Raw genomic sequence first — 144,179 nt, 5'->3', positions numbered from 1 at the left:
ATCGTGACAGATTTAATTCCTATCAAAAGTTATCTTCTTTATGTCATCCTCCACATTCGGTGAATACCATCCAATTGTATCCATATATCGTGGTAACCAATGCTTTTTAGAAAATGACTAATGTTCTTTATAAGCTCAGTGAATTACCATTTAGTTTCCCTGCAGCTAAATTGGTCCGACAAAAATACTTTTAGATAAGAATATCACTTGAGAAATATATTTACCCGTATTTTAGTTGCTTGTCAGTTCATTTTATTTCGTGGTCGGTACTTTCAGTGCGTAAAGTACTCTATTTGAAAATTATCTCACCATCCTTTTAACGTGGCTATTTCACTGAATGTCAAGCTAATCCGTGTCAGATGTCTTTTTCGTTTGTTGGCGGCGTTTTCATCCAAACTCCACCAAAGGCCCTTGCCAAGATCAAAACAAGTGGAAAAGACATCCCTGGGTCTTCAAGCATACCCGGAACACGATTTTTTGTCATGTCGGTGTGCCGAAATTGGTCACCGTAAATACTATTATTTCCAAAATGACCGAAATTTCAATTTGACTGACCTCGGCTTCTGCTGGTTGAAATTGAGTCAAATTTGGTGCGCAGCGATTTTTAGGTAACCTGACGATTTGACAACTAAACCAATAAAATTTGAAGAATTTGTTTTTGAACACCCCTTGCCGATCTATCCGTATGCTAGTGATCTATACTCTGGGTTACGATTGGGTACATCAGATCAGACTTGGACAACTAGAAAATTTTCAGCTTTTCTGAATTAGATTAGAATTAGAATTAGAGCTCCACAGTTTTTTCAAACTAGATTAGAATTAGAGCTGCACAGTTTTTCCAAGTTAGATTAGAATTAGAATTAGAGCTACACAGCTTTTTTCAAATTAGATTAGAATTAGAATTAGAGCTACTAAGGTTTTTCCAGATTAGATTAGAATTAGAGCCACTTAGTTCGCAAAAACTTGGAAATTGAATGAAATTGTATATGGGAAATGAATACAGCAAAATGCAGTTCACATCAAATCACAGTGCGTGGTGCAAAAGGCCGTGAGGCGATAAGCGCCACATATTTTTGTTTAATAAACAACAGCAACAACAGTGCATTCCCATAAACATGAGAATGGTTAACTTCTGTACACCAAGCTTGGCTCGATTTTTACTATACTTTAATAAAATATTACTTCTTTTATGGTAACTGTGGGCATCGCCCATGTTAGTCAGAATGGCGATGTACTAACGTAAAGTTTTAGTAACTAGAATGTTGTTCGCAGACTACAAGCTACTCTAGCAGGCTATAATTGTCATAATATCTACTATGAGTGCACGGTATAAGTAAGGCGATGGCGGCATGGCACTGGATTTCCCTGCGCAAGAGGGAATTCAGAGTTGGATCAATTGTAATTTGTAATTGTAATTGAATGTAATTTATTACATTTTTCAATGTAATTATAATGTAATTGTAATTGAAGCATTTTTATTTTGTGTAATTGTAATTGTAATTAGACAAAAATTTTGCTCAATTACAATTCCGATTACATTAAATTGCTATTGAGACCTGACAAGCACAACATAAAATATTTGACTTATAATGCATTCTCTTTAAATGTCGACAAGGAATTTGGTGGATCCATTCGCGGAAGCCCTTGACTGCGCCCTTGCGGGCGAAGTTTTTTTTATTTTTACCGCTATGCTGGCCTCGGCTGCCATTGTATACAATTTTTAGATTACTAACCAACGGATGGATTCGCAACACGTGACTCACGATTGAATACGCCGAGAAGCGAACTGCTGAGCCGACTAAAAGCAGCAGAATTGATAGTCCCATAGCTGGCGATCCAAGCGTCGAAATTTGATTTGTATGGTCCTAATCGGAAGCTAGTGCCGCACTGATTCCGCAATAAAAGTATATTTCCAGGCAATGGTACCACCCCAAAATAGTCGTGAAGGTCTGGGAATCGGCATTGTTCTGAACAATCGCTGGGCGTAATTGGTAATTTTTGTGGTCATGCTGCTGCAGCGCTCTCACTTTTCAGAACAGTCGACCTTAAACGGCTATTTTGGACCAGTTACATTGCCCTGACGAGAATTTATTTTGTATTTTCGGAATTAGTACATCAATAGCTTACGATAAAGACCAGATGCATCAAATTTGGACGCATGGATCGCCAGCTCTAGGACTACAAAGTTTGCTGCTTTTAGCCGGCTCTGCAGTACGTATGTCGGATTGTCGGTGCATTCATCCGTGACTCACATCTTGCGCATCTATCCGTGGGTTGGCAATCTACAATACGATTTCAGATCACGATGCTGCATCGTTACTTCGTCTGGCTAACTAACCAGACCACTGGATATTATATAACGTCTTATCTGACAAAGCACGGTTTTGTTTTTACTCCTCATCCTAATTCCTACGTCCCTCGATAAAAATAATATTATTTCTTTAATTATATACTATAGACGCAAATCCAACACGTGCATATATTTAAATACTTTTTCAACGACATACTGCACCCTATCCTTAATCCTAACCCATAGGAAATTAGGTAAATAACATTTTACAATTCCAATTACGTGAGACATAATTACCGAGCATACAAAACACGCTTATATTACGTCACAATGACATCTTACATAGCATACTATGTACGCACATAAACGCATTTATTACTACACAATCTGAACTAGACTTGAATTGTTGTTAAATACGACGCTACGGTTGTCAAGGAGCACGGTTGAATTTATGATTATTCAATTACATGTTCAACAGCAGCAATTGTAATTGTAATTGTAATGTAATTGAAGCATGCAAGGAGTAATTGTAATTGTAATGTAATTGAAGCATGCAAGGAGTAATTGTAATTGTAATTGTAATTTGATATTTTTAGCATGGAGTAATTGTAATTGTAATGTAATTGAAACATGCATGAAAGTAATTGTAATTGTAATTGTAATTGAACTGAAATAATGTAATTGATCCATCTCTGAGAGGGATATTCTTTTTAACTCACTGCAATAGTGCAATATGCCTCGGACAAAGAGGCATTTTCAGGAAAACAATAATTAGATTAGAACTAGAATTAGAGAATACGGACATTTCACAAATTAGATTAGAATTAGAATTAGAGCATAAGAACATTTCACAAATTAGATTAGAATTAGAATTAGAGCATGGAAGCATTTCACAAATTAGATTAGAATTAGATTACTGGCATTTCGCTCTAATTTAGTGAAATTAGACAACTAGAATTATCTATTTAATTGTCCAAGTCTGCATCAGACCGAGATAGCTGTGAAGGTAAACCGGTCCTGGGAACTGTTTAAGTTAGTAATAATTGTCAGATTGACAGAGTGTGCTTAAATTTACACAAGTGAAACACATTCGTTCGCTATTTCTTGTCTTTATTATTTTTTGCCTTATTAACGTTGAGACGGTGAGGCTGAGACGCTGAATATTATTTGTAGTAATTTTTATTGAAAAGATTGCTTGAACATGAATCTATGTCGAATTTTGCTGCGGTCTACTTATAGGGCGGCATTTTAGCGAGAGCCAGGGGCGGCAGCACATGCTGCAACGCCAGTGCATACACATTGCCGATTTTGCGCAAAACTAGCTATTGATATGTTTTGATTTTGACGGTATTCTATGCGTAGTTTGCAGACCAGATTTCGTATGGTATAACTTGATTATATCAGCTAACGATGTTCCAAGATTGAAGGCTGATTATGAGAGAGTCAGACTGAAACTAGGGCACCGCATAACAGATTTTACGCAAAAGTCGCTATTGATATGTGTTAATTTTGACGGTGTTCTACACGTATTTGGGAGACCAGATTTCGTACGGATTATCTTGATTCCAAGCTAACGATGTACCAAGTTTTAACGCTATCACGCAATTGGGTAGGGTAGTAATTGTCTTATCCGAAACGACTATATATAAAGGTGTGCGATAAACTAAAACTATAGGCTACCGCATAGCAGATTTTACGCAAAAGTCGTTATTGATAGGGTTGCATTTAAAACAATCGGTTGTTTAAAACATTGTTTTAAACAAATGCCATTTAGAAAAAAACAACATTGGTGTTTTTTCCCAAAAGTTATATAATTATATCGTAACCTGTCTTGATATTTTCGAAAATCATGTAGCATGAGCCCTCGGACGATTTGCACACGAAATAGTCGACGCATACAATATGGTAGCAATGGAACCCTCGACATCGTCACCGCTTCAGCAATTAGGCCTAAAAGATGCAGGCTATTATATATCGCTTGAACCGATTGGATGTTTTGATGATGATGGCCCTACTCCATAAAAATTCTGCATGATGAGGTAGACCGATAGACATAGCAGTAGTTAAATAGATCGCTCGTGATTCGTACATTTTTGCATGGGGTTCTTATGGGCCCGCTCGCACATCGCCGTGAAAACTCGTGTTGGCATATCGCGCTTTTAGACCCCCCTTCCGCTCGCACATCGCCATTGGTTCTTATGGGTGCGCTCGCATGTCGCACTTTCGGGTATAGTCATCTCTCGCACATCGCCGTGAAAACTCGTGTTGGCATATCGCGCTTTTAGACCCCCCTTCCGCTCGCACAGCGCCATTGGTTCTTATGGGTGCGCTCGCATGTCGTACTTTCAGGTATAGGCATCTCTCGCACATCGTATTGAAAACTCGTGGTGGCACATCACCCTTTCGGGTAAAGGCATCTCTCGCACGTCGTACTTTCGCATGTCGTGCTTTCGCGTATAGGCTGTGTTGGTGATTCGCCATGTGTTCTTATGGATGCGGTCGTGATTCGTACTTTCAGGCGTCTCTCGCGCGGTGTTGAATATGTACGAGTCACCAACAATAACCGCACAAACGGAAACGTGGCTTGCAAGAGGATTAAGCAGTGCGTGCGACATTTCTTATGGCGGGGGTGGCGAGCGGCTATTGCGTCTTATGGTGGGGGTGGCGCGGTTATTTTTTCGGGTATAGGCTGCGGCGGCACGGTGCCGCGAAAACTCGTGGTGGCATGGTTACCTTTTCAGGTATAGGCGCGGTGACATGGTGACCTTTCAGGAGAGATGATTTGACTAACGTTGTGGGTATAGGCGCGGCGGCACGGTGTTGAATATGTATCAAGTAAATAGTCATGTGATTGGTCTTTAGTTAATGTGTATATTCCAAATTACGGTGAGTGCGACAATGATATATCGTTATTCTTATGGACGCGGCGATGATTCGTACTTTCGAGTATAGACATCTCTCGCGTGGTGTTGAATATGTACGAGTCACCAACAATAACCGCGCGGACGGAAACGTGGTTTGTTGTGAGGATTACGCGTGCGACCTATATTTCGAATGACCTGCGCGCTGACTTATTTCTCGTCCAGTCGCTACTATCGATTATTACACTAGACCGGTCAGTGTGAAATAGTTTGATCGTAAATTATGATATACGATGTCGTAGTTTAGTCGTGTCAAATGACCGATCGTGTTCTCTTTCCTCGCTATTGATTGCTACCTGAATAATACTTTCGGCTTATTCGCTGTTTCGCGCCTACAAAATAGTCTGCTGTTCACAGTCACAACTTCATCGCGATAGCACAATTTTCACACCTCGATCAGTAGAACAACACCGCACTAACCCAGTTGTCGAATCACATAGGTCATACATTTTACGCGAAATGAAATATTGTATTGTGGTATATAAATATGCAAACTATTCTTTCAATTCAACAAGTCTAGTTAACGAATCGATTTTCAAGCTACCGACACAGTTTTTAACACGAGTGAGTTGATATTTCTTCCCGGGTACGAGCGAGGCTTTGTTCCATTGATCCAAAACCACCTCGCCAGTATCATCCTTCAATGTAAAACTGTATAATTTCAACTCCTTTCCGGCACCAGAATTGACCGTCTTCTCCTCTCGAGAAACACAAGTAGCGGCGATCGAGACGTATTCATCTTTATTTCCGTATACCGATTGACAGGTCAATAATGGGTATTCTTCAGTCGTATGTCTCGATTTTCCATGTAGAGTTACTGACGAAGCCCGTCCCAGTAATACAGCAGGTTTTCCAGTAAACTTGTCAATTTGGACCCAACCGGATTTGACCATGAGTTTTTTTCGTTTGGAGAATGCTTTCTCAATGACCCCGAACAATTCACGATTGAAACACGTGAAAGATATCTCTTCGTTATTGCCGTCGATGAATATACCTTTGAGATATTGGCTAACGCCACCTCTTTTGGGTGATGAGACGAATTTGACACCGACGTGAAAATTTGAAGTTGCTCCGACTTGCATAGTGTTGACGCTGTTCGATGTCATATCGTTTGATAAAGTGGGAGTCATCAGTGTAACTCACTACACAAATCAAGTTGAATCGTATTTGAATGTATTGATTCGACCCAACTCAAATCCTATTAACGCGATCTGTTGAATCGAACGTAACCCGAATATTACTGACGCCAACATTCACCCTCATCGGATCATTCACACATTCCACGCCGCTGTTTTAACACTTATAGAATCAATACCAACTATCTCTGACCCGATATTATTCAATCATTTTGGTAATTTGCCAACTTTAAATCCATTCGCGGGATGTACTAAAGGTAAATCCAAATAATCCAGAATGAAATATTTGGACTTTGACATTGTGTGAATTGAAATAGGATTGACAAACATGACTACCAACTTTGATCCAGCCACATTTCAAACTCAAAAGAATTATTCACAACATTAACAATTGTTAAAAATCTAGTTTCACTTACTTGATTATATCATTACAACTCACAAATTTGAATTAATTCATCCTGGTTGTATTCGTATGCTCTATCTTTTTATTCAATTGTAAAGGTTGTTACTATTCTGAAGACAAAGTATTTACTAATCGGCGCATATACGATTTGACTTGGACATATTATATTTTGAGTATACGAGATTTGAATGTCTGAACAATAACTGAGAATTAATTTATCACAAATAAATCCGTATATTACAGCGTAAAAGATATTGGGGTGTCAGCAACTCTGTACGGTCGTAGTTACAACCACATTAACTAATCTACCCAGGCAACTCGTCATGATCATTCCTGAAATCAACACAAACACGACCACTGACTTGAGTTAACCGCGAAACACCATCAAGTTTTAAATCCGCTTGCAGCTGACGGATTATTCGAATGCATCGATGGGGAATATTATTGAACTCGTCGGTATTGTTACTTCAACAAATTGCACCGACTGCGAAAGTTAATATCGAATGGTAAGACTTGATCACATATTTGTTGATCACAGACATGACGAAAAAAAAACATTACCGAGATTTTATAAACTAGTCATATTACTCTACACATCTATCAATATCAAAATGCGAGTCATCCAATTTTTCTACTAAAGTAACATTGCACTTTCGGATTCGAATTCGGTATAGTCATACAAATTGTATTAAATCCAACATCAAAACAAAAGGATTTTTTTTTTTAGTTTATTGAAATCAAATCATTCGTCTTCGACTTGTGCTTTTCTAGATTACCCGCGACAATTCGTTTCGAGTGAGTTGTAACCAAAGTCAAGATATCTTTGTGTCCACAGATATGGAAGATGAATATAGCTAACACAATCACGAATCGACGTTTCAGAGTATTTCACGGGTGTAATAAACTTGTTAGTGTCACCTATCTAAAAGTACGCACGCGTTCGATTTCCATACCGACTGTTGCGATGTTTAGGATTCACTTACAATAACCACGGGTGAGGATTTAACATCAATGTCGTTACTGTCGGAATTTGCGACAGAGAATTGAAACATATGCACTTTACAGAGTGTGAAAATATCACTTTGAGTATCGAGTACCGTTCGAAGCTAGCGATCAATTCTTAATCATTTCAGTAACTCCCCATTGTGCGTGCTAAATGTAAAATATCGCGAGGTTATACACTCTAAGACTTTGATTATTGTAAAAGTAAATTGTGATATGTTTGTTAGATGCATCCAATTCAACTAGAAGTGTCTAGTATCCAACAGTCGTAATATCAAAAAAGTACTTGCTACGCTGTAATCCACTTAACGTGTTTTGTATTGTTGTTCATTTGTAGTATTGATTGTTTTTGAACCCTCACATAATAATTCCCGACATGAAACTAAGCCGCCGAAAGTCGTTACCATCACAAAGAAACAATTTGCACGATGTTTACTAAATGTATCCTATAGTTAGGTGTACTGGAATTATTTGTAAAACACAAAACACACACACACACACACACACACGATCAGAGAAATTGGAAATTTTTCCGTTGTCATTCGCTAAAGTAAATGTCATCACAATACTCTGTCACTAAAAGACGTTACTTGGACGTGCTTGAATTCTAGACATAGTTCTGATTTACCCAACACAAGACCCAAGGACAACTCTAGTTTCAGCCGAACACAGATATCCAAAATATCACACACTTCGCTATTCCTAAAGCACAAACACACGATACAAAATAATACTTGTTGTGTTGTTGCGGCATCATCACTCAACAATATCACCCTCAATACAAATGATGTTTATGTGTAACATGCTATTGATTTGAACCACACCCACCTGACGGAAGAGGATTTACTCAATCTTTACAAAATGGATATTGACCAACATCACATCACCGGATTGTATCTGTTTCGCTGGATACGAGTTATGTTAGTTTAACAGTAAACAAATTTCACCCTCTTGGATTATGAACTCAATGCGTTAGCAGTCATTCAATATTTTGTTTGTGTCAACTAGTTACTTGGTATGTTACTCCACAACTCTTACAAAAGTACGAAGGATATTAACATCGCACTAAGTAATTAACTTTACTCGATATTCTCGCATTACGAAACTAAAGAATGGTTGGTTAGACTCTACAAACTGTTTCGATATCACAAGACCTTTATTGTCTGAATGGGTGTTCATGTGTCTTAAGAACCAAATAGTTCAACACAGCACTAGTACCAACAGAAACATCAGAGTTGTTTACACAAAAGTTTGTATGCGTGCAGTATGCGAATACCATGTGTAAGTCCAGCACAATTGTGGTATCCATCCGGGTTTAGTTAACACAATTTACGACACCGAGGTCACCTCATCTTTCGTAAGACAACAAACCAACCAAGGTTTCAGGATATGTCCGTGTCATAGCAATAAATCAGCTACTCCAACAACAGAGTACATATGTTTTCTAGTTACGGCGCTTACATCTTACACACAAATCAATCTACTTTGCTAACAAAAAGTGCTGGGTCATCAAGTGATTACCCTAACAACAAAACAGCTAAACGTACTATCATACAAAATGGCCGTTATAGTCACCAACGGTACATGGTACAAGTAACAAGTCTCGAGAATCCAGTTATTGAAAAAACATGAAAGTGTTTCTCCTGCGCCAAGTCGTTATGTTGACGAAAGCGTATATTGTAATATCATGATCGATTTGCATTCGTTGGTCACAAAATGTCACTACTCTAAATAATAATTTTTCACTCAAACACAAACGCATACTTGTCACCAATCGTTTTCATCAAGCACGAGTTCAAGAAACCTGCTACGACATGAATTGTTATTTTTTTATGTTGTGTAAATAGGTAATAATTAATTTTAGTAACACTATATCAACATCATCTAGTTGCGCGAATAGATTTACACGTAGTCTTGTGGTTTTAATCGAAGTATACAGCACGGTCTAATGTAGAGTCATCTCTACTGTACAGCAACTCGGTAATCGAAATGCATTAAAATTTAAACAACGATCTTGTTTCGTCGCACCAAAAATATGTTTACTATCGCGATACTCTGCACAGGCCGTGTAAATCCTTTTCACACTCGTAATAGTATACCAACAGTTACCGGCGACAACGTTTAACAATACCAACGACACTAAAAAACGATACCTACCCAAGTAAAATTACCATTTTCACCTGGAGGTCGGTCGTTACCCGAGTAGAAATACCATTGTCCTTTGGAGATTTATCGTTTACCCAGTGTAACAATCCCTTTTCACTTGGAAATATATTTTTGACCTGGATAACAAACCCCTTTTCACTTGGAAATCTATTTTTACCCTGGATAACAAACCTTTTTCACTTGGAAATAAATTTTTTCTCTTGGTAACAAACCTTTTTCACTTGGAAATATATTTTTTCTCTGGGTAACAAACCCCTTTTCCTTTGGAAATCTATTTTTTCTCTGGGTAACAAACCTTTTTCACTTGGAAATATATTTTTTCTCTGGTTAACAAACCTTTTTCACTTGGAAATATATTTTTTCTCTGGTTAACAAACCTTTTTCACTTGGAAATATATTTTTTCTCTGGGTTACAAACCTTTTTCACTTGGAAATATATTTTTTTCCCCGGGTAACAAACCTTTTTCCCTGAGCAACAAACCATTTTCACTTGGTGGTCCGTCGTTTACCCGAGTAAAAATATCATTTTCCTTTAGAGATCCGGCGTTTACCCAGTGTAACAATACATTTTCACTTGGAAATCTGTCATTTACCTGAGTACCAATACCGTTTCACTTGGAAATCTATCATTTTCCTGGGTAACAATACCATTTTCGTTTTGAAAACTAACCACCACACCGGGTCAATTTGATATTTTTGGATATTGTTACAACGGACAGTGACAACATATACACCAACAGCGACTCCGATACATTTGTGTAATCGCATTTTCACTTGTTCTGGTGCATCCCATCAAAATCGACGGTTAGCCACACACACACACACACACACACAATAACAACGCGCTATTTCGATATGACTGCAATGTCCGGGTTCGTGCTTTAGATTTTCCAGAATCAATCCGTCTAAAGTTGTAATCCCCCCCCCCCCCCCCCCCCCGACTTTGTTAACTGGTTGATACACGGATAACAATCTTCGGAAAATGTAGGAACGCATGCTACCCATCGTGCGCACGATTCCAGGTTACTTGTGATTAATTTCCTTGCTCACACTATACAGATTATACGTACAGGGATATGTAGCGGTAATCGGTTTGGTCAATACATATCGCCCCATCCAGTATGGAATTACAAACCCAATACAGGCCAGTTCATAACCGGATCCGGATATTCAATGCAAAGCGATAAAGCAGAACCAATGACCAAATGTAATTAAACATATAGATTCACAACCCTTGATTTTTTTTTTCGTGAAAAATGACAATACATATCGAATATACTTTACGATTGTTCAACCCTACCAAGTATTCACGTAAATGTGGTTTATGACATTACATACAATGTGTCGGTGTACAAATGTTGGGTGTTTATGCACACATCAGTATGACCCATAGACAACATCATCATACCCTCCAGGACTTCAGTCAACTACCATTGGTCTCTCGATACAGCGAACGATACAGTATGCAACACATATCATTAGAGTGATATATCCACAGGTAAATATGGGGACTGGCCACAATAATTGTACGACGCCGACAAATCGATGCACGCAAGGTGTGGTTGATAATAATTGTTTCATGCGTCAAAGAGACAGCACTCTCTTGTAAAGGTTAACAGATCCCGCAGAAACACTCCATTTCGGATTACATTACCAAATCGATTTCAAACTTCAACCGAATCACTGGTGTTGAGAGTAGCGATACCCGATTTTTCGAATATTCATATAGACTTAGTGCGCGATCAGTAACGACACTTATAAACAGTGTGAATATTAGTAATTCGAGTCGTGTCTATCTTGTGATGTTTCAAGTTGCTAAAACCATCGAGTGAATCAGTGAACGGATAGTAATCTCGGTTAAATCTCGATACAATTATTGTGGCCAGTCCCCATATTTACCTGTGGATATATCACTCTAATGATATGTGTTGCATACTGTATCGTTCGCTGTATCGAGAGACCAATGGTAGTTGACTGAAGTCCTGGAGGGTATGATGATGTTGTCTATGGGTCATACTGATGTGTGCATAAACACCCAACATTTGTACACCGACACATTGTATGTAATGTCATAAACCACATTTACGTGAATACTTGGTAGGGTTGAACAATCGTAAAGTATATTCGATATGTATTGTCATTTTTCACGAAAAAAAAAATCAAGGGTTGTGAATCTATATGTTTAATTACATTTGGTCATTGGTTCTGCTTTATCGCTTTGCATTGAATATCCGGATCCGGTTATGAACTGGCCTGTATTGGGTTTGTAATTCCATACTGGATGGGGCGATATGTATTGACCAAACCGATTACCGCTACATATCCCTGTACGTATAATCTGTATAGTGTGAGCAAGGAAATTAATCACAAGTAACCTGGAATCGTGCGCACGATGGGTAGCATGCGTTCCTACATTTTCCGAAGATTGTTATCCGTGTATCAACCAGTTAACAAAGTCGGGGGGGGGGGGATTACAACTTTAGACGGATTGATTCTGGAAAATCTAAAGCACGAACCCGGACATTGCGGTCATATCGAAATAGCGCGTTGTTATTGTGTGTGTGTGTGTGTGTGTGTGTGGCTAACCGTCGATTTTGATGGGATGCACCAGAACAAGTGAAAATGCGATTACACAAATGTATCGGAGTCGCTGTTGGTGTATATGTTGTCACTGTCCGTTGTAACAATATCCAAAAATATCAAATTGACCCGGTGTGGTGGTTAGTTTTCAAAACGAAAATGGTATTGTTACCCAGGAAAATGATAGATTTCCAAGTGAAACGGTATTGGTACTCAGGTAAATGACAGATTTCCAAGTGAAAATGTATTGTTACACTGGGTAAACGCCGGATCTCTAAAGGAAAATGATATTTTTACTCGGGTAAACGACGGACCACCAAGTGAAAATGGTTTGTTGCTCAGGGAAAAAGGTTTGTTACCCGGGAAAAAAAATATATTTCCAAGTGAAAAAGGTTTGTAACCCAGAGAAAAAATATATTTCCAAGTGAAAAAGGTTTGTTAACCAGAGAAAAAATATATTTCCAAGTGAAAAAGGTTTGTTAACCAGAAAAAAAATATATTTCCAAGTGAAAAAGGTTTGTTACCCAGAGAAAAAATAGATTTCCAAAGGAAAAGGGGTTTGTTACCCAGAGAAAAAATATATTTCCAAGTGAAAAAGGTTTGTTACCAAGAGAAAAAATATATTTCCAAGTGAAAAAGGTTTGTTATCCAGGGTAAAAATAGATTTCCAAGTGAAAAGGGGTTTGTTATCCAGGTCAAAAATATATTTCCAAGTGAAAAGGGATTGTTACACTGGGTAAACGATAAATCTCCAAAGGACAATGGTATTTCTACTCGGGTAACGACCAATGTTCCCTCTAATTTTTCACGAGTCTGCGCAAATACGCCAACTCACTGCGCAGGCCCTTGGACAACAGTGCGCAACCAGGCCCCCCATAGGGTGATAAACCGAACTTCTGGGGGGCTTCGCCCCCCAGACCCCCCTCGGGCTGCACGCTTTCCCCCGCTACTAATCATCTGTGTCTGGTCTTCGTTGAGTGGGCGTTACAACTAAACGCGCGAAGCGCTAAAATTTTCTATAATTCATGATCAAATCGGTCAATATCATCGAGAAATGCATATATTGCTATCAATTTTAATCCTGTCTCTGCTCACGTAATCACATTTACAGGTAAAGCTGATCGAGTGAGATGTGTTAGTAGTATAATTGCTCGCTCGTGAAGCGTAAAATACCGGAAGTCAAGAATGTTGCATTTCGAAGCCAGAAACGCAGCATTTTGAGCTAGCTAGCAGTCGAAAATCAGCCTATGGAGCTTCGGAAAAGCGTCATTGTGGTGCTTCATGGACGTGCATTGTGTATTTCGTGGAACTAATTACACTGTATATCGTGCATATTGTTGATTTTCCACGATCGGTTTTGAAAACAGGTGTTTTTAATGTGTAGTGACCTACATATTCCGCGGGGACAAATGACTATGGTATCCTGTCCACTGAATCACTATAGTGGTTATATCGCGAATTGTTTCCCGTGGAACAGGTTGGTCTAGAACAGTGGTTCCCAACGTGGGCGATATCGCCCCCCAGGGGGCGATTTGTCGGTCCAGGGGGGCGAAAATAGCCAAGGGGGCGATAGGGGGGCGAAAACGGACGAAGGGGGCGATAGGGGGCGATGACGCGTTTAAATGGCTATATTGGCGTCCATGACCGTAATTGCCACACCCAAACCCCCAATTGGGATGGGGGGCTCGAGCTCGAAGAGGGCCCACTATTTTTTCGTGAATTTACATTAATTATAGAGTATTATTTTGGAAATTTAGGCAACTTTTTTTAAAAAAAATTCGCGCTGCGCGCCATTTTATGTTCCCGTATTTCTTGCTTATTGGATACCCTTCCTCCAAGAAATAATACGCACGAGTTATAGAAATGGGCATCTCGGCGTCAGCCATTATCACACCATGACGCACCAAGACATATGAAGTTTCAGGCCATGTAGCATGCGACTCCGAGAAGTGCGCCAGAACGATAAAACCTTGGCGGAAAAGGACTGCCTTTCTGCTGACCGACTTCGATATATATACGATATACATATATATTTATTTGTCCATAGGCGCCTAAATGGCTGGCGCCAAATGCTCTTGTCCTGGCAATCAGAACCCCGCAAAAAAGGCCATGTCGCAGAGAAAAATTAATTGCCCGTGCAGAAATGCCAATTTGAAATCGTGTGCGTCTTTTAGTTCAGTAGGCCTACGTATGGGCGATTTGAATATCTTTTGACATAACAGACAGGCCACGAAATGTCATTACGTAACGAAATCATTATACCCACGGGTCCGCCTGAATATGTTCAATTATTCTTTACGGGCCCTACATTTTCCAAGACACCTCACTCAGCTTTACCGGTAAATCTGTATACATGAGCAGAGAGAGGATAAAAAATTGACAGCAATATATATACAATTCCCGATCATATTGACCGATTCAACCATGAAAGAGAGAAATTTTTCGCGCTTCGCGCGAATTAAGCCAACTAACTAAAGAGTCCAACAATTTGTGCTGAGAAGTAGTAGTAAAGAGGTATCGGGGAAGTGGGGTCTGCGGGGTGCAGAAGTTTGCTTTATCGCCCTATGGAGAGGGGTCAAGACCAACGTATTGGGAAGGGGGCTGACGAAGTGCTGTTACGGTCCTTTGGGAATCAAGTCGGAGAAATCACCTTTTTTGTTAGTTAACTCACCAAAATTTAACTGGAAAAGTGTAATTTCGAGGTCGAGCCGAAAAGTTGACCTTTTTTCTTAGTCAACTCGCCGGTGATTTCAGTCTGTATGCCCATTTTTCGGTTCCCAATATTTGGGGGGCGATTATCGGTGTGGAGTTTGAAAAGGGGGCGATGAGTCGAAAAAGGTTGGGAACCACTGGTCTAGAAGCAATCCGTGAGCGTACACAATACGAACCAAATACAACCGCTCAGCGCAAAACTGACTCACTGTATTAAGTATATCACGAATCACAGATGTATACATCTAATGTGTTTATTAGGCACCTGTAATCAAGTTCTTTACAAAAACACGAACAATTTTATCATTCTCACATTTTTTATCACCAAAATAATTTAGATACTGTTCAGTTGAAAAACCTTGAGATCTTTTAATTAAATATGAAATACAATGATCAGCGCACATATCAGATTTTTTACTTTGAAGCTGTTGCCTGGTAACGGTGAAGTCCTCTGGACCTAGAAACTCGACTATCTGAGGTTTTAGGGGTGGGATCATAACCATGTTAGCTTTAAACACGCTTCTACTATATATGTGTAGATTTCGCGCCCCCTTATCGTCATATCACAAAACGCAACCAGCATGCTATAGCCAACCTAACGGATAGTTTGGTGGCATGGGAGGTTACGACTATTGATGAGAGATTTGTAAATATGAAATTCATACTAAAATACAGAGCTATAATTATGAATTGGAAGTAAATCGCGCAGAGCGCGAGAAAATTTTTCAGTTGAGCTCAGCGTCGCGATCCCCTTCAGATGCTTTCATGACCTCAAGGGGCACGGGTCCCCCAGGTTGAGACCCACTGCCTTAGAATTATTATGGTGAAATATAGCCTACTAAGAATAAGTTTAATCAAGTCCCCGCATTAATTCGATTTTTAGTACGCATTTTATCAATATTTTAGTAAGTTTCTTCAGACTCTCGTGGGCCGCACAGTCTAGATATCCCTGAAAGAAGGTTTGGTTACTTCTTGTGACTTTAATTGTAACGGTATAATTTGCTACTTTGACTTTACTTTAAATCTGGATTAGGCATGTGAGGTACGTATAGGCTGCGTAATCGCGGCATGTTAGCGAATGGGCTTGATAGTAAACGAATTTCAGCTTCAATTTATACATCCTATGGTTTTAGTCCATACACAGCAACATTAAAAAGTAGGTTTTATATTTTCAATTTCAAGCAACCTTTCGCGGGCCGTACAGAATAGCTCCGCTGGCCGAATTTGGCCCGCGGGTCGCACTTTGCTCAGGCCTGGTATAGGGTATCTTGGGTTTGGAGAGGTGAATAAGACTTTAGATTAGTTCATCATCTCCCATCCACTACTACCATATGCATCGTAGTGCTCCGACAAGGCAAAAGTTCGTTTAATCCTGAAAGTCGTCATTTTGTGGCCATTTCCCTGAAAAATTGCGTTAAATAATCCCCAAAGGCAACACGCTTTCAATATCAAATACTGCCCCTCAATATCCCCTCTAATTTTTCACGAGTCTGCGCACACTCAACAACTCACTGGCGCGGTCCCTCGGAAAACAGTGCGTAACGACAGAAAAAAGGTCATCACTTCGGCTTTCTTGTGCGCGGGATACGTTTTTCTGTGCGCGGAGACTTCGTCAGCAGTGCGCGGCCGCGCACGCGCGCAGCTTAAAGGGAACATTGGTAACGACCGACCTCCAGGTGAAAATGGTAATTTTACTTGGGTAGGTATCGTTTTTTAGTGTCGTTGGTATTGTTAAACGTTGTCGCCGGTAACTGTTGGTATACTATTACGAGTGTGAAAAGGATTTACACGGCCTGTGCAGAGTATCGCGATAGTAAACATATTTTTGGTGCGACGAAACAAGATCGTTGTTTAAATTTTAATGCATTTCGATTACCGAGTTGCTGTACAGTAGAGATGACTCTACATTAGACCGTGCTGTATACTTCGATTAAAACCACAAGACTACGTGTAAATCTATTCGCGCAACTAGATGATGTTGATATAGTGTTACTAAAATTAATTATTACCTATTTACACAACATAAAAAAATAACAATTCATGTCGTAGCAGGTTTCTTGAACTCGTGCTTGATGAAAACGATTGGTGACAAGTATGCGTTTGTGTTTGAGTGAAAAATTATTATTTAGAGTAGTGACATTTTGTGACCAACGAATGCAAATCGATCATGATATTACAATATACGCTTTCGTCAACATAACGACTTGGCGCAGGAGAAACACTTTCATGTTTTTTCAATAACTGGATTCTCGAGACTTGTTACTTGTACCATGTACCGTTGGTGACTATAACGGCCATTTTGTATGATAGTACGTTTAGCTGTTTTGTTGTTAGGGTAATCACTTGATGACCCAGCACTTTTTGTTAGCAAAGTAGATTGATTTGTGTGTAAGATGTAAGCGCCGTAACTAGAAAACATATGTACTCTGTTGTTGGAGTAGCTGATTTATTGCTATGACACGGACATATCCTGAAACCTTGGTTGGTTTGTTGTCTTACGAAAGATGAGGTGACCTCGGTGTCGTAAATTGTGTTAACTAAACCCGGATGGATACCACAATTGTGCTGGACTTACACATGGTATTCGCATACTGCACGCATACAAACTTTTGTGTAAACAACTCTGATGTTTCTGTTGGTACTAGTGCTGTGTTGAACTATTTGGTTCTTAAGACACATGAACACCCATTCAGACAATAAAGGTCTTGTGATATCGAAACAGTTTGTAGAGTCTAACCAACCATTCTTTAGTTTCGTAATGCGAGAATATCGAGTAAAGTTAATTACTTAGTGCGATGTTAATATCCTTCGTACTTTTGTAAGAGTTGTGGAGTAACATACCAAGTAACTAGTTGACACAAACAAAATATTGAATGACTGCTAACGCATTGAGTTCATAATCCAAGAGGGTGAAATTTGTTTACTGTTAAACTAACATAACTCGTATCCAGCGAAACAGATACAATCCGGTGATGTGATGTTGGTCAATATCCATTTTGTAAAGATTGAGTAAATCCTCTTCCGTCAGGTGGGTGTGGTTCAAATCAATAGCATGTTACACATAAACATCATTTGTATTGAGGGTGATATTGTTGAGTGATGATGCCGCAACAACACAACAAGTATTATTTTGTATCGTGTGTTTGTGCTTTAGGAATAGCGAAGTGTGTGATATTTTGGATATCTGTGTTCGGCTGAAACTAGAGTTGTCCTTGGGTCTTGTGTTGGGTAAATCAGAACTATGTCTAGAATTCAAGCACGTCCAAGTAACGTCTTTTAGTGACAGAGTATTGTGATGACATTTACTTTAGCGAATGACAACGGAAAAATTTCCAATTTCTCTGATCGTGTGTGTGTGTGTGTGTGTGTGTTTTGTGTTTTACAAATAATTCCAGTACACCTAACTATAGGATACATTTAGTAAACATCGTGCAAATTGTTTCTTTGTGATGGTAACGACTTTCGGCGGCTTAGTTTCATGTCGGGAATTATTATGTGAGGGTTCAAAAACAATCAATACTACAAATGAACAACAATACAAAACACGTTAAGTGGATTACAGCGTAGCAAGTACTTTTTTGATATTACGACTGTTGGATACTAGACACTTCTAGTTGAATTGGATGCATCTAACAAACATATCACAATTTACTTTTACAATAATCAAAGTCTTAGAGTGTATAACCTCGCGATATTTTACATTTAGCACGCACAATGGGGAGTTACTGAAATGATTAAGAATTGATCGCTAGCTTCGAACGGTACTCGATACTCAAAGTGATATTTTCACACTCTGTAAAGTGCATATGTTTCAATTCTCTGTCGCAAATTCCGACAGTAACGACATTGATGTTAAATCCTCACCCGTGGTTATTGTAAGTGAATCCTAAACATCGCAACAGTCGGTATGGAAATCGAACGCGTGCGTACTTTTAGATAGGTGACACTAACAAGTTTATTACACCCGTGAAATACTCTGAAACGTCGATTCGTGATTGTGTTAGCTATATTCATCTTCCATATCTGTGGACACAAAGATATCTTGACTTTGGTTACAACTCACTCGAAACGAATTGTCGCGGGTAATCTAGAAAAGCACAAGTCGAAGACGAATGATTTGATTTCAATAAACTAAAAAAAAAAATCCTTTTGTTTTGATGTTGGATTTAATACAATTTGTATGACTATACCGAATTCGAATCCGAAAGTGCAATGTTACTTTAGTAGAAAAATTGGATGACTCGCATTTTGATATTGATAGATGTGTAGAGTAATATGACTAGTTTATAAAATCTCGGTAATGTTTTTTTTTCGTCATGTCTGTGATCAACAAATATGTGATCAAGTCTTACCATTCGATATTAACTTTCGCAGTCGGTGCAATTTGTTGAAGTAACAATACCGACGAGTTCAATAATATTCCCCATCGATGCATTCGAATAATCCGTCAGCTGCAAGCGGATTTAAAACTTGATGGTGTTTCGCGGTTAACTCAAGTCAGTGGTCGTGTTTGTGTTGATTTCAGGAATGATCATGACGAGTTGCCTGGGTAGATTAGTTAATGTGGTTGTAACTACGACCGTACAGAGTTGCTGACACCCCAATATCTTTTACGCTGTAATATACGGATTTATTTGTGATAAATTAATTCTCAGTTATTGTTCAGACATTCAAATCTCGTATACTCAAAATATAATATGTCCAAGTCAAATCGTATATGCGCCGATTAGTAAATACTTTGTCTTCAGAATAGTAACAACCTTTACAATTGAATAAAAAGATAGAGCATACGAATACAACCAGGATGAATTAATTCAAATTTGTGAGTTGTAATGATATAATCAAGTAAGTGAAACTAGATTTTTAACAATTGTTAATGTTGTGAATAATTCTTTTGAGTTTGAAATGTGGCTGGATCAAAGTTGGTAGTCATGTTTGTCAATCCTATTTCAATTCACACAATGTCAAAGTCCAAATATTTCATTCTGGATTATTTGGATTTACCTTTAGTACATCCCGCGAATGGATTTAAAGTTGGCAAATTACCAAAATGATTGAATAATATCGGGTCAGAGATAGTTGGTATTGATTCTATAAGTGTTAAAACAGCGGCGTGGAATGTGTGAATGATCCGATGAGGGTGAATGTTGGCGTCAGTAATATTCGGGTTACGTTCGATTCAACAGATCGCGTTAATAGGATTTGAGTTGGGTCGAATCAATACATTCAAATACGATTCAACTTGATTTGTGTAGTGAGTTACACTGATGACTCCCACTTTATCAAACGATATGACATCGAACAGCGTCAACACTATGCAAGTCGGAGCAACTTCAAATTTTCACGTCGGTGTCAAATTCGTCTCATCACCCAAAAGAGGTGGCGTTAGCCAATATCTCAAAGGTATATTCATCGACGGCAATAACGAAGAGATATCTTTCACGTGTTTCAATCGTGAATTGTTCGGGGTCATTGAGAAAGCATTCTCCAAACGAAAAAAACTCATGGTCAAATCCGGTTGGGTCCAAATTGACAAGTTTACTGGAAAACCTGCTGTATTACTGGGACGGGCTTCGTCAGTAACTCTACATGGAAAATCGAGACATACGACTGAAGAATACCCATTATTGACCTGTCAATCGGTATACGGAAATAAAGATGAATACGTCTCGATCGCCGCTACTTGTGTTTCTCGAGAGGAGAAGACGGTCAATTCTGGTGCCGGAAAGGAGTTGAAATTATACAGTTTTACATTGAAGGATGATACTGGCGAGGTGGTTTTGGATCAATGGAACAAAGCCTCGCTCGTACCCGGGAAGAAATATCAACTCACTCGTGTTAAAAACTGTGTCGGTAGCTTGAAAATCGATTCGTTAACTAGACTTGTTGAATTGAAAGAATAGTTTGCATATTTATATACCACAATACAATATTTCATTTCGCGTAAAATGTATGACCTATGTGATTCGACAACTGGGTTAGTGCGGTGTTGTTCTACTGATCGAGGTGTGAAAATTGTGCTATCGCGATGAAGTTGTGACTGTGAACAGCAGACTATTTTGTAGGCGCGAAACAGCGAATAAGCCGAAAGTATTATTCAGGTAGCAATCAATAGCGAGGAAAGAGAACACGATCGGTCATTTGACACGACTAAACTACGACATCGTATATCATAATTTACGATCAAACTATTTCACACTGACCGGTCTAGTGTAATAATCGATAGTAGCGACTGGACGAGAAATAAGTCAGCGCGCAGGTCATTCGAAATATAGGTCGCACGCGTAATCCTCACAACAAACCACGTTTCCGTCCGCGCGGTTATTGTTGGTGACTCGTACATATTCAACACCACGCGAGAGATGTCTATACTCGAAAGTACGAATCATCGCCGCGTCCATAAGAATAACGATATATCATTGTCGCACTCACCGTAATTTGGAATATACACATTAACTAAAGACCAATCACATGACTATTTACTTGATACATATTCAACACCGTGCCGCCGCGCCTATACCCACAACGTTAGTCAAATCATCTCTCCTGAAAGGTCACCATGTCACCGCGCCTATACCTGAAAAGGTAACCATGCCACCACGAGTTTTCGCGGCACCGTGCCGCCGCAGCCTATACCCGAAAAAATAACCGCGCCACCCCCACCATAAGACGCAATAGCCGCTCGCCACCCCCGCCATAAGAAATGTCGCACGCACTGCTTAATCCTCTTGCAAGCCACGTTTCCGTTTGTGCGGTTATTGTTGGTGACTCGTACATATTCAACACCGCGCGAGAGACGCCTGAAAGTACGAATCACGACCGCATCCATAAGAACACATGGCGAATCACCAACACAGCCTATACGCGAAAGCACGACATGCGAAAGTACGACGTGCGAGAGATGCCTTTACCCGAAAGGGTGATGTGCCACCACGAGTTTTCAATACGATGTGCGAGAGATGCCTATACCTGAAAGTACGACATGCGAGCGCACCCATAAGAACCAATGGCGCTGTGCGAGCGGAAGGGGGGTCTAAAAGCGCGATATGCCAACACGAGTTTTCACGGCGATGTGCGAGAGATGACTATACCCGAAAGTGCGACATGCGAGCGCACCCATAAGAACCAATGGCGATGTGCGAGCGGAAGGGGGGTCTAAAAGCGCGATATGCCAACACGAGTTTTCACGGCGATGTGCGAGCGGGCCCATAAGAACCCCATGCAAAAATGTACGAATCACGAGCGATCTATTTAACTACTCATAGGCCGAATAAATACTTTCGGTCGGTGTAAACATGATCGTCGCCGGCTTCCATTGTTTCATAATAGTGAAATTAAAAGTGGTATTGTCACGCTCTTCAGTCTTGACAATGGTCCGACGGCTAACATTTAAAGGCCTCAGCACTCTGAGCTCGCGACCCGATAAAACGAGAGAATCGCGCCTGAGTCTGCGACTGGACCATGCAGACCGGAGTCGCCGAGCAGGGTTGGTGCGATGACATGCAAAATAAGGTCAAAAACATGCAAAATAAAGTCAGTCGCGACGTGCAACATAAGGTCAGTCCGCGCATAAATCCAAAGCTATACTTCAATTCCAAATCCAACTCTTTTTCTTATGAAAATGAAATTCAAAATATCTTTCCTGTATAGTAGCCTACTTTCAACATTTAAATCCCTTATCTATATCCTAAATCTTAAGATGTTTCAATCAAAAGATAATCATGATTATCTTGATTACGAAGTCAGTCGCATGTAGAATATTATTATCACTCCGCGCATAAATCCAAATCCATATTTCAATTACAAATCCAACTCTTTCTCTTGTGAAAAATAAATTTAAAATATCTTTCCTGTATAGTAATTTCATGACTGAGATTCCTCATCTATATCCTAAAGCTGAACATGTTTCAACAAAATATAATCAGACGATTATTAAGATTACGACGTGATTAGTCGCATTGCATCTACACTGTAAAAAATCTGGTAGATTTACTGGGAAATCTCTGTAAATTTTACAACGAATTACCGGTCGCAGCCAATAACTGTGCGTAGCTTGTAATTTTACATTTTGATATGTGATATTACCTTAGTTTAGCTGTGAAGTCAAGTTGCCAGAATTTCCTCGCAAAATTACTGACAGTTACTCGTAACTGCAGTTTACAAGGCTATTGGGAAGATTGATTAGCTTCATAATCGCTGCAGCCAATATATACGTGGAAATGAATGTTACTGATATATCATTCTCGTGGTGATTTGACTTGATTCAACCTCGTTCGCGAAACTGGGGTCTGTCGTACGGAAATTGTTGGCCCTAGTACCAATTTCAGTATAGTACATAGTAAGTAGGGTACAAGAAACAACTGACAATCGTAGCTAATGTAGTTACACCATAGCCATTATAATATATTATAAGGCTATATGGCTATACGGCCGTTCTCGCTGGTTACATTCGTTGTTACGGATACGGCTGATAAGTTAGAAAATCAGTTTAGGATGTATAATATTGTTCGGGAAACTAGAAATATCAGCACCGCATGCTCAGTTGACCATTTGCTAATGGCGGACAAGGCGACCTGTAATAGGTTACAATAGGTTACCGTTACGCGTTACTGGTTTTCTGAGATTTGTAGTAAACAGCCAACGCACAACTGTGACATCACAAGGAGCGTCTCGTTTAGTAAGTACAGAAAGTAGTGAACAACACTTGGGATAAATATCAATTTATACGAAATTAGACGGAAAAGAAAGGAACTATATGTACTGATAAATGTTTCTATATGAAAGAGAAATAACCTAAGTCAAACATTATAACGTGGCCAGCAAATATTATTGGTGGCATGTCAGCGGATGAATACGACTTATTTCGAAATCGTTCGAGTGTCGTATCGTTATCTGACCGTTATTGAGATTTGAGCAAAGGGTGATGCGAAGCTTGTTGTGCTTGAAGAAAGTGGACACGATCGTGGAAGATTCCTAGGAACGCTGAATGGGATACGCATCGTAAAAGGTACAGTACTACATAGTACTTGTTACCGTAAATATCTGCGACTGTGCAATGTGCACACCACTTTGATTTTATGATTGAAATATTTCATTCTCCGCATTCTCTGTTCTATTTTGGGATACTAGTCGACTTATATAGTGACCTGTGACACCACATACTCCGCCGCGGAGGAGTTGAAACTGTTGGCTTGTTTATGTCATTTTCGGGCCATAGCATAGAGATGTTTTCATCCACTGCTGGATTAGTTTGGCACACATGCCACCTCATATCCAGAGTGGAATTGGTGAGGATGAGGAACCTTTTGCTTCAATACATTGATAAAGTAAGTCATGAATCTCTGCTATATCATGTACAAGGCGGAGCCTTCATCACACAATGTACCAGTACCGGTACTTCAAAACATGTTACCGTGTATTTTTGTTTGCCTATTTGTCTTGGTAGTTTTTATAATGTCATGTCTAGGTTAGGAACTTTGCTTTATATAGCGACTTAGGGCCGAGGCCAATTCCTCTCCTTAACGAAGCAGTACTTAAGTGCGATTCTCTACTCAACTAAGTGCAGATCGATACTCAAACTTAAGTGCGCGTCAATTCTTGTCACTTAGTTGAGTATAGATTTTCAGACGTCATTTTCCGAAATACCGTTGCCAGATTTTTTTCGCCTTCAACCGGAGACGCGTGAACGATTTTGTCATGACAACACGACGCTGTCGGCATTATTTCGTCACTGACCTACAAAGTAGACGCAACTCTCACTGATTTATCTCCATACAATGAATAGCCTCAGGCCCTCAGCTGATTCACACTCTCTGAAGATGACCCAATCGAAATATATAAATCCTTGTGGATACCCGGAACGTTCCTATGCCCCACAGAAGTATATTTGCAACACGCTACAAACCCATTCGAATTTATAAAGATAAGTTTCACAGCAGGCGAACACGCAAGTGCAGGCCCGAAAGAACAAAAGAATCCATCAATATCGTGAAAACAAATTGAAAAATTAATGCATTTCCAGGATTTCTTTCCAATTGAAGCTCCTTTGAACTTTCCCATATACCCAGACCGGCCAGACCCAACCGACATTTTCTCCCTTGAAAAATGATTTCTTGTTTCCAATAGCTTATTGCTGCTATCGTCTAAATTGGCTTGCAGGTATGGCGACTCCATCCAACACTGATATTACCAGGAACTCTATCAGCTGAGGTTAATGGGGGTCTGTTCAAGATGCTTCATCTATTTTATTGTGGGAAGAGCATGCGTAAAGTACCAGCAGCGTTAAATTCGAGAGCCAGCAGCAGCACAAAACTTGTCGGTTTTGCTCGACGATCGCAATATCGTATGTCGTCATTTCTGTGTCTATAAATTTCAAAACGCAGTTGACGGGAAAATTGTATAATAAAATTATATTGAACAAAATCCACTTAAGTGCGATCTCACTCCTTCACCCAACATTCCGGTATACCGAGATGCCGTACGATAAGAAGTCGAAACGGTACAAAAGATAATTACAAATACAATTATAAACACAACATCAGTCCAAGCGCCACTGATTTCATTCGCTCAGCAGAACCTCGCATCACAAAATAGCGTTTTACCTATATACGACAGTACCGGTACTCCTGTATGCGGCGGGTGTTGCCTGCAGTTGGCTGCTCGGCCGTGAAAATTGACACTTAAGTCTGGTGGTGCGGTGACTTAGATTTGAGTGCCGATTCGAACGCATTTGAGTGTGATGATGATTTCATTTGCTCAGCTGAAACTCACATCATGAAATAGCGCCGATTTACCTATACGACAATACCGGTACTCCGGTATTTTGCGGGTGTTTCTTGCAGTTGGCTCTTGGCTGCTGGCTGGTGAAAATTGACACTTAAGTCTGGTGGTGCGTTGACTTAGATTTGGGTGCCGATTCTGACGTATTTAAGTGTGAGTATACTTTTTGACGCGAGTTGAGTATCGAATTCGTTGCTGAGTAGAGAATCGTTACTGAGTAGAAGAATTGGCCTCGGCCCTTACTCATGAATTCTTTTTAGTGGAACTGCAAGATACTAGTTACACAGAAGGAATGAGGAAGATAAAAAGAAACAATTGGAAGTTTCGCCGGTGGTGGAATTAATTCACCTTTTCTTGCGACCGCTCGTGTTACTGCATGTCTCCTAAAGAAGAATTAGACCTCCAGCAGCAATTCTTTTCCATCGATTACCACTTCATCGTGATATCAAGAATGAATATACAGTTTGTTCCAATGTCGTTTTGGGAGTGTGAAGAAAATTTTGCGATATTTTAGCATCGGGTTGTTTTGCGATAGGTATGGGTGTACGTGAATTTACAAGCTGGTATGTATCCTGATTTGCAGGGACGGCATGTAAGTAGGTAGGTAGGTAGGCGGTCTCGGTCTCAAATGTACAGGAGAACATGTAGATTGGATATACCCGGAGGGGACTGTAACATTACAGTCTGTCGTGTAAAGTGAGATTACCGGACGAGTGTAAGTTGGATTTGCATTGACCAGCGGTAATGTTAGATTACCACGAAATGTCTGGCTACCGTGCTTCCAAACATTTCGCGGTAAATCGAGGTTTTTATTTTTTACAGTGTAGAATACTAAATACTAGTCCATCCTCAAGATTACCGGACCACGACTGACCTATCGATCTCGCTTCCCATGACATGCCGCCCTATTTCTTGTCGCTTCCTTTTTCTATACTATCTTCTTTACTTTCATTCAGTGTGCATGCCTCCTCTTTACATCGCCTAGGCCAAGGTGGGTGTCCGATTCCATAGACAGCTCCTAGTCGCTTCGACATCTTCCTTTCTTTTCATTGTATCGCATTTTTTGTGGTGTATTGAACTGATAAAATTGCTAATAAACCAATGATGATGATGATTAACAGTCCGTGTATAAATCTAAATATTTACTTCAAATCCAACTTTTTCTTGTGCGACTGACCTTATAGTCTGCAATCTGCATGTGGCGACTGACTGAATTTCGCATGCGACTGACCTTATTCTGCATGTCGCGACTGACCTTATTTTGCATGCGACTGACCTTATTTTGCATGTGACTGACCTTATTCTGCATGTCGCAATTGACCTTATTTTGCATGCGACTGACCTTATTTTGCATGTGACTGACCTTATTCTGCATGTCGCGACTGACCTTATTTTGCATGCGACTGACCTTATTTTGCATGTGACTGACCTTATTCTGCATGTAGCGACTGATCTCCGTGTCATTGCCAAGGCCCCAAAAAGGTCCTGTGCAACTTATGAATCGCTACCCCGACCTTTAAACTCGTTTGCAATGGGAGAACGAGTTTTAACTAGTTGTTTATTTATAATATGTATTAGTTTATACTGATCGATCGTCATCGTGTATTTTTCATTTTTATATCCTTTGATATAAATTTCGAGCCTAATAAATTTATTTTCATCCGCTCAAGACACACAATGCAGTATGCAATACTTATGGCACACGCGATATAATGAACGGAAGATTGCTGAAACGATATCCCCTGGCCTAACGCCTGATTTATTAATGTTCGCTATTTTGACGCTTCTCATCCTTGCTCTCTTTATACACTTTATATTTTGTATTACTTTGTATTCGTCATTATCCAGGTCTTTTTTGAAAAGCGACGCTGTATATGAACACTGACGTAGCATCATGTATGCGAGGAGGAGCCCGGACATCATGCCCGTCAGGCCGAAGATGACAGCGGTCTCAAAACCACCTCTTTCAACTTCCAATCCATACATAACAAGCAAACAATTCAGATTTTCTGGCGCCGGCAGTAAATACATAATGACCTCCTGACGATTTGCATCCTGAATCAAGCATTTTTTCGTAACGGCTGGAAGAGCCCACCGCTGTAGCTTTGCTCCCGGTCTTCTCCTATATTTGGATATGAAATTTAAATCATAATGTAGGTATGCAGTTTGCAGACATGCAAAATAGAATTTGGATTTTAAAATGGCCAAAGGAAACAAATTGAACGTTTCAATTTTCACGAGGACATATGCCTCAATTTTCATTCGAATTTTGCAATTTCAATGTTGAAAGTAGGGTTGGTAGCAAATATATATATTTTGATTTCAAGTAGAAAAAAGTAGGATTTGAAATTATGATTTATGCGCGGACTGCATGCAGAATAAGGTCAGTCACATAGGTCAGTCGCAACATGACGACTAAGGTCAGTCACATGCAAAATAAGGTCAGTCGCATGCAAAATAAGGTCAGTCGCTACATGCAGAATAAGGTCAGCCGCATGTAAAATAAGGTCAGTCACATGCAAAATAAGGTCAGTCGCGACATACAGATTGCAGACTATAAGGTCAGTGGCAGAAGATAAAAGTTGGATTTGAAGTAAATATTCGGATTTACACGCGGACTGTTAATATTCTAGATGCGACTAATCACCTCGTAATCGTAATAATCATCTGATTATATTTTGTTAAAACATCTTCAGCTTTAGGATATAGATGAGGAATCTCAATCATGAAATTACTAAGTAGGTAATATATTTTAAATTTATTTTTCATAAGAGAAAGAGTTGGATTTGCAATTGAAATATGGATTTGGATTTATGCGCGGAGTAATAATAATATTCTACATGCGACTGACTTCGTAATCAAGATTATCTTTTGATTGAAACATCTTAAGATTTAGGATATAGATAAGGAATTTCACTGTTGAAAGTAGGCTACTATACAGGAAAGATATTTTGAATTTCGTTTTCATAAGAAAAAGAGTTGGATTTGGAATTGAAGTATAGATTTGGATTTATGCGCGTACTGACCTTATTTTGCATGTCGCGACTGACCTTATTTTGAATGTCGCGACTGACCTTATTTTGCATGTTTTTGACCTTATTTTGCATGTCATCGCACCAACCCTGTAGGAGTCGCCGGCAACTCGCAGCATGCCGTCTGCGACAGGGTTGCGCAACTCCGCGACAAAGTTGAATATTTTCAACTTTGTCGCGAGTTGCGAGCGACTGGTCAGCAGTTACTGATCGTTAGCTCTATGTCACCGCAATAGTTTGTCCGGGTATTGCGTGTTTTGGCATCTATAATTGTTTCCTCATTGAATTTATATTGATTTGAGGCCATTTTAAAACTTGAAGCTAAATTGCAAGAGCGCATTCTACTGTAAGCAGTACCGGTACTTGGTAATTACCAAAGGCCAACCGGCTCCGGCAGTACCGATACCGCGAAACTCTCAGTCATTGTATGTCTACAGGTGGATTTATTATATATATACCTTATCTGGTTCATTTTAACCTGTACAGAGTGTACAGTGTACAATGTACATTGGTTGGAAACTGGGTTAAGCAGGTACATATAATCGTGGTATGTCATGGGCTGTGGTCACTGGTGGGCAACCATTTGTAATTTAGCTGTGATAATCTTTCACAAACAGGGAAATGGCAATACCCAAATTGTTTGTGATATTCGCTCTGAAGAGAACAAAATTACAGGCGTACGGTACAATATCGCTTGTCTGCTTGGCCGCTGCGTCAGGTATCACGCGTACATTGAGTTTTAATTTCGTGTGAGGATGCAGTTGGAGCAATACATGTATAACATTCTGGAAACATGGCCCTGATCGTAATTAGAAACGACTTTATAGGCCTACCGAATCGGACTGAATGCTACCGTTCGGCAGCGAGAGCGACAAGGCGACCACACGATATGCTCGCCCAGGGGTTCTCAAAGGGTGGGCCATGGCCCACTGGTGGGCCACAGAGCATTTTGAGGTGGGCCACAGAGCTATTTATAAAATTTTAAAATTAATGTAAGTTTAGTTGTATTTCTTATGTTATTCGCTATAAATATATTCGTATTATCTAATTATACGAAGGCAACATAGCTACAAAGCTTTTCATCCTACCCTGATTAGACGTAGTGACACGTATGAAGTCAGCATGTACCAATCGAAAACGTTAGGGAGAAACGGTAGCTTTAATTCTACTGGCTGTGACAACCTACGGCTAACAGCAACTAAAATAATTTCAAGCGTATAATAACTGGAAGATAATGCTGAAGTAGCCAAGTATTCCGGCAGCGTCATATGCCGTTGAAAGGGGTATGCAATGAGCTCGCAATGAAGTGAAATTGATGTATAGATTTACTGTACTTCTGCTGGCCGTATTATTGTAAGCTAACAATAGCCATAATTGCAAATTATTAGCAACTTCTGGCGGAGGTATACTGCACCACCTCAACGAATCTTAATGGATTGAGGATTCATCGGAGCGCATTGATCTTTGAAGTCGGTTTAAAATGTCCGACCTGGAAATCATTGTACATAATGAAAGGAATGGATTGTATCATTGGATTGAATATTCTGACATCGCAACTTCAGCAGTTTCGGTACAAGACATACAAAGTACATCATGCATATTGAAAAATCATTCTTCACTTCTCTGTAGTGCCCCATCCACCAATTAATTATTCGAAGCTGGCCCAGAATGATTATAATATTCCCCACAATAGTAGGCCTATCACTTAAGTCCCAATCACACAGTGTAGGGATATGATCATTTTGTTTCGCGACGAGAATGGAGCAGCGGACGAAAATAATCTACTTAGAAGTTTTAGCTTATGATCTACCAGGGCCGTAAATACCGCATTCACACCCCCAATGGGGTAACTCGAAGGGGCCCAAGATTATGTCGTTGGTCGTTTGTTGGAGGATATTTATTCAACTTGAATTTTTTTTCGCGCTTCGCGCGATTTCATGTCCCGGGATATCGAGATTTAAATATGATCAGTTAGAGAAAAACAGCGCATATTTTAGAGAAATTGGCATATCGGCGCTCTCCATGACCACGCATTAAACAGGATTATGACTCAAAAATATCAGGTGGGCCACAGCACATTTTTAAACTGGAAATTGGGCCACGGCCAAGAAAGGGCTGAGAACCCCTGTGCTAGCCAAAGTTAAAAAGTGGATATTAAATAAATCTATTTGACAATAGATTACTAACCTACCGAGGTTAGTAATCTATAATTTAACATCAAAGCATGCTTCCGACATGGAACCCAAGTCCCCGTTATATTCATGCAGGCCTTAAATGGCGTGAGGTAGCCTAATCAGTCCCCGAACTTACTGGTCCGTATGTGAATTCAATTCGTAAGTGTTATATATCGTCACTGCCTTGTTTCGCTTGATTTTACTAACAGTTAGGCCTACGAAATACAACCCAATTGGGTAACTTACAGGACATGCCCTTTTAGATCGATACTGCATCACTTCTTTCATATATTGAAGTAGAATATTGAGATTTTGCAGTTCAAAACGCTGCAATTTCCAGCGCGGATTCAACTCCGCTAGCTATAAGCTAGGCGGTAAGTTAACGCGAGAAATCTGCGCTAATTTCAATTTTGTAATACCGAACTTCGCGGATAGTGACGTTCGTGACGCAGATCGTTCACGTTTTCTCTCGATCCCTACGTTTTGCGGTGAGTCTATTTCATCGGTAAAAATGCTCTCGAAGATATCGTTATTGAGGGGTTTGTAATCGCGATTGTCCGCTTCTCTCGAATTGTGACGGAATATGTTGATTCCGCAGTGCGGTAGTTGTTTTGTAATTCCGCCCCTGGATTCTATTCATTAGTGACTTTGATTTCATAGGAGTTAAAAGTTTCAATAGCAAGAGCCTGCAAGACATTTTCTGATCGTTCTGTTTTAGTATTAGCGTTAGTCAAAATCAATTACGCCGCTGTCTGTTCACGGTCAGTATGTATTTCAATCAATTCCGTCCATGTTCATTGTTCAATGTCTGAGCCAGTCTGACATCACAATCACAGAAGAAGCGATAGTTCCGGCCGGCGCATAAGATATCATGTTCCTTCACAGCAGGAGATGACAATCGCAACGTTTCGCGGATATAGAAATTGACATCTTTAGTATCGAGTTCTCGGTCTTGTTGCCTCGCGTTGCGTCTTCTGACCACTCGCGTTTGATCAAATATTCAGGCGCATAGCCGAGTTGTTATGGAGTGTTTTCTATAATGGAATCCGCATCGATTTCAGGTGGTTCAAACCTTTCTCAAAACTCAAGCCTTGACTCGCATCTTCTGATGGTTATTGGTTATGTTTAAGTATTAGCGGAAATCAAGTACGCATGTACGGCCTAGGTCCTACGCATTTTGAAACGCTTCGGTTGCTAAATATCCAATACAATCAAAACGGAAAGGATAGTGGCTTAGGGTCACAATTGTCATTTTAGAGTAGAACTTCACTGCTGTACTTGGAAAAAACGATTCGTGCGTGTTTGGTAGATTCGTCCTCTGTATGCGCAGTTAGTTGCAAATCATTCATAACTTCGATCTGAACTGATCCATAACGAGTAGTCAGAAGCAATACAAAAAACGGAAAGTTGAAGATATGAATGCTGCTGCAATCAATAAAGAATCAACTTATAGGTGGGCCTATACTTCCGGTCCGGCGTCTATGGTAACGCAATACGTATTATTGGCATCATATGACAATATTATAATGAATTCGTTCGTTCGAGGCCAACCCCTACCGCGCCAGGACACATGAATACGCAATATTTTGGCCAGCATATCGATAGGTGAAGTTTGGTGCCAAAACTGCCGGCGATAAACCCAAAAGGACTGTCCCTGGTTGGCTAATACCAGTATAAGTGCGACTCGTGGTCAAATAACACACTCTGATTTGAAATCCCCCGCGTGAGTCAAACATGTTCCATAGAGCTGCATTGCGTACGGCTGCTGTCTGCGCGTTATCTATATCGTATACATGCCCGCAAAATGTAGCATGATTATATTTAAAATGCACACGATTTGATGTGTGAAGCTTGGGTCGCAAGATGCCACTAAATCTTGGGTTTGGGTCGCAGTCAAAATGGTTCCAGAACCACTGGTTTATATAATAGAAAAGCTTGCGTTGTGGCTTATAATTGCGATTTTACTACAGTGCGGCCCGCAAATCAATTCAAATGCTGAATGCGGCCATTATCGGAAAAGTTTGCCCACCGTTGCACTATGCAATTAACATGAAAGAAAGATTTGCTAAATATCCTTCCTTTTTCAAGTTTTTATAACATGGACTCTCTAATATCCTGAAATGTATGAATCATTCAAATATGGCAGATATCCAATCCTGTATAATAAAAATGTAGATAAAAAATCCTAGTGTAGCTCTTGTGGATGAGTCAGCAACTAATAAAGAGATTGAACTTACTAATTTTGTCATTGCACACTATCCTGATTACAAGCACACACACTCTTACTACTTATAGGCATTGGTCATAAATGGAATTTAGTTAAGTATAGTCAAAGACCATAGCCTATGTCTAGTCTACAGTACTTAATCAAGTATTCAAGGATAGGGACTTGCAGTCTTTCTTAATCATTTGTTCGACCCAAACAGCTAAGCTACACTACAAATATATTTAATTTTGTCTAGTGGGAAGCATCATTTGGTCATATTTACATCATGTTTACAATTTTACAAAACCAGCCGATGCATTTGCTCTGTGACAGTAACATGGTATAATTCCAAAAATTGCATCAATTTTGACTGCATCGCGAAAATGGATATTGCGATTTTCTTCCCCTGTGCAGCTGAGTTGTAATTTGCAAGTAATGTCTAATTTTGTCTATATCAGGGGTGGGCAACTTTTTCGGCCAAAAAGACACATGAGATTTACGAACCATTGCGCGGGCAACTGGAATGTTGATAACCTTTTTTAGTCGTCCGATAGGAGCGAACTGAATTAGATAACATTGTAAACAAGACTTATATTAATGCGCTCTAAAATTGATAACAATATGTCATGCAACTGTGCAGTGCGCAATCAGGCCCTGGTGGCGCGCAGCGCGAAATTTTTTTGCAAGATAATGACTGAATTTCATCAATAAATATGTTGCTAACATACATTGGAGGTCGCATCTGTATACCACTGGGCTCATTTGGCAAGGACAGGATTATTCGATGTTTAGACATAGCAAAATCGACGGTATCAGTGAACAAGAACATGCCTCTATCATTTTGTGCAAATTTTTTGTCGACGATCTCGCTGCGAGCGCACAAGCGAAGCTGCATGTTGGACGACACGTTATCTCTTAATTGCGAATATAGTTCGACTCAATTCTGTGAATAATATGTATTTATAATTTTCAGAAGGGGGCTCAAATACTGAGTGCAAGAAATCCAGTTACAATGAATCATGCGAAGTACCGAGAAAATTTCAAGTAAAAAAAATCTGTTATGAAATATTCTACTTTATGGTCATACGAAGATCTGGGATAAATGTGGCTGGCCCCTGGATACGTCAATGCGTCAGAACTGTTGTTTTAGTCATCATCAAATTTCTCGGTCATGCTAATCAAATTTTGGTTAACCTTGCAATTGTACCTGATGTCATAATTAATTTCGAGTATTACCTCGCAGGCCACACATAACCTTCTCGTGTGCCAAATTTGGCCTGCGTGACACGGGCTGGCAGTACTTGATCTGTATGGATATTAATAGTAGTGATTGGTGGTACATAAAAATTCTTTCGAAAATTCTTTGAAAGCAAATGAGAATGATAGAGAAGTTGGAGTCGGAGTCGAAGTCAGGGTAATTCTCACAAACTCCGACTCCGACTCCACTCAGTATTTTCCCCTCGACTCCGACTCCGACTCCAGCTATTATGGTTTTCACGACTCCGACTCCATCAAGCTAAAATTATCCAGACTCCGACTCCACCGACTCCGACTCCACCGACTCCGACTCCACAGCCCTGGTTTGTAGCATAATAGGCTACTGCTGGAACTCCAGAAATTTGAATCGGCAACCGGAAATAGCGCCTTTAACCGGGTCATGCGTTTTCAGCATTGAAATATGATATTGGTTCGTTAATAGAAAAGTGTGTGCATATAAGACGTCATCTTATTCATTGACAAACCCATGTATACTAGAGTTATGACTAGAAAAAAAATTCAAAATTTTGTCTGTCTTGTAGTCACAAATGATGAGCTTTTGTGTCCTGATTTCAAAACTCACAAAAGTTAAGACTGTTTGAACAAAAACCTCCCGCACAAAAATTTTCCAGTTTTCACTGTATGGAGGATAGGCTTTCTTCTGTAGATACAAACTATATAATTTATATATCGACTGATTTGAATTTAACTGATCCAATTCCAATTGCGAAGATTTAAAATAGTATTTTGGTACATTTTGATCGCCCAGATTGAATTATTCCTATCGTGTTCTTGTTTACAGTCAATATTAAATAATAATAAATAATTATTAATTCCGATTTTAGATGTAGACAGTATATATCGTATAATTTCAATTTGTCTGGCACAAATCACACTGAGTGTTCGAAAAGGCGAAAGTAGAACAACTCTGGGTATTTTCAGCGGTCTAGAAAACCGCTTAGAAGAATATGATGTACAGTAAAATTTGAAAATCACATATATCATAAGTGACACCGTAGCATCTGTTAATACTGGACGGCAGAATGGCGTTGTTTCGAAACTGCGAAATGCAATGATGAGCATGGGTTTTCATATCCCTTGCCAACATCATATTATCGATTCTTAAAGCATATAGTAGAGTTCTTCGATCCAACGTCTTCAAGAAATCCAACTCTCAGCTACAAATTTGGAGATGATGCGGTAAAACACTACGAAAACTAGTTGCAATCCACCAAGCACGAATTTCAGATAAAAATATTAGAAAACCGAGGATGTAGGGATGATTTTAAGTTTATCTATGGCATGTGCAGAACATGCCGTTCTTTCAGAGAAAATAGTATAGGTTAACACTGATCAAATGGCACGAACTTCCATCTCTACGCAATGCGAGAGGGTGCTCACGGGCCATTATTGCGTACTTCCACTTCCCCAGACAGAGAATAACTCTGGAGATGCTTATTTATCGCAAATGCATGTCAGGACGACTGGTATTCTAACCAGATGTCTAAAGATGGAATATACTAGACAGAGGTGGTCAAAGTAGTCAAGAAAACTACTCAAGTAGAAGTAGAAGTAGCGATTAAAAAATCTACTCAAGTACGAGTAGAAGTACTTCTTCCATGATCCACCTAAAACTACTTGAAGTAGAAGTAGAATTGACTGACTTTAAATCTACTCAAGTAAGTAAGTAGTTTTGAAAACAGTCTTAATTCATTCGCATGGACTATCAAAAGCTGCAAATTGAGCTATGCGGAAGGTGCAGAGAGCTTGATTCGTATTGATGCATCCCAGGAGGCGTCAATTTTCGACAGAATAAGCATTCTTTCGTATCTTGGGATGCAAATTATAGTATTGATATGAAAATGCGATACTGACCCTTTGTTTCCTAGAAGACCCCGTGTTAGAGAATATCATGGCATGGCGCCCTACCCAATATGATAAAGCCCCCAGTTTAGGCAAAGAGCAATACGGAGAAGTTGTATCGGATACGGTTTAAACACTTTGCGCGATTAGTATACGTTACTAACAAATATTGTGGATCGTAAAAGTCATATTTAATGTAGTTTTATTTTCGGAAAATAGAGGCACTTGTTTTTATGCTTCAACATGTATGTTCTGCAGACAAAAACACTGAAAGTAATTAGAACTCGAAGTATAATACTCAGAAATGAATGTGAAATACAAATACCACTTCTAAAAAGCGGAAAATAGATTTCATGTCTTTTGTCCATAAAGCTTCAAAGGTGATCTGCTAAAACAGGTGTAACGTTAAAAAAAAACTGATTTTCCAGATTAGCAGGACACGGCATGGGCTCCTAGATTACGAAATGATAGGTAATTGCTAGATTGCGAAACGGTAGTTTCAAACGTTATGGTGGGCCATATTTATTGTGATAAAATATTTGATATGGACGACAATGCGATGTGAGCGGAACAAAGCAATCCGGTACCTAAATTATATTCACTGATACTCTCATGAAAACATATTTGTCTCTTCAATTACTACTGTGCACGAAGCGAAACAAAATTTCTGAGCTTTACTTGACTTTTATGAATATTAAATGTTGGTACTCCGTGAAAACAGCCCCGAAATTCCTCAAGCTCAGGCTATATAGGGGGAATAAACTACTTCTACTTGACAAACTGAAAATAGCTAAAAGTAAGTAAGTAGATCACAAAATATTACGAAGTAGAAGTAGAAGTAGAGAAAATCAGATCTACTTGAGTAATTACCAGAAGTAGAGGAAAACTACTTGAGTACTTCCAAAAAGTAGAAGTACTTCGTTACTGACCACCTCTGATACTAGAGCCCGACGGATTATCGGTTCGTCGATAATATCGAGACGATATCACACTTTGAAAGAATTATCGGTATCGGCCATTGGAGTTGAAAAATTAACGGCAATTGGCGTGTGACGTCACGACATGGCGGAAGGAAGCCAGAAAACTATAATCTTTGATCGCTAGACTGAGAATATATTGATATATTTCATACAGCTTACACTTTACGGGTGTCCAGATGCAGCCTTTCTAGTTCATTTCATATTCAGGTATAACAATGGCTGTAAAGATGTTCAAATAAATGCCCTCTGAAGATTTGAAAATGTGCTTATGTATACAATATACATCCAACTTCTTTTGAATATCGGCTGAATATATTGGGGTTATCGGCTAAGGTGTCAGATATTGGTTTTATTGGTATCGACCCAAAATCCAATATCGGTCGGGCTCTAGAATATACCAAAGATTATTTGCTGCTATCTTTGCGGTCGAATGTCCTGCAGCGATAAAGTTGCTCCAAAACCCCATTGGAAGTCGGATATGTCCGTCGTAGATGTCCCTGGCACTAACATAATAACAGAAAGGGAAGTCAAATTGATGGATGAACTTAACAAGAAGTGCAAAAGGACATATATTTGAAGATTAAATTTGTAGCAAAGAATATCTTTGAATTTTAATTTTTTTCCATATTTGGACCAGTGTCGAAAATTGATGAATTAGTTTGTGCGGGATATTTTTTTCGATTTGCACAAAATGATTATAATTTTATTAATTTATACCAAAATGCTCATCAATTCCTGCTACAGGCAAAATTTTTTTTTTTAGTTTCAACCCTATACCCATCGAAATATTCATTTTGCGATCTATCGGGAGCTGTACAATGTGTATCCATTGCGAGACTTCGGACAGAACGCGCAAGAGCTGTAGTTGCCGCTTGTGGGCATTGCCGGGACCAGTGAGTATTGCTTCGCGACTTACGACTCGCAACGCGCAACTCGCGATGTTGCGTCGCGAGGTCAGTGTGCAGAGGCCTTTACGAACACAAATGAACTGGTCTGGCTGTGATTCTCTGTTGTGTGAATAATACTGGATACTGTTTCGCTGCAACCAGTACATGCTATGCGGACCGGTCGGAGAAAGCATGCTCTCTGAAGTTACTATCAAGAAGTTTGTACAAGCTCTTCGAGTGTACAGGTACAGGTACAGAAGGCTAAGTGTAATTATTGTGCCAAGGAAGTTGAAGGACAAATTTCGCGGATGATGAAACATACTCAGGAGTGTAACAGGACCCCTATTAGCAGCAAATGCAAATTCGCTCGTCCAGTGCAATTGGAAAAGGACGATGAAAGTGAACGCAGCTCGAGTGTCGGGAGCAGCAGTCAAACAGTATTGCATCAGTTTTACAGGGGTGCTTTTAATCAGGCTGCTACTAATTCTGCTTACGAGCACTTGGTTCTTGCACTGATAAGCGGTAATGTTCCATGGGATTTTTTGGAAAATGAACATTTCCAAAAATTCTGTCTCTCGGTACAGCAAATCCCATGATCTTTTGGAGTGACGTACATGAGGATGCACCGGACATTTCTATGTTAGCCAAGACCTTACTATCATGCTCACCGCATGTGGCCTCGTCTGAACGACTATAGTCAGCAGCAGCTGCCACCGTTACTAAGTCAAGAAATAAGGCCTAGTTGCGGAAGTCTAGAAATGATTCTGAAGATTAAAAGTCACCATTCGCTTGGAAAGTCTGACTGTCAGAAATCGAAAGACTTATTAAGGAAGTTTAATAGAATACTAGCCGAGGAAGAAGAATCTGAGAAGGTTATCGATGAAATCAGCGAAGCCGCGGATGTACCCAGCGAAACTGACGATGATGATGCATACCAGAGATGAGCGGATTTGGAATTTCTATGTCCTAATCCAATCCAAATCCGAACCTTCAAATCCAAATCCATAACTTTTTCATATTCAAGTCCATGTCCAATCCTAATCCTATTCCAACTGAAAATTCAGAAAAAATGCTAATTTAGGGAAGGAAGGGATTGGAAATTTTTCTTTCACTACCGACGATTCCCTTGATTAAAGATAACTTAGTAACCATGAGTAAATTAATAGCTCATCCAAATAAAGTTTGTCGCCATTCGCCACACGACAAATCAATCTCCCAGAAAATCGGTAAATCCAATTCAAATCCTAATCCGTCCAGAAAAAAATCTCTAATCCAATCAAAATCCGAAAAAATTTCACAAATTTTTTTTGCAAATCCTAATCCATGCCCATCTCTGATACATACCCTACGACTGTTTTGAGTCGTGTAAATGGTATATTCAGTCGACCTGAACGGCGGGACGATTTCATAACTCCGTCCATGATGCAGGATGCAGGACTTATTTATGGACAATATTGACGATGTCGTAAAAGTAAAGCAGCTGTTGCTCTATGCTGCTCGTGCCGTGTTAGCCACTCGGTGATTTTTTTTCAATAAATTATTCGTTGAATACAAGAATTTTCTTCGAGCATTCCATGGCGTGCAGTTGCAATAATCACTGTATCGTCATTTTAGAAGGTATTCGTTATCATTAGGATATCATGGCTGTAAAAAAAACAATAAAAAACATGATTTAAACAAGGGCCATGTTTTAAACATGTGTGTTTTAAATTGATTTTTGTTTTAAACACAACCCTAGTTATTGATATGTGTTGATTTTGACAGTGTTCTATACGGAGTTGGGAAACAAGATTTCGCATGGTATATCTTGATTATATCAGCTATCGTGCCAATTTTCAAGGCGGTCATTCTTTAATTAGGGCAGTATTTCGTTAGCGATGAGTACGCCCCAATCCTTGAGTTACAACCTTAAAACTTGGACCAGTGTTGGATGACATCATAAAGATGTAGCATACAAAATTATGTCTCGGTACAGAACGCCGTCAAAATGGACACCGGCCAATGCCGACTTTTGCGTAAATTCTGTTAGGCGGTAGGCTAGATTCAAGAGATCAGACGCCGGCGGTCGCTACATACGCGGTCGACTTCGATAACGGAATTAATGCCGTAATCATCGGATGACAACATGGAAATTTTCACAGTGTTTGATGACATCGCCAAGATGTACCATAGTAAACCTTGTGTCCTCATTCGGTATATAACACCGTCAAAATCAGTACAGACCAATACCGACGTTTACGTATGGTAAATCACTTTATCGAGCACCTAGTATAAATTCGAGACTTTCGGAAACGAAATTACTGCCCTAATCACTAAATGATAGCCTATGAACCTGGCTGTTCGTTAGCTGATATCATCAAGATATACCATGCGAAATCTTGTCTCCCAAATAGTATAGAACACCGTCCAAATTAACACATTTCAATAGCGACTTTTGCGTAAATCTGTTATGCGGTAGCCTAGTTTCAGTCGTGCTCTCACCTAGATGCATTGTCGACGTTGATAAGCAATTACTACCCTAATAATCGAGTGACAGTGGCAGGCTAGTTAGCAGAGATGAGCGGATTTGAAATTTCTATGTCCTAATCCAATCCAAATCCGAACCTACAAATCCAAATCCTAATCCATAACTTTTTTATATTCAAGTCCATGTCCAATCCGAATCCGATTCCAACTGGAAATTCAGAAAAAAAAACAATTTATGCAATGGAGGGATTCGAAAATTTTCTTTCACAACCAACGATTCACTTGATTCAAGATAACCTAGTAACCATAAGTAGCCTACATTAATAACTGATCTGAATAAAGTTTGTCGCCATTCGCCACACGACATTTCAATCTCCCAGAAAATAGGTAAATCCAATCTTAATCCTAATCCGTTCTGAAAAAAATGTATAATCCAAATCCGACAAAATTTCACAAATCCTGTTTTTTTTCAAAACCTAATCCTATTCCATGCTCATCTCTGCTAGTTAGCGGGTTTATATAGCGCAGTGGTTGGTCCTCGAATTATTTTCTTACGGTCGCTACAAATAGCGGCTGGCAAACCCGGTTCAATTCGTGTTGTGTCGGGCCAATTCGCATGTCGTGTACAAGTGCATCAAGTCGTATGTCGTTTTCAAGTACTCCAACGCAGTGTAGATAAGTCAAGCGCTTTTCCACGGTACATCGCATCACGTTTTCACGGACGCATCGAGCAAGGCACTTGTTTATCTAGGAGGATTTTCACCTCAAATTCCCGTTGAATCGAAGTTCGTGTCACGCTTATATAGCGGTTATGCCTGCAAATCTGGTCAGTGGCCACGCAGAGCGATCATTGAGCCAGGGATATCTAGTTCTAGATATCCCTACATTGCGCCAAGCGATCTGTTTTATCGAAATGCACTGCACGTTTTGTCTCGCTTAGAGATGAATATTACGTATTATGAACTAGAAACAAGATAAGCGACTTTGGCCCCAGACGAGTAAAATATAGCTGAGAAGAATGTATTAATACTCTGGTTCAATTTAACACCTTTAGCAATCAATGCAGATTGATGCAGTGTTAGCGCTTTTTTAGCGCCTTTTTTCAATATTTAGCGACACCTAGCGATTTTTAACAACAGTTTTAGCGAGCGATTTTCTTCTATCCAAAGTTGGCAACACTGCAGACCATTGCTTTTTGTACGTACGTTCGATCGCTCGCTTGACCAACCTCTTTCTTTCTTCTAACTATATTACTATAGATTACTAATATATAATATTGCGAACCTATCATTTATTAAATAACTTGAGCTATTTTGAATTGCAGACTGGGACCATGGGCGCAACGCTCACTGACCCGTGGCTGTGCAAACGCCACGGTACCTTCTTTGAGTTTTTTTAGTCTAAAAGTATTCATCAGGTGTGACTGTGATCATATTGTCGACGGCGTGTGCCGCCACATATTCTAAGGTATACCTTGAAAATGTTTTGGAAAATAACTGTAGGCCTATAAATATTTTGAAAAAGGCCCGGAGACTATGTTGGTACCGGTATATGCGAATGCCGCAGGTTGGAATCCCGGTACCTTTAGCGATTAGCGTAATATATTTGGTGTGCCAAGACGCTTCTCACCGTCAAACCTGTGTGTAGTCGGTAGTATCTTTGGTGTGCACGAGACACCGATTCCATGGAATGCGACTGACCCCTCAACTTCTTACACACCTGATACATAAAGCACGAGTAACGATGAAATCGGTTGTGGCATCCAAATTGAATCAAGAAATCGTTCCGCAGAAAATCAGTTAATTGATTTTCGAAAATTTCTTCAGAAGAAATTCTGTGATTTTTAACTGTCTGCTTGCTAGCAAATCATATTCCATAAATCGGTGCCAAAACAATAAATATTGTGTTAAAATTATCATCTTCATGGCTAGGTGGACAGCATTACTTGTCATTTTTGAGTGAAATTCAAAGCTGTAAACGAAACGAGAGACTCTGCTTGGAAATAATGACAGAATCCGGGTTCTGTATTGTTGATTATATTTGTTTTGCGATTACAACTCAAGTGGTTCTGTTCGCCATATCCAAAAATCCTATTAATGTCCAGGGATGTGCATTACAAAATGTGGGTTGTTCGTGAACAATTCAATCTCCTTTCTATTGTGAATTGTGTATGTTTTGTTCATGTTCATTTTTAAAGCATCTTTTCTAGACTTTAGTGTGCCGCGAGAGTTTTATAACTTTTCTGGTGTGCAACAAGCCGAAAAAGTTTTGGAACCACTGCCCTATACGCTAGACCCGAACCCGATGACAGCAGGATTTAATAATGATTGAAAACCACTTTGGCATCGATTTTGAAACATATACCATCCCGTATGATGATATGGTTCCCACTTCAGACCTGAAATTTGAAAATTAGCATTTCTTCGAAGTTGATTAGGCTACCGTACTATTACAGCTCAGAAAAACGGCATAATAGGCTACTACTAAATAAAGAGTTAGACCACCCTGTTTTCTTCCAAATTAGATTAGAATTTGAATTGTAGCTATACTGGTGTGCATTTCTTCCAAATCAGATAAGAATTAGTATTACTGAATTCGTGAGAACTTGAAAATTGATTGAAGTTATCAGGGTTCATTCTCAATAGCAAGAAAATGACAAATGTGTACAGGCTATACAGCAAGCTTGACTCGTTTCACATTATACAGTTCTACTGTAGGCATTTTAGAGAATCCAGAAATTGGATTGGAGTACAAATATTTCACAATTTAGATGACTAGTTGTCCAAGTCTGGCTACAGTATCGACTCGACGCCATGGACCAACATAGACGACAGTATGAAAACAATGCTTGTAGCCCGCAAAGTTGATATTTTTCTCATGACGTTTTTCGCATTGTAGCGTTGGTTTCTTCCCGTTGATATTTATATTCAATCCTGAATAATTGTGATCTTCAACTCAAAATCACCATGTGATCCCAGCGAGAAGAAAATGATGAGGTTTTATTTATTTACTTGCCTGAATATTTTAGGAATCAATGCAACAATTAATAGCTTTATCTGATTGTTCTGATTTTAAAATGATCTTAACTGTGGTATCTTTATTAATGACCTACCGTCCGTAAACTCCTACCGGTAGAACTCGGGATGAAGTTCGGTAATATGGATCAATGTCATTAAATTGAGTTTTGGAACTATGTGCTTGTGTTCTTATGTGCGTCAGTCACAAGATTTTAAGTTACCCTTTCTGGGAAATTATAGTCCAGTGATTTTATGTTGATTGAGAGAGTAGTTCCATAATATAGCTGTAACATTATTTTAGCCAACTGCCTGATTGGAATCGCTGGCCTTTTTGCCTGACATATCCGGTGAGCAGCGATGATTTTCCAAGTTGAAGTAATTTAATAAAAAATAATTAAAAAATAGAATATAGTGTGAGCACAGGACACCGATTCCATACAGAACCCAAGTTGACATAGGCTATGAAAGCATATATGCAACGTTACCAACGTGTATAATGTGCACAACAATGTGACACCTTTTGTGGTATGTTTTTATGCTGTTTTTATACTTTTCAGTGGAATTATGTGATTGCAAATAACATATCGACATTGGGTATTGACTGTTGAGCAGTACATTGAATGCTATAGGACTCCTCAATCTGTCTCGGAACGCTCAAAATGGATAAAGAATCCTCCTCTACAAAGGAAGAAGATGACGAAAGTAAAAGCACTTGTCTGGAAGAGACTGAAACCCCAAAAGATGGGGTTAAACGCACAGCAACAGATATAGAACCCGTTGTTGATGCCAAAAGAGTCAAATTGACACCCTTATCTAGTGAAGACAAGGTAGATAAATCGACTGACAAAGTTGATATGTCTGCGGAATCGGAATCCAAGGGTGAGAAGGCACCTTGCCACCGGGAATTGAAATCTGCAATTCTTGCCGAGGCAGAGGTCAATAGTAGTGGAATCACAGAAAAAACACTACAAGAGGTTGATGAAAACTCGAGATTAAAACACAGTCAAGAAGAAGATGCTGTTGATTTGAGTAGCAAGGGTAGGAATGATATAGAAAATGAACCAAAGTCACTAGTGGCAGATGAAGATGTAATTATTATTAAAGATGATGACTTATCGATTGATGAAAAATCTGACTCGAATAAGGAATTGCTAAGAAAGTTGACTCTCATGCATAAGAGTCAAGAGAGCAGGATTGTGCAGTTGCGAGACTCTGTTCGACGTGAAGAAGCCAAACTCGTCCTATTGAAGAAACTCCGTCAGAGTCAGTTGTCGAAGCACCATCAGTCTGTGAGCAACTCTTCCGAGCAAGGCAGTGCCACAACGCCCGTGCCCACCACCGCTAGCCATCAACACAGCAACCCTTCGAGGAGCAGCGCCAGCTTTTCGAAGCAGAGCTCTCACACGCAACATAATTCCCGTGCCGCACCAAATTTCAAAGCCTCTAATCAATCACAATCGATTATGAGCAACTCTACAAATAGCGCCCAGCTGCAAGCGAACAGAAACGCGTTGGCGGCGATGATGCAAATGCCACATCTCATGGGTGCGGGTAATCTGCTCAGAGGTCCGAACCCACTGCTTTTAGGACAAGGCGACTTGGCTTCTAACATGCAGCAATTCTTGCTTCAGCAACAAAAATCCCTCCAGCAACAGCAAAAATCCCGTAGTACTCCCCCAGTGCAGTCGTTCAAGCAACAGCAAGCGGCCGCGAAGCTGACGCTGAGAAAGCAACTGGAGAAGACATTGCTGGAAATTCCGCCACCTAAACCGCCTCCGCCTGAGATCACTTTCTTGCCGAGCGCTGCAAGCAACGAATTCATCTGTCTCATCGGTCTCGAACAGGTCGTCGGAAAGATCCAGCATTTCCAGACCAAGTCGTCGCAGAAAACGGAAAACGCAGATCCCGTCCTGACGCCGAACGTGTGCTTGCAATGCAAAAAAGACTTCAGCCCGCTGTGGAAGTCCATCAAACTGGGAGCGGACAAGGTCATGTGCCTGCAGTGTGTCAACACCAACCAGAAGAAAGCCCTGAAAGCAGAACACACGAACAGGCTGAAGACGGCGTTTGTGAAGGCGCTACAACAGGAACAAGAGATCGAACAGAGAATGCAAGAGCAGCAGACTCAAATTCAATCGCAGACCAGCAGTCAAAGTCACTCGAGCAACCAGAGCCAAGTCTCAAATCAAACCCTGACTGCTGCCGTCGTGGCCGCAGCCACACAGCTTCAACAACAGCAGGCACAGTTGAAGAAGCTGCAAGAGGAACAGTTACGTCGTAATCACAAAATGTTTCAAAGAGCCTATCAACAGCAAAGATCCGGCTCGTCTTCTTCCAATTCCGGCGGATTTCGGCCTCAAAATCAAGCGAGATCATCATCATCGTCTGGATCCGCGTTACCTTTTCCTTTCAACACCAGCTCGCTCAAACCGGAAGAGAGGCAGTTGCTGCTTGACATGATGCCGCAGAGATCTCGTCCTAGAGGTGCGGGCGGCGGTCAAACTGATAAATGGAAACAAGGATGGAAGTGGAATTGAGGAAGATGCAAAGACAAAATATCAAGTTTGATGTACTTGAAATGCTTCCGAGTTTTGGCGTGGATTCTCTGCTGACTTTGATGATATTGTAAAGCTGTCAAATCCATTATTTCCGGCAAGGAATTATTAGTTACTCATACAGCATGACTGAATGTGTGGTACAAATTTCATGATTATCCTAGGAAGGTAATGCAATTTGATCGTTGTTCTCGGTTGAGAAACAAGTAAGTTTCTTAACTTGATGCATATTTATTGGGACAATTTTGTTGAAGGTCGTTTCACTGATAAATTAGGATTGAGATCTGCATTGTGGTCAGTTGTTAGAAGTTATTGTCGATTATCAGATGTGTGATATCACATTAATAATACCAGATGATGGATTCAATGGTGCTCTTGTAAACGCATGACTGACTTGTGTTTTTTGCTGGCCGCTAAGTGCCGGCAAATGTTTGAAGGCTACGCAATGCACATCTTCGAATTTGAATCCTTGAACGGTTCATTGAATCGTATGGTTCTTTTTATAAAGCATTAATGGTTGTATGTTGAGATGATGGATCTTGGACTGTTATTAATAGTGAAATGAAATAAACGGATATTGATGCACAACATGCCACTTAACTTGATCAAGTAGAGCCAACCTGCCTAATGATACCTTGTGTGAGGGAATAAGACTTCGATTTTATTCCGGCCCTGCAGCTAGCCACTTTAGGGTGGCGTAAAAATGACTTTTTTTTTCAAATCGAAAAAAGGGCTTCCTCAATCCTGAAAAATGACCTAAAACTTCAATAAAAAGCGACTTCAGGGTATTACCCCCATTTTCCAGCCGGCAACCCCCCAATTTCTGTGCGTGGGGGGGTAAAATGGCCCATCTCGGTAACCGCTGGTCGTAGAGTCATGATATATAGCTAAAAATCTGCGGAAACATGTTTCTATCTGTCTTAAGAAGAAAGTTTTCTCTATTGTGAACACAAAATGAGTTATAGCCAAATAGCAATATATACGCACTATTTTATTGAAATTCAGCATTTATTCTGACGAATTGTGATCTGTCATCAGTTTTTTTGAAAAGAAAAGTAACACACTGACAATACCGAACATTGGGCATATAATACAAATATATTCACAACACAGTCCTTCTAAAATCGGTTCAAACCATAATGAAACATTCACATTTAACGACTTATTGAAAATGCATTTTTGTGTCAAATTTTTTCATCAGTTTACGAGACTTAATTTTTTGGCAAATGAGGCCATCTCGTCTTTCAAATCCCGAAACTTGCGCTGATGCTTCTGTTACGAGCTTTACATGTCGTTCCACTGTTTGATTGTGGCATGGATGAAACAAAATCAGAGGTTTCTCGCGGCATTCTTCCAACTCTGCATCAGTTAAGTGCTCAATCGCTGGAGGAAGTTATTGATAAGGTTCAATATCAACCAACTCGTGGTATCCCAGAGTTGGATCAATTACATTATTTCAGTTCAATTACAATTACTTTCATGAATGTTTCAATTACATTACAATTACTCCATGCTAAAAATATCAAATTACAATTACTCCTTGCATGCTTCAATTACATTACAATTACAATTGCTGCTGTTGAACATGTAATTTAATAATCATAAATTCAACCGTGCTCCTTGACAACCGTAGCGTCGTATTTAACAACAATTCAAGTCTAGTTCAGATTGTGTAGTAATAAATGCGTTTATGTGCGTACATACTACATAGTATGCTATGTGAGATGTCATTGTGGCGTAATATAAGCGTGTTTTGAATGCTTGGTAATTATGGCTCACGTAATTGGAAATGTAAAATGTTATTTACCTAATTTCCTATGGATTAGGATTAAGGATAGGGTGCAGTATGTCGTTGAAAAAGTATTATAATATATGTACGTGTTGGATTTGCGTCTCTAGTTTATAATTAAAGAAATAATATTATTTTTATCGAGGGACGTAGGAATTAGGATGAGGAGTGAAAACAAAACCGTGCTTTGTCAGATAAGACGTTATATAATATCCAGTGGTCTGGTTAGTTAGCCAGACGAAGTAACGATGCAGCATCGTGATCTGAAATCGTATTGTAGATTGCCAACCCACTGATAGATGCGCAAGATGTGAGTCACGGATGAATGCACCGACAAACATACTGCAGAGCCGGCTAAAAGCAGCAAACTTTGTAGTCCTAGAGCTGGCGATCCATGCGTCCAAATTTGATGCATCTGGTCTTTATCGTAAGCTATTGATGTACTAATTCCGAAAATACAAAATAAAATCCTGTCAGGGCAATGTAACTGCTCCAAAATAGCCGTTTAAGGCCGACTGTTCTGAAAAGTGAGAGCGCTGCAGCAGCATGACCACAACAATTACCAATTACGCCCAGCGATTGTTCAGAACAATGCCGATTCCCAGACTTTCACGGCTATTTTGGGATGGTACCATTGCCTGGAAATATACTTTTATTGCGGAATCAGTGCGACACTAGCTTTCGATCAGGACCATACATATCAAATTTCGACGCTTGGATCGCCAGCTATGGGAATATCAATTCTGCTGCTTTTAGCCGGCTCAGCAGTTCGCTTCTCGGCGTATTCAATCGTGAGTCACGTGTTGCGAATCCATCCGTTGGTTAGTAATCTAAAAATTGTATACAGTGGCAGCCGAGGCCAGCATAGCGGTAAAAATAAAAAAAAAACTTCGCCCGCAAGGGCGCAGTCAAGGGCTTCCGCGAATGGATCCACCAAATGCACGATTTTCATTTTTGCTCACGAGCGCCGCCATTATGGTCAACGGATGGCGGCCGGTGAATCGTGCTTCATGCGCGCAGATGGCAGTTTTGGAGTTGGTTTCGTTATTTATCTCCGTGGGTTGTCGATTTGATGCTGTTCAGGGTATCGATGCTAAATTAAGATAAATAACACGTTCAGTATTAGCATGGAATCTTTTTGAGCGAAAAACTGCCTATTTTCAGTCGTTTTACGAAGTCTTTCGGTACTGGTTTGTGTTGTGATAACTCGTTACTCACGAGAACGAGAAGCCGAGAACGTGGCATATCAACTTAACCTCTCCTAAGATATAGTGCACATATATTTGTAAATAGCTGGTCGTGTATTTACGTAATTAGAATTAGTTAATTTAATTTATTCGTGTAATACAGTTTATGTTTGATACCGTATGGACAATTGGACATGTTGGTTTCTTGCAAAGAACTTTTACAGTAAACAACCTATTATATTGCCTGTGACTGTGAGATAACAGACATGAATGGAGATGCGGGATCGTGGACTGTGACAGGAAGATCACACTATCATTGTTGTGGTTCTCAAATGCAACAACGACTTAAGAAAGACCATGAATCTATCTTTTCACCGGAAGAAATGGATATAAAAAATTTGACGTGAAGTTGGGCCGAATTTTTAAGTGAGTAAATTACCATAAGTGTTTCAATCAGATTATACTCTCTCCTTTTCTTTTGTGATAACGCAGGGTTGTAACCATGGCACAAGGCTCCGAGTCACAAGTCAATCTCCATTTTATAGTTTTGGCTCGAGTCAAGTTGAGTCATTTTCAATTCACAGAGTCAAGTCCCAGTCCAAGTTATAGAGCAGAGGGTCGAGTCCGAGTCATGGTATTATGACTCGAGTCCGAGTTCAAGTCATTATTTTGACTGTTCAGTTTCCAGTTCAAGTCTCGTTAAACCCACTTTTTAACTCTGTTTAGTGATATCTAATGGTTTGCATTTATAATATACTAATTTTACTCACATTTAGCAATTTCTGGTCACATTTTCAAGTATCAGAACCAAATCCCAATGGTGTGGTTACTTTACTATTCTTCGAAATTAACATGAAATGTTGGCCTTGGCCGTCCGAGTCTCGAGTCATATGAGTTGGTTCGAGTAATGCGCAATGACTCGAGTCCAAGTCGAGTCAATACACAAATTGACTCTAGTCGAGTCGAATCATTTCCGTATTTTCAGAAAATGACTCGAGTCGAGTCGAGTCATCAGAAAGTCGTGACTCGGGTCTGACTCTTGTCGAGTCATTACATTTACAACCCTGTGATAACATTGCTATTGACTTTTGTCTAGATAACTGGAAATACACGTGCTTGAAGGGAACATTTTAATGACGAGGATTTTGTCTTGCAGACGTCACTATTCGAAAATTGGAGCAGTTCCTGGGATATTCAAGTGGATGAAGTCGTCACCATCAAGAAGGGTGTTGCACATGCATCAGAGGTGAGATCAATGTAAACTGACATGATATGATGCTTCAAATTACTTTCAATTCTTAACAATGACTGGTACATTTTGCGAACTCGGCACATATATCAATTGGTTGGAAGGGAGAGTCCAATCACTACTTGATACTGCCTTTCCAACAATATGTAGAGTGCATTGCAGCCAAAAATATAACTTGCACAACTCATTGAAAAATGTCCAAGGACTGCTTGGCCATTCTAGAATCGCGTAAAAGTATTACTGGTTATTATGATCAGTGCAGCAAAATCCAGAGCTCAATCCCAAGCTGTTGTATCACTTGAACTGCGACAAACATTATGACCGAACATTATTAGTGATATTAGTGTGTGGCAAGCTGACAGACATTTTATCCAATTCGGCTCATTTGTGATTGTTTACTTTAAATTATTTTCTGCACTTGGTTATGCCACCAACATTAATTATTTAGTAAAAGGTACTATAATTACTTGAAAAACGTAGATGTACTTGAATAACTGCTATTTTTAGTTGATCGTAAATATACCATAACCATGAATGTTTTCATTTCTGTCGGCATGTTATTAATGCATCTAACTGTATTTGTAGTGGACATCATACTCCAGAAGAAATTCCTGGTCCAAGTAGCAACAATCAGATTTCATATCTACAACAGCCATTGCTGGATCACACGTATTGTGAAGAAGATTTTCCCCTCTTCGAAAAGTCATCTAAAGCAAAGGGAATAATTCGGGATTCAAGTAGCGAGCTGGAGAAGCTGATTTTGTGCACGATTCAAGGCATCTGATGATATATGTTTCTGTATTACTCTAGATTTTCAAGTTACGGATTGGTTTTGAAGTTTTTTGATATAGTCTCATCAACAGCTGCAACTGTTCCACTTTGATCAGCTGTTAAAAATGATGTCAGAAGTGGTATATTGAAGAATTTCAATGTAAAGGCAAATTCAAAAACTTTGCCATTGCAAGATGAACTGTTTTTATTTCTTTGTCGGATTCACCAAGGCTTTGGAGTGAAAGACCTTGGTGTTTGATTCAACTTGTCCACTGCATCTGTTAGAAGGTTATCGATAACTTGGGCAAATTTTTCAGATTTTACTCTTGGGAAATCGGCAATTTGAGTGAGTAGAGAGAAAATTAGAGAACATATGCCCGATCCATCAGATGAGGAAATTATAGTAGCACACATGCTAATAATAGACTGACACTGTGAATAACGAGTGCAGACACCATCATGCTTGTTTCTTCAGAGTGAACTTTTTTATTACTATAAGAACTATGTAACTTGTAAATGCTTGATTGGTATCACGCCACATGGCCATAGTGGCTACATACACAGAAGTCAAGTCTGCTTTATATTGCTCACCCATTCATTTTTTATCTGCTCAATAAACATAGAAATAACATTCAACAGTTATGTTGGGTATTGTATATTGACAAATTATCAGATATATTGACAATTTGTCCGCTATTTGCTAGGAGCTAGCCAGTTATGCACAAAGCTATCCGGGACACAACTGGGAGTTAGCTAGCGGCTTGGTGGATGTGTCCACCGTGGAGAACTAAGTTTAAACCCAGTTTAAATGAAAGATCTCCGGGTCGCCATGACGCTTTCATATCCCGCAAATGAGCAAGGTGTCCATGACAATCTAGCTTTTTCATCAGATTTCGAAATATCCTTGTCGATCATCGATGGTCCGTGGCGTTGTGGCTGGTCGATGAGGCACATCTGCACCTGGAACATGAAATACTGCAGCATGCAGTATATGGTGCACTCGACAATCATCGGACTGGGGCAGTGCAACTGGAAACATTGCAAGGACAGCAATTTGTAGTCATATTGTAAAGCTTCGTATTTGTTTATTACTAAACAATTTGTTGACAAGTTATTTGATTTTAGTTTCCAGCACAATTTTTTGTTTTGACAATATGCAATATCAAGCATTGACCCCAACAACACTGTTCTGATACTGACATGCTCAAACTCATCAGGATCTCTGATGATACTTGCAAAGTCACGAAGTCTAATTCTCAAAGCCAGTTAGGAGCCTAATTTGAGTGCTTGAATAAATCTACCAAGGACCTCTGCTAGTATAAATTACAACATGCCTCTAAAATCTCTCATGTAAGATTCAGCCTTTGCTATTTCCATTACCTCTCGATTCACTGGCAATCCTGTCTACGTCGGCAAAACTGAACTCTGGTAGACCCGTCAACAACTCAGAAAATACAAGCTCCATACATTGCTGTGTAAATTGTTACTGTTACTAGTGACATCAGAAGACTAAGTCAGCAGCAGTTCAGTTAAAGCAAAAATACAGTCACACGCTAAGGCTTCTCAAACAGCAATAATGAAGAAGTAGGGTCTGGATTTCGCTAGCAATGACATGAAATCAGGCATTAGTAGTGTTGCAATAACTAACAACTCATGCATTCGCAGTAACGAGTCGCCATAAAGGAAAAACAACTGCAATATTTCTGCACACAATGGTAGCCTTATGGAGGCAAAATTATGACCGCCATCCGTCCATAGGGGGCGCTAAAGCGGTGAGAATCGTCCATTTCACTGAGGCGTGATATTTGCTTGTGTCGACACCATATAGGACACTATGGTCTCACCGTCTGCGTTGCGCTGATTGCAGCCGCAGAGGAATCGCTTGGTTACTTCGTTTTTTTCGTTACTTTATTCGAATATCTGTCATTCCAATTTATTGATAATTGATTGCAAACAGATACAGCATTATAATATTAGTAAATGATGCTGAGTGCTAACGCTTACGGAAGCCGAAAATGAGGTTTTACGTTTTAGTGTTGGCATGTCTCATGACCGATGTTTTTAAGTAAATTAGTGTTGCAAATTGCTCTAGAAACGATATTACAATGTTTCGTACTGCGATTCAGTGCCTGGCAATTGAAAATCTGCAATCACTTTGAAAGAATTGACACTCCGCGAATCGCGATGATGAATTATGAACTAATGAGCTTGATTGAAACTCCAGTATGGAACTATGCTTTCGATAGATTTTGCCAATAGTTTGACCCTGGTAGACGAATAGCTTTCAACTTGAACTTATGTGTCTTGGTGTCTGAACTCTTGCATTAGTCGAAATGAAGCATCCATCGATATAAATAGGGCTATTTATATGATGGATTGTGCATGAAATAGTTATAACCCAATGAAAAGAGTACAAGTAAAACTTATTCCGAGCCTAAGAAATCACCTCTAGTCCCGACTTGCAGAATGTTTTGTGCCGTCCCTCTCATCCTTAAGCCTCAGTATTTGGTATTATTAACACCCAAAAGGAGAAGATGCACATAGTTTGCTATAGAAGGCTTAATATCAACGCACACCGCTGCAATTTAATTACTTCACTTTCCTATGATTACATTGCACCACGATCAGATAGCGATATTTTGAACTGTTTTCATTACGGTAAGGAAGTTGTTGGGTCTTTCCTTCATTCTAGAAATTAGAAATGACTTCAAATGAAGTTAGCTTGCCTCCATTGAGGCCGATGGAGGATTATCTACTGGGATCGGCAAGATTCGGATTACCAGATTATGGCAACATTGAAAAATGGAACAAAAGGATAGTTAACAACCTACTGTATTATCAGACGAATTACCTTCTTACTGCGACTATTGTATTTTGTTTGGCTGGGTTCGTATAGATTGTTTACTTTAATACTGAGAAACCTTACCAGCCTTATTGTTCAGGTACATACGACCATATGAAATGGTAGCTGGTGCTTTTGTCTGTATCGGAACTTTCGCTGGGGTGGTATATGCAGCTTCAAACAAGTGAGTGCATAACCAAAGGATATTTGGATATCCCTGGCATAACCTCGTCAATTCTTGTCTTCTATTTTTGGAACGATATAATAATATAGCCTATCATTGCTGTGATTGTGTAAATTATGTGACATTATTTGTGTCTGAGGATATGTTCGATTCGATTGCCTGAAAAACTGTTTCACAGATGTTATTTGTAGGAAGCCAACAGTAATATTGATTCTCAAAATTTACGCTGGCAGATCCACCAACAAAACTATCCGTTTATTATTTTCTCGACATACTAACGACATTGTGGGGTTATAATGACCATAAACATATGTAGCCGTATCATTTTTAGAGATACGTTTGGCCGATTCAAGAAAGAACATCCTGGCATTGTCATTGCTGGATTGGTTTTCGCTTGTACGTTCGTTATGTATGCATTGGGATCAATTCTTGTTTTCGCTTTTGGAATAGCTCTGCCGGTGCTGTGTGAGTATCACTTACGAATTTTTTGCAATTGTACGACATCGAATGAAACTTGGCGTTGAACACAATTTAGGTGGTTTTCTGAAATGCTCTTCCCATTCTAATCAAAATTTGTGATAGGTAAAATGCACTTCTGACATCGATCTGAGTTATTCCTTCCCAGCAAGTCACTGAATGGTCAACTGGGAATTCCTTGGATATCGAACCAATATAATCAATTGCTACTCATACCCTATTATCATATGGATCTCATTCTCAGATGTCACAGTATGGACTTGACTATTATAATGACGTTTTGTAGGCTATAAATGAATTTAGGAAGCTAATCAGATTGTGTAATGTAAGGCATTGATACTCAAGAGTCATATACCCAAAATCAGAAATTGTCCATTCAACTTCTGCTGTGTGATGGCATTTTGTGTCATGTTACTGGATCATAGTTGGCAAATCGTTAAAATAGCCTACTCTTCTATACTGGTACTAAGATTCAAATTTTTATTTACGAGTAATAAAACATTTTTATGCTCGTGATCAATGTTCTCTCTAATTTTTGACGAGTCTATACACACTCACCAACTCCTGCGCAGACCCTTGGACAACAGTGCCTAACGACTAAAGAAAAGGTCATCACTTCGGATTTTTTGTGTGCAACTTAGATTTTCTGTGCTCAGCGACCGTCTCAGCACTGCGCATTTGCGCAGCTTAGAGGGAACATTGCTCGTAGCATTGTATTTACAAACAAGCGTCATTCCGTACAAGTCGCAATGTCATAAATCAAACTAATGTTTTACCAGGTATTATGGTGCATGCCTCGCTGCGAATGAGAAATTTAAGAAACAAAGTTCTCAATACTGCCGAAGCCGTTGGCCTGAAATCCACTCCGATGGGAAAGATTTTGAAGGCGTTTGATCAAGAAATGTGACGGATTATTTTTTGTTGGTTATATTGTATTTGCGACCCAATGTATTTTTGTTGTCTTCTGTTTTCGTAAATCACCACTTGCTCACTGTCTCTATTTAATAATTGAACAATAGGCAACAGCCAACACATTCAGTGCGTGTAGTTTGGATTATTTGGTTTGGTACCAATTGAGTGGTCAGTTGGTCACTAATAGCATTGTTAGCTAGAGGCTCAAGGTAACAAATGTATGGGGTTTCCTCTGTGCTGGTCCAGTGCCCAGTGAATGGATAGGGTTGTGGCATTTATGACACCGTGCTTGAAAAGCTTCAGCCAAATTATTTTGCGGTTCACTGAGCTGCTCCGACAACCAGACTTGTGAGAACCCAAAACACACTGTCTCACTAACACATTGAGACTTGAGTATCGGCAATAACTACTTCGAGACCATATCTGGAGTTGGTCTGAACGTCTAATCTCTCTTATGGAATGTAAATTCCTTCTGATTGCTCTTGGAAAATATTGTAAATGATCCCACTATTCATCGTTTGAAAAATATCAAGCAAACTCTTTCACATCACTGATCTGGTGATAAAGTCATTCCAAGAGCTAAATGCAAGTTGCTGTTTCTGCTATCGATATGTCGCAGGTAACTACACAATACCTCTTGTTGAGACTCGATATTGTTCGCAGCATGTAAGGCCTAGATTATTATTAGGTGATAAATCAAACACACATCGACAAAATTTACTGGCATATGCAGGTTGAGTTACAAAATAAACCAACTTGAAGAAAAATCATGTAGCGCAATACGACAGTAGGGAGTGACTGTTCAGATCGGTAGGGGTTGTCGTCGTAGTATATCCAATATAACTTCTTCATCCGGATGACACCTAAAATTCAAATTACATTATAATAGACATTAGAATGTAGTTGATCTTCTCTAATCAACACCACCGAATGTATGTCATGAAAGTAATGATTGCAAAGCTGGGCTGTGTGCACTAGGGCTGTTCAAAAATAACTTTTTTTCCTGAATCTTGCGGGTTACGTGATTAAATTGTTAGGTTGCCTTAAAAAACGACGCACACCAAATTTGAATTCATTCCAACCAATATTCGCGGATTTCGTAGAGTTTGAAAATTTCGAATTTGCCTATGAATGCAAAAAAAAAATTTTTTGAATTTTTCTTCCAACCCCATAAAATTGTTGCGCTCTCTTCAAAGACGATGCAATACAAATTTGACTCAATTCCAAGCCGTAGAAGCGGAGTTACTTGAGTTTTTCGATGATAATTCTGGGATTATATCCCGATCAAGTGCAGTGTGCATATACTACTTACCTTTCTGGGGACAAAAATACTCCTGAAAACACGGTCTTCCGCAAATTACTCTCAGGAAGTTTTCTGAGTACTTTGACTTCCTCTTGCAAGAGACGAACTGTTTCTTCAAGATCCTGGACGTCCTGAAATAAACCACACAACTGTCAATACATGTGGTAAGACAAATTTTTCTGGCGTCAACCTACACGACAGAACATGGGGAATAAACCACTGCGTGCCTGTGGAAGAGCGCGACTTGACAAGGAATGAGGAATAATTTATAAAATTCATAAGATCAGCCATTTCATTACTGCTACTAACATTGCTGTGTTCTTCTATCTCTTGTCGTAATATGTTGTTGTGCCACGCCATATGTCGCACGCCGGCCGAAGTATGGGACACAAACGCGTTAGAAGCTGCTGTTTCTAAAATATTCTCAATCCTCGAGCTGTGCTGCATTCGTAGCTTGAGGTCTTCGCCGCCGGTCACTTTGCCCAATTCCTTTTTTCCTGTCTGTAAAAAAGAAATTGTCTCTTATTGCTAGATTTTGATCTGATTCTTTTTGATGAGAAATAATCTTGAAGCCTGGATGAGAAACGATTCCTTTCATCACAGGATAATTCGGACACGGGTGGTCAGTGGTCAGTAACGAATTACTTCTACTTGGAGGTACAGAACTTCAATATACAATTGAATAGTATATTCCTATTGAAATGAACCCAAATATTTTCGGCTGGCACTCGTTAGGGGTAATCATCAGCAACTAGCAATTCTCTACTAGTTGCTGACGATTACCCTCGACGAGTGTCAGCCGAAAATATCCGGGTTAATTTCAATATAAATGTACTATTCAATTCTACGTCTTTGGATATTTGGCTACTTCTGCTTATCAGTTTTTAAGCAAAACTGTTGGCGTAAAATACGTTCATTTCACTTGCTTGAAAATTCCTATTCGAGTAGAAATTTGTGATGTTACTTATACTTGAGTTCCAATTCACTTTATTGCTAATAATTTCATAAATTCAATACACCGCATAGCTGCGATACAATGAAAGATAGGTGTCGAAACGACTTGGAGTAGTCTTCTACATCAGACCCCAACCTGGCCCAGCCGACGTAAAAATGGAGGCATGCACACTGAATGAAAAGTAAAAGAAGATAATATGAAGGGACAGGCGACAAAAAGAGGTAGCATGTGTCGGAAGGCGAGATCGATATGTCAGGTCGTGGTCAGGTAACATAGAGGGCTAACTACCTAGTATTGATTCAGTGGAAATTGTTTGTATTTTGATTCGAATGTGGACAATGGACAATGGGACATGCTCGATGACTGTCGTGTAGCCGACGAGATACTGTTCCACACTGCAGGTCCGGCATATTTGATAAAGCGGTGATCTTTTTTACCGACCATATGGTAGTTGGACGACGTGGACGCATGTGCGTTGTACTTATGCACTATTGATACCGAGGTAAAGAAGTCATTGAATTTGTGGGGCCAGTGACCGCAGTGGAACTGATACATAAATTTGGCAAAGTTTCCGCGTATCTTTTATGTTTAGGAAGCCGAATCTTTTGAGCAGTGATTTGTTGGACACACATCCTGGGCCCTGGCTATGATACAGAGGACCTGATGTTGTAGCTTTTGCAGTGGCTTCAGTGCACTAACACTAGCATCCCCCAACAGACGATGCCATATTGATTGTGACTTTTATTCGAATAATGATTTAAAGAGCACCAGAAGGATCCAGACTGGCATGCAGTTTCTAATGCTGTACAACAGACCACAGTTCCATGATAATTTTATTTCTAGCGACTGAATGTGACTATTCCAGGACATGTTCGAGTCTAGTAAAATCCCAAGGTATTTCGCATTTTCCGAGTTGGAAATAGGTTGACAAGCTATTTTAACGGTTAGGTTTTTTTGGAGTTTAGGACAAATGATTGGGATTTCGCAGCGTTGCTGCACATATTATTGTGGGCCATCCACTCAGACACTTCAGGCATTTGGTCACTGGTCAGTGGTCATGGCAGCCAACTTTCCTGATTATGATGAGTAAGAAAGGAGGTGAGTATCATCAGCGAACAGTGCGGTACTCAATGAGGATTCAAAAATGTCGTTGACATATAAAGTGAAGAGGACCGGCACAAGCACTGAGCCTTGGGGTGCACCACAGGTGAGGAGAGGACAAGGTGTTGGAGATTGACACCATTTGTTGGCGTCCAGTGAGGCGGCTTTTCATGAGCTCAATTTGTGGGCTCCGGAACGCGTAACCTCTGGATTCGGGATTAGCAGGTATGAAGATAGGATGGATCCGTTAATTCTTTTGATATTTTGGTTCAAAAAAGACATTGGAAGACTTTCGATGTTATATGTTTTATATAATTCTACTGCATTTCAAATTAGTGGTTATTACAAATCATTGGATAAAATGGATTTTTGAAAAGGAGGGGCTCATTAAGCTAATTGCTAGATCATTCCGTTACTAAATTAGATCGGGAATCACCGATTTAGACTATTGGCGGCTGCTATAGTGGTAACAGATCATACCTTTTGCTGCAAGTATAAGTCGTCCAGATTTTTGACGAGGCGGGATATCTGCATTTCTTTCACAGGGTACTCTTTGTCTTTGTAAGTCCGTAGAACCTAAATAGAACAGTGCAACCCAGTCAGCACGTGATGTAATCTTGACGTCACCATTGGAAATCGGGTGGTCCCAGATAGTTGAAAATTATCAGGTTGGAGATTTAGTAATTGAGCCTGAACCTGCTATCGCATATCATAAGGGGACTGTGGAAACCTGTTCTATAGATAAAACTTGAAATAGAATTCTAAATTTTGAATCATCTCTTCACCTGCAAATCTTCATGGAAATGCCGAAGTCTTGCATTCAGATCGAGAACTTCTTGCTCTAAATCTGAAATGAAAATTATTTTCAATTCTCCAAAGGCAATGGTAGTATTCAGACCAGGCATACATTATTTAATTCGGATCATGAATCGGATGAAGACTTTATAATCATTTGCGGGCCAGACCTATCTAATGATACGAGAATCAATACTTTGTTTTTCAATTAGAAGCATCATTATCAGGCTTATCAAAAATATGATTTATTACTAATGATTAGGAGTCTATTTTAGTAACTACTTCATTCGCACACACATGAATTACAATGTTTGTCCAATAGAATGCAGTAAAATGGATCCTCTTACATTCAAGCTCTTTTTGTAATTGGACGGAAGTGCATTTCAATTCCAATCTCGCAGAGTAATATTCTTTCGTATGATTCTTTTTGATCGCAACGGCTGCGCTGGCGTAATCTTCATATTTCTCGAGTAATTCGGTAACATCGCGATGAGTGGAGGACGATATCTCTTCAATTTCCTTCCGTAAACCGTTGTTCTGAGATTTCAGATCTTTACACAATGACCTGCGAAAAGTCGGTTACAGATATGATTTATCGAATATCAAAAACAGACTTTTGCATTGACTCCCGAAGTGAATATTCGAACTGGATTAAAATCAACTGTCTTTAACTGTACCCTAATCTCGGGTATACAGCAGTTACACAGGAGAAGTCGAACGTAAAACACTCACTGGTATTGCACAATGGATTTCTTTTTTGCTTCAACAAGAATGTTAAGAATCTCAAGTTTGTTTTCCTCATCGTCTGGTGCACTGTTATCGTCAAGCTCCGCTTTCTTATTCCATGGGTGAATGCACAGTGATGAACAACTCGTCCCACTGACACCTGAGAAATCATCAATGGAATATAATGTGTGCACAATTCATACACTACATAGGCTTGGGAGCTGCATAACACATCCACTTTTTTTACCATGATAAAATTCATTTAATACCAGTACCAGTCAACGATACTGAGTAGCCTACATGCAGAACGATATAATTATAGCAAGGAATATCCCTAAACTATCAAACTAGTTACCTGAGATCATTTTGACTGACTCTAATCATACAAAGTGATTCATAGTACAATGTCCCCACCAGGTAACTCGATTCTGACAGGGGCATTTAAAGTTCTATTCCTGGATTCTGACTGCCAAATCATATGGTATATCTGCATTTTATAAGCCAATCAAATACTTGCATTCATTAGCTTACTTTTTATGACTTCCTATCTGGCCATTAATCGTAACTATAGACTCATGTTAGGATAAGGTATTATGGAGAAAGCACCTGATATAATAACATACAAAGTTCACCTGGCTACAGTCGATAGATGATCCAACAATACTTACACAATTCAGCCTGATTCTAGATAAATATGTCTATTCCTCGGCAAGACATCCTAAACATGTTCAAGGGCATCACAACCGTTGCTATATTGCTATAACTATCTTCAGAAAATGGTAGTGAACACAGATATAGCCTGTCCTCCTTCAAAGGGATAACACATGTAGCCTACATACACTGATTTACGTGGATTGACTATGTCATTTCATTAGAGAGTTCATTCAATCTATTTGCATTAGCAGCCTCAATTTCATCAAGAATGTCCTCATCATACCATCTGATTTTGAATGGCAAGACTGACGCTTCTTAAAGCCACCGTTTCCTTCCTTTCTTTTGCTCAAGGACGTGCTTCTGAACATAAGAATGGTTTTCGATTCCTGTAAACTCAGGGTGCTCACGGAAGCTCCAGCTGACTGCTCTAAAACTTCCATTTTTCAAGTAGTATTTCTGGAAAGACACAGCACACATTTAATTCAGAGTCACAGCCTGGCTAATTGCTGACTAGCTAACACATTTCATATCTATACAGCCACTTCCTGCTCTTAACACCGTGTCGAGCTTTATCCCATCCTCTATTATCTCATCTCCGAAAATCTCTTGTTCCGTTACCACATGTAGAGGTGGTCAGTAACGATGCACTTCTATGTTTTAGACTACTTACACTTCTACTTAGCAGTTCTGTAACCGAAGCTAGTGAGTTTTTACATTTTGGATTGTGCAAAGTAAAAGTATTTTTCCGACTTTTCTACTTCCACTTGAAGTAATTTTGATATCTTGGAAATAATTGGTATTTCTACTATAATCGGGGAGAAATATACGTTGTTGCTTCTATATCTACTTCAGTACCGATGCTGATTCCTTTGACCACCGCTCTATCAATCACAGCTATACCTCGTACCACACCTCACATCATCATCGTTGATCTACAAAAAAAAATTTGCCCCAAAAACTTTGATGAGGGATTTAGGGTAATTTTAGGTTGTTGAATCCGATTCTGAGCTCAGACTTGCTCTATCACGTCAGATATTTTCACTATAAATTTTGCCCAATTTCATAAATTCAACAAATGTTCAGTTTCGTTAGTGACATCGCGGTGAGAGTATAACAGCAACAGGTAAAATATTGTTATTGAAATCATCTATGAAGAAACCTGGGCTGTTTGTTGTAGAATAGAATGATTGAGGTTTCTGTGACCTTTATTCCAGCTACAATAATCGACCCATATGTTCTCTCAAAAATAACGCCAGGTTCGGATTCAGCGCCCACAAATTAAGTTGAGTTGACCCAAACAAATCCTGGCACCAAAAATCGTGTAGACCAGTGTGATTTTATCAGTTTAACAGTTCGGATATTTTAATGCAATTTTTGTATAATTTCTCATTTTGTGTGCACTGTGCAGCCCTCATTTTCTCAAGTTTATTCCTTATCATCCAGTTGGGTGTTTATTCGATAGACTTCACCATGCTTTTGCGATTGCTCACTTTCTTTTCATTATGCCACGATCTAATAGTGTTTTGAACTTATAGAAACAATAAACTATTGAGATTGTTCAGATGACTCCTATTTGTAACCTAACATTGGGTGAATGAAATAGCATTCACTGCATGCCAGCATTTCAATTCATGAATACTGTAGTGAAAGAACTAACAAATATAAAAAATCAATTCACTCGGCTATTAAAGTAGGCTACTACTTTGTATTGCTAGCAAGATTCAATGAATGGAAATACCTGTTAGAGGTCTAGTCGGTGGTAGTTTTTTGGCAGGCTTTGTTATTGGCTTTTTGGTAGTTGGTGCTGTCGGCTGTACTAAAGGCTCTCTTTCCCACTGAGAATAGTCCTTAAATACAAATAGAGCAATCGGTTAATGTAGGCTATTTTGTTTGTAAATGAAAAAATTCTCATAAAATTATAAGCATTACAGAATGTGCATGCATTCTAAAAATTTTACAATTTTTTCTAATGAGACACTGTGTTTAAAAAAGTTCTGAGCAGTCGATGAGTTGCTCATTATGAATGTTACCGTATTGTATTAATGAGAAGAGAATGAATAACAATAACGTTGGTATTTTTCATACCCGCATAATATGGTCAGCAGGTAGGCTAAGGTACCATCTTAATACAGGAATTGTTATCAGCCGTTGTGCAAGTATACAACCATGGTGTAAAGCTGTCGACATAGCTTATTGCAGTTGCGACATGTTGACATCTGTATCTATATATACTCACCTTGAATTCGACAGATATTTTACCTTCTAAAGCTTTGATAACCTCAGCTCTAATCTCTTCAGGGGCTTTCGAAAATCGGCTAATTGCTGCCCTACCCCATCCGACCCCCAATACATTAGAACCTTGCGAAGTATGAGGCATTACAACCTATGCATAGCAGGTGCTGGTTTGTTGATATAAGTTAAATTTGCACGCCGTTACCAAGGTGTCCAAAATAGAAGAGACAAATTATAAGCGGAAATTTTATGAAAAATCGGGAAGACATGAGAGGTCGAGATGGTCTTTATTTTTCACCCACCGATATCCATAGCAAGCAGACAGCAATAATGGTGGTACATGCTGTTTTACATTCAAATTTCATTGATAAATTGAAACATACAGATCTCTGCAGAAACTGTTGCACTATGAATATACAAAACTTGAGGAAATGGGGGCTTCAAAAGGACTGTGTGTGTGTGTAATGGTGTCAATATTTCAATATTCGTCAGATTATATTTTCGTCCAAACAAGACACACACAATGTACAATGCGACAAGACACAATGCGATGTAATGAACACTTAGGAGGATGCCGAACGACCAGTTGCGGTTGCAGTAACGGTCTTTTAAACTGGCACATACCTCTGCCTAGTGCCCGATTTCACACTTCCTTTTTCGTTGTTAGTCTCTATTTGGCGGCTCTTTCTTGCACTTTCCATTCCTTTTGAGTGCGCTCTCTCATCGGGTCTTTTTCTAGACTTTTTTGTCGCCGTAAGAACAGCGAAGCGGGGGAAGAGGAGCCCAGAATAACCTCCGACGCGGAATCTACACTTTCGTCTAATAAAAACTTTCTTCGATTGAAAATCATTTAGGACAACTTTTATTATGATTAAATTACCTGTGTGGTAATGTCGCTGTGTGGTTACTGGTTACAACCAACGATAGCTTTTATATACGTTGCAAAATATCCGAATATGGCTACGGTTCACTTGGCAGCACCGTTGCTGCGCAACAGGAGAAGCCGAACTCGTCATCTCAAGACGATTCATTGCATTGCAGCTGGTATGGTACTTTGTACTGTTATTGTTTAGAAATTGATGACTTTCATCGGCAAGTCGTTCATTTTCTTGCTATTTCTATAAGGCGGCGATTCCCAAACTGTGTGCCGCAGCAGGTTCTCAGGTGAACCGCGACTCGTAAAACTACATAAATAATTAAAAATTAAAATAAGGCATGCAGACAAGCATATGTGACTTGAAAGGGGTACGAATACTTTGTGAATGTCGGCAATGTCGCGCAATGTCGACAATGTCGGCGATAATGTCGCCGCAATGTAGGTGCAATATACGAACTTACACCGGGCAATATACTTATATACAAATAATTATAACTGATATTATACTTGACAGATACCAATGTCGATGATGTTGCCGCAATGTCGATAATACCAGCGCAATGTCGACAATGCCGGCGCAATGTCGATAATTCGGCGCAATATCAGCAATGTCGCCGCAATATAGGTACAATATACGAACTTATACCTTACAATATATATATCTATGGTATTGGGTGGGGATATAATGTGAAATTCCTATGTTTTAAAATTTACAGGAGATAAACTTAATGGAACGACTATATTGCGCGACATTGCTGACATTGCGCCGAATTATCGACATTGCGCCAGCATTGTCGACATTGCGCTGGTATTATCGACATTGTGGCAACATCATCGACATTGCTATCTGTCAAGTATATTATCAGTTATAATTATTTGTATATAAGTATATTGCACGGTATAAGTTCGTATATTGTACCTACATTGCGGCGACATTATTGCCGACATTGTCGACATTGCGCGACGTTGCCGACATTGACAAAGTATATGTACCCCTTGAAAGTACTTACACGGACGCGGTGGCTGATAAATAAGTACATATGATGATGAAACCAACTATGCCGATCAACTGCGGTAACATTACTTCATAGAACAAGAGGGGTCGTTGATCCATTTAGAAGCACAGAGTCAAGCAATCTTTATTCAGAAGAATGAGAACAGATTGTATTGTATTGATTTACAAAACGATGCCTTTTTACAAATCCTTTTACATTTTCATTATCAGTGCAAAGCTAATCAAAATTGTATTTTCATTTTAAACTTCATTGCAACGCAGACATGACTTTACTGGTTGTTACTAAAATTAGAAGATGTAAAAAAGAGAGACAAATTTTCTTTTCCCGTACGACGTATGCCATGGCCACTTAATAATTATTCTAATGTTCCATTAAATGAAAAAGTTTGTTAACCAACGCTATAGGATATGGATTGAGCCAGTGAAATAGCATTAGACATATTGATATTTGGTCTGCTTTATTTCGGATATTACGGTACCCTAATATATCTTACACGATATAGGCTACCTATATATTTTCACCGTACCGATAATGTAAACTGTACCTTTATTTTACTGCGATTTTTTTAAATTTATGTTGGTAACATGTCTAAATCTCTACTGGTTTGCTATTGGTTCAGGTATATATCTAACTACCATTAAGTCAGATGATTCTTTGAGACTTATTTGAAGTAATGAGTAATGTCATAATTGCAATCTGGTACAGTTTAAACTACTCAGTATACGACAGCGATTAAGTGTATGCCAATATTGCTCTTTTATATTTATGTTGTTATTTATAGAATGGAAAAATCAATTATCTCTCTCTCTCTTCTTGCCACCGGCAAGAAGAAATTTATATTTTCGTAATTAGTACCGCGTTAAATTTTGATTGATATCAAACAGGCTAAACAAGCCAGTCTAAATAGTGCCGTTGATCATCTTTGGTCAAATGGAAAAAATGAGGTAACCCAATCTCAGTGTTCCGTGAGATTTGGTTGTGTCCGCACCAGGACTGGACTGGTGGAGTTGGATTCGGAGTCACAGAAATTTTGTAGCACTCGCCTTGGAGTCGAATTCGGAGTCGGAGGTTGGGAAGCACATAGCCTACTGGCTGGAGTCGCAGTTTGATAAACTGCTCTGACTTCGACTCCGACTCCAAGTACTTTAAAATCGAATCAAATGTTTTTAATAAGTGACGTTGCAGTTTCGGAAGATATCAACTTTTTCACAGTGGATCCATCCGAAAGCTAAATTTTCTCAGTGAATACAATTCTCATAATTCCAGCGGTACATGTCTAAAAAGATAGTGAGGCTATAAGTTTCCGCTTGGATTTAAAGGAATGTTGGAGTCGGAGTCGGCGGTAAAAGGAACCGACCTCACAGCCCTGGTCTGCACCCACACCACTGTACGATGTTTGAGTGAATGTCTCCGATTCACAATCCGAATTGGCCATTATACGTGTGAAGATATAGACATAGGCTTGGTTGTAACCAATTCACAAGGTTCCGAGCCACAAATCAATCTCACTCAATTTTGACTGTAGTAACTTCACTATTCTTCGAACTTACAATCAAATGTCTGTCTTGGCTTCCTAGTCTCAAGTCATATGACTAGGTTCGAGTCGTGCACAATGACTCAAGTACTCGAGTCGGATTCCAGTAGAGTCATGACTCGAGTCATTACAACCCAGCTCCCTCTCTCTCTCTCTCTCTCTTGCATCGCAATTTCATACCGCTGAAAATATCCTAAAAATAACAGCATTATGGCAACCAGCCAATCTAATTTTCTATGGTTTTGCCAGCACTGTTTAATATTTTTCATCTCCTAGGTTTCATTATATATCTATGAACTGAAATAAGAATCAAGTCTGTTTCTTGCTACCTCTACTCATGGATTATTAATTTTCCTTGTGCAGAAATTTTAAGAATAAGCAATACAATTCGGGACGGAGTGACCATGGTTAAGTTACGTACTGGTCCAGGCATATGCCACATGAAGAACAGTCGTGGTGCCGCTGCCAACACTCTCCACTTTTATAGCACTCGTTATTCCAGTGAATATGGCTTGGATCCGCAAGAATTTCAACCGAGAAAAGGTCGTCATGTCGGCACCGGATATTCTTCAAATTTCCGACCACAACTTTATTACTCCCGGAGCCAAGATAATTTTGACAACCCGGTGATGGGGTAAGTGTGAAATATAGTGGGAAAATGTCGCACACCTGCAAGATCTTTAGGAGGCTAATTCAAATTACATTGAAGCCATAGTGTTGATCCAATTTAGTTATTACGAATAATAATCATTATGGGAGTGATGAAGTCAGGTTATTAGAATCTTAATTTACATCACATTTGCATCGAAGAGACTACTCCCCACACAGTTTTAGAGTGTCTGAATACAACACTGTGTTTATAACACAATAAATCTTGTCAAATAAGGGATTCATTATTCAAGAGAGTGGATGCCTTCAAGACTCCAGATACATAATATTATTTAATGATCTTCTGTCCAGCTGTATAATGTTTGCGTATGGTTTACAGCTTATAGAAAAAGCCAAGCTTGCCAGGAGGATCACAGTCAGTTAAACAGTATTAATATTGACTCATACTGAAGAGGAATGAATTTGGTACGAGGTGAGTCCATTAGATTTGGCACAGAAGATATATTTTAGCAGGCAGTTGAAGTTGATTTTACAGTTTGCTGCAGTTTTTCCTACTCTTTGCAGCCATGATGTTCGTATAGTGAAAGATAGTTATCATGTCAGTGAATATGCAGGAAAAGGATGTTGGAAAAGGTTGACATGAAAAATGACATAACCAACAACACATCGTATTGGGTCAATGCTATTGTGGTCGCTACTTTCCCTTTAAGCAGCCCTATGCTAACCCAGCGAATGACTTGGGATTAGATACATGGTAATTGTAGGTCTCAACCGGCCACATCGATTTGTGTGACTAAGTCTATTAGTCGGTTCATCTGCAACACTTTATAAACTAAGACTTTCCTACAACAAGCAGTAAGGGTAACCCGCAAAAGTGCTGGCTATAATCTGTCTATGAAGAACAGAAATTAATATTAGTTGAAAAGAAATTTAAATATTAATCTGTAAGCAACATTTGTCCCTTTCACTTTGTTTGTGTCCATTAGGGCTGTTCAAAAATAACTTTTTTTCCTGAATCTTGCGGGTTACGTGATTAAGTCGTTAGGTTGCTTAAAAAACGACGCACGCCAAATTTGAATTCATTCCAACCAATATTCGCGGATTTCGTAGAGTTTGAAAATTTCGAATTTGCCTATGAATGCAAATAAAAAAAAATTTTCAAATTTTTCTTCCAACCCCATAAAATTGTTGCGCTGTCTTCAATAACGATGCAAAACAAATTTGACTCAATTCCAAGCCGTAGAAGCGGAGTTATTTGAGTTTTTCGATGATAATTCTTGGATTATCCTTGATTGGGGGATAATCCCAGAATTGTCATCGAAAAACTCAAATAACTCCGCTTCTACGGCTTGGAATTGAGTCAAATTTGTTTTGCATCGTTATTGAAGACAGCGCAACAATTTTATGGGGTTGGAAGAAAAATTTGAAAAAAATTTTTTTTTGCATTCATAGGCAAATTCGAAATTTTCAAACTCTACGAAATCGGCGAATATTGGTTGGAATGAATTCAAATTTGGTGTGCGTCGTTTTTTAAGGCAACCTAACGATTTAATCACGTAACCCACAAGATTCAGGAAAAAAGGTTATTTTTGAACAGCCCTAGTGTCCATGCAGGCACTGCCAGTTCAGGTTTTCTTACCAAAAGACGTTATTTTTTATATCTATATAGTTTCCTGCTCAGCGACAACTACGAAACTGTTACGAAGCAGCATTATCGCAACAACCGACATCCTTCCATCGCAATCCCAGATATTGTCACAGGAGCTAAAGAGAGCGGCTTCATCCGTGACCGTCCTCTCACCGTGCCACATGCAGCAGAAGTAAGAATCCGTTGGAAGTTTTAGCTAAGACTGCCGGTTCACCAAGTTTTTTCAAATGCCAACGCGGGACGATGACTCCCTAATAACATATCCTGCTAATCAAGAGCTTTGTGTGTCTTGGCTGGTGGTATATACATATACATATACCTTTGTCTTTTGTGGGCCTAACTTCCAAGAATAAATATGGTCACAAGATAATCTTCATGTTCAATAGCAACATTGGGTAGCTAGAGACATTATTTCAATGCCGGTAACGTTACAACATCATAAAGATATCTTTCTTTCATTTCAGGTAGCAAATGTCTTTTATAACACGAAACACTACGGCGGAAAGTCTTTTCCTGGAATTCCACCTCGCCATAAACCCAAACTGCACCTGCTAAAACGTCATGATCCGACAGAAGAAGAAAACCATCGTAGGGTAAGAGTTTTGTGACCGTGTATTGACGTATTTTTCTTTTATATTGTAATAACTCAACTATGAGACACTCCTTTTTCATCGAGCGGCATGCTTCTTATACTTGTGAATATAACCAGAATTGGATCAGTGGTGTTTCAGTTCCACAGTAAACTGCTCACAATTTTTTACTAGAATTTCTTTTCTTGCGTTTACCCAGTAAATTAGAATGTTATATGCAAACCATCTTTTCATTGAAGTCAAGTATCTTCTGTGCTTGTAATTTATTTTCATTGCTAAAGTCTGTTAGGTCAAGAAAGTTGGTACATGTGTAAAAAACATTGTTCTGCATACAATTTCGATGTCCGTAAGTTTAAAAATAGGCATTGAGTGATGATAGCATTAGACATTATTGTTTAATTGATTTTCTACGAATGTTCAAAACTTGAGCCATCCATAAAAATGATTTCTCATCCATGCAAGATTCAGTAGAAATGGAAAATATATTATTTTTACTCCAACTTTTTTATGTTGTTGCGCAGGGTCCAGGATACATGGCATCGGAGACAAAAGCCAAGTTTCTTGGGGATCCAACTGCGTCATGTAAGACTTTTCGTCTAGATCTTGTTTGTGCACACTTGTACAGACTGATTTAGAACTTATGTCACTTGATTTTTGTATTTGAATCCAGCAATAGAGAGTTACAGTTATTCGTATGTGCTTTCCATCTTAACTATCTAGAAATCAAAATTACTTAGCTGACTCACGACATACATCAAAAAGTTGCAATCTTGATTCCAATGCTGCCTGTGACTCCTCTGCAAACGTCCCACGGTTTCAAGTCATTGAAATCCAGTCTGTCTAATAGCGATGTTTCTCATCTACAATTTCAGTTTTCCGTTACAGTAAATATTCATCTCAAAGATGTCGGAAACTTAGAAAATTCAGGATTCACGGATAACCTGCAGATTGAACCGGTCACATATCATGAAAACAGAACATATGGTGCTGAGGACTATGGACAGGTGTGCAGATATATTATATAATGCATGTATGACGCATTCTGATTATCTTGATTTGTTCAACTCTCACAATAAATCCCGTTCTAAAATTTATATAAACTCTGTCTATAACATGTCCGGTGACTTCTCTTTTTTGCTGAACAGGGTATTCTCCCGCCAGGCAAAAGCGCCATGAAATCGAGCTTTGTGTCCTGGCAAGATGTTGATGGAAAGCATCCATTGCCCAGCATAAGAGCGAGGACGTCAAAAGAAACGGGCTTTATCAAGGAGCAACCGCGACGATTATACACACACAGGTAAGCCGCGCTATCCTTATCCTTATCCCGACTGGATCTAAGTTATGATTGATGTTACTCGTCTCAATTTTCTCGTTATTAACCTCTTCCGATTGGTTCGAATAGTTTCTGGAAATGTTGCGAAGTGTTTCCGATCTTTGATGACACTCCCGCAAAATCAGCTCAGTCCGGAGTATGATGAGTCATATTCTCAAGTTGTTTGACTCGCTAGTCTGAGTCCTCAAGTTAGACAATGGTGCTACCCAATGTAACCGAAAACATTGCATTTTGCCGCCCCCCTAGCAGCCTGCCACCCATGTTTCAAGTTCAAGTTTATTCATAAAATTTCATCACTTCAAAACATCACAAGACTGCAATACAATTAATGATAGGAAGATGCCGAAACGACTAGGAGTAGTCTTAAGATCAGACACCCACCTGGGGCTAGGGGATGTAAAGAGGAGGCATGCGCACTCAATGAAAGTAGAAGAAGATAATATAAAGTGGCTAGCGATAAAATCAGGTGGCAAGTGATGGAAGGCGAGATCGATATGTCAGGTCGTGGTCCGGTAAATGGTGAGGGCTGACTAGTGGTGGTGGTAGTGATGGTGCAGATCCATAAGCGCCAACCGGCTGCTTACTACTTCACTGTAAAAAGTAAGTAGTCAGCAGACTATGCATTGACAGAAAGCTTTGCTTGTACACGATAAGGGAATTTTTTTATCTGAAGGAATCGAGAGACACACACACAGAGAGAGAGAGAGAGAGAATAGAAACTTGGCCTGGTCTAAATGACCATAGTAGTCGACAAACATCATGAATACCACTAACAACAACAACATCCTACCGTGATGATTACTTAAGTCGCTTCTAATAGTTGAAATTATTACTGATTGTGTCTGAACGCCCTATTCTGTAGGTCCGCCTATAAAACTGGACTACCCTTTTTTGTTTGTTTTGAGGTATTCATGGTGTTGTCAACTACTATGGTCATTCACACCAGGCCGATATTCTTCATTTTTATTCCGTAACCCTAACTGCTGACTTATAGCACTTCTACGCTTTTTGTAAGACACCGTTTACGCGGATGAGGAGGCCAGGTAGGTATAGTTAGGTATAGGAGTTACGGAGTCGACCTCGGTCGGACTCGAACCCGCAACCCGTTTGTGTTGCAGCCGCGAATTATACCACTGCGCTATCTCGCCACTTTCACTACCTTCTTAATAAAAGCTTTGGTTGCAAAAAGGTGCAGTCAATTTACAGCGCGTACACAAGATTGAAAATACACTTATGATCACACTAGGATCAGATCAGTAGACCTTTCACGGCCTAGATTCGCTCAGCTTTCATCCGGATTCTTGATCGGTAGGCCGTGGATTCAATCCCCAGTCGGGTCAAGGAAAGGACCTAATCAATCAGTATAACTGGTATCCGTGACTTCCTCGGGATAGCATGGAGGGTTGTGCAACACTTAGAAAACCATAGAAGACTGTTCCTGCACCTTCGCTGTCCAGCAGCATATGCATGTCATGCACTCATGCTATTCATACGCAGCGCACAGATCCCGTGTATGAGTATCACGGGTCGGTGTATATATGCCGGAAAAACTTCATGGACAAAAATATATAACGCCCTATTCCTAAGTCCTATCCCAAGTAGACATGAATTCGTGCTGTACATATCTAAACTTAAATTATATCACAGGAGAACTCGCGACGCGTATTTAAGCCTGAAAGATGCACCCAGACTCGTCAGTGACAACCTCAAAAAGAACGACCCTGCCGAATATCTCAATCTCAAGCATCCTAACAACAAGACATCGGTCACCACTGATATATTCGAGGTGATATTCCGTGCCGTATCCTAGCTCTTCTGGCGTCACACGTAACGCCCGAGACGATTTAGGGCAAGCAACGTGCCGATCAAACTCAGGAAATGCTTCTGCGACGCACCAACCACGGAAACTTCGAATTATCCGGAGACTCGTGGAATAACGACCGTTACGAGCCGACCAAAAATTTTGACGAAACTCGATACCTAACGGACTATAATATGAGGCAAGTGTTTCGTTCTAGGGCTGTTGACTTTGCATACATTTTCCGACTCTTAACCCTTTGCGACCGGCGGTCTAGTATACTAGACCGCGACTGTTTAACACAGAAGAGTCGGTATTTAATCGAAGATAGCTAGACCTGTATTGGTCATAAACTATTGCAATCGGTTTGTATGGATAGCTCTTATAAATACGCATACATCAGACTATGTATAACCTATTATTGCAATGTATATCCTGCTTGAAATGCAGATAAAACACGCAAAAACATTTCCCGCAAAATTGAATTTATAATGATGTTCGCGTGAATGACCGCCTGAAATATAAACCATTGTATCTTCCGTTCTAGACGTGATATAACCAATTACAATTATCTTCTATGACTTGATGTTGGTCATACTATTCTATGAAAGTCCTTATATCGAAGATTAGCACGTAGAAGATGTTTCAAATTGACGTGAAAGAAGCATAGCTTATTACGTGAAAATCATGGCTGCGTAAGATCACCCGACTCGCTGCAGTTTCAAACAGATGTACAATTGCTTCATGCAATAGCAAATTGTACGTATGGTTAGCCATTATCCTGACATATTCATCAATATCCCTATCATGAAGCTTAGTTTTGTATAAGAAAGCCAACACCAGCCCTAACACTACACAAATAAGCGTGCGAGTTAGGCTATTTTGGTACCCGAGCCTGAAATAACAACATCATATAGAGGCAGTTATATATCAGTCTTAGATGACACACGAAGTTACTGTTGGCTTCTATGAATACTGTTGATCATACATGGAACACTAGCCGTGTAGAATACAGTTCAAATTGATGTGAAATAAAGCAATAATGTATCACGTGAAATGACTTTTCGAGCGTGTATGGGCAGTGCCGAATAAGGCAATATGTGTATACTTACGGATCCCTTATGCAGTTGCAAGTTACATATAACAAGCAACTGGGGTTGGATAACACTTCAATAGCATGGAGATATATACGATCTAAGGGGAAATTGCGCAGGCAGTTACTATGTTATGTAGAGCTGCACGCGCGTTGCCTTCAGCGAGAATACGAGATTACGTAATCGATTACTCATCGGCGGCGGCCGCGTGATTGTGCTTATTATCCCTACCTTTCCAAGATCGTAGCGCTGGGCTATGAAGCGCTATAGTACCGTGTAATGTATCATTGGAACGTAGAGATTCATGCGGAAGGCAATCAGGTGGCCATATACCAAAAGAGGGCCTAGGTATGACGTCAGGAGATATAGAAGAACAAAATTATATTTTATTTTCAATAAAATCACAAACATTTTCTCGCATAACGTTATTCCCTCTAGCGTCTGAGCCGTGAGAGTATCTCAGACCGCTAGGCGGCTACTTCAGGTTTACGGCAATATATTGGGCGTCGATTTAAGCCATATGGATGACATTTTATCGTTATTTTTTGTGGATGCAGTAAAATTTTGGTCAGTAGGCCGGCCGGTTACAAAGGGTTAATCAGTAATATTTCAACTGTCTTCAATGGTTGCAGTTGCAAGATGTTCCAAATTATACATGACACGTACAACTCGTAAACAACACCGATGCCGATGCTAACAAATTTAAACCCATTCCACACGGAATTTGGTTGCTTGTTGACGAGGAAAAACGATAATTTGACACTATATTATGTGCCGACGTAGCCCGTAATATCCTCCCTGAGTGAAATTATACCCAGAGGTGATCATAACTATAGGTGCTTCTACTGTTTCAGAGTAGGGTACTCAAGGGGTGATGTTTTTATACTACTTCTGCTTCTAATTCGCAGTTTTTAGACAGAACTACTGGCTTCAAACACCTCGGATTGTGGAAAGTTGAATGTAGTTTGGGGCTATGTTTACGTCATTTTAATCCAGGGGTCACCAACGCGCAGCCCGCGAGGTGATATTTTGCGGCCCGCGACCTGATTTTAGGCTTCATAATGATAAAAAATAATGATGAAATTGATGGCAGTTTAAAAGTATTGTTGTTTTTGTTTGGCCAACATCACCATTCCTCGCTAGCTGATACCGCTTCGGCGAAGATGATAGCTTCCCATGATGGGAGAATTAGTTGATATGAATGGGCGCATTGCCTTGACGTTCAATGGCCCAGACACTGCCTAAACCGAGACGCTTGGAAAACGACTTGGCATGCCCACAAGATCAAGCTTTACGAGGAGATAGTTTTCCATCAAGTACCGTGTCTAGCTAATCCCAATATCGCTGAAAAATGTTGTCAGGTATCGTGCGCAGCTCTTAGTTTGAAATACAACGAAAGTGAGGATGATCATGATACTATTTTGTTGCATTTGTATTCCGTAAGTATAATATCACTTCTTTTGTGGTGCTATGCCCGTCGCAAATGTTAGAGAGCACAGCGTTGTACTGACGTAGTTTTGAGAAAGTGCTTGCTAAACTGTGTGGCCTATTTTCAAGTCCGTTGAATTCATGCGGCCTGCGGCCTTTCTGAAATTTGAAAATTGATCCGCGACCCGTTTTGAGTTGGCGACCCCTGCGTTTAATCAGTGAAATTGACATGTGAGGTTGGCAAAATAGCCCCTGCGACCGCCTCTGATTATGCCGCTGTGTGAAATTTTTCGATGACCCGAAGATAGTGTCATGTACCATTCCGCCTTGAGAATATCCGCATTTCTTTACCCCAGATTTCATGACAAAACTGCCCGTGGAGTCGACAGGGAAGGGTGGGTGATGGGTGGCCTTCAAAACCAGCGCGAGGACGGTTATCGACGAGACTTCAAAGTCCATTCCTATGGAAAGCAGTTTGATGCGGAAGCAAGGATTCGAAGGCTCGATCCCTACGTGGTCAAGTGAGCATTCCGATTTTCTGTAGCGGTTTTGCAGATGCCATGTATATTTCTCGTTTTTCTCAGAACCATCAGGTGCAAGGACAGATTCTTTGCTGACTACACGCATCAACATAAGGTCCACGAGAGTGACAACGCTTATAGCAAGGCGCTGAGTACTGGTACGCTGCAGGTGGCTTGACAGGATCGCATCACTGCTTACAATGACTGTAGTTTAGTCTTCATTTATTTATGGAATTATGGCCTGCCCTTGATCATGGAATCAAGGATGTGAGTTCTACTGCGAGCAAATCTGAAACTGTCAATTTAAGTTACATATTTTACACGTGTGGAAGCGATCATCTGTGCTTCACTAGAATCCGCGGTAACTAATTCCGCTCTCATTCGCCACCTCGTGGCCTGCCGCTGCGACAAATCATGATTCATTGCGCGCGCTGCCGACCTACACATATCACTTACTATATCTTCCGAAATCGGTTACACTGTATTGAAAAGATTACTGAAGAACCCACCATGGTCTTGTACGGAATCGTCTTCCAAATTTTCACATAGCTGTTACTTCAGAGAATACTTCGCCTAGCTTAAGGTGGGTGTTTGATCTCAATTCGTTTCGACACCTTCCTATCTCTTCCTTGTATCGCAGTTTTGTGGTGTTTTGAAATGATGAAAATATTAATAAACTGATAATGATACTGAATAGGAACATCCTACGTTTTTGGTCACCGAGTCTTAGCTATCTTGGTCGCGACGATTGTAATGAGAAATAGGCTAGATCACTGGTTCCAACCCTTTTTGTCTTCATTCCCCACATCAGATTTATTCCGAGTCTTCATTCCCCACTACCCAAAACTTCTATATACCCTTTAAAATAGCGTTACCGTATTTGTAGATCCCCAAATGAGGACACTTTTCATAAATTCTGAAAGCTCCAAGAAAACTGGTGATTTTGAAAACTTTTCGACCGATAGTATTGTGTTGACTAATAAATAGGTCAGCACTTTGACTCGGCTCCCGATTGTTTACCAAACTCTGATGTTCGCCGCGTCGGAGTCACATTTTTCGTGGCATTTAAATCATTTTCAAAGAAAAAGAGGACAAATTCCCCAAAAAAGAGGACACTTAGGCGTCCTCCGATAATTTTTGATACATACATTCCAGAGCAGTTAACTGGTAACGGTAATACCGACTGTGTCGCCGTAAGTATGTAGACTATCCCGTATATAATGTTTAACAAATGCGTCTATTCCCCAGCAGAAACCATTGAATTCCCCACCGGTTGGGAACCACTGGGCTAGATGGTCTGTTTTGGAATATGAAACTTGCCTAGAAAAAACACAGTTTACGCCCACTCTGTACCAACTGATAAATCGTTCTGGTGTTGGTACCAAATCTTCTAATAACCCGAGCTCTTCGTTCTAATTGCGTTCGAAATTCGTTGCTCGTAACTGCATGTTTATTCGCTATCGGCTGAGACGTTACGACACAACCTAATTCTTTGACGGGCACCGTCTTTTACCTGTAGGCTACGTATATTGCTTCCGACGTTACTAACACTTTGTCTTTGTTCAAATATACGTTCATCACTTGTATGTAGAAATATTGGTGTATTGTTGCAGATGGCGAAAAAGTTGACGATGTAAGGCAGCATTGGGCAATATTACTTATGATTGCTGTCGGCTCGCGACAGTCACATATGTAGTAGGCGGCAGGTTTTGTTGTGTGTAGATGAGGAACAAGAGACAGCTGCGTCTCATTGGTGAATTGCAGCAGTTCAGATATCATTGGAGTTCGGAACTGTATCGATACACGCTCCCGAAGTCTGCAGAGAGACTCATGTGATCGTCTGATAGATACGGCAAGTTTCCAGTCTCCGCGACAGTGTCTTGAGAATTCTCGATTAGCGTGAATGTGGGATCGTGGCTTTCACGCTGGTCGCATCTCGTGTCGTGATAGTCTTCTATGGTAATTCCGACGCCTTCGATAGTACTTAGCGGTACGATTGAGCAGATATCGGAATTCAGTGCTGGGGTTAGGTCTTCAGGGTATCCAGTCGTGGCAATCCATGTCTCTTCACCTAAAATAGACCGGGCAATGTTTTAAGAGGGGGGATTTTATATAGGTCGGATACTTTAAAAATTTTGATACTGATGAAGTGACGGACGTTAAGTTCGGTTACATAGGCATATTGGCATAACCTGTGGAAGCTAGTATGCTAGCTAAATAGATTTGGTCCAAAACGTTTTGTGCACGAGCAGCAGCGCAAACCGCAAGCGTATTGGCCATTGTTGTGTAACCGATTGAGCATTCACGATTTCACTCTCGTGCGGACTTGCTCCTGAACTGCTCAGACGACATGGCTGCGTCACAATACCAAACTTCGTTGCAATGCAACATTCTAGGCTGATTTTGGGGAGTTCCAGGACCACGAGCAGAATCAAATTTATATTTTCGCAATCAGTACTGCAGTAGCTTTCGGTTGACACCCGTTTAAACAAATTTCGCGCTTGGCAAGTCTGTCAAAAATTACCGTCAAATTGCCTTTAGCCAAACGGAAAATGTGACGTAAACCTATTTCAGTGAGCCGTGAGATCTGCTTGTGTCCACACCATATATGACACTATGGTGCTATAGTCAAAGACGGTGGAAACCCGTCAGAGCAACGAAGATTTGACACAATCGCCAATGCAATTAATTCATAAATTTCTACAACATATCCCACCGGTTTCGAAACTACTCCCATGACTCGTCCCGGGGAATATGCATCCTTGTCTACTTTCTTGAGTTGCAGTGCATGCGCTCTGATCTTGATAGTTTAATGCAAAACGCACGGCCTCTTCACCATCCCCGTAGGAATTTTCTAGGGGCTGGTCAGTGACTTGAGCCGCGAACGCGTCGCCAGGCGGTTTATTTTCCTTTTCATTTCTCTTAGTTGTCGAGCGTTTCTGCGTCACCAAATGTTCCAGCGCTTTTATGTACTCGATCGCAGATTGAAGAGTGTCGACCTGGAACAGAATGATATACTTTCGTGTTATTGGATAAATATGAAGGCCTAACCTATACAAAATTTTGGTTTAACCGTTGGCGCAGATTTCGAGGTTCAATCTCATAGCGTTGTGAAAATAAAAACAAGCAACACATAACGTAAACCTAATTAAAATAGATATTAATACTAAAGTATATGATTATTTGTGCAGTCAACACCGGTACGAAAATTGGACGCTGATCAATCGGCTTTGGCTGTATAGGACAGGGAGAATATTATTATACAATAAAACATAACATCGCAGCATACAGTCGAAACGGGGACATAACCTGGATGTAGCTTATATATCCCTGAGTCGAAATCACCCCATATTTGCACAGCGGTATCGCATTTTACCTTTAACCTTTATGCTCAATCAACACAAATGTATTGCACTCAGATCAGTATTATTGTCATCAGTATAAAATAGCGACTGAAGTAGTAACTAATGCCATAGAAGTATCGCCGAAATGAGTTCTTCGAATTACAATTAGTACTAATAGAAGTAGAATAGAACTAGAAGTAACGCCGTCAATGGCAGATAAAAACTTCTTGCAATCATGGCGACGAGTCCTGATACCTCTGACAGAGGTAACACAGTAAGCATAATACATATTGTCCAGATGCTACAAAAAGCTGCAATTTGAAGGCTCTCCTCCCCCATGACTAAGACACTACACGAGGCCGGACTACTAGTTGTCACTATTTTACTCATAAACACATCTTTAATTCTGCTACTAAGTTTGAACTCATGCAGAAGTAGGACTTGTACCAAAATATCGCTCTTGACTCAATCATAATGTTTTAGTCATAAGTAGCGATGTAGGCTTGATGTGCCGGACTCGACGGTTATTCGACAGTCGTCGAGCATGCCCACACAGTTTTGATTTCTGGGCTTAGTTTTGCAGTTCTATTCAATCTGTATCAATAATAATAACATTACTTTACTGATTTTTTTGTTTGGACCTCCGAGAGGAACGTGTTGTCTCAATTCGTCAAATGCTTTGTTCACATTCTTAATCCTCTTCCTTTCTCTTGCATTCCGCTTCGCTACACTTGCAGGATTTCTAGAAGGGGCGTTATTGGTGTTCGTGCTTTCCTTGTTATGCTTCGACGCTAATGATATCTCATCAAGATTCCCCAACGCAGCGGAGTTTTCTTCTTTCTTCCCGTGATCATCCATCACATCATTATCGTAGTTTTGCAACCCTAAAATTCCATGGTTGTTGGGTTCTTCTAATTCATTTATCATAGTAGTTCTTAAAGAGAAACAAATAATAATAAAAAAATATTTATGGCGCGCAATTTCAAAATTGGTGAAATTATTGCGTTTGCTATGCTAACGCATGCGGACAGCGGAATTCGGGCATGGAGATTGAACGTTACTAAGTATATATACGCAACTATTAAAATTGTAATTAGTGTCAGAAGAGTTTAGAATTGGTAGACGTATTTTTAATCAAAGAAGACATCATGCACACATGTTTATGTTTATCTATCTAAAAGAAATATTCAGAAAAAATTTACCCTGATGCATATGCTGATTTACTATGTAAACGTACACGTTAGAATCTAGCCATCCTATTCGATACTTTGGTCAAGTTGAAAACCAACGCTATTCATGTTATTACAACCTAAATTTACTTTTCTGCTACATTTCCGCAATACCAATTATCTGTGAATGTAGCCATTTATGATCGTCCTGATGCCACGAGCTATATATGAATCGAGGTAAATATGGCACTTTGCTCACCATATGCTCTGCAAAATTTCGTCGCCTTCGTGGCGACTCATAGCTGACTTTGCTAGCTACGTTTGCATTCATAAATATTCCGAACAAATCTAGTTCTGAAGATATATATTCGTGCGAAGATAGTCCTTTGCAATTGCAATCGAATGAATCAATCGGTTTTCTATTCTTCAATTTCAAACCACAAATCTGCCAGCAAGTTACTTTTTTCGGGTAATAATTCCCAAATTCAATGTATCGCTCAACACATATGGAGTCAGTGATTATCTAGGTAATAGCCCCAGGCAACCTAGCATTTGTAGTCTGTAAAATGACAGAATTCTCAAACTTCAGTATATCGGAGTGGAATAACGATATAATCTACAGCGGTGAAATTGACATGGATTTGGATGCTGGGTGCAAAGAAAATCTCATTTTTGTGCCACATTATATATTTCATGAATTACGTTTCCATGCATGACAGTCACGTAAGCATGAAATCGTATCCATCTGAAATAACAATTATATCATCCAAGGCGGTCAGATAGTCACGTGATTTGAAGGCACTAGAACTCCATTTCGACTTCGTTATACACGATTACATGTAACCTCAAAGTTTAGACGGTACAGAAAATTAAGACGCATCGATTAGCAGGTGCCCGTCAACATCACCGAACACTACCAACAATGCTACGAAAGCTCTGAGTTCAACCTAAATGTTCCGGAATACTTCGTATTAACCAGATTTCTCGAACATACTGGGCCTACGATGGTCAGCTCCAATTCGCTCTTATTACAAGCGACATCATGCTAACACTGCACTCCCATAAACGCAACAGAATACGAGTGCATGTATGAATCTCTGCCGGCTCTACTATAAACCAAATATTAGATGAGGACGGTTCACTGAAGGTAGCATTATGTCGACAAATATTTATTTCTTATCTACATGTCTTCAAAGAGAAAGGAAGCTTTTCTTATTCCTCGTCTCTGAACAATGTATACATTTCAATGTTACTTGGCGATCGAGTGGTTCGTTGCGCGATTACACAAATTTAGACGCAATATGAGTGCGATATGTGCTTCCAAGTCATGCTCAACGTCACAGATCCAGATGCGTAAGTGCTGGTAAAATCCGTGTGGTAACGATGTCGGTTTTGAAGTGAGAAGCTATGTTTCATTGAATGTGCAAACTGTGCATCAGAGCTGTGGTCCGTCAATTACGTTACAATATAATTATATTTATTATATAATATATATATAATTTATAATAATAATATAATAATATATAATTTATTATATAATTATATTATATTATATTTATATTTCCAAAATCTTCTATAACATTTACTTCGAGTTCTTTGATTACAATTACAATTGCAATTAATAACTGCGGTCAACAGCAAATTTTAAACGAGGATGCGATTAGGTGATACTTGAAGAGTTTTTGTCCCTAATTCTGAATATGCAATAATTTTTTTGCTAGCACATAGTATATTGAGCAGTTAATTCCAGAGGTAAACAGTGCTAGACGGGTGCGTATGTGGCCTTGTTGTATGAACAAATTGTGGTTTGGCATTCAAATACGGGACTAAGATAAAACGTAGTTCGCATCATATATTATTGTACACTTTGTTCAATTGGTTCACAGAATTAGCTACAATTGAATAGTATATTCATATTGCAGCAAACAATACGTTCATATTGTTATATTTATTCCACTGGAAGCTTTTCTACTGGCTCTCTTCAGCAGTGAACCTGGATATTTTCGGCTGACACTCGTCAGTGGTAATCGTCAGCAACTAGTGGAGAATTTCAAGTAAGTGAATTTCAATTCTCTACTAGCTGCTGACGGTTACCGCTGACGAGTGTCAGCTGAAAATATTCCGGTTCATTTCAATATGAATATACAATTCAATTGTATATTGAAGTTCTGTACCTCCAAGAAGCCCTACAATTAACTACACAAACGACCTCGTCGACGCATTTTGCTAATCCCATGATATGGTGAGAACCCTAGGACAGCATTCAGGACTCGTAATTGTGCCTCAACAACGTGTAAGGTATTTCTTCAAGAAGTAAAATTGTATATCCAAACATCGATTCAGAGAGTAGGCCTACATCACATCGTGCTTCAATTCCTCATCCGCTGCCGCCTCATCACACCTGTGTCTGATGAATTTGAAGACAGTGGCGATGGCGAGTCTGCAAGTCTTGCTACACTATAGAAATATAAAACCGTGAATTCATATAGTACCTTATCTTTACTCAAAGAATGTAATGAATGCTTCGAGGTCCTTTTGGAATCTTTTCAGTAGGCTTACAATGCTTACAAATCGTGCAGTTAGTTATGAACGAGGAGTACGATTTTACCGGGACATTCGGGCTCGGCAGGTCGAGGCCGTTACCAAGGTTTTTGGAGTGAGGGAATGATGGGGGACGGCTACTGGATGATATTCAATGATAAACCGAATCAGGTGTATGAAAGAAAATGATTTCATCATAAATTTAAATGCCATCTACAATATAGCTGTATATATTTATTTTTATTATTCTTTCGAAAATGCAAATTCGATGATATATTGAAAACTTGATGTAGGCTAGTGTTGACAAACAAATTGCAATTACGATGTACTTTTAACATTTTTGGCCCAATCACAACTACAATTACTTTGTGGAAATTCTATACTTACATTTTTCAATTACATCGTTACTTTACAATTATAACTTATAGTACCCCATGTAACCAGTATTCTACCAACCAGAGATACCGCAACGTTATTATAATGTGAAATTTATATCGGTATGATTTTTTATTATATGTGTGAATATAATCCAATATAAGCGCAACAGTTATGAATGTGACAGAGGGGCAAGGCATTGCTAATTGCTATACATATGGGATTACTAATTATTGGAAACCACGCGAACCTAATAATTTTATTAATTATGATCGAATTCGGCCGGCGAAGTTTGTCTTCGCCCACAATATTATACCAGGTTCATCACTGTGAACTTTCCGGAAAAACAACAATATTCAGCAGATATTAATAGTGCCAACAAAGCGATCTTGTTTTATGAGGCGGTCTTGCATTGCAGACTATAACGATTGTCCGCCAGTGGGCACTGGGCATCATGATTCTGTTGCTGGTGCCGCTCACGCAAACATAGGCGAATAACAGCTCCTTCAATACATGGAGATATTGTAGCTTTGACTACCGCATTGCGGTTCTAACAAGAATTAAATTTACAGAACCACTTAGCTAATACCATGAAAGAAATACATAGGAGTGTTGTTTCGATTCCTGTCATATCGTCTTGATTCCGAATTATATAATTGCAAGTCCTTGTATTTTTGGCTTGCATTGTGCTACAACAAACGTTTATCCGTAAAAGTACAGTCCCTTTCTTTATCTGTCATTCTTCAGACCATCGGTGAGAATACGTATGATTCCCGCTCATTAGTTAGTTAGCTACCCTTACCGCGTTTTGTAACAACACGTGGCTGTGATATATATAGTTTTAGTTTCTAGAAATCCTATGTTGACTATTAGACCTGTTCGGAAATGCATCATGGCAATTCGCAATTTTATTTTGAAAGATTTTATACGAACCAAAAAGGAAACCCAGCAGACTGCTCAGTGCTCATTCAACTGTTTCACACACATGCTTGTTTTTACAATTTCATTTTAGCGCTCTAGGGATTGCTTTGAATAGGCAACTGTCAACAATTCGAGGTTGTTAATAGTCAGTATCATACGGGCCGCATTACAAACTGCAAATGCCAGACCGCCTTTATTAATACCCAGCCGTGTTGACTTGTTCGCTACAAAACAGCGGACTGCAGAATTTTGTTAATTAAGTAAACAGCATCATGTGCCGGACTCTAAACCGATCAGTCGGAATCTAAGTAAGCCTCGGTCGTAGGCCTACTTCCAAACGTTTCGTAAATTAGATCCCAAGTTTCCGTCTCTCACGGAACGACGATACCATGGGGTGGCATGACATGCCATGTCTGACGATCTGTGATTCATAAAATATCCTATGTGAGGGTGGATAAGGAATCATCCTTATACGATTGCAAACGTGAACCACCTTATTTTGAGTGATAGAGTTGCTACCAAGTTGCTGTTAATATTACCGAATGACACTTTCTTGGTGTACTTCAGTAAACAAACTATACCGCCAGTATTTATGGTAAAATACATATTCCTACGCTTGAAATTGAATGTTGCGGAATTGGACCAGGCAAATTTCAAATAACTTTCCGAATTTCGGCGAAGACAGTTCGGTTACTAGTGGGGGGTCGACAAGTTTCCTGATCTGACTCTAATTCTGTTTCCTCCAACAGGGATTCCGGCTCCCATTCGACTGCGGTCGTATCTGTAAAAAGTAGCCTATGAATCGGGTTCTGATCCACGCAATGACTACCAAAGCTAATACTTCTGACGTAATAATGAGCAGTGGCGTTTCAAAATCAGACGTTATGCTATCACTAACCTGATATAATATCGTTTCCTTGTTCACGAATATTCAGTTTATGTCATAATCACTGTACGGATAAAAAGTAATCGTTCTTTCACAAAGAAATCGATTAGATATGAGAAGTAGTCGATTACGATTACGATTACTTCGGAATTTTTTCGAATGTAATTGAGTGCGATTACGATTACTTCAAAATGCTGTAATCGTCGCAACCGATTACGATTACTAATCGCGATGACCCCATGTCTGTATCGGATTGCTGGCAGCGAAAGTGTGCACTCTAATCCTGAATTGTTTTTAAAAGTCGAACGCAAACCCCACAAGCCCGGATATATTCAAAGAAGTATGGTCACACGAGACGAACGTGTATATCCGGCATATATCCGTCAGTCATATAGCTAGGGCTGGGCAAAAATCGAGTACCTGAGTGATTCGACTCTGAATCACGTAATATGCTTCGAGTCGAGTCGAGTATTCGAGTATCACTCATAACGAAGTCACGACAGAATAACCTATGTTAAAGTTCAAATATGTACTTTTTATGCCACCACAAAGAATATAATGCCTGGCATCCGTTCCATTAAAGATATTTTGATATTTTTTCGACCATACCGATTTCATTGCACTCCGTGGCAATGTTGTGGGATGATCATGACTTCGGAAATGTGTTATTTCCAATAACGTTCGTAGCTTTGTACAATGTCTGGTATGCTGCGACACGGCCAATCAAGGTTTCAAGGCTTCCTCGGTCGAAAATAGTATCAAAACTATAATTCCCGTTAGTAAATTAACTTTCAGTTGCGAGGAGCGTATATTTTCAGTAGGCCTACTCGAAAAAATCGTATTTTACTACTCGACTCTAATCATTAAAATTAATGCTCGATTCAGATTCGAATACTCGAATCATTGTGTCCAGCCCTATACTCATAACCCATTGACGTATACATCTTCTAATCAAGAACATGCATGCAGTTACACGCCCTGTTTTATTCACAATTAACAATTAACACATAGCGTCTGCCAAATCATAGCACTTTCCCAAACGATCATGCATAATATATTAAGGGACATGATTTGAATAAAACATAAGTTCGCACGACGAAATCAGGCGGCACAGGGTCGATTCACTGGAGGATTTCTGTATCTTTCGAAAAATAGTTTCCTAGAAATTCTGAACGGTTACAATGAGTAATCACAAAATCGGTCAAGAAATATATGTACATTTGTACAATGTACGATTGTACACTTATACGCATGGTACAATCATTTACAAACTGAACGGAGGTGACTGCCGCTACCGAGATTAGCGATCACGTAATGGCGTTCAACAGATGACTAATCTAGCTGGATGAACAACGGCGTGTCTTCGTTATCGAAGTCAATGCGATGAACATATACATCTCGAATTCGAGTTGACAAACATCCCTAATGCCTATTGTAGAGATATTAGTATTCTACATGAAATTTGATATAGAATTACATGGATCTATTGTCACCAACGCATAATAGGGGACGTGCGTCACGTGCTCCGTTTTAAAATATACAACTTTAGCGATAGTCCTCAGTTGATTCGCACGCGCAGTCATCCGACGTTGTACTCTAGTCAGCTCTTTCTTGAGCGAAGAAAACAATATAGCCCAGGCTCGACGCTGGCAGTAGCTTTTATATTATTCCATCTACTATATACTCGACAGAATCCATCATGGGAATGCGCGGACAGATTATGATTACCACTTTATTTATTGCTTTCTGCATTTTTAAGGTAAGTCAAGTTAACTCATAATTTTCTCAATAGATGATTGGTTCAATGCGCGATGATTTCGCGGCCAACAGGCTCGATGCTTGTGACTGATGGCGCACACTAATCGAAATGAGCAACTCTTTATATTCTTCCTTTTCTCAGACTTGCCTCGCCGTCAACTGCGATAAACAGTGCCTCGGCTGTTCCAGACAGCTGCAGTGTGGCCCTGGAATATCACCCATTAAAGACGAATGTGGATGCTGCGAAATCTGCCCCAAGCAACTGCATGACGAATGCGATTCAAAAAATCCATGCGACATCACAAAGAAATTGTACTGTAGTTTTTCCGAGACCAATTCTGACAAGGGAATGTGTGTTGGTAAGTTAGAATGCTAGTTTAACTAGAGTAACCGATTTTTTTTACCTTTGACTAAATAACACAACCTCGTGCATGCATATTGCACAAAAAGTGTAGTGTACCCGCTTAGAAACGATTTAAAAAGTCACTGCGGTCTTGACAGTGACACGATATACATGTTAAGTTTACATAATTCCGTAGTAATAAATCGTGCCACAGCAACGATCTCGGGTGATATTTTCCCAATACGCTTCATGGAGTTTCTGCCAGGTTGCTTGAGAGTATTTTTATACTCCAATTTCGTCGTCACTTTGTATCGTCGATTCGCCCCACTGCAACGGAATATTGATAACCGATTGTTGTTTGTTTAAGTTACAAAATAACATCATTGATAAACGCAATCAGGTATTGTAATGCATGGGCGACTAGCGACATTTGTCATGTGGGGGAACACGGATCCACGATATGTGGCACAATCAAAGTAATACAGTACATACTTCAAATTCATCATTGGCAAATAATATCACCAGTCCATCGATCACGTGCCGCTCTATGAAACAGGATAGTATAACCGCGGCCAGCGAGTAAGTTACGCTAGGTAACTCACTTGATTACCAATTGAGGTGCGAGTCATCAGGGGTATGTGATGTTATTCCTGAAACCTACATATGCTGGCCTCCAAGCAGCTCTGATTTTGAGAAAAATAATGAAAACTGAACTTTCTTCTCGATTTACTATCATGCCAACTCTTCATTTCGTGGGTCCAGCCACTGGTATGCACAGAGATTATAGTATATTAGGTTTAGACATTTTCTGGAGTAATCCAATCACTTTTTAGCAAATGCGGGAAGTCCTTGATCGAATAGTTGTCTAGCACACGTTTTCATCTGGCCTGATGAGCTGGCGCTTTATCACAACAGTGTTTGCAACCAGCCGCTCTGTATATACAGAATAAAGAGATTATGTGTTTTTCAGCAACACCGGGCCGTTCATGTTACATCGATAACAAAGTTTATTTGAATGGCGAAAGCTTTGCCCGTGGATCGAAATATTCTTGTACCTGCTACGATTCTGACGTGACATGCAGACCACTGTGTCCGTCAAAACTTTTGAAATTCAAAGTAGGTACATGCGTTTCGCAATTTAATATACGCGTATTAAGTTCAATCGTTTGTATTTAGAAATGTGCCTTCCCCAGACTGGTTAGATTGCCGGGGAAATCCTGCGAGCAAGTAATTTGCTCCAAGCCTCAAAGCTACAGGAACTACGCTGCTTTCAAATCGTCACCGAGAGTTGCCGTGAAGTCGATGGAATTTTTCGGTGAGTCAACTATCCTCGATAGAGATAGCTTTAGGTATACCGATTGCTAGGGGGCAACACTGGCTAAAAATGGAATACCCGCTCGATCAATGAATCGAAGAGGCAAAATGTGACCATGTGTGTGGCGACTTTCTCTGTTGCGAAAGAATAGAAACAATAAACCAGAATTTGAGGTTTAAATTAAACATGTGTTTTAATATCTAATTGTTTATTAGCTTTTAGTGGCTGATGTAATTTCAAATTGATTCAATTTAATCTGATGCATATTAAATTTATCCCAGAAAACTCACACGAGACTGCCACATGCACTGCCCGCACTACCAAGTGGACACCCTGTTCAGAAACCTGCGATTGGGGCGTTTCTTCCAGATTCACAAATAACAACAAAGACTGCAAGTTGATTAAGGAGACCAGGCTATGCAAAATCCGACACTGCCAGAAGCTCAAGAGTATATCGAGAGTATCGAAGAGGAACACCATGATGAAGGTAAGTTAACACAAAAAGAGTAGGTATATGCTTCGGCACAACAACAACAACAATGCATATCCCGGATACTAGGAGTAACCTATATCACCTCAGCCCTCAGAACTTCAGATCGTCGGTATCTATCATGTCCTAATAGAGTGTAATATATGGCACTCCTCAGTTGGTATGGGTTTGGTTATCGATTACGTGTTCTGATTATTAACAATTCGTTTTGCAACTGTGAATAGCCAGCCTAATAGTAGCCTCCGCCCGGACTCTACTAGCGATATAGCTAATTGCACTGAAATTTCTATTAGAAGCGATTTAAGGACAAATCTACTAAATTAGCCTACATTCTGCCCATGTAACTTCGAATGTGAAAATATTTGAAAAACAGAATATAATTATAATGAAATCAGCTTCCTTGAACCTTGAGCTTGGTTGTTGCATCTTGCATTTATATTTTTATTTATGGGAATAGGAGGTTATTGGTGAATGGGCTCCTGTTGGTTTTGCAGGTTACAAAGAAGCATGTTAATTATGGCACACCGGTGAAATACTCCTTCTTGGGATGCAAAAGTAAAGTACAAGTTCCCAGATATTGTCCACTTGCATGCGTTCCCAGACGTACGGTCACGGTAGCCATGCCCTTTGTTTGTGAAAATGGAAAAATGTTCAAAAAGGATGTGATGATGGTGAAGAGTTGCATATGCAAGGGAGGAAACTCGATATAAACGTCACCTATTCTGGCTACTTCATTGAAAGTCAGTTCGTGATCGAACTGGCTTGCGCAAATTTCAGTAGGCCTATTCCTTATCCGCTAAAAGATCGTGTGGATTATCGGCGCCACGAGCATCGACGATTCGATCGCTGAAGCTCAAGGAATAAGGATGTAATCCAGAGCTCACACATTTGACGGCTGCAAAAAGAGCGGCAAACACAAGTGGTACTTTCTGTCCTAGTAAGAAAAGTTAATGCGAATACCTTACATGCCACGAAGTTTTTATGATACATTGATTAGTGATCGAAAGAATATTGCATATTGACACGGGTGTCTACATACACGATACAAGTGTACACCTAATTCTCAGCGTATTTATGTTTTTCCATTTATTTTTTCATTCAAGATATTGTGATACTTTATCCTTTCCGGATATGTTTGTAGGCTAACATGTTGACAACCTCGCGGTGCTGCCGCATATTATGAGGCGTAATTACTGTACTGTATATATAAAGTTATGTATTGTTGCTTATGACAAGGTCTCATTTTTATTGAGACCATATTACAAACGTGTATGAAATTAATTTGATGATGATCCTGCCAATTTCGTTGGCTTGAAAGCATTTTCATTCATATTTATTGGTTAACCTGTCGTGTGTTTGTTGTTTGCAATCACAAGTTGTCTTCTAGGTATGTAGAATGAATACAAATTCCTTCGTTGAACATCTTATGCGCGTGTGTTTAGTGAAATTGATACATCTCAAACGAGGTCATTCGATCATAGGATTCATGTACGTAACGCGTTGTTGGTATGAAAGAATTTCCGCTGTAACAATGGCTGATCCTTGTCTGCCATCTGGCCTTACACTATACGGACGTCCGATTTCCGATTATTTATGTCTCGATGATGTATCGCCAACAAAGGATAGGAAATTCGGTACTCCTGGGATGGGTGGATGGTTCCGATTTCCCGAGACAATTGCTCCAGAGGGAGTCTTAATGTTGCGATATGTCACAGAGAGAAACCGTAGGACAAGATGTGAACAATGACATCCTCGTTTCCTTTATATGTGCGATTCGAGAGTAAACAATAACGGGACCTATTTGTGAAAATGAACGATATTATAAATGTAATGCCTGTTCCGATAGTGCCGTTCCAATCCACACATATCGAAAAGATAATATTCGTTACTTCTTGTGTTGTTGAATATTAAGATCCGTGTTGCTGGATTAATTTTTATCGGGCTGTATCATGATAACTTTGACTGAAAAACCGGGTTGCGGTTACGGCCAGCGGTCTTTGTCACGGTTAGGCTACACAGTCATTACTTGACTTATTTTTCTAGTCAACACCTCATCAGTATCTGTAAAAAGTGGGCAATGCAGGAATCGAGTCGGAAGGATGGACTACTCTTTTAGTCAACACATAAGATTTCTAGTACAAATTTTAGAATCGGCAGTTTTATAGTTCGGTAATCTGACTTAATGATTTATAAAAAAGTGTCTCACCCTTTCCGGATTCCAAGATATGGTAGCCCTAATAGTGTGCAGTCAGTGAGAGTAGCATCGCCGAAATCAAAGACATAATACGGGCATTACAATATTCATGATCGGGCGCAAAGAACCGTATCGGCGATAAGCGCCTAAATTGTTCAACAAAATCAAAAAAACGTGAGAATTACTATGTGCTATTCGGCACCGATCCGTCACAGCTAAAATTATGGCGAGTTTGTTGGGGTGCAGTGCGGTTTGAGTGAATATTTACTATTACGCCACACGGACCATGCTCATCGTGCAGCTATTTTTATGGGATCTTAGTCGCAGTATGCCATTGATTGGCCCTCTCGCGTTGAAACCATGTGGAACTGCATTCTTACATGGGTCGATTAGATGGTGATGGTGGTACCAGAATAAAAATGGCGCATACCATATTATTATATTCTTTATCCACAGTAAAACTGGTAAATACACACATGATCCGGAGAGCAACCTGCCCCCCCCCCCGCCCCCCGCCAAGGAAAATGGAGAGATTGAAGCAGACTTTTAAAATTTCAGTAATACAGTCAAATTGTTATTCCTATACAATGTATCAAGAGGTCCGATTACAGAATTGCGGTAGATGAAGAATTGGCAAGGGTTGCAGAGGTAGAGATGATTCAATATATTCAATATGAAGAATCGAAATTACAGAAATTATGCCGTGATTTACGCGTGCAAGTGTAATTGTAGTCCAGTGTGTCAATCAAGGTCTTGCAAAGACTATGCTCAGTGCGCAATAACGTGATCTTTTGGATCATGTCGGATCGAACGTCTCCCGGAATCTGTTCGATTAGTTTCATGGATTTTGCTTACGACCCCTGTAGTGCCAATGACTATCGGTACAATGTTTATCTTGCATTGCCACATTTTTTCACATTGCATTTGAGCTCTGCGTTTTTTGATCGTTTTCCCGGTTCCTTTTGTACGTTTTAATCAGCTGGGACGGCAGGTTCGATGAACAAACATTCTCTTTTCTTTCTGAGTTTGATTTTCATGTCCGGGTGGTTGCTCCTTATTTTGCGGTCAGTTTTAACTGGTACAACCCACAGAATTTTCTCTGTCACTGGTGCTGGAGTGTAATCATACCAAAAAGTTCTGGATTAGGATTTGAAGCTTCGGATTTGGATTGGATTAGGACATAGAAATTCCAAATCCACTCATCTCTGCAAAGTACATGAAGTAACTTAGGTACGACGAAAAACTTCGTCGACATTCGCCACAGGACATCAATCTCCCAAAAACTACGTAAATCCAATCCTAATTCCAATCCATTAAAAACAAAATCTGAAATCCTAATCCAATCCTATTCCGACAAAATTTCACAAATCCATTTTTTCCAAATCGCAAACTCTAATCCATGCTCATATCTGCCATGAAGTGACATTATCGTGTATACACGCTGGTGGCATCGACTCCCATATCGTTTCTTTCATTTTGAGCTCGTGTTGCTTTTGCTATTGCTGTTGGTTTAGTCATGGTGTTTCTGCAGTGTACACTGGACCACCCAATGCCCCGAAAGACCACAACAGACGTTACATTTTGGCCTCAAAGATGGGCGACTGTTTACGCAGGAGTCAAATTGGAAAAGATGACCTTTCTTTAGTCAACGATATTGGCTGTATAAATATGGTGTTCTGTTCCGCTTCAGTAACTTTTGGAACCTGTGAAAAGTGTTGGTCGGTGCGGATATGTGGTTGGGTGTTGTAGCAAGGACCGAAACAACACTTTTAAACCAACTCCCGCCCAAATATCACTGGTTTGGGCCCCACCATAGGGTGATCGAGGTAACTTCGATATGCATCTGGTTTCTATGTACATTTGGTTGATAAATTTGTGAATAAATTATGTCAATAATATTGGTTCTTCCATATATTACTATATATTAATCCTCTCTCAGCCCACGTGTTCAAATTTAGTGGTAGAGCTGGTGGAGACGATGAGTTCGAAAATGCAGGGAACGTAATTGTATATCGCTAAGTCATGTTCATGTCATACGGACAAGACTATGAACCGAAAGGTCGCGGTCCACACCAGCGGTGGTTTCCAACGTTTTATGGTCGCGACTCCATTTCCAGACTTACTCACGGTTTATCCGTTGGAAGCTGATTGAGTTCAGCATCTTCGCGATTCCCAGAAAAGGGCAAACGACCCCTAGCTTGAAAACCACTATCTTTGACTGAAGCATCCAATCGGCCTTACCGACACTAATAATATACGGTTCTCTTACAATTGCTATACGGACGCAGATTAAACAGTGAAATTCCGGACATGTCCGGGAAATTCCAGACGTATTCCAACCCTACCTTAATATTACTAATTACGGTATTACGCGCCACTGTGTTTGGATGATTCAAATCAAATGATAACTAAATAGACGTTTTACAACAGGTTACAAACTCGGCAACTGTATACATGAGCAATGAACATGACAGAAATTAGTAGGGTTACCATGCGTCCTCCTTTAGGAGGATTTGTCCTCCTTTTTCAGGTTTTTGAAAATGTCCTCATGGGAAGGCCTTAATGTCCTCCTTTTTGAGATTTTATCCTCTTTTTTGAGAATTTTTGTTAAATGTAGGACAAATTCGACTGAGATATAGTAAATCAGCACTGAAGTAACGCTCCGGCGGCTATTTCGGGAGCTGAGCCGGAAAGTTGACCTTTTTTTCTTCTTTTTCTAGTCAACCGACCACGAAGTGGCAAAATTTACCATTTTTTAAAGATATTCCTCCGGAATTCTAAGTTTGATAATTTTGAAAAGTGTCCCCCTTTCCCGATTCCAAAGTATGGTAACCCTAGTAATTAGTGACTCTTCAGTTCTATATTTCAAAGCTACCTCGTGATATTCTGTATAAAATGGGTATTTTTTTGATTTGTATCTGCGTTTCTTCAAAATACCTCGCTGGATTGTCTGCATAAAAGTATACCTGCATTCAAAAATAAGCAGACTACTTGATAATTATTTTGGTCTATCAGACGAGACTAAGCGGCGAGCAATCGAAACTGCAAGTATGAGTAACTGTCTATCGGTGTGATCAAGTAAGTCACAAGTTTTATCTCATACACATGTTCATCTTCTATGTCCCCGCGGCATGGAATTTCACGACGAAAACGTAATCAATGAAACTTAACCGTTTGCTCGGTAACTGGCAATTAGCCATTTCTACGTTACCGGAAATACGCATCCCGTGAGTATATAATAGTTGTCTGCAAGGTTTTTTCTCTTCATCATTGACAGAACAACTGTAGACAGACATAAGCGTTCGCAAGGGGAGGGCTTGTGATTTTCAATGTGATATTGTGTCTTCACATTACTTTAACTGCTTTGGGCTCATGCAGCCGCGAGTTTCTTTGTGGATACGGAGTCACCAACTTCTCTTTGATCCGACGGACTACATACAGTGGTTCTCAACCTTTTAGAACGTGTGACATGCTACCAAACGGATGAATAGTTCGCGACACCACATCACTGGGTCAACTCTAAGTACCATGACCTCATAATTTCGAAAGCTGCTTACTAAGAAATTGGCGATGACTTTCTCCAGCCCCAATCGTGGTCATGGTCCAGTTATTTTACTTTTCATTCAGTATGTACTGGACATTAGGGCTGTTCAAAGTAACTTTTTTCCCGGATTCCAGCCATTCACTGATTAAATTGTCAGGTTACCCTAAAAAACGCTGCACACCAAATTTGGTTCGATTCTAACAAGTATAGGACTCCGCAGATCCAATTAAAATTTTTAATTTATTATGGAAAATTGAAAAAAAATTTCCAAATTTTTCTGCCAACCTCATGAAATTGTTGAGCTGTCTTCAAAGACGTTGCAAAACAAATTTGAGTCAATTCCGACCAGTAGAAGCGGAGTTATGTGAGTTTTTCGTTGATAAATGGCGGATTATCCACCGATCAAGGATAATCCGAGGAATATCATCGAAAAACTCACATAGCAGCGTTTTTTAGGGTAACCTGACAATTTAATCAGTGAATGGCTGGAATCCGGGAAAAGTTATTTTTGAACAGCCCTACTGGACATGCCTCCTCTATACATCCCCTAGGCTCAGGTGCGTGACTGATTTCAAAGACTACTCCAAGTCGCTTCGACACCTTCCTATCTTTTCATTGCATCGCATAACCTTGTGGTGTTTTGAAATGATGAAATTCATTATTAATTAACTGATACTCACTGATACTGATACTTTTTTAGCCACTCCCTTCCAAGATGTTAGGCTACTAAGGATTTCCGACTGTCCTGAAATTCTGTTCCATGCATCTCATAATAACATTTTTACAGAACTAGAGGTTTGATATTTCAAGATGAAGTTTACCATCGTATCTTTGACAGCCATGCTGATGACTTTTAGATTGACTGAATCTGGAGTAGTGAGAAAACACGGTAAGCAATGGTTTCTGAGTATGGGCTATTATCACCAAATCTCATATAATCAAGTGTTAAGTATGTTCCCGCTATTGGCAGAGTCCATGGGGTCGGCAACCTTCAGAATACAAAGAGCCATTTAACACCTATTTCCGATCACATGATCTCCAACGCGGGCGATTTGGCGGTCTAGGGGGTGAAAATAACGAAGGGGGCGATAGGGGGCGAAAATAACGAGTGGAGCGATAGGGGGGCGATGGCGCGTTAAAACGGCTATATTAGAGTCAAGTCGGAGATATGACGTTTTTTTAAAGTCAACTCACGAAAATTTAGCTGTAAAAGTGTAATTTCGAGGTCGATCCTAAAAGTTGACCTTTTTTTAGTCAACTCGCCGGTGATTACAGTTTGTATGTCCACTTTTCGGTTCCCAATATTTGGGGGGCGATGATCGGTGTGGAGCTTAAAAAGGGGGCGATGAGTCGTAAAAGGTTGGGAATCACTGACATAGAACAAACCGAGAGACGCACGGTCACGGGCACGATTTCTATACATTCACAACGAAATTCGAGCAGATGCTATTGATAGAGACCAGTTAGTGTTCCCGATATTGTTATTGTGGTACACGCAACGAAACCTCACCGACACAATACGAGTAGACTACATGTTTGTGTGTTGCGATTTTGCTGAAAACACTGCATATGATCAGTGATCACAATACTTACTGATCTCTCATTATACGTCACAATCAATTTGAAAATGACATGTCATACAGAAGTTGCGCTTAATTTGGGTTAGTTCAGCAGCGGTTTTTAACCTCGTTTTGACTGGAGGATACTTTACGGTTTGAAAATGTTCTGTGGCCCACCTCTTAAGCCTATACCCCTAGAGAAGGGGTTCCCAAACTTTTTATAGTCGCGACCCCAAATTTCGATTTGAAGATCTTTCGCGACCCCACATCTCAACTTGGCGTACTGATTACTACGTGTTTATTTACGTGATTATTACGTGTGTCCTGTCTATGTTTTATATTGTTTGCACATGGCACTACCGTTCCCTTGTAATTTTCCCAGATGGAAATATAACCGTCCTATTGGTTTCTATACTCTCGACACTTTATATGTTCATTTGTGGTATTCATGGTGTTTGTCGACTACTGTGGTCATTTACACCAGGCCGATTTTCTTCATTTTTATTCCGTAGCTACCGACTTATCATCATCATCATCATTGGTTTATTAGCAATTTTATCAGTTCAATACACCACAAAAAATGCGATACAATGAAAAGACAGGAAGATGTCGAAGCGACAAGGAGTAGTCTATGGAATCTGACACCCACCTTGGCCTAGGCGATGTAAAGAGGAGGCATGCACACTGAATGAAAGTAAAGAAGATAGTATAGAAAAAGAAAGCGACAAGAAATAGGGCGGCATGTCATGGGAAGCGAGATCGATAGCTCAGTCGTGGCCCGGTAATCTTGAGGATGGACTGCATTTATTTAGTAGTAATTGCTTGTATTTCGACTTGAATGTGGACATGCTCGTCGACTGTCGGATGGCCGGCGGGATACTGTTCCACACATCAGGTCCGGCATATTTGATAGAGCGATGATCTTTTCGGTCGATCATATGATATTTGGACGACGTGGACGCGGTCCACTTGTAGATTTTTATAAGACACCGCTTTCACGGATGAGATGACGCGGAGGAGCCGAGGTAAACCTCCGACACTTTAATCTTCATACGAATGACCAGACACCAATCTTGCGTTAGTAGTTAGTATGATCGCTCGCACATCGCCATTGGTTCTTATGGGCGCGCTGGTGATGTGCCTCGAAACTCGTGTTGGTGACTCGTACTTTTAGACCCCCCTCTCGCTCGTGATTCGTAATGGGTTCTTATGGACGCGGCGGTGACTCGTACTTTTGGGTATAGGCTGCGGCGGTGACTCGTATTGAAAACTCGTGTTGGTGACTCGTACTTTTGGGTATAGGCTGCGGCGGTGACTCGTATTGAAAACTCGGGGTCGTGATTCGTACTTTTGGATATAGGCTGTGGCGGTGACTCGTATTGAAAACTCGGGGTCGTGATTCGTACTTTTGGGTATAGGCTGCGGCGGTGACTCGTATTGAAAACTCGGGCAATTATGTCTTATGGCGGGGGTGGTGAGCGGCTATTGCGTCTTATGGTGGAGCTGGCACGCGACTATTGTGTCTTATGGGTGCGGTCGTGATTCGTACTTTCAGGCGTCTCTCGCGTGGTGTTGAATAGTCACCAACAATAACCGCACAAACGGAAACGTGGCTTGCAAGAGGATTAAGCAGTGCGACCTATATTTCGAATGACCTGCGCGCTGAATTGTTTCACAGCCAACCGCGGTGGTCGTGACTCGCCTTTTTTACTATAGGTGGTGACGGTGATTCGCCTGTCGTGTATTCTTACGGGGTCTGTGGTGACTCGCCATGTGTTCTTATGGGTGCGGTCGCATGCGGCTATTGCGTCTTATGGCGGGGGTGGTGAGCGGCTATTGATGCTAACACGAAACCCGGGGTGGCGAGCGGCACTTATTTCTTATGGCGGCGGGTCTTATTTCTTATGGGTGCGGTCGTGATTCGTACTTTCGGTATAGACTGCGGGCGGCATGTCGTACTTTCAGCAAAAAAGGTGTGAAATAGTTTGCCAAGTCTAGGAATCACTTGCAAGGTAATATTTTGGTATTCAGTTTACCACAGAGCCGGCGTAGACGGTGATTCGAATATCAACAATAACAACGCTCACGAATTAACACTTCAAATAGCTGTGAAATAGTTTGCAAAACCCCGCGATCGCTGACAAGATAATGTCTCGGTCATAACCATCTTTCACGACTTGGTGTCATAACCATACCGATCGCTCACGCGGTGAAATTTTAGTAATCAGTTTGTCACAGTACTTGATATCGCTGGTAAGATTTAACAAGTAACGAATAACAGACCGCGGTAACTTGAATAGCGACAAATTGTCACTTATTTCCGCTCTAACCCTAATCCTTTGTGAAGTGAACGCTTATTCAAAAGGGTGTGATATAATTTTAAAATCCAACGACCACTCACCGGATAATGCTTCAGACATATAGCAATCCCTCATACCCGCTCACAAGGTAATATTTCGGTAATAAGTTTGTCACAGAACCGTCGCAGACGGTGATTCGAAAACCAACAATTTGTCACTCGCCCGCGATCGCTATATGTTTCACGCCTCCAGAATAGTGGCTGACTTTAGTTGCGTGATAAGATCCATGAAAATATTCAATCAATGTGTTAGTTTATCAACTTGAAATGAAACTCACTACACAAATCAAGTCGATTCGTATCTGAATGTTTTAAATCGGTACAACTCTAATCCTTTGACAAATCCCTTAACACGTTTTTGTTGAATCGATCGTAACCCGAATATTACTGACGCCGACTTTCAGCCGCATCGAATTATTCGCACATTCCGCGCCACTGTTTTCGCACTTATAGAATCAATACCAACTATAACTGTACAAGAATCAAGAATCACAAGTATGTGCATTACACAGTTATTGTCTTTATTAACTTGAAATCAAACACTTAACAAAAACACGCAACTAATCATTTGGCAACTCTAGCATTACCAAAAAATTCCAGTATTGTTGATTGAAAATCCTTGAGTCATTATTATCAAAAATGTTATAGTACCGCATCAGAATCCATTCGCGGGATGTACTAAAGGTAAATCCAGATAATCCAAAATGAAATATTTGAACTTTGACAAACATGACTACCAACTTTGATCCAGTCACATTTCAAGATCATACTTTGAAACAATCCTTGAAACTTACAACTCTATTCACGACTGAGTTTTCCGTTTGTCAGTTTCAGTAAATACTATCGCGATATTTTAATGTGTTACTACACACAATAGAATCATTCAATGAAATAACACCTGTTGTAAATATTTCTAACTTGACAACCACTTGTGCATACCGCGATCGACTTGTGACGCGATGAGTTAAATCGGAATATTTCAATCTATTTGTCGAAACCTTGAACAAACTATCGGGTTATTTTTTGTTGTAATTGAGTGTACGGAAATAGTATTACGTCTCGACATCTCGCCATCTTACCATATTCAAAGAGTCAACCACGAAAACGTTGTCAAGTAAATCCGTTTGTAACTTACCCAACCAACTCAAACAGTACCAGTATGAAAAACAGCCAAACATACACGAATCCATACAATCACTAAAACCTAAAATCCATAACAAGCTTGGTTGTATTCATATCCCTACACATCTTTTTTTATTCAGCTTGAAAAGTCGTTACTATTCTGTAAGATAGAGGAATTACTACGCGGTATATTCTGCAAGACAAACTAATTACTACTCGGTATATTTTGTAAGACAAAAGTAATTACTTCTCAGTGTCGGCGACTTGAGATTAACATAATATGTTTGAGTATACGAGATTTGAAAGTCCGACCAATGTAGTTGAGAATTCATTTCTTACATTCGAACGATGGTGTTATATTCAAAGTTATCACGCTGTGAACATAAGGATTGACACATTGATTTGACATATGAGATTTGTAACAGTTGATCATTACTTTATTATTAAATTATTTGTGTTAATTAGACCCGGCGTTGTGTTGAAAGTTATGACAGCAACAAAATTTTCAGTACCATTGTTATTAACATATTAAGCTGTAAAACTATGCGTGTCTGAAATGTTCTTGAATGGAAAATTATTCCACCTTGGTACATATCACCCTCCGTATCGCGGATATCAGAAAATATTTTACAAATGTAATTGTCTCCACTAACCAAGACTAAAGATGAAACAACAATTTCCTTTGTTAAACAATAACCGGTACAATACTTTATCATCGTAATCAGCAGTGAGAATTGAAACACTTTCGCGCATTACCCGGTGTCAAGATATCACACTATAGGTGAATTGACATACCGCCGCTTGAATAATACCTAATCCGTTCGCACCATTTCACATACTTTGATCATTACAAAAGTAAATTGTGATATGTTTGTTAGATGCATCCAATTCAGTTAGAAATGTCTGGTGCACAACAATCGTAATATCAAAAAAGTACTTGCTACACTGTTATTTGCTAAACGTGTTTTGCATTGTTGTTCATTTGTAGTATTGATTGAAATTGTTCTTGAACCCTCAAATAATAATTCCTGACATGAATCCAAGCCGCTGAAAGTCGTTACCATCACGAAGATACAATGTGCACGATGTTTGTCAAATGTGTCCTACCTGACCAACAGAAAACAATTTTCACTCATTCGAAATGAAACCAATGTGACGGTCTCCATTCGATATTTTGTTTGTGTCAAATACTTTGCAATGAACACATTTGCGTGGTTGAGCTTTGCCGTCGTCAAGCTGTCATTTGTATCGTTTATTTAACCGACATTTAGCGATTGGTGAACATACCGAACGATACACAGTCACTTCGAAATACTCCGTTGATCGTAATTTCCATCATCATAATAATCGAAGTACAATTGTTTCGAATCGCTAAGAGTGGTTGAGCTTTACATCATCAGACTACCATCTGTACATCAAGAATACATCCGACTTGTAACTGGGTCGTTTACCTAACCGAGTTGTATGCGCAGTTTCATATTTTTGTCATTTAGTGATTGCTGAACATACCAAACGATACACATTCACTTCCGAAATACTGCGTTGATCTCAATTCCCTTTGTCGTGATAATCGAAGTACATTCGTTTATTCATGACACACGAAAATATTCGATATTCTCATGCTACAAACCTGTACAATGATTGGTGGTACTTTCAAACTGTTTCGATATCACAAGAACTTTATTATCTGAATGGGTGTTCATGTATCTTAATAATCAACACAGAACTAGTACTAACAGAAACATCAGAGAGTTGTTTACACAAAAGTTTGTATGTGTACAGTATGCGAATACCATGTGTAAGTCCAGCACAATTGCAGTATCCATCCGAGTTTAGTCAACACAAATTTATTACAACGGAGCCACGTAAACTTTCGTGAAAGAAAAGCATACTCACTTCAGAGGGTTATGTCAACACCATAGCAGTAAATCAGCTACTCCAACAACAAAGTACATATGTTTCTAGCCACGGTCCTTACATCTTTCACATAGATCAATCTACTTTGCTAACGAAAAGTGCTGAGTCATCACATGATCGCTCTCACAACAAAACAGCTAGTAGATATTATCATTCAAAATATTCCTAAACCTTTACACACCAGTGACAAATCATACAACGAATATGCTTTGCGGGTCGAATTGTTGTTCCACGTCAAGTCTCCGTGTTGAAGCGTACATTAAACAGCACAATCCAATTAAAACCATGAATCTATTTTCATTTCGTCACATACAGAAAAATAAATTTTATTCCGCCAAAACATACTTGTAACCAATCGCTTTCATTAAACACACAACACCATAAAAGTATTTACTTTCTACAACATAGACATTCCGATGTAGTCAAGAAATATTTTTATTAATCAAAATCATCGATTTCTGTTCACGGCGTTAGTGTGTGCATGTCATACCTGTGGGCCTCGTATTAAAATGGACACGACACGACTGACTGTAAGGAGATAGAAGTCTATCACATCGATTTACATGTGGTCTTCGCTACGGTTTCAAAAAACGAATCATCTCTTTTGCATTGATCTAGACCGAGCAAGTTAGTTAATGGCCATGATTGTGTTTGTCATATGCGAATGATAGGGTTACTGTCAAATCTACATACAACAATCTTCTGACGATCATAATAGCAATTTCATTTTCCGCCCCTTCATAATTGTACAACTCGAACTACGTTCAACAAGACCAATCACACTACCGGCGTTGAACACAAGATACCTACCCAAGTAAAAATATCATTCTGGTTTGGACAACTGACGTTTACCTGTGTAAAATTATCATTTTCACTTGGAGGTCCACCGTTACCTAACTAAAATACCATTGTCCTTTGGAGATTTATCGTTTACCCAGTGTAACAATCCCCTTTTCACTTGGAAATCTATTTTTGGCCTGAATAACAAACCCCTTTTCACTTGGAAATCTATTTTTGCCCTGGATAACAAACCTTTTTCATTTGGAAATATATTTTTTCTCTTGGTAACAAACCTTTTTCACTTGGAAATATATTTTTTCTCTGGGTAACAAACCTTTTTCACTTGGAAATATATTTTTTCTCTTGGTAATAAAACTTTTTCACTTGGAAATATATTTTTTCTCTGAGTAACAAACCTTTTTCACTTGGGAATATATTTTTTCTCCGGTTAACAAACCTTTTTCACTTGGGAATATATTTTTTCTCTGGTTAACAAACCTTTTTCACTTGGAAATATATTTTTTCCCTGAGCAACAAACCTTTTTCACTTGCAAATATATTTTTTCCTGGGTAAAAAACCTTTTTCACTTGGAAATATATTTTTTTCCCTGGGTAACAAACCTTTTTCGCTTGGAAATATATTTTTCCCTGGGTTACAAACCTTTTTCACTTGGTGATCCGTCGTTTACCTGAGTAAAAATATCATTTTCCTTTGGGGATCTGGCGTTTACCCAGTGTAACAATACATTTTCTCTTGGTCATCTAGCTTTTCCTAAAGTAACAAAACCATTTTCATTTTGAAATCTGACAACCACACCGACAATTTGATATTTTTGTATTTTCTTACAGCGAACAGCGACAAAATATACACCAACAACGACTCCGATACATTTGTCTAATCAAATATTCACTTGTGTTGGTGCATCCCATCAAAATCGTCGGTTACCCACATGCAATGCGCTCTTGTACACAGAAATGCATGTTTTGGAAAATTGGACAATAGGCTTCGATAGTTCTGTGATGTCCGGGTTCGTGCTTTGGATTTTCCAGAGTCAAAATGTCTGAATAAAACACCTCCTTGACGATGGTTGGTATGTGGATAACGGTGTTCGGAAAACGGTTGGATTTATGTCACCCATCGCGATAACAATTCCAGGTCGAGTTTTACCCCGCGCGTTTACTATATTGTGTCTTTATTGGTCAATGTATGTCTCGACATTCAGTTTGAAATCGGAAACCCTGATAAGTATGTAACCGGATCCGGATATCAACTCTGAATCGATAAACCAATGAACAATATTCAAAGTAAACATGTTACACCCTGTGTTCCCCACGAAAAAATACCATCCAGACATACGTCGCGCTTGTTTGCCCACATCAGTATACGCGTAAATGGAGGTGTGTGACATTGCATGCAATGTGTTGGTATACAAACATCGATCCACAGACATTATCATAGCCGGTAGTTTTGATGTAGATCGAATGTCATCACACCCGATAACAATGTCATACCAATAAGCCACATTGCAATGGCTCTGAGTCCGCGCTATTACATCGATATTTCGACACCGTTCACTGATTTACTCGATGATGTTATCGTGTTGTAACATTACAAGATAGTCATGGCCCTATCTCCGGACAGACCACCCAGACCAATTGGATACATCGATCAATGTGTTGTCCACACCGAAGTTTTCTGCTGCAGCGTTTGACCATGGTGAACTATCGAAGTGGTGCTCGAAATGATTGCGATCAGTCTTTCAGTCACGATGCATGGATGTCGCTACTCCCACATAACGACTCCAGACAAATATCGTGAACAGTGATTATGCAATGTGGCTTATTGGTATGACATTGTTATCGGGTGTGATGACATTCGATCTACATCAAAACTACCGGCTATGATAATGTCTGTGGATCGATGTTTGTATACCAACACATTGCATGCAATGTCACACACCTCCATTTACGCGTATACTGATGTGGGCAAACAAGCGCGACGTATGTCTGGATGGTATTTTTTCGTGGGGAACACAGGGTGTAACATGTTTACTTTGAATATTGTTCATTGGTTTATCGATTCAGAGTTGATATCCGGATCCGGTTACATACTTATCAGGGTTTCCGATTTCAAACTGAATGTCGAGACATACATTGACCAATAAAGACACAATATAGTAAACGCGCGGGGTAAAACTCGACCTGGAATTGTTATCGCGATGGGTGACATAAATCCAACCGTTTTCCGAACACCGTTATCCACATACCAACCATCGTCAAGGAGGTGTTTTATTCAGACATTTTGACTCTGGAAAATCCAAAGCACGAACCCGGACATCACAGAACTATCGAAGCCTATTGTCCAATTTTCCAAAACATGCATTTCTGTGTACAAGAGCGCATTGCATGTGGGTAACCGACGATTTTGATGGGATGCACCAACACAAGTGAATATTTGATTAGACAAATGTATCGGAGTCGTTGTTGGTGTATATTTTGTCGCTGTTCGCTGTAAGAAAATACAAAAATATCAAATTGCCGGTGTGGTTGTCAGATTTCAAAATGAAAATGGTTTTGTTACTTTAGGAAAAGCTAGATGACCAAGAGAAAATGTATTGTTACACTGGGTAAACGCCAGATCCCCAAAGGAAAATGATATTTTTACTCAGGTAAACGACGGATCACCAAGTGAAAAAGGTTTGTAACCCAGGGAAAAATATATTTCCAAGCGAAAAAGGTTTGTTACCCAGGGAAAAAATATATTTCCAAGTGAAAAAGGTTTTTTACCCAGGAAAAAATATATTTGCAAGTGAAAAAGGTTTGTTGCTCAGGGAAAAAATATATTTCCAAGTGAAAAAGGTTTGTTAACCAGAGAAAAAATATATTCCCAAGTGAAAAAGGTTTGTTAACCAGAGAAAAAATATATTCCCAAGTGAAAAAGGTTTGTTACTCAGAGAAAAAATATATTTCCAAGTGAAAAAGTTTTATTACCAAGAGAAAAAATATATTTCCAAGTGAAAAAGGTTTGTTACCCAGAGAAAAAATATATTTCCAAGTGAAAAAGGTTTGTTACCAAGAGAAAAAATATATTTCCAAATGAAAAAGGTTTGTTATCCAGGGCAAAAATAGATTTCCAAGTGAAAAGGGGTTTGTTATTCAGGCCAAAAATAGATTTCCAAGTGAAAAGGGGATTGTTACACTGGGTAAACGATAAATCTCCAAAGGACAATGGTATTTTAGTTAGGTAACGGTGGACCTCCAAGTGAAAATGATAATTTTACACAGGTAAACGTCAGTTGTCCAAACCAGAATGATATTTTTACTTGGGTAGGTATCTTGTGTTCAACGCCGGTAGTGTGATTGGTCTTGTTGAACGTAGTTCGAGTTGTACAATTATGAAGGGGCGGAAAATGAAATTGCTATTATGATCGTCAGAAGATTGTTGTATGTAGATTTGACAGTAACCCTATCATTCGCATATGACAAACACAATCATGGCCATTAACTAACTTGCTCGGTCTAGATCAATGCAAAAGAGATGATTCGTTTTTTGAAACCGTAGCGAAGACCACATGTAAATCGATGTGATAGACTTCTATCTCCTTACAGTCAGTCGTGTCGTGTCCATTTTAATACGAGGCCCACAGGTATGACATGCACACACTAACGCCGTGAACAGAAATCGATGATTTTGATTAATAAAAATATTTCTTGACTACATCGGAATGTCTATGTTGTAGAAAGTAAATACTTTTATGGTGTTGTGTGTTTAATGAAAGCGATTGGTTACAAGTATGTTTTGGCGGAATAAAATTTATTTTTCTGTATGTGACGAAATGAAAATAGATTCATGGTTTTAATTGGATTGTGCTGTTTAATGTACGCTTCAACACGGAGACTTGACGTGGAACAACAATTCGACCCGCAAAGCATATTCGTTGTATGATTTGTCACTGGTGTGTAAAGGTTTAGGAATATTTTGAATGATAATATCTACTAGCTGTTTTGTTGTGAGAGCGATCATGTGATGACTCAGCACTTTTCGTTAGCAAAGTAGATTGATCTATGTGAAAGATGTAAGGACCGTGGCTAGAAACATATGTACTTTGTTGTTGGAGTAGCTGATTTACTGCTATGGTGTTGACATAACCCTCTGAAGTGAGTATGCTTTTCTTTCACGAAAGTTTACGTGGCTCCGTTGTAATAAATTTGTGTTGACTAAACTCGGATGGATACTGCAATTGTGCTGGACTTACACATGGTATTCGCATACTGTACACATACAAACTTTTGTGTAAACAACTCTCTGATGTTTCTGTTAGTACTAGTTCTGTGTTGATTATTAAGATACATGAACACCCATTCAGATAATAAAGTTCTTGTGATATCGAAACAGTTTGAAAGTACCACCAATCATTGTACAGGTTTGTAGCATGAGAATATCGAATATTTTCGTGTGTCATGAATAAACGAATGTACTTCGATTATCACGACAAAGGGAATTGAGATCAACGCAGTATTTCGGAAGTGAATGTGTATCGTTTGGTATGTTCAGCAATCACTAAATGACAAAAATATGAAACTGCGCATACAACTCGGTTAGGTAAACGACCCAGTTACAAGTCGGATGTATTCTTGATGTACAGATGGTAGTCTGATGATGTAAAGCTCAACCACTCTTAGCGATTCGAAACAATTGTACTTCGATTATTATGATGATGGAAATTACGATCAACGGAGTATTTCGAAGTGACTGTGTATCGTTCGGTATGTTCACCAATCGCTAAATGTCGGTTAAATAAACGATACAAATGACAGCTTGACGACGGCAAAGCTCAACCACGCAAATGTGTTCATTGCAAAGTATTTGACACAAACAAAATATCGAATGGAGACCGTCACATTGGTTTCATTTCGAATGAGTGAAAATTGTTTTCTGTTGGTCAGGTAGGACACATTTGACAAACATCGTGCACATTGTATCTTCGTGATGGTAACGACTTTCAGCGGCTTGGATTCATGTCAGGAATTATTATTTGAGGGTTCAAGAACAATTTCAATCAATACTACAAATGAACAACAATGCAAAACACGTTTAGCAAATAACAGTGTAGCAAGTACTTTTTTGATATTACGATTGTTGTGCACCAGACATTTCTAACTGAATTGGATGCATCTAACAAACATATCACAATTTACTTTTGTAATGATCAAAGTATGTGAAATGGTGCGAACGGATTAGGTATTATTCAAGCGGCGGTATGTCAATTCACCTATAGTTTGATATCTTGACACCGGGTAATGCGCGAAAGTGTTTCAATTCTCACTGCTGATTACGATGATAAAGTATTGTACCGGTTATTGTTTAACAAAGGAAATTGTTGTTTCATCTTTAGTCTTGGTTAGTGGAGACAATTACATTTGTAAAATATTTTCTGATATCCGCGATACGGAGGGTGATATGTACCAAGGTGGAATAATTTTCCATTCAAGAACATTTCAGACACGCATAGTTTTACAGCTTAATATGTTAATAACAATGGTACTGAAAATTTTGTTGCTGTCATAACTTTCAACACAACGCCGGGTCTAATTAACACAAATAATTTAATAATAAAGTAATGATCAACTGTTACAAATCTCATATGTCAAATCAATGTGTCAATCCTTATGTTCACAGCGTGATAACTTTGAATATAACACCATCGTTCGAATGTAAGAAATGAATTCTCAACTACATTGGTCGGACTTTCAAATCTCGTATACTCAAACATATTATGTTAATCTCAAGTCGCCGACACTGAGAAGTAATTACTTTTGTCTTACAAAATATACCGAGTAGTAATTAGTTTGTCTTGCAGAATATACCGCGTAGTAATTCCTCTATCTTACAGAATAGTAACGACTTTTCAAGCTGAATAAAAAAAGATGTGTAGGGATATGAATACAACCAAGCTTGTTATGGATTTTAGGTTTTAGTGATTGTATGGATTCGTGTATGTTTGGCTGTTTTTCATACTGGTACTGTTTGAGTTGGTTGGGTAAGTTACAAACGGATTTACTTGACAACGTTTTCGTGGTTGACTCTTTGAATATGGTAAGATGGCGAGATGTCGAGACGTAATACTATTTCCGTACACTCAATTACAACAAAAAATAACCCGATAGTTTGTTCAAGGTTTCGACAAATAGATTGAAATATTCCGATTTAACTCATCGCGTCACAAGTCGATCGCGGTATGCACAAGTGGTTGTCAAGTTAGAAATATTTACAACAGGTGTTATTTCATTGAATGATTCTATTGTGTGTAGTAACACATTAAAATATCGCGATAGTATTTACTGAAACTGACAAACGGAAAACTCAGTCGTGAATAGAGTTGTAAGTTTCAAGGATTGTTTCAAAGTATGATCTTGAAATGTGACTGGATCAAAGTTGGTAGTCATGTTTGTCAAAGTTCAAATATTTCATTTTGGATTATCTGGATTTACCTTTAGTACATCCCGCGAATGGATTCTGATGCGGTACTATAACATTTTTGATAATAATGACTCAAGGATTTTCAATCAACAATACTGGAATTTTTTGGTAATGCTAGAGTTGCCAAATGATTAGTTGCGTGTTTTTGTTAAGTGTTTGATTTCAAGTTAATAAAGACAATAACTGTGTAATGCACATACTTGTGATTCTTGATTCTTGTACAGTTATAGTTGGTATTGATTCTATAAGTGCGAAAACAGTGGCGCGGAATGTGCGAATAATTCGATGCGGCTGAAAGTCGGCGTCAGTAATATTCAGGTTACGATCGATTCAACAAAAACGTGTTAAGGGATTTGTCAAAGGATTAGAGTTGTACCGATTTAAAACATTCAGATACGAATCGACTTGATTTGTGTAGTGAGTTTCATTTCAAGTTGATAAACTAACACATTGATTGAATATTTTCATGGATCTTATCACGCAACTAAAGTCAGCCACTATTCTGGAGGCGTGAAACATATAGCGATCGCGGGCGAGTGACAAATTGTTGGTTTTCGAATCACCGTCTGCGACGGTTCTGTGACAAACTTATTACCGAAATATTACCTTGTGAGCGGGTATGAGGGATTGCTATATGTCTGAAGCATTATCCGGTGAGTGGTCGTTGGATTTTAAAATTATATCACACCCTTTTGAATAAGCGTTCACTTCACAAAGGATTAGGGTTAGAGCGGAAATAAGTGACAATTTGTCGCTATTCAAGTTACCGCGGTCTGTTATTCGTTACTTGTTAAATCTTACCAGCGATATCAAGTACTGTGACAAACTGATTACTAAAATTTCACCGCGTGAGCGATCGGTATGGTTATGACACCAAGTCGTGAAAGATGGTTATGACCGAGACATTATCTTGTCAGCGATCGCGGGGTTTTGCAAACTATTTCACAGCTATTTGAAGTGTTAATTCGTGAGCGTTGTTATTGTTGATATTCGAATCACCGTCTACGCCGGCTCTGTGGTAAACTAAATACCAAAATATTACCTTGCAAGTGATTCCTAGACTTGGCAAACTATTTCACACCTTTTTTGCTGAAAGTACGACATGCCGCCCGCAGTCTATACCGAAAGTACGAATCACGACCGCACCCATAAGAAATAAGACCCGCCGCCATAAGAAATAAGTGCCGCTCGCCACCCCGGGTTTCGTGTTAGCATCAATAGCCGCTCACCACCCCCGCCATAAGACGCAATAGCCGCATGCGACCGCACCCATAAGAACACATGGCGAGTCACCACAGACCCCGTAAGAATACACGACAGGCGAATCACCGTCACCACCTATAGTAAAAAAGGCGAGTCACGACCACCGCGGTTGGCTGTGAAACAATTCAGCGCGCAGGTCATTCGAAATATAGGTCGCACTGCTTAATCCTCTTGCAAGCCACGTTTCCGTTTGTGCGGTTATTGTTGGTGACTATTCAACACCACGCGAGAGACGCCTGAAAGTACGAATCACGACCGCACCCATAAGACACAATAGTCGCGTGCCAGCTCCACCATAAGACGCAATAGCCGCTCACCACCCCCGCCATAAGACATAATTGCCCGAGTTTTCAATACGAGTCACCGCCGCAGCCTATACCCAAAAGTACGAATCACGACCCCGAGTTTTCAATACGAGTCACCGCCACAGCCTATATCCAAAAGTACGAATCACGACCCCGAGTTTTCAATACGAGTCACCGCCGCAGCCTATACCCAAAAGTACGAGTCACCAACACGAGTTTTCAATACGAGTCACCGCCGCAGCCTATACCCAAAAGTACGAGTCACCGCCGCGTCCATAAGAACCCATTACGAATCACGAGCGAGAGGGGGGTCTAAAAGTACGAGTCACCAACACGAGTTTCGAGGCACATCACCAGCGCGCCCATAAGAACCAATGGCGATGTGCGAGCGATCATACTAACTACTTGCGTTATAGTAGGTGGCGCTTTAAATGACGCTTCGACTGATCTGATAGTTTGTGTGTCGGGTTCGCATTAGTTTTTCCTTCTATTTTGAAAAATGACCTAATTCGGAAATGGACCACCGATAGCATCCGCTTAATTGACATCCTTCTAATAGTCATCGGTATTTAATTTACGTCTCCGCGACCCCATAGAATAGACAAACGACCCCTAGTTGGGAACCCAAGTTTTACGGCAAACAGTGTGACATAATTGAGACATCTAAATTGTGAGTACGACATAACAAGTATAATCGGTGATTCACACGCAATCACTGTTCTTATGTCTCCGCGTTGCCCGTACATGTTAAATGCCATTCACTATAACGTTGACATGCTATGATAGCGTCACAGTGATGTTATCATTCTTTCTATATTTTGAATTCCGGTCATCGTATTTACTCACGCTTATGATGGGAGTCGGCCGATAAGCTTGAATCAGAATAAATTTGATATATTGTTGCGCTGGTACCAATACAAAACTGAACTACATAATTATTGAAATAGTTCCGTGGCCCGCCGGACCACTGATCTAGCTACTAGACTACCTATAGTACACTGTAAAAAATAACCTCGATTTACCGCGATATGTCTGGAAGCAGGGTGGCCAACCACTTGGAAGTAATGTGACCATAGTGTCCTCTATGGTGTGGACATAAGCAAATCTCACGGCTCAGTGAAATAAGTCTACGTCATACTTTCCATTTGGCCAAAGGCAATTTGACGGTAATTTTTGACCGGCTTGCCGTTCACCAAATTTGATAAAACGGGTATCAATCGAAAGCTGCCGCTGTACTGATTACGAAAATATAAATTAAATTTCGCTCATGACCCAGGAACCCCTCACAATCAGCCTCGAATTTTTCATTGTTATGGAGAGTGGTATAGTGACGCAACAAGGCTGTCTGGCGAAACGAGAGCGCATAGCTCATGAGAAAATGAGTGGCTGCGCGGCGAGAGTAAGTGATCAGCTGGCGTCGCGGCAATAATACCGCGCAAACGGTCTCCGCCATTCAGAGAAATGCGAATGGTGATTGAAAAACGATAAACCAAATTCCAACGTCACCGTTCAGTTAAATCTATATTCCTGACAAGGGCTATATAGACCTAGGCTTGGTAATAGAGCATTCCAGTGAAGAACAAAGGTAAGGATTAGGTGGTAACATTTTGGAATCATTTGACTGGTCCGGCTCGCAAGCTATCTAATAAAGAATTGAATCCGGACCGCGACCTCAGTGTAGTTCGACACCCCTGCTGTAAACCTTCAATTACCATTTTACCTGCTGCATTCGCAGACCTAGTCCTACCCTTACGGTCAAGGAAAGGCTGGTAATGTGTGCTCACTGCTCACACTTAGACTTAACCAAAGCGACTATAGAAAGTATCGACACCCTCCATCAACAGCGCAACGTGTCTCTGAAGCTCTACACAACACGCGAGCTAAGGCAATCGATACCATAATGATCTGACATACCGATTTATACAGTTACCAGCTGCAGCTACCTTGACGGAATGATCTCTCTAAGTTGAATGACTGCGCGAAAATTCGTAGGGCCCTAATACATTCTGTGGACACAGTTCTACAGTCAATGAAAGGCTGTTGATTTGTGTGCTCGCTTTGTTTCTCTGCGACGCGATTGCACTTCGAAACACAAGCTCATTGCCCATTGCTGCTACGCCAACTGAGCACTCACTCTCGCCAAAACTTGGACAACTAGTAAATTTTCAGCTTTTCCGAATTAGATTAGAATTAGAATTAGAGCTACACAGTTTTCACAAATTAGATTTGAATTAGAATTAAATATACACAAGTTACTCCAATTAGATTAGAACTAGAATTAGAGCGACACAGCTTTTTCCAAATTAGATTAGAATTAGAGCTACACAGTTTTTTCCAAATTAGATTAGAATTAGAATTACTGAATTCGCAAAAACTTGGGTATTGAATGAAATTGCGAATGGCAAATAAATACAGCAAAAATAAGCTCATATCAAATCACAGTGCATTCCGATAACAATGAGAATGGTTATAGCCTGTACACTAGGGTTACCGTATTTTGGAAATGTGAAAAGAGGATACTTTTTCAGAACTTTCAGACTTGCAAAACCGGAGGAGAATTCTGAAATAATGATAACCTTCCCCCACTTGGTTGTCGGTTGACTGAAAAAAAAGGTCAACTTTCTCGCTCAGCGCCCAAAATACAGTTTTCCCTTCACATTGTCGGGTGGTTGACTAAAAATATAAGGTCAACTTTACGCTCAGCTCCAGAAATACCCGCCGGAGCGTCACTTCGGTGCTGATTTACGGCATCCAAGTCGAATTTGGCTATCAAACAACTGGAATTATCTAGTTGTTCAAGTCTGCTCTCGCCGCGCAGCCACTCATTTGCTTATGAGCTACGCTCACGTTTCGACAGACAGCATTGCTCCATCACCATGCCACTCTCCGTAGCAATGAAAAATTCGAGGCTGATTGTGGGGGTTCCTGGGCCATGAGCGAAATAAAATTTATATTTTCGTAATCAGTACAGCGGCAGCTTTCGATTGATACCCGTTTTATCAAATTTGATGCTCGGCAAGCCGGTCAAAAATTACCGTCAAATTGCCTTTGGACAAATGGAAAGTATGACGTATAGACTTATTTCACTGAGCCGTGAGATTTGCTTGTGTCCACACCATATAGGACACTATGATGTAACATTGCCACCACTCAACGTAAATTTAACTTACACCCCTCACGTAATCTAACAGACAGACAGATTCTTTATTCGTACGATGAGAGTTCACACAAATATGTCAAACTGTAATGTTACAGTCACCTCTGGTATATCCAATCTACATTTTCTCCTGTACATTTACGACCGAGACTGTAACTTTAACGCCTACCTAGATGCTGTCCGTGTATAGATCAGATTACCTGCCAGCTTGTAAATTAACGTAGGCTACATCCATGCCTATCCTAAAGCAACGCGATGCTAAAATACCGAACAGTTTCTTCGCGCTCTCAAAACAACATTGGGACAAACTGTAGATTAATGCTGTTCAAAAATAACTTATTTTTCTGGATTCCAGTCATTCAGTGATTAAATTGTCAGGTTACCCTAAAAAACGCTGCACACCAAATTTGGTTCAATTCTAACAAGTATAGGGCTCCGGAGATCCAATTAAAATTTTTAATTTAAACAGGAAAATTAAAAAAAAATTTAAATTTTTCTGTCAACCCCATGAAATTGTTGAGCAGTCTTCAGAGACGATGCAAAACAAATTTGACTCAATTCCAACAAGTAGAAGCGGAGTTATTGGAGTTTTTCGTTGAAATAGTTATCGATGAAAAAGTATTGCTGCTGGACATAGGCGCCGACTTCTATTTTTGCATGGGGTGGCGGCAGGCGCATAGCCAGGGATGTCGAAACCCCCTCCTTTTGAAACGCAAAACCCCGTCCTTTTGTTATTTACCATTCTGACGCTAATATTCAGATGCAATTCAACAAGTCGTATTGTCAGTGTTACGCGGGGCCGCGACCAATTAGCGAGATTCGTCTGTGCACGCATAGCATATCGAGTCGCACAATGCAACGCGACGCGATCTCCCGCTGAGATGATTGCGGAATTAGGTCATTGATTGCCGCGCCTTCGGCATTCGTCGCTGGACTGATAAGTAACACGGCGCGACAATTCTGCAACACGAAAGACAGACAAGAATGATGATTGCGAACGCGCGCGGCCAATCAGTAATTTTATCCGTTACCGCCAACACAATGGGCTTTTACTTAGTATTGAGTAATGAGCAGGCCGTGTTATTTTTGGCATTTCAGAAGCCAGATGCCAAAACTGCCAAAAATAAAAATTTGAAAATGCCAAAAATAAGCAATTTTTGGCATATGCCAAAAATAAAACGGCCTGCCAAACAGTGTATTTCGTTCATGGTGTTGTGTTAACAGGACCGCGTTACAAGCGAGCAGAGCGTTTGTGAAAGGCAGGTTTCTTAATCAGGGTCCAGCCCACCCATTAGGGGTGAAAGCATGGTGTCATAAATGGTGTGGGCATAGCGAGATTGAACGGCTGACTGCATTTGGTTTACGTCATACTTTCCATTTGTCCAAAGGCAATTTTACGACCATTTTTGACCGGCTTGTCTAGCGCTAAATTTGATAAAACGGGTATCAATGAGAAGCTGCCGCAGTACTGATTATTAAAATATAAATTATATTCTGCTCATGGAACTGGAACCCCCAAAATCAACCACGATTTTTGCATTGTGATCGAGTTGAACATTGTGACGCAACAAACTGTCTGGCTATTTCTGAGCTGAATAGTCTCGTTTTGCCAGACAGTCTTGTTGCGTCAATGTTCTTAAACAAGCTAACCTTCCCAGGACTCTTCCATGCGAGTTTGTAATATTAAAGCCACCTAAAGTGAATATATCAGTAGACTGAAGGAGAAATGATATTCGGGCTACTAAATAGAATGTGTTGAGAGACAACACAGGAAACTCCTGGAAAAGGATCGGGAAGACAATTCTTTCCGCGACGAGATCGATGGCACTGGCGAAGTGATCTCATTTCATGATGCATGGAAGCCGGTTCGGCCCTCCAAAGATTTTGAAGCTCTGAAAACCTTTTGTGGATGACTGGCAACAATCTTTCCCTAAACGGCTACTGTTGAAGCCGACATTTCCCAGATTCTCTGGGCGAGAAATGAATTTAGGAGAAACTTAGCTGACCTGAGTTTGGAAGCACTGTTACAGTGCAAACGATTTAAGTCTATTCAACAGCTGTAACAATCAGCTGTTGAGCGTGTTTGTTAGGCTTTTCTTTCTTTTTTTCGCTTATTGGTACCGATTCCGATGAATACTGCACATTTTGTGGTTTTGTTTGATATTATTAACCTATGAAATCGTTAGGTTTATTCTTCTTCCTATTGTTTGTTGGCACTGATTATAAGTGGATGCTGCACATCTTGTGGTGTCTTTTGACAAACTAGCCCAAATAAAGCGTTTTTGTGACTAATTCGAGGCTGAAACTATCTATTTAGAGGACGATGCCAAAACTGCCAAAAATAAAAATCGAAAAATGCCAAAAATAAGTTATTTTTGGCAGTTTTGGCATATGCCAAAAATAACACGGCCTGGTAATGAGTATAGCTCGCATTGCGACAACGGGTTGCTGATTAAAACATCGATTTTGACTGCATTGCTGCATTTCCCGATTTACGTTCGCAAAGCATAATTGGATTAATATTATGGGTACTGGAATAAATTCCAACTAGCAGGCACACACAATAATACACTGTTGAACTTTGCAGTCCGAGAATATTTATCACAAAAATGGTTCACAAAATATTTGAAACGCTGCTTGCGGCCCTCATCGATGCAAATAATGCACTTTAATTTGTAGAAGGTGGACGTATATTTGGTCGTCAAATCGCTATAGGAGATGGGGTTTCTCAGAGCTCGCGATGAAATCGACGTCGAATTTGTACATCTAATAAAGATCGTTAGTTTGCTGAAATCAGCATCAGTACGCTGTGCGAAATACATAGTAGTGATCAATTTTATCGGTCTGTACAATCGGCCGGCAAAGTTGCGCTAATAACGAAATCGCAGACATGCCGCAGACCTGCTATAATTACAATCAAAGGGTGCGCCAGTCATACCTATATACCCAGATTCGGCAATGGCAACGAGCGCAATTTGTTCAGACACGGGCATAAGTTTTAATCAAAAAGATACATAAACATTAAACACAAACAATATCACACTCTGAGATTGTTACTGTTTGGCGAAAGTGTTTCTGCGGACGGTAGCAGGCCTGCATGCGGAAGCGCTAAATCAAACCACCGACGATAGTGCTCGTGAGATATCGATGACCCATTTCGCATACAAATGATTCACGCTAATTTACATTACGCAGCATCGATTTTACGAATTAGTGAATTGGAATTTCAATAGGACGGGATTTCTAGTTATAAATGAAAAACTCCCTGGCTACGCACCCGGAGTTTTTAAGCCGACAACGCGCTGGCTGATATCAGCCCGGGGCCTACGGCCTATACGTAGGTCCCGATCAGTCAGACGAATTTGATCGTAAAATGGTGCATTGGTGCGCTTGTAATTATCCACGTGTTATTGCAGTAAGAGCAATATGAGTGCATGCCGTGACCTTATCAATAGAAATACATATCCCAAAGGTTTGAAATTCGATCCGCGATATGGTTGGGTTCGATAGAGTTCGTGCAGCAATGAAGTTTATTGGAACATAGAAGGTTCCCGTTCAAACAAATCGAATAAATTTAGAATTTGCGCCACCGAGAATCTCGTGTTGCGTCAATTTTGACAACGTAATTTAACGCCGTGCACTGCACAACGCGCAGTATTAATAACAAATCAAACACTGACAAGTAACACCTAGGGAATACGAGTGAATAAAGCAGACAAGAATAAGTAGCCTACATATGATAGCAAACGAGAAAGCGCGCATCTAATCAGTAATTCCTCAAATTGCGTACAGAACAATGGAGTTCCAAGTCTGACATCGCGACAATTGTTTGCACAGCATAACGACGTTTTAAATGCAAAGTTGCATTTCCCGATAAAAGTTGGCAAAGCCTTGTGAGAGTAATGAATATGCGAATGCGCACTTTGCGCAGGAATGACTTTCAATTCGCAGTCATACACAAACACGCTGTCCTGTTTCGCGCTCCAATTAAAGAGACTGTCACGGAACTAACTCAAGAAATATTTTGTAAACGAATTTGGGCGCAAACGCAATTTAATTAAGAGAAGGAGAACATGAATTCGCTCGTCTGGTCGAGAGAGATGATGGTGTTTCTCAGCGCAAGCGTGTCGAGAATCACTCGAGATCGACGTCGTAAACGAGGTTGCTTCGATTGTCTGATTGCTAATCACTAGGGCAGTGGTCTCAAACTCAAATGTGCTCGCGAGCCAGTTTTCCAGTTTTGACGACGCCGCGGGCCGCAGCATTTATAGGGGTATTCTATGTCTTTCCAAGTAGGCCTTATTTGGCGGGAATGAATTGTCCTATTGAAAGTGAGCCGATCCAGCAGACTGATAGTAAACACACATCGTCAAAATGTGATTTACCCTTGTATAAATTTGGGCCTGGCACGAAAAAAATCTTCACATTTATAACGATTTGAATAGAATTGTTGCATATATGTAATGTATGATGCCATCATAAGAGCTATCGGGTTATAATTTTGCAGCTACTATGAATATGTTGAATTTAACAGATTGATAATAGAGTCTGATCTGATATCAAAATATTTTTAGGTTAAGCATTGTAATTCCAATTCAGGATTCGGGTATACTTCTGATGAGTAGGCTATTAATCTCATTGCCAAATATATTCAAATATAGGAGCAGAAAAAATATAAATATAATGTAAATATTTTAATGAATGTGTCCTAGTGATTGAAATGTCGGAACGCCGAACGGCCCATTGTTGTTACATCGTTGGAGCGTACCGCCACGGTACTCGGTACCTTTAAGTGGCCTTAATAACATGGTTTAGCGACCAAAGATGTAACTAACAGATTGTCAATGGTGGCCATAACTACTTGCTTAGTTAGCGAAATACCAAGCTGCGACCTTCTGATCTATTGCTATCCCCCTAATACGCGATTAGTTTGTTGCGTTCATGGTTTTAACAAATTCACGGCATTCCTAGTCACTCCGAGTCCACTCGAGTCATTTTCCTTTTGCCATCGAGTTAGCCCGAGTCTGAGTAATTCTAAGAAAAGTCGCGTCCAAGTCCAACTCACAAATTTCAGTCACGAATCGTCTAAGGGTCAGGTTTTGTCAGCATGAATTCGAAATGTGGCGAAATAGTGAATCTTCCACTGCATGGTAGCGTTTGCAATTGATGTGATAGTGAAGTTTGATGAATAGTTTCAGGCTTTCGGAGCAATTTAAGAGGGAATTTTCACTTTATAACCAAAACGATATATGTGACACATCTATATTGTCAAATTAATAAAAATCTAAAATGTCGTTGCGGGCCGCACAAAATGTTCTGGCGGGCCGCGTGTTTGAGACCTCTGCACTAGGGCAAGTTTTTGTTGCAGTTAAATCCGCGGAAAGTTGCATTTATTTATTTATTTCAGACAAAAGTTGCACTAAAAGACCACATTTTGCTCGGTTGACTAAAAAAATGGTCAATTTACCGGCTCAGCTCCCGAAATACCCGCACTTAAAACATTAACATTGTTGGGTTATTATTTTTATCTGAACAAGTCACACACAATGTACAATGCGATAAGACACAACGCGATGTCATGAACAGATAGGAGGATGTCGAACGACACGCATCGGTAGCGATCCTTTACTCTAACATCCACCTCGGCCTAGAGTGCCCGATGTTACAGTTCTTTTCGATGTTGATCTTCTTTGAAGCCGGGTCCTTTTCTACTAGTTCTTTCCATTCCTTGTGAGTAGTTTCTTTCGTCGGGTCTTTTACTGGGCTTTTTTGTCGCCGTAAGAACGGCAACGGCGGGGGAAGAGGAGCCCAGATAAACCTCCGACGGGAATCGAGCCCGGTTCTCCTGCGTGCTGGGCGCTTATCGTAACCACTACACTATCTCCCTGCACTTCGGTGCTGATTTACGGTGTTTCAGTCGAATTTGGCCGTGTATTTCACCAAAACCGAAAATACTTTCATGAAAAATCGAAAAGTTGCAAAATGTTGCAAAGAGTTGCATGAAAAAAATGGACAAAAGTTGCAAAAAGTTGCACTATAAGATTACTTCAAGCAGCTTAAAACAGCATTCTACATATCTTACGAGTATTTAGGAAGCTGCCGGAAGCTGTACAAAAAAGTTGCAAAAACTTGCCCTACTTATCACGGATTACAAGCTATTGGGGCGTTCGTCGTCGCCAACGAAGCTGCTTATTCAATTATTCGCGAGCGTATCGGTTAATGGTAAACAGTTGGCATTTACGCGCAATCACGGACTCGCTAATTGACAGCGCTGATGATTTGAAATCGCAGACGGCGTGCGTTTAATCTTATTGTATGGGGTGGCCGCCACCCCGTAACTAGGCGCCTATGCTGCTGGAGGTCTAATTCTTCTTTAGGAGGCATGCAAGTAGCGCGAGTGGTCTCGAGAAAAGATGAATTATTTCCACCGCTGGATAAACTTCCAATTGTTTCCATTTCTCGTCCTCATTCCGTGTGACTAGTATCTTGCAGTTCCACTAAAAAGAATTCATGCGTAAGTTGCTATATTAAGCTAAGTCTAATTCTTCTTTAGTAGGCATGCAAGTAGCGCGAGTGGTCTCGAGAAAAGGTGAATTAATTCCACCGCCGGATAAACTTCCAATTGTTTCTTTTTCTCGTCCTCATTCCGTGTGACTAGTATCTTGCAGTTCCACTAAAAATATTTCATGCGTAAGTTGCTATATTAAGCTAAGTTCCTAATCTGGACATGACATAATAAAGACTAAGACAAATAGGCTAACAAAAATATAACAAGTTTTGAAGTACCGATACTGGTACATTGTGGGATGACGGGTCCTCATTTGACGTGGTATGGCTGAGATTCATGACTTACATTATGCATTAAAGCGAAAGGTGCCTCATTTGATTCCGCATGAGAGCCAAACATATCGAGCAGTGGATGAAAACAGATCTAAGCTATGACGCGATAAATGTCATTAACAAACTAACAGTTTCAACTATTCTGCGGCGGAGTACGTGGTGTCACGGGTCATTATATAAGTCAACTAATATCCCAAAATAGAACAGAGAATGCGGCGGCTGAAATATTTAAATCATGCAGCCAAAGTAATCCGGGTGGTGTGCACAGTCGTAGATATTCACGGTAACTATAATACTATGCAGTACTGTACCTTTTACGATGCGTATCCCATTCATCATTCCTAGGAATCTTCAACGAAAATCTCCAATTTTCGTCAATCACAACACGCTTCGCATTACACTTTGCTCAAAACTCAATATTGGCCAAACGGCACGCTTCACGGATGCCACTGGGATATTTCGGAAAAAACCAGATGTGGAGGCCAAATAAACCCAGAAAAAAACAGATCCTAGATTTCACTCAAATATCGATAAGATATCTGTAAAACTGGAGCCTGGCAGTCATCAATTACAGTAATACAGTCATAGAAGCCTTTGATATTGAATCTCCAACAGTTCATACTATACATTTTGCTCGGTTGACACTGCAAAAATGTTGTTTTCCTCTCGACGCATTGCTATGAAACAATTGGCACGCGGCGTCGATACCTGATGGTGTATTAAATATATCGTCGCACTGCGAATGTTCGTAACAGTGCCATCCATTCCCTATTTCTGAGGGTGATTTTTGTGTATTTTCATTGAACTGACCAGATTGAAAGAAATAGCTTTCGATTGATTAATCCTGGGACAATCACTTCGATCTGAGATAATTACACAAACCCATGTTTCGTCGAAAAAATAACTGCCAAATCATGAAATTCATGGTATATTCGAATGTGCTGATAACCAACGCCTCTGACTAAATTGCTGGGGGTGTCCAACTGATATCTCTCCGAGTATCCATGTTGGAACTAAATATATTCAGATAACAATATGATATATTAATCGGAACATCACCGGGTCTATCCATGTACAATGTGCATGCTATAAAGTTACATATTGTTTATCGTTGAATACTTTGTTGCGCCGATAGCAGACGATATATATAAACGTAAGACTTTGGTAGCTTTCACACCCTATTTAACGTCCACTTGCGAATGAATATAACTTTATTAGTTACACGAGCTTTCGGAGTGCCGCATCAGGTGTTGAAGCGAAACCTGGCGAAGGAGCGGCGCTCCGAAAGCTCGTGTAACAAATAAAGTTATATTCATTCGCAAGTGGACGTTAGGGTGTGAAAGCTACCAAAGTCCTACGTTTATATTATTTATCGATACACGACCAATTTGTTGGAGTGATACTAGCATCCAAGTTTTAGATCGTTACAAATTGTAAGACAACGTTTCCAATGAGTCGCCCTATGAACATGACTTTCTGCGACCGGAAGGTTTCAATTCAATGAAACTCCATCGCATCACGCCGAGGCCCCTCATTTTAGTAGTGAAACAGTCTCTCAAGACTCTTCTTTTACAATAACAGCGAAATCCATCTACAATGGCGAACCGCAGTGGTTGCATTTTAGGACATTATGATCTTACTAATCTAATAATACATTTTAGAGCGTGAAACTGACCCGGCGAAAATCATGCTGAAATAAGCCCAGATTTCAAGGACAAAAACCCAGAAACCCAGGTGATGCTAAAAAAAACAGATATTGGTGGGAAAACCCAGGAGTGGCATGTCTGGGCCAGTGATGAGCATCGGAGCGGAGTCGGAGTGGATTCGGAGCGGAGTTTTGCCGATTTTGTGACAGTCGGAGCGGAGTCGGAGTTTACTACAGATATTTTTTCGGAGAATTTCGGAGTACTGTAATTGTAACTTTTGTCTCCGATATCTTTGGATAGGTCTGACCAGAATACACAATTGAATATGATTACCGGTACAAACCAAAACACAGACAGTTGACACCTTATAAAGTTGTAATATGATGGGTAACATGCAAAAATGATTGCCAAGTGCATGAAAATCAGCCATCTGCACTGCAATTGGGGACTGGAGAGTAGACAATACTATATAAGGCCAACCATATTATCACATTTATTTAGTAAAACACATCACCAACCGTACCATGCTTGCCACTCTAATGATATGGATAATGGTATGATTGGCCATGAGCTATCTTAACCTAGTGATCTAGCAAGGCATTTTCCTTGAGCATTGTCTGTAGTTAATTATGTTTCGGATACTTGACGAGATTCATCGGAGTATCTCGAAGTCTGGGATTGAGCTCTTCAGAGTCGGAGGGAGTTTTCCTCAGACACTAAAGTTGTCGGAGGGATTCGGAGTCTCGAAAAGCACTATCCGCTCATCACTGGTCTGGGTACGCAGACGACTTCGAAATAAGTGATATTCATCCGCTCACATATCCCACCAATAATATTTACTGTCCACGTTATAATGTTCAATCTAGGTCGGTTTTTCATAAAGAAACATCTATCAACACATATAGACCCTTTCTTTCCCATCTAATTTCGTATAAATTGATAGTTATTCTCCCATATGTGGTTCGCTACTTACTTACACAACTGGACGCTGCCTGTGATGTCACAGTTGCGCGTTGGTTGTTTACTACGAATCTCAGAAAAACCCGCAACGCGTAACCTAAGTAACATATACATTACAGGTCGCCGTGTCCGCCATTAACAAATGGTCGACGGAGCCTGCGGTGCTGATATTTCTAGTTTCAGGAACATTATGATATATCCTAAACTGATTTTCTAACTTATCAGCCCTATCCATGACAACAAATCTAACCGCCGAGACCGACCGTGTAGCCATAGCCTTACAATATAATGGCTATGATGTAACCACATTAGCTACGATTTTCAGTTGTTTCTTGTACCCCACTATGCACTATACCGAAATTGGTACTAGGGTCAGTTCCGTATGACCTACCCCTGTCTCGCGAACGAGGTTGAATCAGGTCAAATCGCAACGAGAATGATATCACAGTGACATTCAGTTCCACATATACAATGGCTGCTGGGTAGGGCTGTTCAAAAAAATACTTTTCCTTCAGATTTCACTGGCTACTTGATAAAATTGTTAGGTTGGTTAGAAAAAACGTGCACACCAACTTTGGCTCAATTCCAACCAGTAGAAGCGAAATTCTCGCAGTAGAAAGTTTTGAATTGATCATTAAAAAATAAAAAATAAAATTTCAAAATTTCTCTGTCGACCCCATAAAATTGTTAGGCTGTCAGTAGAGACGATGCATACCAAATTTGGCTCAATTCCAACCACTAGAAGCGAAGCTATTGCAGTGGAAAAATTACTAATTACATGATTTTAGAATAAATAATTAAAGAGTTAGTCACCGCAAATATAGTATTTTATTCAAATCCTAATTTTTCTACTGCAATAACTTCGCTTCTATAGTGGTTGGAATTGAGCCAAATTTGGTGTGCATCATCTCTACTGACAGCCTAACAATTTTATGGGATGACAGTAAAATTTTGAATTTTTTTTTATTTTTATTGATGAATTCAAAACTTTTTACTGCAAGAATTTCGCTTCTACTGGTTGGAATTGAGCCAAAGTTGGTGTACAGCGTTTTTTTTAACCAACCTAACAATTTTATCAAGTAGCCACTTAAATCGGAAGGAAAAGTTTTCTTTTGAACAGCCCCACTGCTGGGGTTCGGAAGCTAATCAATTTTGCCAATAGCATGGTAAAATGCAGTAGCGAGTAACTGTCAGTAATCTTGCGATGAAATTCTGGTAACTTTACCTTGCAGCTAAACTGAGTTAATATTATATATCAAATGTAAAATTACAAGCTACACGCAGCTATTGGCTACGACCGGTAATTCGTTGTAAAATTTGCAGAAATTTCTTTGTAAATCTACCAGATTTTTTACAGTGTACCTAGGTCAGGTCGTGGTCCGGTAATCTTAAGGACGGACTAGTATTCAACGATCTATTCCGTATTCAGTATTCTGTATTCTGAGGACGGACTAGTAATGAACAATCAATTTTGATTCAACGATGCTACTTAGGATCTCACAGTTCGTAATAATTGCGAAACTTCACGCAATATATTGAAGTACATTTGAAGTATTTTATCCTTATACAGTTGAAGCCATCTTTTCAGATGTTAACGATCACAGTCGGCAGTGGTTCTCAAACTTCTTTAGACACGCCTCCCTTGATGACATTGAAAAATCTCGAACCCACTTATCACCATATCAAAAAATATAAAAAAGAGCAATCAGAATTTTTGCAATCCTAACGCATAGTTTGATGGTATGGAAGGCTATATATATATATCCCAATATATATATATAGGGATATTACACAATACATGACACATGACATGATTTTATAAGGAAATCTCTTATTTCTCCATAACTTTGTGTCTTTCTGCGCACTCAGAACAGATGCTCGACATACAGCCCGAAAAGCATCAGCTAACACCAACAGTCCTACACGCATTCACTATATAGTTACTCTTAGTAAAAGACATCTTCTGATAGCTGCAAGGTCCGATATCAGTCAAAATCTAGAATTATCCGTGTATGGATGGTACAACGCAACTATGATATTTAAAATCGCAATATAATTAGGATTATTCATGCTGTTGGAACTTGGAAGTGTCAGCAAACTAAGTCTGAATGCAGATAAGATCGAGATGCTCCATTTAAATAATGTCGCCGCCAATCAAAATTTCACTGTGAACATCAATCATAAAAAATCTCCATATGTGACACGGCAAAATACCTCGGCATCGCCATTGATGCCAAAATGTCTTGGAAGCAGCATATTGACTGCACATTGCACCAGTGTCGGCTCGTCCTATAGGGCAACTGGGGCATTGCCCCACCTAAAATTCTGTTCAATAACAATGATTTCCCATTTATAGACGCTCAGCAATCAATATATACCGAAATCACGGCGAAAATCGCATTCTTTTTGTGCTTTCGCTTGTAAATGCCCATATATAGCGAAGTCTCTACGAAAATCAAACTATCTTTTGTGCTTTCGCTTTGTAAATGCCTACCTGGAGCTTGCTGAGGTAGCGCTAATTCAAGCTTTCACTTTCTGTTCTCTCAAAGCCCCTCACGATAAGGACACGGTGAATCACTCTCCCATTCATCAAATCAAATTACCGAGCAAGCGGGGCAACTTGGCGAGTCGCCCTGCCAGTGTGATGTAACAATGGTATATAAACCTGAATTCTGTTACCGTCCTATGCGTTGAGTCGCTCTTTGCTGGTATAAATCGATTTTAACGGTGTTTCGTAACATGATAGTTCTTGAAACTTGGTATCTTATGTCGTGATGGGGGTATTTAACACTGCTCCAAGTTTCAGGGTTGCTACTTAGAGTTTAGGGTAGTAATTTCGTTTACGAAGTTGACTGTGTGCTGATCCTTCATGTATCGCAAACAGATTTTACTAAAAAGCGGGTATTGGTATTAGTATCGACCGCTGTACCAAATATGTGGGGGGTAATTTCGTTTCCTAAGTCGAGTGAGAGCTAACTCGCCATTTATCGTTGACAGATTTTACGCAAAACCGGAATTGGTCTATATTGATTTTAACGATGCTCCATACCTAGATCGGTCATGAACTTTTAATTTAGTATTTTAGTATCGAACGCTGTGCCAAGTCCCGAGGTTGACAACTTTTTGAGGTTCATTACTTTTTGATTAGGTCAGTAATTTCGTTATCGAGGTCGAGTAAGGTAAAGATGTACACTGGTCTGACACATAGGCCTAACTACCGCTTAACCGCATTGCGGATTTCACGCAAAAGCCGGTATTGGTCTGTGCAAATTTTAACTGGGTTTCATACTGAGATAGGTGATGAGATGATGATCTCATGAAATAGTTTACTAAGATTCTCCGTTTGTATTCAAATATTTACTTTATTTTATCTTCTCCAATGTCAATTACACCGTGAAATTGTGGCCTTCAAGCCATTTGCTTACAACCCCCTGACAAGCAAGATATAGCTAGTTCGTTTTCGATAACGGCTAACAGCTGATTATTTGATCAGCCTATTTCTCAATATATCTTACGCAAAATTCGGTAATTTTACGACTGTGCTGCAGTAATTAGGCCCGATGCGTTGGATGTGCTCACGATTCTCAACGCTCTCATTCTGGGTAGGCTATTCCAGATTTCAATGAACTCGTCATTGAACATTTTGCAACTATGAAATCACGCTGCTCGCAATAGGCCTACTGATACAAACGTTAAAATATACAGGTATGAACTACTGTACTTCATATTTTCTTTCGAATAATTTAAAATACGTAAGCTAGGTTAACCATGCGTAATGCCTATACCACATACAAACTGTGTGTGACCACCACGAAGTCACATTTTCACGTCGGAATGCAGTATTGTAACGTCAGTTAGACAATTAAAATCGCGTGCACCCCTTGCCCCACCACCCGATATTGTCACGAGCCGCCACTGCATTGCACAATATCAAAACTAGCTCGGTGTGTGGGAATAATGGCCCGTCTGCAATCTTTGGTTTCTAGATTAGTACTACGAACGATCTATTTCTCACTTTTTCACTCTCGCCTGCAATATGGAATCGTAGTGTAGGGAAATACATGCAAAACATTTTTGCACAAAATTGATCCCTGCAAAGTCGTAAGATACGGTTGATCTTATCTGTACCTTTACGTACCAAATTATCGCCTTACTTACTATACCGCAAGCATCGAATTTTGCGAGTTGACGAACTATATCGCTTCGAAGCATCAAAAGTTATTAACAAATATTTTCAAATAGTCTGCCTCATGTCTTTGATGACTTTTTCATACCTGCTAAAAATGTCCACTCCCGTTACACGAGATCCTCATCAAAGGGAAATATATACTTGCCCCAACCCAATAGCAACCTAACTACTAACTACACTAACTATCGACTACTCAGGAAATATCATCGGGAACGAATTACCACAAAATATCCACGAATTGCCTTATAATAGATTCAAAAAAGACCTACTTATTCACCTCTTGTCGTTATATTAACACTGTTGTCCTACCTTGCCCAGACATTGCTTCATTGATCATTTGCTACCATCGTTTACTTTTTCTTTTTTGTTTTCCTTTTTAAACTAACATTTTTTACAGCCAGACTGTATAGAGTCGAGTGTACCTGTTTGATGCTGGTGTGGTCAGACTAGTTGACCTTCACATGCATATTTTCTGTACCACCATTATTGCCGTCTGTTTTTATGTATTTTGGATGGATGAAAGTATAGACTCTCTCTCTCTCTCCCTCCCCCTCTCTCTCTCTCTCTCTCTCTCTCTCTCTCTCTCTCTCTCAGAGATTAAACTCATTCCGAGTACAAGAAACTTTATTCAACGAGATTTTATTTTATTAGAATGCTCCCATAACTGGGACTGCTTGCCTGGTTATGATTGCGGTGCCAGAAACGGCAGGAATGTATGCATACGATTAGGTACGTATATTGGAGAGTAATCGAACAGGCGTAGGCTACCCTTAAGTCAACATCATTCTGGATCACAGACGAGTGTACGATAGCTGACCGTTACCACTGTGCTATTGGATTCACATGCTTTTACCCCAACCGAGAATGCGTTGGAATTGGATTGCTGCCAGGCAAGTTGCTGCATATTGTAACCAGCTATATTCAAAACTGCAGAAGTTATTACGTTCATGTATTGTATACATATATAGGGGGGTGTCTGAATAACGGAGACTGTTCACCTAACAGTGTTTGCGTCGGCGGCTCGTGCGTCAAGGATGTGCCTTCAGGCAAGTATATATAGTGAATCGGCTGTATTGGGTTGAAATATCTGGCTTTCAAAATAACGTGATTGATGATTATATTCCATTAGTGTTTTTACCGGTATTCTACAGATCATTAGGGGTACCATCATCCAGTCTCAAGGGCTCCCTGGAGGTGAAGAGACGATCTCAACTCACACATATGATTAGCAGTGCGATTTTTTTGACATGTCAAAAAAAGTCAAAATTAGGCCCAAATTGTAGCGTTAGGTCAAACAATGTCAAAATTATTTGCAGAGTTAAAACTTTTTTGCAACCTGCATTTCGTTTGTATCGTAGATTGTGCACTGTCGGTGAACTTATAATTTGACATTTCACAGCTTGTCGCCTACTTTATAGGCCTAACGTTGTAGACGGCCCATTGTATGCTCATTGTGAATCATAAACATTCAAATGAAACAAATAGGTTGACTGACATGGTGTTATGCTCAACGTATCGCAATATCCCAACTAAAGCAAGACTGCGTGGCCATTGCATGGTTCCTATATCAAGAATCGCATGATGGAAAATTGTGATGTAAACACCATTGCCAGAATGAAGCAACACGGTTTGTCACCAGCAGCGTACGCACAACTTCAGTGCTGTCAGTCAACAACTGCTGCTTTTGAACGCTCTTTCTCTATTCTTGGCAAGCTACTTGATAAGGACAGACACTTTCTACCCGAGAATTTAGGAAAGTATCTTTCGTTGTACTACACATTTTTTAAATTATTTCTACGATAATGCGTAATGTAAGTACTGGAATTCTTCATAGGGCCAGATTTCGTTACAATAATATTTTTTCGCGTAAAAATTTGTCCAGTTTTTGAGACACAAAGTTTTTTTTCAGGCCAGACTACTTCGTAAGGATAGACAGTTCCAACCAGAAATGAAGATAAGTAGTACAATTCTAACATTATGTGGGGAAATACCTAATTTGCATACGCTAGGTCAAATTTGGTCAAAATTAAAATTTTTAAGGTAAAAAAATGTCAAAATTTTGATTTGTTGGGTCAAAATCTTCCGTGTTTAGGTAGAAAAATCGCCCTAATGATTAGTGATGATAGCCCATCTTTGCCATCATTGGTTGCAGGAAAGTATAGCCCCGAACAGCAGTCGAAATGTGACTGTTGCGACGGTTCGTGTTGTGCAACGGCGTATACGCAGGGTTCAAAATCGAAACCGTCCTGAAATACCATTTTTATCGCCAATATTTTCAGCTCATCTGTAATTAAGCAATCGGTATTATGCTGCTGTGTTTCGACCGAACAAAACGATGGCACTGTGCCGCGTTAAGACTCGCAATTTCTGAACTGGTGTCTAGAAGGGTGCAGCAGAAATCACACTGATTCCCAACAAATGTTCATTATAATATTTTCGTTTTGTGTAAAAAGTATGTTTCAATGGTCTGCTCTTTTGATGCACAGTTCGTTTTGTGCACTTGTAATCTGCGCAGTTCGATGTGAATTGTGGTGGATTTTTAATTTTATATTTTATCTTATGTTTTCTATTTTATTATAAGGTGGAGGTGGAGGAGGATGTCAAAGCAATAGCGACTGCCCGAGTGGACAAATTTGCAAAGATTCATCATGTCGTAAGTTATAGCAAGTAGCAAGTGGAAGTTCACTAGTTGAGACCAAAATGTTGACAATAGACGGACGAAGGCTCGAATATCTCCTGCGTATTTACGGACATTACAACGACACTGTTTTGACCACGACACGATTAATATGAGTGACGTCACGCCGTCACTAATCTTTGGCCGTCCCGCATATTCATCCTGGCTATGCATATTGACAGTGTAAAATGTAATGTACAGTGTACACATTCTACATGTTATTACGCACCTCAATGAAGTAAAAAAACAATGAACAATATGCGGCAAATGATATGTCCCAGTGTTTTTCAACCTTTTAGAGCTCCATTCGCACATTTTTTGGAAAATAAATTTCATTCGTAGAAACCAACCTAAAATTGTTAAACAAAGAGAAGATGGAGATACTTAACAATAGTTTGTTCAGATCTGCGACAAATTGGCTGCTATAGCTTAGGATATCAAAAGTCTCATTAATAAGGCAACCCTTTTCCCTCGTTTTGATTTCTTCTATTTCAGTAAAACGCTTCTCGGCCAAACAATTTTTGTTAGATTTTGTACAAGGACGTCTACTAGTGCTTAGACGGCCAGATCTTAAGAACTGTTCTGCACTCCTATGCAAAATGCTGCGTATTTTCCGCGAGTGGAAAATACTTGCAGGCTGAAATCGTATTTGAGAGATGACACAGAGGTCGCCCGGAGGCTCCAGTTTGTCGATAGGGTGAAAAAGCTACATGTTCGTGTCGAGTCTTTTGCCTGATGTCGAGGTCCAAAACATTCAAGGAGAGTAGGCACATTAGAGCTCGCTACCTTATGATACGCTTCTCTAACTTGTGTTCTTTTTTTTCGATTTCCCATTTTCTGTCTCGCGAGTAAATGAGAAGAGCAAAGAAAGTCACGACTCACGATACTGTGTGTTCGGCTCTTTAGCGCAATCCAACTTGAAAGTTCATAACTGTTCAATAACGTAATGCGACTTTTTGAGACTACGATCAAAATCTGAGTTTTTGTGGCATTTCGCAACCCGAGCCTCACACATGAAAAATAATTCATTTTTAATGGTAGGCTTTGCTACGATTTTACGGACATGTATGACATATCCTACAGAACGCGCACTGCTGACGAAAATATGATGATTGCTCAGAGAAAGAAAGCAGAAAGTCAATTTGACGTCATTTTCCCCGCCTTTGCCGGCTGAGACGGGCTAATACACTGTATATCTGCCACTACACCGGCTTGTGAACCATGCATAATAATTATAATGCGAAAATATTAATTCACTACGGTTTGTGGGAGACAAAGTTACGACCAAGGTGCGATTACTGGTGCGTCGTAAGTCAAACAAGTTTTTACAATTGCGTCGCCACTACAAAATTTAGGGAGATACTGTCCTTGAATTTCCTATTATGTTCATCTGAATTATTCCCCGTCATAAAAATTACCAATTATTAACCTTTTCATCCGCGTTCATCCGGATTTTCATTCACACCATTCGCATCACCTTCGTTTTTCGCACTGCAAATTTTTTCATTCGCACAGGTTGAAGAGCACTGATATAACCTATGAACTATGAAGTTGACTAATTGTCTCAATACATATGTCTCAATCGAATTATACTGATAAGTTACCGTTAAACAGGGTAGCAATTACTGTCTTTCATCATGACAATATGTTTGACAAAGTGGCAAAGAAATTCGCATTCACAGAACATTATAGGAGGCAGTGCATGACGAACATCGACTGCCCACCAGCTCTCTTCTGCTCCCAAGACGTCGGCTTATGCATCCCCATGTAGCTTCAAAATATGAAGAAGATGCTTCAGGTAACATACTTCAGACTTATCGTTACATCAACATTAGGGTTACCATATTTTGGAAATCTGAAAAGAGGACTCTTTTTCAAAATTTTCAGACTTGTAATACCGGAGGAAAATCCTGAAAAAATAATAATAAATTTTTCCCACTTCCTGGTCCGTTGACTAAAAGATGGTCAACTTTCCGGCCCAGCTCCCGAAATAGCCACCGGAGCGTTACTTAGTGCTGATTTACTGTATCTCGCTCCAATTTTACCCTATATTTAAACAAAATTTTCAATAAAGAGGACATTTGGGCGTCCAGCGAGGACACTTTCAAAAAGGTCAAAAAAGAGAACAAATCCTCTCATAAGACCCTAATCCACATCATGTCCATTTATCTACAGCAGAAGTCCCAAACTCAAATGTGCTCGCAGGTCAATTTCCTGGATTTTGATGACGCCGCGGGTCGCAGCATCATAATAGCGGTATTCAATGTATTTCGAAGTAGGCCTTATTTGACGCGACTTTGTAGCAGTGTTGGGATCAAGTCACTACCTTCGGTCACAAGTCATCTTGAGTCATTGCACATTTTGACTCGAGTCAAGTCAAGTCAATCGATTTTTGAAGGTGACTCGAGTCAAGTCAAGTCACTCGATTTTTGGAGTTGACTCGAGTCAAGTCGAGTCAAGTCAAGTCAAGTCCCGTCACGAGTCATGTCACGATTCAAGTCAAGTTGCCTTTTCGAAGTGCGAGGCATGATTACGTCATTGCATTTTACTAGCTGTTTGAAATACGGATTAAGTAGTCATTTATTTTATATCGAGGAACGAATATTGGGCTAAATATACCTGCAAAAAGGCGTTGTGTCGCTCACACATATACGTATAACTGCTAAACCACATACGTTTCTCTTTAGCCTCACTCTATAGTTATCAGTCAAAATAGAGAATAGAATACGAAACCTCAGAAAGTAGAAACTAATTGAAATGATGCAATGCAGTAACCGTTACACATCCACGAGATACGATTCAAGCCTATACGCCAATGGTTGACGAGTAATATAAACTTTTATAAACTATATTCGAATTCTATTGAAATCAAGCAAGAGGTTTAGTTCAGGCTAGAACAGAGCAAAATGAACAGTCAATAGATCAGTGATAGATATTTTGATACTAAACCCTTTAGAAATAGATTACACGACAACGTAAGCTGTAAGCTCCGATCACTTCGTTTACGGTCAATTTATTTGTGATAGAGCAATGGAGGCTTAAAGAGCTTCTTGGAGGTACAGAACTTCAATATACAATTAAATAGTATATTCATATTGAAATGAACCCGAATATTTTCGGCTGACACTCGTCAGGGGTAATCGTCAGCAACTAGTAGAGAACTAGTTGCTGACGATTACCCCTGACGAGTGTCAGCCGAAAATATTCGGGTTCATTTCAATATGAATATACTATTTAATGGAGGCTTAGTAAAACGCACGCTTATTGAATGATTGGTCGCTCTCACAGGTAACACCAGCGTTTCGTGAACAATCCGAACACGTGCAAGATACAGTGATATTTATCGACACCGATTACATTGATGACTTGAAATTGACTCGAAAAATTTTGCTCCGAGTCATGAGTCAATCCCCATTTCTGATACGCCGAGTCAAGTCAAGTCAAGTCATTTCTGCAAAGTGACTCGAGTCAAGTCATGACCCGAGTCATCCCAACAGTGCTTTGTAGACTGGCATTCCACACACATTGGGAAAATGTGATTTACTATCGTAATATTCACGCCTGGCACGACAAAATCACGTTTTTTTTTTATATATTTGAATAAAAGTGTTGTCGTACTTAGCATAACTTGTCAAAATAATGAGATACAGACAAAATGCAAAGGGACAAATGTATCATGACATCGTAAAAGCTGTTGCCTTACAATTTTGCAGCTAGCAGACATTTGACGTGCTACAGTTATACTAGAAAATTTATAGGTAGAATTTAACAAGACAGAGAATTTAACATGGATTGATATGATATCAGAGCAGTGTAGCTCAATCCAGGTTTCGAGCATGCTGCTATTGATCATGTCATTGCCAAAGTCAAATTGAATCAGCGTTAGGTTTACCTTCGAATATTGGAACAGATGAATAACAACATAAATATAAGATTAGGGTGTCAAGTCATAGTAAAGAAATGTCCAATCGCCTAACAAAGCCATTGGTGATACAGCTGTCGAGTGTACCGCTTTTGTTACTCTCCACCTTATATTAGCGATAATAACATGGATAGAGAGACCCGGGATGAAACTAGCTATACATCCAGGAGGCGAAAGAATGGCATTCGTTGCCATACCGACCGCTTAGATAGCGAAATCCGCTACATGACTATACGCAACACCCGCTGCATGACGACGCAATATTACATCCGCTACGGACTTTTGATATATTACTATTCCTCACAACAGTTTGATAGTTTGTTGCATCAATGGTTTTACAAACCCACGACGTTTCAAGTCATTTTATCACCCAGTCAGTCCAGAGTTCGAGTAATTCTACGAAAGATCGCGCATAAGTCGAAATCACAATTTTCCGGCACGAATCATCAACAGGTGATCAGCATGAACAAGTGCTGTGACGTAATGGCAGATCTTCTACCGCATGGTAGCTTTTGAAAGTGTTGCGACATTGAAGTTTGACGAGTAGTTTAAGGTTTTTGGAGTAGTTTTGGAGTGAATTTTAAGTTCTCAAATCTAAAAAAGATATGTGGCAGTTAACTATTGTCGAATACTTGAAAATCAAAAATGCCGACGCGGGCCGCATGCGGCCTGCGGGTCGCGTGTTTGAGACCCCTGATCTACAGCATGGTGCCCAGAATTATTTTACGGTGCGGCGCATTGGAGCTTTCGCGGGTCTCGCGATTACCCGAAATGTTACCATTCCGCATGTTTTATATTACGATTCCGAAGTAAGAGAAATTCAATACAGGTCTGCTTATGCATTTTGTTACCGATCAAGAATTGAACAAACCTTTTAATAATTCCTAGTCATACTTCCCAGTCTTGGGTTATACCGTAAATCGCGTTTTGAGCAGATAAAACAGATCTGTTGTCAGAATCAGTATATATATATTTTTCGTGGTAGGCCTATTTATGGTGTTTGCCGACTACTATGGTCATTTACACCAGGCCGATATTCTTCATTTTTTTCTGTAACTGCCGACCTATAGCACGGACCAATTCTAGGCGTTTTGTATGACACCGCTTACGCGGATGAGGTGGCGAGGAGGAGCATATAGATAAACCTCCAACACTCGGGTACGGGAATTCTGAAGTCGACCTCAGTCGGACTCGAACCCACACCCAATGGTGTTGCAGCCGCGGAATATACCACTGCGCTATCTCACCACTCAATCAGCATGAAGGATTGGTTTTATAATGACTTGATAGTGGTTATTAGAGCAAGTTTTTATTGCTGTCGAATCCGTTGAAAGTTGCACTTATTTTTCACAAAAGTTGCAGTAAAAAGTTGCATCTATGGACAAGTTCCTTGAAGTTATTGGGGTATGAGATACTCGAATCATTCCGTATCCAAGGCACTATAGCAAAATTCAATGTTGGCGACTACAACAAAATCAATAGCCTGAAAAAAGTGACCCAGTGATAATATAATTTTCGGCGGTCTAGCCTGAATGTACGTAAAATCAGTAATGACCTCAAATTTAAACGACAGGGAAACAATCAAGCGATATATTTACATATAGTACCAAATATTTCCAGTAAAAAGTTGGTTGCATGAAATATCGAAAAAACTTGCAAAAAGTTGCATGAAAAATCGAAAAGAGTTGCGAAAAGTTGCATGAAAAAATAAAGAAAAGCTGCAAAAAGTTGCTATATAAGATTCCTTCAAAACAGCTTAAAACACCATACTACGTAGCTTTTGAGTATTTAGGAAGCTGCCGGAAGTTGTAAAAAAAACTGCAAAAGTTGCAAAAAATTGCCCTAGTGATTATGCAATATATATAGCCTATATAGGGGATTTATATATAAATATAATTGAACAATATATTCATACGCAAGCAACTGCACAATTCAAATACTTATCATGCAAGAAATATTGGAATGAGAGGAAATACATCGGCAGAGGCATACAAAGGCAGATTTGAATGATCTGTAGTTACACAACAAACTAGGAAACATAAACAGTGAGAATTCAGAAACATAAACATTTAAACAACGCGCCGCGTTTCCTTGACATACCGAATCACATATGGTTCAACATGTATTTTATTGTTAATAATTCTACTGAATTTAAAGACTAACATTTCTAATGTTGCGTTTCAGATTCGCACGTTGCCGTACATACTTAATACAGTTCATTAAATAATGATCGAAGGTATCGGGCAACAAAGATTGTTCACATAAAGGAGAATCACTGCATCCAATCTTATGTAGGTGATAATTGAACCGACATTGGCCTGATCTCATCCGAAACAGAATAATCTGATCTTTTCGCGACGCTAAACTTGTTAACTTATCGTAAATCGTGTCTTTGATGAGCTTATATTGACTTTCGGCCTCGCTTGTCCTGTACAGTTGATCCCAGTTGTTTCTGGACGAATTCCTAAAGAGCTAGTACGCATCCCCTATGGAGAAGAAGTCCAATTGTTGATGAAGCGGTGTTTCTGATGATTCAGCCTTTCTTGCAAATCGATCGGAGATTTCATCATGTTAAATACCACAGTGCGCTGGAATCCACACAAGTGGTAATGTGACCCCTTGTTGTTTCAATTGATCTTCACGAATATCGCGGGAATTTGGATGGGAGTTGCGAAATTGACATTTGCTCTACATGTTAGAGCGCTCAAGCAATCACTGAGTGTAGCCGCACTTCTGTGGCTATTATTCAGCACCCAAGGTATGGCATCTGAAATAGCGATGAGTTCGGCTCAGAACTAGAGGTCGACCGATATTGATTTTTGCAGGCCGATACCGATACCGATTATCGATACACCCACAAGGCCGATAACCGATATCATAGGCCGATATTAATATGGAAGGAGCAGAGAAACATTTCGCCAAAATATTATATATTATAGGCATGATGGCGCTTGTACAAATGTACAATGTACATGCCATGGAAACCTGAACAACAAACGAGAAAACAGAAATTAAAAAGAATTATTGCTTAATTGGGCACATTCATTGACATTTGGGGTAACCCAAATTGAAGATCAGTCTAGTAGAGGTAGATTGTAATGCAGGAAGCACAGTTTCTCTGCACGCTCACCCAGATAAACTCGTCCTGCAAGGGTAATTATGTCATGTATTGCCCTTTGTCTCGTCGATTTCGTGAGATTGAGGACACGAAGCATTGAATTTCCAATATTTCTGAATTTTGTTATATATAAAATATCGGCTGCGATATCGGCCTTCAGAGGCCGATATCAAAAATCGGCAAAGTTCCAAATATCGGCCTCGATAATCGGCCAGGTCGATAATAGGTCGACTTCTACTTGGAATACCGAAAAATAGGACGGCAATGAATTCGCAGACGTCGTAATATTTGGAATATGAAAAGCGTATCCACACCCTGTCGCAGTCTTGGATCCATCTGTGAAAATCTTGGTATAGTCATGATATGTAGAGAATATATGATCTAATGCAGAGGTCTCAAACACGCGGCTCGCCAGAGCATTTTGTGCGGCCCGCGACGACATTTTAGATTTTTATTAATTTGACAAAACATACGTGTCACATATATCTTTCCAGGTTATAAAGTGAAAATTCCCTCTCAAATTGCTCCGAACGCCTTAAACTATTCATCAAACTTCACTATCACATCAATTGCAAACGCTACCATGCAGTCAGACTTGTACAAACTAAACATTTAGTTAGTTGACGGTCAACTAACTAACAGTTTTTTGAGTAGTTCTAGTTCTAGTTGTAGTTGCGGATTTTGAAAATTGCGTAGTTCTAGTTCTAGTTGTAGTTCCGGATTTTGAAAATTGAGTAGTTCTAGTTCTAGTTCTAGTTGCAGATTTTGAAAATTCAGTAGTTCTAGTTCTAGTTTTAGTTGCGCATTTCAAAAAAATATTAGTTGCCGAACAACTAGAAAACACTCGTGTGTCCTGCGTGATGAGAACTCTCCTCGCGTGACAAGTGAGGTTACTGCGGGTTACTGATGTGATCATGACAAAGGATCAAATGCTCATTGTTAGATCATAGTTAATACATTGATTATGCCCAGTTCACTGATAACTCGGCAAATTTACAACAATCGACGGTCCGCAGCGACACGCGATCTCCCGCTGAGGTTGTTTTCTAATTGGAATGTGAGCTAGTGATCTATTGCTGTGCACTAGCGAGTATTATCTCGGAACTAAGCTGTCGCATCTGTTAAACTTACGAGATTTGATTCGTGATGATGATGCCGACCACGCCTGCCCAGGCACAAGGAGAAGACGATCTGGAGTCGCCCAAGGTATATTTACAAAGGAAATTGCATAAATTGCCTGGGTCGTCTCCTACTGGCTCTCCAACGCACAAGAAACCGAGACTCTCACTCTTCAACTTTCTACCTCAAAGTCAGTGTCGTCCGCTTGAAGTTAAATCAGGCCCGTCTGAGGTGAAAAAGTATGCCAGGGAACATCGACTACCCCTAGGTCAGAATGTGCTAAACTGTTGGCGGAATATGACTGACTTGCCAGAATTACGAAACTTGGCGAAAGATTTTCTTCGGATGACTGCGACATCTGCGCCCAGTCAAAGGGCTTTCACGCATGCTGGGATTTTGTATTCCCCAAAGAGGGCAAAACTCAACGAAAAAACATTTTCGCGACTCATGTTGATTCGCTGCAATCAGCAACAGCTGCAGAAAATGGTTTAGTTTATCCTGTAGGCCCTACTGATTACAGAATAGTTCTGTCTGTCTGATTTTTCAGTAATTTCGCTGTGCCGACGCTCATATGGAAGGCTGGAACGCCGAATTCGAATAAAATAAAAATGAATGAGTTGATTGAGAATTAAATTTAGTTAGTTGTGTTTTAGTTAGTTAGTTGCCGATATTTAAATTTCGTTAGTTCTAGTTCTAGTTATAGTTGCGAGTTTTGAAAATTGAGTAGTTCTAGTTCTAGTTCTAGTTGCAGGATTTGAAAATTGGGTAGTTCTAGTTATAGTTATAGTTGCGAGTCTTAAAAATTGAGTAGTTTTAGTTCTAGTTCTAGTTGAGCTTTTTGAAAATTCAGTAGTTTGTACAAGTCTGCATGCAGTGGAACATTCACTATTTCGCCACATTTCTAATTCATGATGACAAAACCGGACCCTTAGACGATTCTAGACTGAAATTTGTGAGTTGGACCTGGACGCGACCTTTCTTAGAATTACTCAGACTCGGGCTAACTTGATGGCAAAATGAAAATGACTTGAGTGGACTTGAAGTGACTCAGAATGCCGTAAATTTGTTAGAACCATGGACGCAACAAACTAATCGCGTAACAGGGGAATAGTATAGAAGAGAAGGTCTCAGCTTGGTATTTCGCTAACTAAGCAAGTATAGTTATGGCAACCATTGGCAATATGTTAGTTACATCTTTGGTCGCTAAGCCATGTTATTAAAGGCCATTTAAAGGTACCGAGTACCGTAGTGGTACGCTCCAACAATGTAACAGCAATGGGCCGATCGGCGTTCCGACATTTCAATCACTAGGACACATTCATTAATATATTTATATTATATTTGTATTTTTTCTGCTCCTATATTTGAAGATATTTGGCCATGAGATTAATAGCCTACTTTTCAGAAGTATACCCGAATCCTCGATTGGAATTACAATGCTCAACTTAAAAATGTTTTGATATCAGATCAGTCTCTATCATCAGTCTGTTGGATTCAAAATATTCATAGTAGCTGAAAATTATAACCTGGTAGCTTTTATGATGGCATCATACATTTGTCCGCCCATATGGTGTCTATATCTTATAGTTAATATTTGTCAAGTACAACAACAATTCTATTCACATAGTTATAAATGTGATGATTCTTTTCGTGCCAGGCCTAAATTGATACAAACGTCAATCACATTTTGAAGATATTTGTTTACTGTCAGTCTGTTGAATCGGCTCACTTTTAATAGGAAAATTCATCCCCGCCAAATAAGGCCTACTTGGAAAGACATAGAATACGCCTATAAATGCTGCGGCCGCGGCGTCTTCAAAACTGGAAAAATGGCCCGCAAGCACATTTGAGTTTGAGACCTCTGATCTAATGGTATCGATTTTCTGACATCTGGGAGGTAATTCTTGCGTATTGAGTGGCACAACGAAAAGTCCGAATTTGCTGTTGAAATTGTTAATAGAGGAGTCGTCGAGATTTCGTTTCCACAAATCAGTAGGTGGCCGATATCAGCAACCCAAGATAGGATAGTAAAGGGGACGAACCGACTATTTAGTAGACTGTATCAAGTGAAGTATACATTCAACGGGCATTAAAGGGAGTTAGTGTAGTGGTGACGATAAGCGCCTGTTACCCCGGCGGCCGGGTTCGATTCCGAGGTGGGTGCCAGAGACCGCAACCGGCCGTTCGGCATTTTCCTATATCATCATTACATCGCCTTGTGTCTTATCGCATTGTAATTTTTGTTTGACTTGATCAGATGAAAATATTTCTTTACTTTCGAAACATAATTGGTCTTGCCGCGATTACTGTAATTGAACGGGATATACAAAGCCATGTATAACATGCGCATGGTTGGGCACTTATGGAATATCTTTTATATTTGCAGGAATAAAGTCAGATGACGGACAGAATGCGAAATGACAAAATGGATCACGTACAAAATTTGATGCATTATTATCAAAATATTGTGAAGAATAAAAATCAGTTACAGTTCAAACGCCACAAATGTTGATATCGAATGGTTTCGGAAGAGATGCAGTAGAAAATAGTCAATACAATGGTGGAATATCGTCCATCAGTTTCAATATGACGACTTGAAACCACGAGAGCTTATAGTAAAAGCACGCTATCTTACTTTTCAATAGTCGTCATTGACTTGTATGCAGAGGTGGTCAGTAACGAAGTACTTCTACTTTTTGAAGTACTTGAAGAAGATTTTGCCTACTCACACTACTTTTTAAGTAGTTATGATTTTAGACTACTTCTACTTCTACTTGACCGTTTTCAGTTTTGTAGGCAAAATAGGCGTAGAACCACCACTCCTACTTCTACTTGAGTAGAAATTCCGGCGTTACTTCTACTTCAACTTGAGTAGCGACAGTGACTACTTTGACCACCTCTGCTTGTATGCCATAATATTCTATCGGCCTTCGATTGCCCGATGTTGATCTGACGTCTGACTGGTCGGGCACTGGGTATATGATGGACACTGGGCACTGATCATAGCGTTAGACCTGGCGATGACTCGCAATGGTTTGATACACTACCATGTGCTTTGCGGATTTTCATAGACCAATTGAAAGCCTCAATTTTTGTAGTCAGACTGGACATTTACTTGCTACTTGTAGCACTTGTTCAATGACACAAGAAAAGCATCCGATCTCGAGGCAATCAGCTATTTTAATTGTCATTTTGGGATTCAGCGACAAAAATTGATGTGAATCAACCATATTCTGATCGGAAGCAAACAACTTTTGAAAATTTGTTATGACTATAGGGCAAGTTTTGCAGCTTTTGCAACATTTTTTCCCCACTCCCGTCACCCCCTAATCGCCCCTTTTGTATTTCGCCCCATTATTTCTCAAAATCGCCCACGTTGGGAACCACTGTCATAGACCCTTCCAGGGGGTAGGCCTACTCGCGGATTCGTTATGATGCCACAGTTTCGTAACGAAGTATCACTATAGGTCCAATTAAAACTAGGCTGCAAAAGTAAAGTACATGGGTGCGTTTTCCCAGTCTCCAGTTGCTCGAAATCTTCCTGCAACATGGGCGAGATTTCACGAATCGTCCCCCGTCAAGTTGACCAAGACCCATCTATTTCAGGTTCAACTTCCGCATCAACATTATAATTTTTTATTAGCGTTTTCACATTCGACCATTGATCCACGACACAGTGCATTTTCAGCAATATTGCGAGAATTCGAATAACTATGTTCAACATCAATAGATATCGCTAATTATGACGTCACACAGTGCATTTTCCCCAATTGATATCGGAATTCAGGCAATTCATACTATACCATACACCGTAAGTTAGCCCAGGGGTTCTCAACCTGCGGCTCGCAGACGTTTATGTTGCGGCCCGCGAAATCTTCCATATGAAAGCATTTACTACTGGCACAGAATTGTTGTATAATAATTTAGCTATACTTAGCTCTTTTATCGTACCGTCTCTGTGTCGTTTGAATACTCATTCTTTGACGCGTTCTGGTTTCTTGATATATGCTCGAGTTTGAATATTTTTAATCAGCCTTACTCTGGACTCTGGTTTATGAGAATCCCGCTGTGTGGTACACTTTTAAAGAGTGTTTCACTCACCGCCAATGGTTTGAGCAGAAACAAGAAAAAGGAACGGGAAATTGAACGGAGAAAACTCTGTTTGTAACACTGCGAGGAACAATGACTTTGCTTTCTCATATACGAATCAAGAACCGATTTGTCATATTTGTCGAAGAACAATTGTCGCAACGAAGCGTAGAAGCTTAAAATGATACACTGAAAGTTTCTTTTGGAGTTATACAATATACATATCGCCTGATCTTGAAAAACGTTGCCGACGACGTTACAGACTCATTGGATTAACGCTGAACCCAAGAAATCAGCTACAGAAGGTGTAATTTCAATAAAAAACTATAACAAACTGTGTGAATATTCGCTATTTCCGGAACGTAGCAGCAAGGACACCTTCACATGACAAATTTCGAAACTAACGTTGTCTGATGCAACCCTGACCAGAAAAGTAGCAATGCCAGTCGATCTTTTATTGCACGTTGCCACGTAGACTACATTAGCCTAGCATTATGCTAATCCACCGACTCCACAGATATGGCATAGCTATAATTAGCAGGGTGCATTTTATCGGAGTGGACATATTTGCTTAGAAAATGCTGGCAAGGCAAACGTGAGGACAGGACCAGCCAAAAATATCAACTTGACCAAGCTGACTTCTGAAACTATGATTGCAGGGCTTCAGCCATTGAAGGAAACGAAAAGGGGTGGTTGGTTTGCTCAGAAATGACCCCGAAACGCCAGACTTCTTCTCATATCACTGAGAGCTCAAAGTGATATTGACCTCTGTAACGAAAAAGTTACCGTTACCGTAATGGTCCGCTGGTAGATAAATATTCTCACAAAAACAGCAACTGCAAACTTAAGAACGCTGTCCATTATTGCTTTAGAATGCATAAAAATGTACTAAACGCCCGTGTACGACTGGTAAATAGGCTACAGTAGCTTAAATTTAATAGTAGCCCACAAATACATGGTAATAATGTTCTCCGGCCCGCGGCGTCTTTTGCTGGTGAAATGCGGCCCGTTATACATGGGAAGTTGAGAGCCCCTGAGTTAGCCTATCACTGATTTAAATTATAACTCATCATTTCTGGAAGTCCGTAAATGTACTATGACGTCATAAAGACATGTCGAAGGCATTCTATTTTCGAATGATATTCTATTCACATCATCATAGCGCGAAGGACGTGTACTGTGTTTCGCCGTATGTGCTCTCATTCAAAGGGCAAAGGTTAGGGTCTTATTACGCTTCAGCCTCTGTTCGGGATAAAGCTCGGCAGAAGACAAGATATCAGCCCACAATAGGTTGGCCTGGCGTAGAAAAACGCCGATAATTGGTTGCGCTGATCAAAACGGCAGCAAGGATGTCAGATCAGAATTATCAGCACGGTAAAGTCGGTCTTCGGCAACTGCCTTACACCAATTGTCAGTATTTCGCAAGGACTCCGAAAAATAACGCGTTCAAGACAGTCTGGCTGCCGGTAAATGCAAGCAACAGAGTTGTGAGAGACGAGAGCCAGGACATACTGTATCTTTACTACTCGCGGCACCTTGCTCAAGGAGACTCGGTGCAGTCGACCATGGCGACAAAAATCGACACCCGCGATCTTGCAAAGCCATCCAAGATCATGCTGCCGAACACGCCGGCCAGTATCAGGGCAGCGATGTGGATGACCAGCGTGAATTCGCTAGCGCCCTTCGCAAGTCTCGGAAAACCTACTTGTGGTTATTTCTTCTCTAGAGGAACGGACAATAAGAAA

The 144,179-nt window shown here is 39.8% G+C and overlaps 8 protein-coding genes and 1 long non-coding RNA gene across 13 annotated transcripts in view; 7 read left to right on the top strand and 2 right to left on the bottom strand.

The window, feature by feature from the left end:
- Window positions 1-44,398: 44,398 nt before the first annotated feature.
- Window positions 44,399-47,014, top strand: LOC145444660 (uncharacterized). Its single transcript, XM_080322675.1, has one exon. It carries the CDS (start codon window positions 44,531-44,533, stop codon window positions 46,406-46,408), a length of 1,878 nt encoding a protein of 625 aa, XP_080178801.1. The 5' UTR covers window positions 44,399-44,530; the 3' UTR covers window positions 46,409-47,014.
- Window positions 47,015-49,159: 2,145 nt separating this feature from the next.
- Window positions 49,160-52,601, top strand: LOC145444661 (uncharacterized). The gene is made up of 3 exons (XR_013916741.1): window positions 49,160-49,828; window positions 50,559-50,648; window positions 51,237-52,601. It is a non-coding gene; the product is annotated as an uncharacterized LOC145444661 (long non-coding RNA).
- Window positions 52,602-54,038: 1,437 nt separating this feature from the next.
- On the top strand, window positions 54,039-55,916 carry LOC145445214 (PRA1 family protein 3-like). The gene is made up of 4 exons (XM_080323386.1): window positions 54,039-54,308; window positions 54,365-54,448; window positions 54,780-54,913; window positions 55,705-55,916. Exons 1-4 carry the CDS (start codon window positions 54,124-54,126, stop codon window positions 55,830-55,832), a joined length of 531 nt encoding a protein of 176 aa, XP_080179512.1. The 5' UTR covers window positions 54,039-54,123; the 3' UTR covers window positions 55,833-55,916.
- A 574-nt stretch (window positions 55,917-56,490) lies between these two features.
- On the bottom strand, window positions 56,491-64,377 carry LOC145445204 (uncharacterized protein C20orf96-like). Of its 4 annotated transcripts, none has more exons than XM_080323372.1 (10): window positions 64,228-64,377; window positions 63,110-63,218; window positions 61,655-61,827; window positions 60,724-60,877; window positions 60,339-60,556; window positions 59,982-60,043; window positions 59,677-59,772; window positions 57,450-57,641; window positions 57,150-57,271; window positions 56,491-56,700 (listed from the first exon to the last, which is right to left on the bottom strand). In XM_080323372.1, exons 3-10 carry the CDS (start codon window positions 61,809-61,811, stop codon window positions 56,640-56,642), a joined length of 1,062 nt encoding a protein of 353 aa, XP_080179498.1. In that variant the 5' UTR covers window positions 61,812-61,827; window positions 63,110-63,218; window positions 64,228-64,377; the 3' UTR covers window positions 56,491-56,639. The 4 variants fall into 4 exon arrangements, with proteins under 4 accessions (XP_080179498.1, XP_080179497.1, XP_080179499.1 ...); XM_080323371.1 differs by lacking the exon at window positions 64,228-64,377 and adding an exon at window positions 63,631-63,789; XM_080323373.1 differs by lacking the exon at window positions 64,228-64,377 and adding an exon at window positions 63,608-63,626.
- A 2,994-nt stretch (window positions 64,378-67,371) lies between these two features.
- On the top strand, window positions 67,372-77,645 carry LOC145444299 (stabilizer of axonemal microtubules 4-like). Its single transcript, XM_080322244.1, has 10 exons — window positions 67,372-67,664; window positions 69,309-69,459; window positions 69,752-69,880; window positions 70,399-70,459; window positions 70,763-70,881; window positions 71,023-71,174; window positions 72,858-72,996; window positions 73,059-73,210; window positions 75,887-76,051; window positions 76,115-77,645. Exons 1-10 carry the CDS (start codon window positions 67,435-67,437, stop codon window positions 76,227-76,229), a joined length of 1,413 nt encoding a protein of 470 aa, XP_080178370.1. The 5' UTR covers window positions 67,372-67,434; the 3' UTR covers window positions 76,230-77,645.
- LOC145444302 (uncharacterized) lies at window positions 77,633-80,363 on the bottom strand. The gene is made up of 3 exons (XM_080322246.1): window positions 80,014-80,363; window positions 78,768-79,050; window positions 77,633-78,122 (listed from the first exon to the last, which is right to left on the bottom strand). The coding sequence occupies exons 1-3, from the start codon at window positions 80,320-80,322 to the stop codon at window positions 77,827-77,829; spliced, it is 888 nt and encodes a 295-aa protein (XP_080178372.1). The 5' UTR covers window positions 80,323-80,363; the 3' UTR covers window positions 77,633-77,826.
- Window positions 80,364-86,835: 6,472 nt separating this feature from the next.
- Window positions 86,836-90,620, top strand: LOC145444301 (CCN family member 1-like). Its single transcript, XM_080322245.1, has 6 exons — window positions 86,836-87,046; window positions 87,188-87,404; window positions 88,359-88,504; window positions 88,565-88,703; window positions 88,985-89,190; window positions 89,688-90,620. Exons 1-6 carry the CDS (start codon window positions 86,987-86,989, stop codon window positions 89,901-89,903), a joined length of 984 nt encoding a protein of 327 aa, XP_080178371.1. The 5' UTR covers window positions 86,836-86,986; the 3' UTR covers window positions 89,904-90,620.
- A 5,091-nt stretch (window positions 90,621-95,711) lies between these two features.
- LOC145445215 (uncharacterized) lies at window positions 95,712-140,964 on the top strand. Of its 2 annotated transcripts, XM_080323387.1 has the most exons (7): window positions 95,712-95,820; window positions 128,161-128,238; window positions 128,307-128,399; window positions 128,478-128,555; window positions 130,097-130,162; window positions 131,869-131,984; window positions 140,732-140,964. In XM_080323387.1, the coding sequence occupies exons 1-6, from the start codon at window positions 95,742-95,744 to the stop codon at window positions 131,955-131,957; spliced, it is 483 nt and encodes a 160-aa protein (XP_080179513.1). In that variant the 5' UTR covers window positions 95,712-95,741; the 3' UTR covers window positions 131,958-131,984; window positions 140,732-140,964. The 2 variants fall into 2 exon arrangements, with proteins under 2 accessions (XP_080179513.1, XP_080179514.1); XM_080323388.1 differs by lacking the exon at window positions 140,732-140,964 and having other exon boundaries at window positions 131,869-131,985.
- Window positions 140,965-143,573: 2,609 nt separating this feature from the next.
- The window catches only part of LOC145445378 (uncharacterized), an 828-nt gene continuing 222 nt past the window's right edge, over window positions 143,574-144,179 (top strand). The window contains exon 1 of the mRNA XM_080323569.1: window positions 143,574-144,179. This exon is cut by the window's right edge and continues 222 nt beyond it. Coding sequence (XP_080179695.1) covers window positions 143,784-144,179 — 396 coding nt within the window. The 5' untranslated portion in view covers window positions 143,574-143,783.

The sequence above is a fragment of the Botryllus schlosseri genome, chromosome 8, assembly GCF_051294905.1.
Source record: "Botryllus schlosseri isolate E-star chromosome 8, Bs_hap1, whole genome shotgun sequence".
Lineage (NCBI taxonomy): Eukaryota > Metazoa > Chordata > Ascidiacea > Stolidobranchia > Styelidae > Botryllus > Botryllus schlosseri.
Note: the sequence above shows the minus strand (reverse complement) of the source record. Positions and strands in the feature narration are given on the sequence as shown.

What these genes read in the sequence shown, in the direction of transcription:
- LOC145444660 (XM_080322675.1), top strand. Translation starts at nt 44,531, where the DNA reads ATGGATAAAGAATCCTCCTCTACAAAGGAAGAAGATGACGAAAGTAAA.
- LOC145445214 (XM_080323386.1), top strand. Translation starts at nt 54,124, where the DNA reads ATGACTTCAAATGAAGTTAGCTTGCCTCCATTGAGGCCGATGGAGGAT. An exon ending in ATTGTATTTTGTTTGGCTGG is followed by an intron (nt 54,309 to 54,364) that starts GTTCGTATAGAT and finishes CTTATTGTTCAG; the next exon opens with GTACATACGACCATATGAAA. An exon ending in GTATATGCAGCTTCAAACAA is followed by an intron (nt 54,449 to 54,779) that starts GTGAGTGCATAA and finishes TATCATTTTTAG; the next exon opens with AGATACGTTTGGCCGATTCA.
- LOC145445204 (XM_080323370.1), bottom strand. Translation starts at nt 63,748, where the DNA reads ATGCCTCATACTTCGCAAGGTTCTAATGTATTGGGGGTCGGATGGGGT. An exon ending in ATTACAAAAAGAGCTTGAAT is followed by an intron (nt 60,044 to 60,338) that starts GTAAGAGGATCC and finishes TTTTCATTTCAG; the next exon opens with ATTTAGAGCAAGAAGTTCTC. An exon ending in GTATTTTTGTCCCCAGAAAG is followed by an intron (nt 56,701 to 57,149) that starts GTAAGTAGTATA and finishes TTTGAATTTTAG; the next exon opens with GTGTCATCCGGATGAAGAAG.
- LOC145444299 (XM_080322244.1), top strand. Translation starts at nt 67,435, where the DNA reads ATGGTTAAGTTACGTACTGGTCCAGGCATATGCCACATGAAGAACAGT. An exon ending in CCGTGCCACATGCAGCAGAA is followed by an intron (nt 69,460 to 69,751) that starts GTAAGAATCCGT and finishes CTTTCATTTCAG; the next exon opens with GTAGCAAATGTCTTTTATAA. An exon ending in CTCGATCCCTACGTGGTCAA is followed by an intron (nt 76,052 to 76,114) that starts GTGAGCATTCCG and finishes CGTTTTTCTCAG; the next exon opens with AACCATCAGGTGCAAGGACA.
- LOC145444302 (XM_080322246.1), bottom strand. Translation starts at nt 80,322, where the DNA reads ATGATAAATGAATTAGAAGAACCCAACAACCATGGAATTTTAGGGTTG. An exon ending in CAAACAAAAAAATCAGTAAA is followed by an intron (nt 79,051 to 80,013) that starts GTAATGTTATTA and finishes ATTCTGTTCCAG; the next exon opens with GTCGACACTCTTCAATCTGC. An exon ending in TGGGAGTAGTTTCGAAACCG is followed by an intron (nt 78,123 to 78,767) that starts GTGGGATATGTT and finishes GGTCTATTTTAG; the next exon opens with GTGAAGAGACATGGATTGCC.
- LOC145444301 (XM_080322245.1), top strand. Translation starts at nt 86,987, where the DNA reads ATGGGAATGCGCGGACAGATTATGATTACCACTTTATTTATTGCTTTC. An exon ending in TTGCTTTCTGCATTTTTAAG is followed by an intron (nt 87,047 to 87,187) that starts GTAAGTCAAGTT and finishes TCCTTTTCTCAG; the next exon opens with ACTTGCCTCGCCGTCAACTG. An exon ending in CAAAACTTTTGAAATTCAAA is followed by an intron (nt 88,505 to 88,564) that starts GTAGGTACATGC and finishes GTTTGTATTTAG; the next exon opens with AAATGTGCCTTCCCCAGACT.
- LOC145445215 (XM_080323387.1), top strand. Translation starts at nt 95,742, where the DNA reads ATGAAGTTTACCATCGTATCTTTGACAGCCATGCTGATGACTTTTAGA. An exon ending in GAATGTATGCATACGATTAG is followed by an intron (nt 128,239 to 128,306) that starts GTACGTATATTG and finishes TCTGGATCACAG; the next exon opens with ACGAGTGTACGATAGCTGAC. An exon ending in TTGCAAAGATTCATCATGTC is followed by an intron (nt 130,163 to 131,868) that starts GTAAGTTATAGC and finishes TCGCATTCACAG; the next exon opens with AACATTATAGGAGGCAGTGC.